Genomic DNA, 119,548 nt, shown 5'->3' with positions numbered 1-119,548 from the left:
TGCATTATGCAAAGCCTCAGTGTAAAATGAGGATGCCCAGTAGGTGCACATTAAAATCACCTTCAGAAGAAACGTTCATTTAATCTAGAACAAGGAAAGATTTAAAATTTGTAAGTACCTTTCCTTTTCACGAAGACTAGAAGACACAAGAATGATTAAATAGGAATTATGAAGAGTGATATTCAAGTAGTGGCTTGGAAATGGATGTGAATGGACCAAATTTGAACTCTAGGAAGCCGCCCAAGATGATAGATACTACAGATTTGAAAGAGCTTCATGCTCCCTTCCTTGAACCTACACCTTTGTCTTCCTTAAACAGATATTTATAACTTAAATATCTGGGAAGGTGATTCTGGCTCTTTATGGAGTCGGTGATACCTTTGAAAATCACTTGGAAACTCTGACCCTGCTCCCGGCGAAGACACCATCAGCCTCTGTGCATGTGTTACTGGATTCTCAGTCACCAAGGAGTCCACTGTCATCTCCAGGGGTAAGACTCATCCTACAAAAGACAGTCACTTGAGCTCATAAATGTTAGTGTGTGTAGACATTGAACATGGGAACTAGGAAATTGAGGCAGGGTCTGGATTTCTTTTATCCTTCACTGGAGTCATTACAGGAAAATGAAGACCTGCATCTCTGAGGCAAACACCATGAATTTAGCCCCAGGCAGAGAGTGTCTGCCTCAGGGGAAACAGTTGTCATTGTCTCCACATGGTTTTTTGAAAGTCCCATTTGATTCTAGAGGACATAATCTCGTAGTTCATAGTCTATGGAAAACCAGAATGCGGCAGAATTCAATATTATGTCCTTGAGAAATTATAGGTTAGGTTCAAACATAAGCCCTCACCCCAGAGTAATACCTGACATTAATCCTGTCTCTGAGTCAGGGAATTTGGATAAGGGGGAACATTCCATGGGAAGACACCACTGTGGAGGGGAGAGAAGGGAGGGAGAGGGAAGTGCTGAAGAACACAAGCGACCAAGTGTCACACTCCTTGCACCCTACAGCTCCTGCTAGGAGGTTTACATGGCTGTGGAGACAGCACACAGTCCTCTTATTTCTAAATCTTGTTCTCACCTTGACCAAGATCCCTCAGGAATACACTCTTTTTGCCAATGACGGAAATTGCATATTCCTTTCCTGAAAAATGTTCCAGGATGGACACCCTGTTGACTCCAGATGGGAGCTGTGAGCCATGAAACAGATTGTTCACTTACAGCAAGAGAAATGCCCACAAGTGGGGAGTCCCCTAATATTTATTATCACGTGCAGCAGAGCGAGGGGGAAAGACAATTAGGTGGAGGGAGCTCTCTAGGCACCTGCTCTCTGGGGTCATGTTGCCAAGGAGCTTTGGTCACAACTAATCTGCCCCATTTTTTCCAGTTTCCTTCTGGTCCTTTTTTCTCCATAGCGTTGGCATAATCTCATGGTTATAGGTTTTTTAACAAAATTGAAATAATTACAGCTGAAATGTCTTAGGGATTGTCCAATGTCATACATTTAATTTCCAGGTAAGTAAGTTGAAGCAGAGGAACTAAGGAATTGGCCCAGGTTGCCACAACTGCTTGCTAAATAACTTCATAACAATAAATGAGATATGTCGACACTCGTCTCCCAAGCACACATATTTTAAATATAGTAATACATGCATTTTATCATTTCCCTGACCTGAACTAATCATCATAGGAGCCCTATGAACAATACATGCAATATTCCCCATTCAAAAAAAGAAAATTGAGGCGAGAGATTGCTTAAAACTATTTTCGGACAGGATAATGACTGTCATGGTAATCAGTGGAATGGTGTCGGTCAATATGTTGGATCTGACTTTTTCCCTTCCTGGTTGTGTGACCTGCACAGATGAGCCCTCATGTCTCAGTTTATCACCTATAAAATGAACTGGCATCAAATACAGCATAGAGTCCCCCACATAGCAAGAGTCCTACTAGGTAATGTCTGTAAAGTACTTATCAGAGTGTTTGTTAAACAGGATGCCTTCTAGTAATAGACTCTGTCATTCATGTATTCTGATATTGATCATTCTAAATCATGCAGTATTACTAATTCTTCATTAAAACCTCTACTTGAGATCATGACACCAAACTTTCTTTCTTGGATCTTTTTGAAATGGAGCTCATCTACCTGCTGTAATATGGGATAGAGGCTAGTTTTAGACAAGGTCCCACTCTAGACTTGTTCTGCTTCAATCAATCTTATTCCCAGGGAAAAAGTCATGGATAGGACAATGACTTCATTATGTGATTTAACACTAACACCTAGTTATATAGACCTCCCTGACAAGAACTGGAGTTTAAACTTTAATTGAATGTATTCATTTGTATGAGAATAAATAGTTTGATTTTTTAACAACTTTATTGAGTTAATATTGGTTGACATCACTGTTTGAACTACAAGGGTGCTGGATCCTCCCTTCAGGTGTTGCTGCCACAGCTCACTCACCACCAGAGAACCCATAGTCCACACCATAGAAGCCTGTGCCCTCCCCACTGTATCCTCTTTCCTCTCCCTCCCCTACTACCTCTGGCTCCCCCATTCCACAGTCAGCTCTCAAGGTACCTGAACATGTTCTTAAGGTAATTCTAAAGATGTCCACTAAAGGTTAGAATAGAATGACCTGGCCAAGCAATGAAGAACATGTTTCAGGTCATTAGGAGCTAATTTTGTTCCACAAGTGACGCTTGTGACATTCAAAAGATTTGTGGCTACATTGGGAAAACATGGCAGAGCTCACTATGCCCCAATGTTCTAGATGTGATATGGGGACAGTACCTCACCTATCATATTTACATGGCTATAGAAAAATTAAACCTTTGCAATGGTATAGGGTAAAATGTTCTATCAATACAAATATATTAAGGAAAGTTCATAAACCATTTTCTAAAGTTTTTTTTTTACATTTTCTGTGAATTTTTGTGGGCCCCTGAGTCTCATAGGACTCCCTGGTCTGGTGACTCTGATCCCTGGTCAGACTGAAGACTCTGAGTCCTGTGGGGGTTCATATCTCGGGGACATGGTTTACACTTCCTTAGACACAACATGGCGTCACCAGTCATTTCTGAGCTCTGTTCTGCTTCTGGGAAGCTTCCATGTAATGTGTTCCAGACTGATATGTGGCCAGAAGGTGATGATTTGGCTTCTTTCAAACCTCAGAGAATTTCCTTAACCTTTTTTTCTCAATTCACTTCACAAGGAGAGACATGGAATAACATGGAAGAAAAACAGTTATTTCAAAATAATTGGGACCAGTCTTTGTGCCTCTCCTCTCTACTCCTCCAAATATTCTTCCTCCTTCTCCTTACCCCACTCTCTGTCTCTCTGTCTCTCTGTCTCTCTGTCTTTCTCTTTCACACAAACACACACACACATACACATACAAACTTACCCACAAATACTTTACACACCCACATTTACTCAATATATTGAATTTGTTGGTATTCCTTTTCCTTAAGTATTTATGTTAAAATAATTGTTTTCATGTTTAATCATACATAAGTTTATTGATAAGGTTTAACATGGGGAAAATAATAACATAGAACACCACAGAACCTTGTTCTGTTTGGTGGAGTAGCCAGAACTAGGATGCATGTGCATAGAGAGTACTGTGCCGCAAAGGAGAGTCACAGCCACCTGGTGGGAGGCACAGGTGTTGAAGGTCTTGGCGCTACCTCTGATGCAGGGTATTTTCAGTAGGGAAACTTCAATATCACCAGACTATAAAAGGGCAGCAAACAAAGACCCAACCCATCAAAAATACATGTAAAGAAAGAGAATCTTCTGGCACATGGATGGATTGATGCTAGAAAGGTAATAGCCTAGCGTATGTCACAGATGAAAATAATAAATGATATTTGGTCCACAAAGGTGGGAGATGAAAACAAGAGACTGACTTAAATTTCTGATAAAATCAAGGAACTCTGCACATGAACACAAAACATGAGATATTTTTCTTTAATTGATTTGTTTATTTCTTAGTTATTTTGTTCCAGGGACTTGGCTTTAGGATAATTTAACATTCACTACCAAAAGTAAATTGCAACACCAGAGCTTTGAGAACTAGAGTCCACAGAAAGAAGGTGGAGATAAAAAGGAAGGAAGGAAGGAAGGGCTATGTCCACAAACCTGTGCTATTTGGTTGGTACACGGCTTTCACTCATCTTAATGCCATTCAAAATTTGTACTGACATGTCTTTAAAAATCTACTCGTTTCTTGAAACAGAGGAACTGCCCACCAGAGCCCACAGTCTGGCACGGTACAAACTAAATAAAGCTAGGTAAACGTTGCTCTCTCTACTCCCATGACACCCACCAACTTGATTCGTCTATAAACATTATCACCTTGGCCACGACGACATCTGTGCATTCACTGTCCCCAGGAATGTGCTGGAAATATCAATAACTTTCTCAGAATGATGCAATTATGTAGGATTTTATTTATCCTCTTTGTCTATATGTGTTTTTCACTCTTCTGCAGTGAATAGCTATTACTTAGAAAAGGCACACAAACACTATTTTGATAGCTTTTCCAAGGGAAAATCAAGAAATTTCATGCAGATGGAAAAGAAAGAGAAACAAATTATACTTACGGGTAGTGAATATAGCAGCTTAAGAATGACATGTTAATAAAGCCCATCCAATGTTTGACACTTTAACAGATTTAATCCCCCCCCAAAATAAAAAAAAAAGGAAAGAGGGAGGGACAGAGGAAGGAAACAAGTGGTCAGAAGGAAAAGCCAAGATTCCACCTATGTGATAGATTTCAGAACATGATAACATCCCCATGTGTGATCACTAGTATGAACTTGAGTTCCTTCTACTTCCCTGAAGACGATTCCTTGTGCAATAAGCTGCAGAGGGGGGAGTAAGCGCTTTTTACTATTATGTCTCAATTGGCGTACACTTTCCAAATCTGCTTAATTTATCTCTTTTTAGCAACTTTCCAGGATTTCTTTTGACATATATGAAGTTGAATAATAAAAATGAATAATTACCAATTGCATAAGTTAACATTCATTAATTATTACCATATACCAGATTCTGGGCTATTTTTCTTCATGCCTCATTTCAGTTAACTGTTTTCTCAATTTGAGGAAGATTTGATTATTCTTCTCACTGTAGAACTGCAGAAAATATGTGTCTTTAGCTTGCTAAGGGCACTTATCTAAAAAGTATGTTAGAGATGAGCTCAATAATTACAGGTCTGATCATTAAAGAACAGATTCTTTTAACCACACCTAGTTTTCATCTCTGCAATCCCACCTGCCAATGCTTCAAACCATCCACACAAAGATCAACTTGAATTGTTGTGAACTGGGGAGAAGATGGTGGACTCAATATGCCCAGGGTTCCACCTGAGATGGGAAGTTATTTCTTACCAGGTGAATAATGTAAAGAAATTATATTCATGCAGGAGGAACTACATAAGTCCACATGGTATACACACTATTGTAACATGATAACACCTAGTCCATGAACACTTGTCTCAATAATAAACTATTATCTTAGTCAATTTCTATAAATTCTCTTGCTGGACTCTAAGTTTCTGTGGCACCCCCCAAGTCTGATGAATCTTCTGCTTCTTGGTCAAACTCAAGGCCCTAGAATCCTAGGAAGCTCAGATCTTCAGGGACTCATGTCCTGCCTCTGTAGACACATGTAGCAGGGAATATTTCTGAGTCTGAGTCTCCAGGAAGGTGCCTTGGCCATGACAGGTGCACCTGTGCTGTGATAATCACACCTTTGGATTCTCTCCAGCTCTGAGTCTTTCCCCAACCTTTAGTTTTAAATGGTCTTCTCCTCTCTCCAATCTCATTTTCACAATTCACTTCAAAATCTGACTCAAGAACAAAGTAGAGGAAACAGGTTTTTGGGCAATTCAAAAAAACCAATGCCTCTCTTTCTTCCTCCTCCATCATTCTCTTTCTCCTCACTCATCTCCAAATTAATAAGGTGTTCATGTTCTCAATTTAATTTTCAATATTTAATAAATACATTCTTTTACTCTCAATTGATATGTAAATAAATAAACTAAATAAAACAAATTCAGGGAAGCAGGAACACTTTGTATAACTTCCAAGATTTTTTCCGTTCTCTACATACAAAATCTAGCAGGACCTCTGTCTCAAACACAAAGTTTATCCACATGAGTGTAATCATAGATATGGGCTTTCAGCTGCCCCCCATGTTGGATGTAGCGCTCAGACATATCCATGACTGGAGACCACTAAGGACAACACCAGGAATAGAGAAGCAAGATTTTTACTTTTATCTGCCTGATGTACTAATGATTAACAAAAAGACACTAAAAGACACTTACCTATTCTCACTTCTCGTCTGTTAGGAATAGAAATACCACATTTAATTTTTTGTTTGTTTTCCTACATTTTGCTTTTTCTGTTCAGGTAACATACCAGATATTACTTTTAACGAGATAAATGTGTTGTCCTCTTCATCACCCTCCTGAGGGCCTCTTTGATATCCTTGTTCCTCAGACTATAGATAAGAGGGTTTAACATAGGGATAAAAATAACATAGAACATAGACAGAAATTTGTTCTGTTTCGTGGAGTGGCCGGAACTAGGATGCAAGTACACAGCGAGGCCTGTGCCATAGAAGAGAGTCACAACCGCCAGGTGGGAAGCACAGGTGTTGAAGGCCTTGGAGCTACCTTTGACGGAGGATATTTTCAGGATGGAAGCTGCAATGAAACCATAGGATAACAAAATAATAACCAGAGAACCTACAACAACAAAAGTAATTATCAGAAAAAGACTAATTTGACTGATGAAGGGATTAGAACAAGACAAACTCATAATTTCAGTTAAGTTACAGAAGAAATTTTGGATGACATTTGGTCCACAGTAGTATATCTCAAAGCAAGTGACTACTTCAATTAAGGTTGAAATAAAACCACACCCAAGGGCCCCAGCAACCATCTTCCAGCAGAGCCCAGGTGCCATGATGGTCGAGTACTGGAGAGGGTTGCCAATGGCCACGTATCTGTCATAGGCCATGGCAGCTAAGAGACAACACTCAGTCTGACCCATCCAGGAAGCTACAAAACACTGGGTGGCACAGGCAACAAAAGAAATCTTCTTTTTATCTTTGAAGAGGTCTGCAAGCATCCTTGGGCTGATGGAAGAAGTGTAGCAGATGTCTATAAATGACAGGGCACTGAGGAAAAAGTACATTGGTGTGTGCAGGTGGGAGTCAACCCTGATGAGGGTGATGAGACTCAGGTTGCAGAATAATGTCACAAGGTAGATCAGCAGGAAGACTGGAAAGAGGCTAAGCTGCAGCTCTTTATCTTTTGAGATTCCCAGGAGAACAAACATGGTCACAGACGTTAGGTTTCTGTCCCCTGACATGGACCAGCTTGGCACCATCTGCTGAGAAAAGATGAAAGATGCAGTGGTTTCATTGGCAAAAAAAAAAAAATTCTCTTCATTTTTCTGTTTTTTGCAGATGACTATATACGCAAACATGATTCATTAACATTGAGTGTATCTTGCCTCTTTGTATAACCTCCAATCTTAACTGAAAGATTAACTTGGATAAATGTTCTCACTCTCCCCACAGGATAAGACACAGTAATGAGTCATCATCGGTACTTTATTCACTAGAAAATACTAATTTCGCATGTGTGTCTCAAATTTACAATTACATGGCAATGGGAATTACACCAAATTAGGATGACACTGTCCTATCTGCACAATGAAGAAGGTCACTTGAACTAGGCAGCCCCATGTGACTCAGGGCTTAAAGAAGACCCTGCATCATGCAAAGCCTCAGTGTAAAATGAGGATGTCCAGTAGGTGCACATTAAAATCACCTTCAGAAGAAACGTTCATTTAATCTACAACAAGGAAAGATTTACAATTTGTAAATACCTTTCCTTTTTATGAAGACTAGAAGACACAAGAATGATATAATGGGAATTTTGAAGAGTAATATTCAAGTAGTGGCTTGGAAATGGATGTGAATGGACCAAATTTTAACTCTAGGAAGCCGCCCAAGATGATAGATACTACAGATTTGAAAGAGCTTCATGCTCCCTTCCTTGAACCTACACATTTGTCTTCCTTAAACAGATATTTATAACTTAAATATCTGAGAAGGTGATTCTGGCTCTTTATGGAGTCGGTGATACCTTTGAAAATCACTTGGAAACTCTGACCCTCCTCCCGGCGAAGCCACCGTCAGCCTCTGTGCATGTGTTACTGGATTCTCAGTCACCAAGGAGTCCACTGTCATCTCCAGGGGTAAGACTCATCCTACAAAAGACAGTCACTTAAGCTCATAAATGTTAGTGTGTGTAGACATTGAACATGGGATCTAGGAAATTGAGGCAGGGTCTGGATTTCTTTTATCCTTCACTGGAGTCATTACAGGAAAATGAAGACCTGCATCTCTGAGGCAAACACCATGAATTTAGCCCCCAGCAGTGAGTGTCTGCCTCAGGGGAAACAGTTGTCATTGTCTCCACATGGTTTTTTGAAAGTCCCATTTGATTCTAGAGGACATATTCTCGTAGTTCATAGTCTATGGAAAACCAGAATGGGGCAGAGTTCAATATTATGTCCTTGAGAAATTGCAGGTTAGGTTCAAACATAAGCCCTCACCCCAGAGTAATACCTGACATTAATCCTGTCTCTGAGTCAGGGAATTTGGATAAGGGGGAACATTCCATGGGAAGACACCACTGTGGAGGGGAGAGAAGGGAAGGAGAGGGAAGTGCTGAAGAACACAAGTGACTGAGTGTCACACTCCTTGCTCCCTACAGCTCCTGCTAGGAGGCTTACACAGCTGTGGAGACAGCACACAATCCTCTTATTTCTAAATCTTGTTCTCACCTTGACCAAGATCCATCAGGAATACACACTTCTTGCCAATGACGGAAATTGCGTATTCCTTTCCTGAAAAATGTTCCAGGATGGACACCCTGTTGACTCCAGATGGGAGCTGTGAGCCATGAAACAGATTGTTCACTTACAGCAAGAAAGATGGCCACAAGTGGGGAGTCCTCTAACATTTATTATCACGTGCAGCAGAGCGAGGGGGAAAGACAATTAGGTGGAGGGAGCTCTCTAGGCACCTGCTCTCTGGGGTCATGTTGCCAAGGAGCTTTGGTCACAACTAATCTGCCCCATTTTTTCCAGTTTCCTTCTGGTCCTTTTTTCTCCATAGTGTTGGCATAATCTCATGGTTATAGGTTTTTAACAAAATTGAAGTAATTACAGCTGAAATGTCTTAGGAATTGTCCAGTGTCATACATTTAATTTCCAGGTAAGTAAGTTGAAGCAGAGGAGCTAAGGAATTGGCCCAGGATGGCACAACCACTTGCTAAATAACTTCATAACAATAAATGAGATATGTGGACACTCAGCTTACCAAGCACACATATTTTAAATATAGTAATACATGCATTTTATCATTTCCCTGACCTGAACTAATCATCATAGGAGCCCTATGAACAATACATGCAATATTCCCCATTCAAAAAAAGAAAATTGAGGCGAGAGATTGCTTAAAACTATTTTCGGACAGGATAATGACTGCCATGGTAATCAATGGAATGGTGTCGGTCAATACGTTGGACCTGACTTTTTCCCTTCCTGGTTGTGTGACCTGCGCAGATGAGCCCTCACGTCTCAATTTATCACCTATAAAATGAACTGGCATCAAACACAGCATAGAATCCCCCACATAGCAAGAGTCCTACTAGGTAAGGTCTGTAAAGTACTTATCAGAGTGTTTGTTAAACAGGATGCCTTCTAGTAATAGACTCTGTCATTCATGTATTCTGATATTGATCATTCTAAATCATGCAGTATTACTAATTCTTCATTAAAACATCTACTTGACATCATGACACCAAACTTTCTTTCTTGGATCTTTTAGAAACGGAGCTCATCTACCTGCTGTAATATGGGATAGAGGCTAGTTTTAGACAAGGTCCCACTCTAGACTTGTTCCGCTCAATCAATCTTACTCCCAGGGAAAAAGTCATGGATAGGACAATGACTTCATTATGTGATTTAACACTAACACCCAGTTATATAGACCTCCCTGACAAGAACTGGAGTTTAAACTTTAATTGAATATATTCATTTGTATGAGAATAAAAAGTTTGATTTTTTAACAACTTTATTGAGCTAATATTGGTTGACATCACTGTTTGAACTACAAGGGTGCTGGATCCTCCCTTCAGGGTTGCTGCCACAGCTCACTCACCACCAGAGAACCCATAGTCCATACCATAGAAGCCTGTGCCCTCCCCACTGTATCCTCTTTCCTCTCCCTCCCCTACTACCTCTGGCTCCCCCATTCCACAGTCAGCTCTCAAGGTACCTGAACATGTTCTTAAGGTAATTCTAAAGATGTCCACTAAAGGTTAGAATAGAATGGCCTGGTCAAGCAATGAAGAACATGTTTCAGGTCATTAGGGACTAATTTTGTTCCACAAGTGACGCTTGTGACATTCATAAGATTTGTGGCTACATTGGGAAAACATGGCAGACTCACTATGCCCCAATGTTCTAGATGTGATATGGGGACAGTACCTCACCTATCATATTTACATGGCTATAAAAAAGTTAAACCTTTGCTATGTTATAGGGAAAACTGTTCTATCAATACAAATATATTAAGGAAAGTTCATAAACCATTTTCTAAAGTATTTTTTTTTACATTTTCTGTGAATTTTTGTGGGCCCCTGAGTCTCATAGGACTCCCTGGTCTGGTGACTCTGATCCCTGGTCAGACTGAAGACTCTGAGTCCTGTGGGGGTTCATATCTCGGGGACATGGGTTACACTTCCTTAGACACAACATGGCGTCACCAGTCAGTTCTGAGCTCTGTTCAGCTTCTGGGAAGCTTCCATGTAATGTGTTCCAGACTGATATGTGGCCAGAAGGTGATGATTTGGCTTCTTTCAAACCTCAGAGAATTTCCTTAACCTTTTTTTCTCAATTCATTTCACAAGGAGAGACAAGGAATAACATGGAGGAAAAACAGTTATTTCAAAATAATTGGGACCAGTCTTTGTGCCTCTCCTCTCTACTCCTCCAAATATTCTTCCTTCTCCTCCTTACCCCACTCTCTGTCTCTCTGTCTCTCTGTCTCTCTGTCTTTCTCTCTCACACAAACACACACACACACACACATACACACATACAAACTTATCCACAAATACTTTACACACCCACATTTACTCACTATATTGAATTTGTTGGTATTCCTTTTTCTTAAGTATTTATGTTAAAATAATTGTTTTCATGTTTAATCACATATCAGTTTATTGATAAGGTTTAGTATGGGGAAAATAATAACATAGAACACCACAGAACCTTTTCTGTTTGGTGGAGTAGCCAGAACTAGGATGCATGTGCATAGAGAGTACTGTGCCGCAAAGGAGAGTCACAGCCACCTGGTGGGAGGCACAGGTGTTGAAGGTCTTGGCGCTACCTCTGTTACAGGGTATTTTCAGTATGGAAACTTCAATATCACCAGACTATGAAAGGGCAGCAAACAAAGACCCAACCCATCAAAAATACATGTAAAGAAAGAGAATCTTCTGGCACATGGATGGATTGATGCTAGAAAGGTAATAGCCTAGCGTATGTCACAGATGAAATGCTAAATGATATTTGGTCCACAAAGGTGGGAGATGAAAACAAGAGACTGACTTAAAGTTCTGATAAAATCAAGGAACTCTGCACATGAACACAAAACATGAGATGTTTTTCTTTAATTAATTTGTTTATTTCTTAGTTGTTTTGTTCCAGTGACTTTGGCATTAGGATAATTTAATATTCACTACCATAGTAAATTGAAAGACAAGAGCTTTAGTGAACTAGAGTCCACAGAAAGAAGGTGGAGATAAAAAGAAAGGAAGGAAGGACTATGTCCACATACCTGTGCTATTTGGTTGGTACACGGCTTTCACTCATCTTAATGCCATTCAAATTTTGTACTGAATGTCTTTAAAAATCTACTAGTTTCTTTAAATAGAGGAACTGCCCACCATAAGCCCACAATCTGACTTGGTACAAAAATAAATAGGTAAACGTTGCTCTCTCTAGTCCCCCACCAACTTGTTCATCTATTAATGTTATCACCTTGGCCACGACAAGATCTGTGCATTCACTGTCCCCTGGAATGAACTGGAAATAATAATAGCTTTCTCAGAATGATGCAATTAAGTAAGATTTTATTTATTTTCTTTGCCTACCTGATTTTTCATTCTTCTGAGCTGAACAGCTATTACTTAGGACAGGAACCTAAGCGTTATTGTGATAGCTATTCCAAGGGAAAATAAAGAAATTTCATGCAGAGTGGGGAATAAGGACTTTTCACTGTTATGTCCCAACTGGAGTACACATTTCAAATCTGCTTAATTTGTCTCTTTTTAGCAACTTTCCAGGATTTCTCTTGACATACAAGAAATTGAATAATAAAATTAAATAATTACTTATTGCATAAGTTAACATTCATTAAGTATTACCGTATACCAGATTCTGGGCTAGTTTACCTCATGCCTCATTTCAGTTAATTGTTTTGTCATTTTTGAGGGAGATATGATTTCTTCTCATTGTAAAGATGAAGAAATATGTGTTTATGTAGCTTGCAAAGGGCACTTATCTAAAAAGTATGTTAGAGATGAGTTTCCTTATTCAGGTCTGATCTTTAAAGAACAGATTCTTTTAACCATACCTTTTTTTCATTTCTGCAATCCCACCCGCCAATGCTTCAAGCCATTGACACAAAGAACAGCTTGAATTGTTGCTACTTGGGAAGAACATGGTGGACTCAATATGCCCAGGGTTCCACCTGAAACAGGGAAGTTATTTCTCACTTGGTGAATAATGTAAAGAAATTATATTCATACATGCAGAACTATATGAGTCCAAATGCTGTATACACACTATTGTAATATGATGACACTTAGTCCATGAACTCTTGTCTTGAAAATAAAATAATATCTTAGTCAATTTTCTATAATTTCTCTGTGAACTCTAAGTTTCTGTTGCACCCCCAAGTCTGATGAATCTTCTGCTTCTTGGTCAAACTCAAGGCCCTGGAGTCCTAGGAAGCTCAGATCTTCAGGGACTCATGTCTTGCCTCTGTAGACACATGTAGCAGGGAACATTTCTGAGACTGAGTCTCCAGGAAGACGCCTTGGCCATGACAGGTGCACCTGTGCTGTGATAATCACACCTTTGGTTTTTTTCCCCCTCTGAGTGTTTCCCCAACCTTTAGTTTTAAATAGTCTTCTCCTCTCTCCAATCTTATTTTTCACTTCAAAATCTGACTCAAGAATAAGGTAGAGGAAATAGGTTTTTGGGCAATTCATAAAAACCAATTTCTCTTTTCTTCTTCCTCCTTTATTCTTTCTCCTCACTCATCTCCAAATTAAAAATAAGGTGTGCATTTTCTCAATTTTAATTTTCAATTTTAATAAGTACATTGGTTTTCTCTCTCTACATACAAAATCTAGCAGAACCTCTAAATTTGTCTCAAACAAACAGTTTATCTACATGAGTCTAATCATGGAAATGGGCTTTCAGCTCCCCGCCATTTTAAGCTGCTGCTCAGCCAGATCCCTGCCTGGAGACCACTAAGGATAACACCAGGAATATAGAAGCAAGATTTTTACTTTTATCTGCCTGATGTTTTATGACTGATGAAAAGGCACTATTAAAAGACACTTATCTATTGTCACTTCTGTCTTCTGTTAGGAATAGAAATACTCCATCTTATTTTTTTATTTGTTTTCCTGTTTATTGCTTTTTCTGTTCAGGTAACATACCAAATATTATTCTTAATGAGATAAATGTGTTGTCCTCTTCATCACCCTCCTGAGGGCCTCTTTGATATCCTTGTTCCTCAGACTATAGATAAGAGGGTTTATCATGGGGATAAAAATAACATAGAACATAGACAGAAATTTGTTCTGTTTCGTGGAGTGACCAGAACTAGGATGTAAGTACACAGCGAGGCCTGTGCCATAGAAGAGAGTCACAACTGCCAGGTGGGAGGCACAGGTGTTGAAGGCCTTGGCACTACCTTTGACAGAGGAGATTTTCAGGATGGAAGTGGCAATGAAACAGTAGGATAACAAAATAATAAGCACACAACCTACAACAACAAAAAGAATTATCAGAAAAAGACTAATTTGACTGACGAAGGGATTAGAACATGACAGACTAATAATTTCAGTTATGTTACAGAAGAAATTCTGGATGACATTGGGTCCACAGTAGTACATCTCAAAGCCAGTGACTACTGCAATTAAGCTAGAAAGGAACCCACACCCAAGGGCCACAGCAACCATCTTCCAACAGAGCCCAGGCGCCATGATGGTCGAGTACTGGAGGGGTTTGCCAATGGCCACATATCTGTCATAGGCCATGGCAGCCAAGAGGCAGCTCTCAGCTTGACCCATCCAGGAAGCTATAAAATACTGGGTGGCACAGGCAACAAAAGAAATCGTCTTTTTATCTTTGAAGAGGTCTGCAAGCATCCTTGGACTGATGGAAGAAGTGTAGCAGATGTCTATAAATGACAGGGCACTGAGGAAAAAGTACATTGGTGTGTGCAGGTGAGAGTCCACCCTGATTAGGGTGATGAGACCCAGGTTGCAGAATAATGTCACAAGGTAGATCAGCAGGAAGACTGGAAAGAGGCTAAGCTGCAGCTCTTTATCTTTTGAGATTCCCAGGAGAACAAACATGGTCACAGAAGTGAGGTTTCTGTCCCCTCCAAAGGACCTACTTGGCACCATCTGCTGAGAAGAAATGAAAGATGAAATAGTTTCATTGGAAAAAAATAAACACTGAAAAAATTCTCTTCATTTTTCTCTTTCATTCAGATGACTAAATATACAAGCATGATTCATTAACACAGTGAATCTTGCCTCTTTGTATAACCTCCAATCTTAACTGAAACATTAACTTGGATAAATATTCTCACTTTCTCTGTGGGAGAAAACACAGTAGTGAGGCATCATCAGTGCTTTATCTACTAAAAAAAAAATATTAATTTCATTTGTGCCAACAAATTTACAATTACATGGCATTTGGAATTACACCAAATTAGGGTGACACTGTCCTATCTGCAGAGGTGAATAAGGTCACTTTACTAGGCAGCCCCAGGTAAACCCAGTGCTCTGAAAAGACCCTGCATCATGTGAAGCCTCAGTGTAAAATGAGGAGGTCCAGTAGGTGCTTGTTAAAATCACCTTCAGAATAAACATTCAGTTAATCTATAACAATGAAAGAATTGCAATTTATAAGTGTTTTTCCCTTCCACAAAGAATAATATGATAGGAACTTTGAAAGAGTGACATGCAAGTAGTGGCTTGGAAATGGATGTGGCTGAACCAAATTTTAACTCTAGGAAGCTGCCCAAGATGTTTGATACTACAGATTTGAAAGAGCCTCATGCTCCCTTCCTTGAACCTACACATTTGTCTTCCTTAAAGAGATATTTATAACTTAAATTGCCTGGGAAGGTGATTCTGGCTCTTCTTGGAGTCGGTGATACATTTGAAAATCAGTTGGAAACTCTAACCCCCTCCCAGCAAAGCCACCATCAGCCCCCGTGCATGTCTTACTGGATTCTCAGTGACCACGGAGTCCACTGTCACTTCCAGGGGTAAGACTCATCCTACAAAAGACGGTCACTTGAGCTCATAAATGTTAGGTTGTGTAGACAATGGACATCAGAACTGGAAAACGAGGCAGATTCTGGAATTCTTTTTTCCTTCTTCACTGGAGTCATTACAGGAAAATGAAGACCTTCATCTCTGAGGCAAACAACATGAATTTAGCCCCCGGCTGTGAGGGTCTACCTCAGGAGAAAGAACTGTCATTGTCTCCACATGGTCTTTTGAAAATTTCATTTGGTTCTATTTTTTTATAACTTTATTTATTTTTATATATTTTTTATATCTTCTTCATTTTTTTTACAATGTATGCTTTCCCATCTCAGTTACAGTCCCCATAAAATTCCCACCACCAATTCACCCATGTTCTATCACCATAATCCATTGTGCTCACCCACCATTGGGGGGAATTTTTGCACTCATTTGATTCTAGATGACATATTATCTAGAATGTGGCAGAGTTCAATATCAAGTACAGGAGAAACTGCAGAACTCAGTCCAAACTTCAGCCCTCTCCCAGGTATTACCTGACATTAATCTTGTCTCTGAGGTCACATTCCTTGGGAAGACACCACCATGGAGGGGAGAGAAGGGAGGGAGAAGGAAGTGCTCTAGAACACAAGTGTCCGAGTGTCACACTCCTTGCTCCCCACAGCTCCTACTAGGAGGCTAACAAAGCTGTGGAGACAGCACACAATCCTCTTATTTCTAAATCTTGCTTCTCACCTGGACCAAGATCCCTCAGGAATACACTCTTCTTGCCAAACTGAAATAGCATATTTCTCTCCTGAAAAACATTCCAGGATGGATTCTGTTGACTCCAGGATGGGAGCTGTGAGCCATGAAACAGGTTGTTCACTGGCAGCAAGAGAGATGTCCACAAGTGGGCAGTCCACTAATATTTATTATCGAGGACAGCAGAGTGAGGGGGAAAGACAATTAGGTGGAGGGAGCTCTCCAGGCACCTGCTCTCTGGGGTCACATTGCCATAGAGCTTTGGTCACAACTAATCGGCCCCATTTTTTCCATTTCCCTGCTAGTCCACTTTTCCATAGTCCTGGTTAATCTCATGGTTACAGATTTTGTTTTAACAACTTTGATATAATTAACACTGGAGATGTCTTAGGAATTGTCCCATGTCATACATTTATTTTCTAGTTGAGTAAGTTAAACCAGAGGAGCTAAGGAAATAGCCCAAGATGGCACAGCCACTTGCTAAATAACTTCATGACAACAAATGAGATATGTGGACACTCTGCTTACCAAGCACACACATTTTAAATGTAGTAATACATGCATTTTACAATACCCTGACCTGAACTAATCATCATAGCAGCCTGAGAATTATACCAGGACTATTCCCTAATCATAACAGAGGAAACCAAGGCAAGAAGGGATGGATAAAACCTAATCCAGACAGGGCACTGATGCCATGGTAACAACCACAAGCAATGGTGTCAGTCAGTCGGGTTGGATCCAGCTCTTCATTTACTGGTTGTATGACCTGAGCACAGGAGCCCCTCCAAGTCTCAGGCGCTCACCTATACCTACACTGGGCAGATAGTCATAGTTACTACTTTGAGTAGCCCTTTGTGGAGAGAATCCTGTTGGATAATATCTTTAAAGTACTTATCAGAGTGTGTATTACACAGGATGCCTTCTATTAATAGAAGCTGTCATTCATGTATTCTGATATTGATCATTCCAAATCATGCATATTACTCATTCTTCATTAAAACATCTACTTGACATCATGCCACAAAACTTTCTGTCTTGTATCTTTTTTAAATGGAGCTCATCTTCCAGCTGTGATTAGGGATCAGGGCAGTTTTAGACAAAGTCCCATTCTGGTCTTGTTCTGCTTCAGCCAATCTTACTCCCAGGGAGAAAGTAATGGATGGGGCAATGACGTCATTATATAATTTTACACCAGCTATATGTTAGTTTATATATTCCCCCTGGTAAGCACTATAATTTAAATTTTAACTGAATACATTCTTTTTTATAGGAATAAAAATTAGTTTGATTTTAATAGCTTTTGTTGAGTTATATTGGTTGACATCATCACTGAATTACAGGATAGCTGGATCTCCTCCTTCAGCTGTTGCTGCCATAGCTCACCCACCACCAGAGAACCCATAGCCCACACCATTGGCCCTTGTCTCTCCCCAAGTGTGTTCTCTTCCTTCCCCTACTCCCTTTCCCACCTCCAATTTTTGCCACCATTGCACAGTCAGCTTTCAATGTAACTGAATATTTTCTTAAGATAATTTAAAGATGTCCACTAAAGGTCAGAATGGGAATACCAGGCCAAGAAATGAATTTCATATTTCTAGTCAGTAGGAGCTATTTTTGCTCCACAAGTCATGCTTCATGAGATACATGACTTGTGCCTACATTGGGAAGAGCGTGGCAGAACTTTATATACCCAAATATCATAGATGAGACATGGGGAGAGTATGTCACCTATCACCTTTACATGTTTATTAAAAAAAAACTAAATCTGTGCAAATCTAGCAAGTAAAATGTTCCATAAATATGAATGTATTATGGACACTTACTTCATACACCATTGCCTTAAGAAAATCTTTCTTTGTACATTTTCTGTTATTTGTTGTTGTTGTTGTTGGACTCTGAGTCTCATGGGACTCCCTAGTCTCATAACTCTCTGATCCTGGTTGAACTGAAGACCCTGAAACTTCTGTGGGGATCGCAACTCTGCTATTTGGGCTTCACTTCTGGAGACACAACATGGCAGCCATTATTCCTGCGCTCTTATTCAGTTTCTAGAAAGATTCCTTGGAACGTGTTCCAACTCATATGTGCTCAGAATTTGATGAATTTGTCTTCTTTCCAGACTCAGAAAATTTCCCTAACCTATTTTTCTCAATTCACTTCAAAAGAAGATTCAGGGAATAACATGGAGGAAACGCTGATTTCAGAGTAAGTCTGGAGCAGTCTTTGCCTTCCTCAATTCCTCTTCCAAATACTCTTCTTCCTCCCCCTTCATTTGTTCTTGCTCCTCCTCATCTCTCTCTCTTTCTCCCTCTTTCACTATTTCTCTCTCACACACACACAACACACACACACACACTCATTCTGCTCTCTCCATTGGTGTTAAAATTTAAAGTATTACTGTTAAAATAATTGTTCTCATATTAATGTTCCACAATTTTATTCATAATACTTATTTACAAAATAAAAAGAATATAAAAACTCAGAAAATGAAAATCTGTTAGGCTTATTGCATTGTAACCATTTTTATTCATTTAATACCTATAGCACATCTCAAAAAATAATCATATCACATGGTTCTAATAATGACAACAGACTTTTGAATCTAGTGCCATATCTACACCACCACCACAATCACATCACTTATTTTGGCAGCTAACTTGATAGGGTCAGCAATTAAAGTTGTTTCTTTTCTCTACTTAGTTATTTTGAGATTGACAATGCCACTTACATATTCTAACCTATGTTTTTAGAGAAGTTCAAAAATCCATTGTTGCTGAGTTAAATGAGATATCCATTTATCAGTCTCTTGAGAACCTGATTCTCATCTTTGTTCCTCAGATTATAAAGAAGGATTAACGTGGGGATAGTTATAACACAGAACATGTATGGAACCTATTCTGTTACGTAGAATGGCAGAACTAGGGTGCACATGCCCAGAGAGGCTATGCCATAGAAGAGAATTACAACCACCATTTGGAAGTTAATGGTTTTGATACTTTGAGGCAGTAACAATTATTATTCTCATTGTAGAAGTGAAGAAAACATGTGTGGAAGTAGATTTCATAAGGGCACTTAAATACAAAGTATGTTAGAGATGATTTTACTAATCACAGGTCTGATCACTAAAGAACAAATTCTATTTACAAATTGTATTAGTCTCAGCAGTCCCACCACCAATGCTGCAAAGCCATCAACTACAAAGATCGTCTTGGATTGTTGCTCCCTGGGAAGAACATGCTGGACTCAATACGCCCAGGTTCCCACCTGAAACAGGGAGATTATTTCTCACTTGATGAATCACATAAAGAAATGAAAATCAACAAGCAACTATAAAGTAGAGACACACTACAGGGTGGGGGAGAAGGGAGTAGGATCACAACAAGGGAGGTGGGAATTGTATGGGGACTATAACCAAGATGAAAATACATGCATTGTGCAAAAATGAAAAATGATGTAAAAAATATATAAAATAAAATTTAAAAATATATAAAAAATAAAAAATTTTTGGCAAGTCCAAAAAAAACATCATATTCATGGGTCTCCCTGGTGGCACAGGTGGTTGAATGCTGCACTGTGAAGTTGTCCACACCCTCTGCAGTGCGGGTTCAATCCTGACCTGCCAGGGAGATACCCACATGGCACGCAGACCTTTCCTGCCTCGCCCACTGCTCCCCTTAGCAATGTATTTCACTCACTCTGCCTGTTCTGTTCCCTGCTCTGTCTCTGGTGTATCCTCTCACCCTCCCACACCTCTGGGCTGCACTCCAATTCTCGTATGCATAAATAAATAAATCTTTTTTTTTTAAATCCTTAAAAAAAAAGAAATTATATTCATACATGGACCTACATGACAGCTATATGTTTAGAACATACTAATGAAATAAGTATGACACTAAGTTCATGAACTCTTATCTGGGATATAAAATAATCTTACTGTCAATTTTCTATGAATTGTCTCAGTTTGTTTCCAAGTTTCTGGGGCAGATCCATGTCTGCTGAATCTTCTGCTCCTGGAACCCCAGGAGGCTGGATGTTTATGTTTGGGACACAGGTCCTGCCTCTACAGACACAACATGGCTGCCATCATGTCAAGAGTCTCAGAGGCTCTAGGAAGCTGCCTTGAAAAATGATGTAAAAATATATAAAATAGAATAAAATAAAGTAAAATAAAATAAAATAAAATAAAATAAAATAAAATAAAACAATACTCCCAGGTGATTCTATGTAAGGCCCACAAAAAAATTACACTGTGTTTTTTTCTCAATTTTTAATTTTCATTATTTAATGTATACATTGTTTTACTTTTTCATGTAACATAAATAAATGACAAGTAAAAGATAGGTAGAAAGAACATTTTGTGTCACTTCCTGGGTTCTTCTCATTTCTCTACACACAAAAAAATCAATCAGAATCCCCGTTCTCGAAGGTTTATCTACATGGGTCTAATCATACAATCACAGTTTCCAGTTGCCCACCATGTTGGAGCTGCTGCTCAGATAGATACTACGTGGAGAGCACTAAGCATAAGGGCACCAGGAATCAGGAAGGCAGAATCGGACCATTTCTGCCTAGATATTCTTCTGATCTACAAAAGGACACTATATATTCTGACCATTAGGGGTAGAAATACATAGTCACAAATTTTTTTTTCTACAGCACTTCACTTTCTTTTTATTAGATAACATACCAAGTATGATACTCAATGAGACAAATGTGTTGTCTTCTTCATCACCCTCCTGAGGGCCTCTTTGATCTCCTTGTTCCTGAGACTATAGATAAAAGGATTTAACATGGGAATAATGATAACATAGAACACAGAAAGAAACCTGTTCTGTTTCGTGGAGTGGCCAGAACTAGGATGCATGTACACAGAGAGTGCTGTGCCATAGAAGAGGGTCACAACCGCCAGGTGGGAGGCACAGGTGTTGAAGGCCTTGGCGCTACCCTTGACAGAGGATAATTTCAGGATGGAAGCTGCAATGAAACCATACGATAACAAAACTACAACCATAGAACCTCCAGCAACACAAAGAATGATCAGAAAAACTATCATTTGACCAATGAAGGAATTAGAACAAGACAGACTAATAATTTCAGTGATGTTACAGAAGAAATTCTGGATGACATTGGGTCCACAGTAGTACATCTCAAAGCCAATGACTACTTCAATTAAGCTAGAAAGGAAACCACACCCAATGGCCCCAGCCACCATCTTCCAACAGAGTCCAGGCGCCATGATGGTCGAGTACTGGAGAGGTTTGCCAATGGCCACGTATCTGTCATAAGCCATGGCGGCCAAGACGAGGCACTCAGCCTGACCCATCCAGGAAGCCACAAGCCACTGGGTGGCACAGGCAATGAAGGAAATGACTTTTTTATCTTTGAAGAGGTCTGCAAGCATCCGTGGGCTGATGGAAGAAGTGTAGCAGATGTCTATAAATGACAGGGCACTGAGGAAAAAGTACATTGGTGTGTGCAGGTGGGAATCCATTCTGATAAGGATGATGAGACCCAGGTTCCAGAATAATGTCACAAGGTAAATCAGCAGGAAGACTGGAAAGAGACTAAGCTGCAGCTCTTTATCTTTTGAGATTCCCAGAAGAACAAACACGGTCACAGAAGTGAGGTTTACATCCCCTCCCATGGACTCACTTGGCATCATCTGCTGAGAAAAAGATGAAATAGGAATAGTTTAATTCTCAAAAAATAGAAGATATACTCTTCATTTTTCTCTACATGCAGCTGACTAAATATGCTTACAGGACTCATTAGTGCCGAGTGAATCTTGCCTCTTTGTATAATCACCAATCTTAACTGAAACTTTATCTTGAAAAATATTCTTACTCTTCCTATGGGACAAGACACAGTAGTTAGGCTGCATCAATGTTTTATCCAATAGAATATCTGGAATTCCCTTGTCCCTTACAAATTTACAATAACATTGCAATGGGAATTATACCAACTTAGGGTAACACTGTCCTGTTGCACAGGTGAAGCATGGTCACTTTAACTAGGCAGGCCCATGTGAACTCTGTTCCTGGGGAACACAAATTCCTCATTAAGTGCTACTAAAAACATCATTATTATCTATTTAGTTTGCGTGAGTCAGGTTCTCCACCTCCATTTACTGTGGCTGCTTCTCACTTGTGCCAGGGACCAGCAAGCACAGGAATGATTACACAGCCCATTGAACAGGCTGCCTTATCCTTAGAAACCTCTTACAGTAAAAGTTATGTTCCTATTGTACTGGATTCATTTTTAAGGAAATGTGTATCACATAATACAATGTCACTTTTTGATCACTCAGTTAGACTATATAATTTCTATTGATTACATCCTGGTAACAGAGGCAGCCATAACTAAATGTGTATGTGTGACCCATCACTACCCAATAACAGTATGGGGTGCATATTATTTCATTATCCCATAAGAACTTTCACCTTGTTAAAATCTGGAAAGCTGGGTGGAAAAAAATTGTAAATATATTCACTCTCTTTGATGTTTTTTTAATGTCCATCATTTCCCAAGAAACTGTGTAGAATGAATGTTGACTAATATAAATATTCATCTGAGATTTCACTGTGTAGATCTAGGTAATAAAATACCCTCCCCAATCAAAATTGCTAGGACATGTTGAATTTGTGAGTTCGCCACAACATGAGTTTTTGATAAGTCAGTATGTTATACAATGAAAACCAATGATGCCATATAAGAAAGGTAGGAAACCTTGTAGGAACAATACTACCTGCATCTTCATTAGGGACCTCTGGTATCTGTGTGCACCCACGCTAGGACCTAGAGATCCTTTGGGTCTCTAGAATTGAGAACGGAGATATATTGAAGTATTTCAAAAGACCAAAAATATTGTACATGAGATTTGACTATCTTTTATGTAAGGACACTTTTTTCTTATTACTCAGAAATAAAGCCATGAATTTGATTGGAAATCGAGTTAATAGTATTGTTTAAAACATATTCCCTAAGGTTATAACAAATGAGAAGGGTCCTTGGGGTAGATGTCTGCAAGGCATAGACAAGCCTGCTTTGCCTATAGGAAATTCTCCCTCAAATTCAGTACATCATTGTTCAGCACACAATTATTAATGTTTGCAAAGTGTCCATCTTTACAGATACCATCTCATTTGATTCTACATGACATATTATTTCCAGTTGATATATGGAAAGCCAGAAAGTGCAGAGTTCAGTATCAAGTCCAAAAGAAATTGCAGAACTAGATACAAACATCGGCCCTCACCCCAGAGTAATACCTGACATTAATCTTGTCTCTGAGGTCAGGGACTTTGGATAAGGAGGAAGACACCACAATGGGGGGGAGGTAAGGGAGGGAGACAGCAGTGCTGAACAACACAAAGGACCGAGTGTCACATTCCTTGCTCCCCACAGCCCCTGCTAGGAGGCCTACACAGCTGTGGAGACAGCACACAATCCTCTTATTTCTAAATCTTGCTTCTCACCTGGACCAAGATCCCTCAGGAATACACTCTTCTTGCCAAGGATGGAAATAGCATATTTCTTCCCTAAAAAATGTTTCAGGATGGACCCTGTTAACTCCAGGATGAGAGCTGTGAGCCATGAAACAGGTTGTTCACTGACAGCAAGAGAGATGCTCACAAGTGGAGAGTCCTCTAATATTTATTATCTTGCACAGCAGAGTGAGGGGGAAAGACAATTAGATGGAGGGAGCCTCCAGGCACCTGCTCTCTGGGGGCCTGTTCCATGGAGCTTTGGTCACAGCTAATCTGCCCAATTTTGTTACGTTATCTTTGGATACTTTCTTCCTCATAATCCTGCAATAATCTCATGGTTACAGATTTTGTTTTAACAAGCTTGGGGGCATTAGAGCTGAAAGTGTCTTAGGAACAGCACCATGTCAAACATTTAATTTCCAGGGAAGTAAATTGAACGAGTGGAGCAAAGGAATTTGCCCAAGATGTCCAGTCACTTGGTAAAATAGCTAAATAGGAATAAATTAAACATGTGGACACTTTCTTGTCTACCACCAATTTTATTTAAATTATATTGATACATATATTTTATCAATACCCTGACCCAAACTAATCATTATAGCATCCTGTGAATCATATGAGAATTATTCCCTATTCAAAAGAGGAAATTTAGGCAAGAAAGAATGCAAAAAAAATTTTAAGGCAGGATACCAACTGCCATAGTAACAATCCCAGGCAATGGTGTAGGCGATCAGGTGGATCTGTTCTGACACTTCCATTTGCTGCTGTGTGACCTCAACAAAGGAGCCCCTCCAAATCAGGTCATCACCTACACATGGGCAGGTAGTCATAGTTACATCATAGAGTAGCCTTTCGTGGAGAGAATCCTGTGAGATAATGTCTGTAAAGTACTTATCAGAGTGTGTATTACACAGGATGCCTTCTATTAACAGATGCCGTCATTTGTGTATTTTTATATTGTTCTTTCCAAATCATGCAGTATTCTTAACTCTTCATTTAACATCTACTTGAGATCATGCCACCAACCTTTCTTTCTTGGTTCTTTTTGAAATGGAGCTCATCTACCTGCTGTGATTAGGGATCAGGTCAGTTTTAGACAAGGTCCCATTCTAGCCTTGTTCTGCTTCAGTCAATCTTACTCCCGGGGAGAAAGCTATGGATGGACAATGATTTCATATTTGTTTAACACCTGCTAACACATTAGTGCATATAGTACCCTGACAAGAAGTGGAGTTTAACGATAATTGAATATATTCTTTTGTATGAGAACAGTAAGATATTTTTAACAAATATTATTGACTTAATATAGGTTGACATCATTGTTTCACCAACAGGAGTGCTGGATCCTCCCTTCAGGTGTTGCTGCCGCAGCTCACCCACCACCAGAGAACCCACAGTTCACACCACAAACCTCTCCCTTCCCACTGTGTCCTCTTCCCTCTCCCTCCCCCACTATCTCTGGCTCCCCCATTCCACAGTCAGCTCTCAAGGTACCTGAACATGTTCTTAAGACAATTTTAAAGATGTCCACTAAAGGTCAGAATGGGATGCCCCAGCCAAGCAATGCAGAACATGTTTCACCTCAGTGGGACTAATTTTGTTGCTCAAGTCATGCTTTTGGCATTCATAAGGTTTGTGGCTACATAGGGAAAACATGGCAGAGCTCACCATGCCCCAATGTTCTAGATGTGATATGGGGACAGTACCTCACCTATCATCTTTACATGGCTCTGAACAAATTAAATCTTTGCAGTGCTATAGAGTAAAAGTTTCTATCAATACAAATTATATTAAGGACACTTCATAAACTATTTTCTAAAGGATTTTTTTTACATTTTCTGTGAATTTTTGTGGCCCTGAGTCTCATGGGACCCCCTGGTCTGGTGACTCTGATCCCAGGTCAGACTGAAAGCCCTGAGTCCTCTGGGGGCTCACATCTCGGGGACATGGGTATTTATTGAATGTATTGAATTGAATTGTATTGAATGACACTTCCTTAGACACAACATGGCGTCACCCATCATTTCTGAGCTTCGTTCAGCTTCCATGTAACATGTTCCAGACTGATATGTGGCCAGAATGTGATGGCTTTGGCTTCTTTCTAACCTCAGAGAATTTCCTTAACTTTATTTTTTCACAATTTACTTTACAAGGAAAGACAAGGATAACGTGGAGGAAAAACAGTTATTTCAAAAAAATCAGGACCTGTCTTAGTGCCTCTCCTCTCTACTCTTACAAATACTCTTCTTCCTCCTCATCTCATGCTGTCTCTGTCTGTCTCTCTCTCTTGCACACACACACACAGCTTACACGCAAACACACACACCCATATTTACTCATGTATTGAATTTGTTGGTATTCCTTTTATGAAGTATTTATTTTTAAATAATTGTTCTCTTATTTAATCATAAGTCAGTTTATTGATAAGGTTTAACATGGGGATAATAATAGCATAGAACCCCACAGAACCTTGTTCTGTTTCGTGAAGTGGCCAGAACTAGGATGCAAGTGCACAGCGAGGACTGTGCCATAGAGGAGAGTCACAGCAGCCAGGTGGGAGGCACAGGTGTTCAAGGTCTTGGCGCTACCTCTGATGCAGGGTATTTTCAATATTGAAACTTCAATATCTCCAGACTGTAAAAGGGCAGCAAACAAAGACCCAACCCAATCAAACATAGATGTAAAGAAAGAGAATCATTTAGCACATGGATGGATTGATGCAAGAAAGGTAATAACCTATGTCACAGATGAAATGCTGAATGATATTTGGTCCACAAAGGTAGGAGATGAAAAGAAGTGACTGTTTGAGGTACTAATAAAATCAAGGAACACAAAACACAAAGAACACATAAACACAGAACATGAGACATTTTTCTTTTATTTATTTGTTTATTTCTTAGTTGTTTTGTTCCAGCGACTTTTGGAATTAGGATAACTTAACATTCATTACCAAAAGTAAATTGCAAAAAGAGCTTTCGTAACTAGAGTCCACAGAAAGAAGGTGGAGATTAAAGGGAAGGAAGGGCTATGTCCACATACCTGTGCTATTTGGTTGATACATGGTTTTCACTCATTTTAATGTCATTCAAATTTTGTATTGACATATCTTTAAAAATCTATGATTTTCTTGAAACAGAGGAACTGCCCACCACAAGCCCACAGTCTTGCATGGGACAAAAATAAATAGAGCTAGGTAAATGTTGCTTTATCTAGTCCCATGACCTCCTCCAACTTGATTCATCTATTAATGTTATCACCTTGGCCACCACCACATCTGTGCATTCACTGTCCCCTGGAATGAACTAGAAATAACAATGACTTTCTCAGAATGATGTAATTGAGTAGGATTAATTTACTCTCTTTGCCATCTGTGCTTTTCACTCTTCTTCACAGATACTACTTAGAAAAGGAACACAAGCATTATTTTGATAGATACTTAAGGGAAAATAAAGAAATTTCATGCAAATGAAAGAGAAAGAGAAACAAATTGTACAAAAGGATAGCAAATATAAAATCTTAAGAATTACCTGGAATAAAGCTTATCAAATGTTTGACACTTTAATAAACAGGTTTACTCAAACCATAAAATATATAGAAGGAAATATAGGTTAAATACTACATGATATACACCTCATAACATATTTAAAGACACATCACCCAAAGCAGTGATAGTGAAGGCAAAGATAAACAGCTGGAACTACATCAAATTAAAGAGCTTCTGTACAGCAAAAGAGACAATAACCAAAACAAAGGGACACCCCACCGATTGGGGGAAAATTTTTGCACACAACACTAATGATAAAGGACCGATCACAAAAATCTACAAAGAGCTGAAGAGACTAACAAAAGCAAAGTAAATAATACAGTCAAAAAAATGGACAGAAGAGCTAAAAATGAACTTCTCCAAAGAGGAAATGCAAATGGCCAACAGGCATATGAAAAAATGTTCAATGTCACTTTTAATCAGGAAAATGCAAATCAAAACTACAATGAGATTCCATCTTACACCAGTGAGAATGGCACATTTTAAAGAAACTAGCAACAACAAATGTTGGTGAGGATGTGGAGATTCCTCAACCTACTAAAGATAGAGCTTCCATATGATCCAGCAATTCCACTCCTAGGTATTTACCCAAAGGACACAGAATCATTAATTCCAAAGGGCACCTGCACCCCATGTTTATAGCAGCACTGTTTACAATAGGTAAGCTATGGGAACAACCTAAATGCCCCAAAATAGATGACTGGATCAAGAAGATGTGGTACATATACACAATGGAATATTACTCAGCAATCAAAAAAGATAAACTCATGCAATTTGCAGCAACATGGATGGTGCTGGAAGGGATCATGCTCATCAAAATAAGCCAGAAAGAAAAAGAAAAATACCAGATGGTCTCGCTCATAGCAGGAATTTAGAAAACCTAAATAAAGGACCAGAAAAAAACCTAATGATAATAAAGTAAAAATCAAAATCAATAAGCAACTATAAACCAGAAACACACTACGGGGGCAGGGGGAGGGAGTAGGATCAAAACAAGGGGGGGTGGGAATTGTATGGGGACTCTAACCAAGATGAAAACGCGTACATTGTGCAAAAATGAAAAATGATGTAAAAAACATATAAAATAAAAAAATTAAAAATAAATAGGTTTAATCCCCCCAAAAAAAAAGAAAAGAGGAAGGAAAGAAGAAAGGAGGGAGGAAGAAAACAAGTGGTCAGAAGGAAAAGCAAGATTCCATGTATGTAATAGATTTCAGAGCACGGTAACATCCCCACATGTGCTCACTAGTATACACTTGAGTTCCCTCCACTTCCCTGAGGATGCTTCCTTGTGCAATAAGCTGCAGAGGGGCAGTAAGGGCTTTTCACTGTTATGTCCCAACTGGAGTACATTTTCCAAATCTGCTTAATTTGTCTTTTTTTAGCAAGTTTCCAGGATTTCTCTTGACATACATGAAATTGAATAATAAAATTAAATAATTACTGATTGCATCAGTTAACGTTCATTAAGTGTTACCATATACCAGATTCTGGGTTAGTTTTCCTCATGCCTCACTTCTGTTAATTGTTTTCTCATTTTTTAAGGAAGATTTGATTATTCTTCTCATTGTAGAGATGAGGAAAATATGTGTGTCTTTAGCTTGCTAAGGGCACTTATCTAAAAAGTATGTTAGAGATGAGTTCAATAATTGCAGGTCTGATCATTAAAGAACAGATACTTTTAACCACACCTTGTTTTCGTCTCTGCAATCCCACCTGCCAATGCTTCAAATCATCAATACAAAGATCGACTTGAATTGTTGCTACCTGGGAAGAACATGGTGGACTCAACATGAAACTCATGGTTTTGGGTTCCACCTGAAATGGAGAGATTATTTCTCACTTGGTAAATAATGCAAAAAATTAGATTCATACAGGGGCAACTACATGAGTCCAATGGTGTATACATACTATTGTAATATGATGACACTTAGTCAATGAACTCTTGTCTTGAAAATAAAATAATATCTTAGTCAATTTCTATAAACTCTCTTGCTTGGACTCTAAGTTATTGTGGCAACCCCAAGTCTGCTAAATCTTCTGCTATTTGATCAAACTCAAGGCCCTAGAACTCTGGGAAACTCAGATCTCCTAGAACTCACGTCCTGCCTCTGTAGACACACGTAGCAGGGAACATTTCTGAGTCTAAGAGTCTCCAGGAAGGTGCCTTGGCCATGACAGGTGCACCAGTGCTGTGATAATGACACCTTTGGTTTCTTTCCACCTGTAAGTATTTCCCCAACCTTTAGTTTTAAATGGTCTTTTCCTCTCTCCAATCTCATTTTCGTAATTCACTTCAAAATCTGACTCACGAGTAAGGTAGAGGAAACAGATTTTGGGGCAATTAAAAATAACAGTTCTCCTGCTCCCCTTCCTCCTGTTCCTCTTCTTCTTCCTCCTCCTTCACTGTCTTTCTCCTCCCTCAATCTCCAAATTAGTAATAAGGTATTCATTTTCACAATTGTAATTATCAATATTTAATAAATACATTCTTTTACTCTCAATTGATATGTTAATAAATAAACTAAAAAAATTCATGGAAGCAGGATCACTTTGTATGGCTTCCAAGATTTTCTCCTTCCTCTACATATAAAATCTAGCAGAACCTCTATCTTAAAAAACAAAGTTAATCTACATGAGTCTAATAATGGAAATGGGCTTTCAAGCTGCCCACCATGTTGGGGCTACTGCTCACACAGATCCCTGCCTGGAGTCCACTAGGATAACACCAGGAACCGAAAAATCAGATGTTTACTTTTATCTGCCCAATGTGCTAATGATTGACGAAAAGACACTAAAAGACACTTACCTATTATTACTTCGGTCTTTTGTTAGGAATAGAAATACTCCATCTTATATTTTGTTTTGTTTTCCTATTTTTTTATTTCTTTATTCAGGTAACATACCAATATTATTCTTAATGAGAAAAATGTGTTGTCCTCTTCATCACCCTCCTGAGGGCCTCTTTGATCTCCTTGTTCCTCAGACTATAAATAAGAGGGTTTAACATGGGGATAAAAATAACATAGAACACGGACAGAAACTTGTTCTGTTTTGTGGGATGACTGGAACTAGGATGCATGTACACAGCGAGGGCTGTGCCATAGAAGAGAGTCACAACCGCCAGGTGGGAGGCACAGGTATTGAAGGCCTTGGTGCTACCTTTGAGAGAGGATATTTTCAGGATGGAAGCTGCAATGAAACCGTAGGATAACAAAATAATAATCAGAGAACCTAAAACAACAAAAACAATGATCATAAAAAGACTAATTTGACTGATGAAGGGATTAGAACAAGACAAACTCATAATTTCAGTTATGTTACAGAAGAAATTCTGGATGACATTGGGCCCACAGTAGTACATCTCAAAGCAAGTGACTACTTCAATTAAGGTTGAAAGAAAACCACACCCAAGGGCCCCAGCAACCATCTTCCAGCAGAGCCCAGGTGCCATGATGGTCGAGTACTGGAGAGGGTTGCCAATGGCCACGTATCTGTCATAGGCCATGGCGGCCAAGAGGCAACACTCAGTCTGACCCATCCAGGAAGCTACAAAACACTGGGTGGCACAGGCAATGAAAGAAATCATCTTTTTATCTTTGAAGAGGTCTGCAAGCATCCTTGGGCTGATGGAAGAAGTGTAGCAGATGTCTATAAATGACAGGGCACTGAGGAAAAAGTACATTGGTGTGTGCAGGTGGGAGTCCATCCTGATTAGGGTGATGAGACCCAGGTTCCAGAATAATGTCACAAGGTAGATCAGCAGGAAGACTGGAAAGAGACTAAGCTGCAGTTCTTTATCTTCTGAGATTCCGAGGAGAACAAACATGGTCACAGACGTGAGGTTTCTGTCCCCTCCCATGGACCTGCTTGGCACCATCTGCTGAGAAAAGATGAAAGAAGAAATGGTTTCATTGGCAAAACAAAAAAAAAATTTCTTCATTTTTCTCTTTCAAGCAGATATATAACCTCCAATCTTAAGTGAATAATTACCTTAGATAAATATTCTTACTCTCCCTTTGGGATTAGACAAAGTAGTGAGGTTCATCAGTACTTTATCAGCTACAAAATATTAATTTCATTTGTGCCTTTCAAATTTACAATTACAAGGCATTTGGAATTACACCAAATTAGGGAAGACACTGTCCTATCTGCACAGGTAAAGAAGGTCACTTTAACTAGGCAGCCCAATGTGACCCAGTGCTTGGAGAAGACCCTGCATCATGCGAAATCTCATTGCAAAATGAGGATGTCCAGTAGGTGCTCATTAAAATCAACTTCAGAATCAGCATTCATTAATCTATAACAAAAAAAGATTTACAATTTGCAAGTGCTTTTCCTTTTCATAAAGTATAGTGGACCCAAGAATAATATAATAGGAACTTTGAAAGAGTGACATGCAAGTAGTGACTTGGAAAATAATGTGACTTAACCAAATTTTAACTCTAGGAAGCCACTCGAGACGTATAATAAGCTGCTTGAGATAATACAGATTGAAAAGAGCCTCATGCTTCCTTCCCTTCCTTGACCCTACATATTTGTCTTCCTTAATACAGATATTTATAACTTAAATTGCTTGGGAAGGTGATTCTGGCTCTTTATGGAGTCAGTGATACCTTTAACAATCACTTGGAAACTCTGTCCCTCCTCCAGACAAAGCCACCATCAGCCCTTGTGCACGGTCTTATTGGATTCTCAGTCACCACGGAGACCACTATCAGTTTCAGGGGTAAGACTCATCCTACAAAAGATAGTGGCTTAAGCTCATAATTGTTGGGTTGTGTAGACAATGGACATCAGAACTTGGAGAACAAGGCAGATTCTGGAATTCTTTTCTCATCTTCACTGGAGTCAGAACAGGAAAATGAAGACCTTCATCTATGAGGCAAACAACAGGACTTTAGCACCCAGCAGTGAGTGTCTGGCTCAGAGGAAACAGCTGTCAATGTCCACATGGTTTTCTGAAAGTCTCACTTGATTCTAGATGACATATTCTCTCAGTTCATAGAGGGAAACCCAGAATGTGGAGAGTCAATACCAAGTACCGGAGCAATTGTGGAACTAGGTCCAAACATCAGCCCTCACACCAGAGTAACACCTGACATTAATCTTGTCTCTGAGATCAGGGAATTTGGATAAGGGGGAACACCCCACGGGAAGACACCACTGTGGTGGGGAGGGAAGGAAGGGAGAGGGCAGCACTGAAGAACAAAAGTGACCAAGTGTCACACTCCTTGCTCCCCACAGCCCCTGATAGGAGGCTTACACGACTGTAGAGACAGCACACAATCCTCTTATTTCTAAATCTTGCTACTCACCTTGACCAAGATCTCTCAGGAATACACACTTCTTACCAAGGATGGAAATAGCATGTTTCTTCCCTGAAAAACGTTGCAGGATGGACCCGGTTGACTCCAGAATAGGAGCTGTGAGCCATGAAACAGGTTGTTCACTGACAGCAAGAGAAACGCCCACAAGTGGGGAGTCCTCTAATATTTATAATGGAGGACATCAGAGTGAGGAGGAAAGAATTAGATGGAGACACACCCAGGCACCTGCTCTCTGGGGTCATGTTCCATGGAGCTTTGGTCACAGCTAATCAGCCCCATGTTTTCCATTTCCCCTCTGGTCCACGTTCCTATAGTCTTGGCATGATCTCACTGTTATAGATTTTGTTGTAACAAACTTATCTAATTAGAGCTGGAAATGTCTTAGGAATTGTCCAATATCATACATTTAATTTCCAGGTAAGTACGTAGAACCAGAGGAGCTAAGGATTTTGCCGAAAATGGCACAGCCACTTGCTAAATAACTTCATAACAATAAATGACATATGTGGACACTCTGCTTACCAAGCACACACATTTTAATATAGTAATACATGCATTTTTATCATTTCCCTGACCTGAGCTAACCATCATAGCAGTCTGAGAATTATACAAGGACTATTTCCTAGTCATGAGAGAGAAAACTGAGGCAAGAAGGAAAGCAATGAAACCCATTTCCAGACAGGGCACTGATGCCATGTTAACAACCACGGGCAATGGTGTCAGTCAGTCACATTGGATCCGGCTCTTCATTTACTGGTTGTGTGACCTGAGCACAGGAGCCCCTCCAAGTCTCAGGCAGTCACCTGCACATGGGCAAGTCATCATAGTTACTACATTGAGTAGCTCTTTGTGGAGAGAATCCTGTTAGAAAATGACTGTAAAGTACTTATCAGAGTGTATATAACACAGGATGCCTTCTTTTAATAGAAGCTGTCCTTCATGTATTCTGATATTGATCATTCAAAGCCTTGCAGTTTTACTAATTCTTCATTAAAAGATCTATTTGGGATCATGCCACCAACTTTTCTGTCTTAGTTGTTCTTGAAATGGAGCTCATCTACCTGCTATGATTATGGATACAGGTCAGTTTTGGACCCATTCTTGCCTTGTTTTGCTTCAGCCCATCTTACTCAGCCCATCTTAGTCATGGCTGGGCCAATGACTTCATTATATGATTTTACACCTGCTATACATTACTTTATATATTTCCCCTGGTAAGCACTATAATTTAAGTTTTAACTGACACATTCTTTTTTATGCAATAAAACAGTTTGATTTATAATAGTTTTGTTGAGTTATATTGGTATCATCATTGAATTACAAGAATAATGGATCCCCTTCTTCTGGTATTGCTGCCATAGCTCACCCACAGCCAGAGAACCCATAGCTTACACCACTGACCCTTGTCTTCCCCCAAGTGTGTTCTGTTCCCTTCCCTTATCCCTTTCCCACCTCCAATTTTTTGCCACTATTGCACAGTCAACTTTCAAGATAACTGAACATTTTCTTAAGATAATTTAAAGTTGTCAACTAAAGGTCAGAAATAGATACCTTTGCCAAGCAATGGGAGCTATTTTTGTTCCACAAGTCACACTTTGTGAGATACATAATGAATTGTGTCTACACTGGGAAGAGCTTGGCAGAACCCTATACACCCCAATATTCTACATGGATATGGGGAGAGTATGTCACCTATCACCTTTACATGATTATTCAAAAATGAAATCTATGCAATTCTAGAGGGTAAACTGTTCTATAAATATGAATGCATTATGGACACTTCATAACATTTTCTGTTATTTTTTGTGTTGTTGTTGAACTGAGTCTCATGGGACTCCCTAGTCTGGTGACTCTCTGATCCCTGATTGAACTGAAGGTCCTGAAACTTCTGGGGGGCTCACATCTCTGGCATTTGGGTTCCATTTCCTGAGACACAACATGGCAGCCACCATTTCTGTGCTCTTGTCTGGTTTCTAGGAAGCCTCCATGGAATGTGTTCCAAATCATATATGAGCAGAATTTGACAAATTTGGCTTCTTTCTAGCCTCAGAGAATTTCCCTAACCTATTTTTCTCAGTTTGCTTCAAAAGAATTCAATGATTAACTTTGCTTCAATGATTAACATGGAAGTAAAAGTTATTTCAGAGTAAGTCTGGCGCAGTCTTTGTCTTCCTCAATTCCTCTTCCAAAAGCTCTTCTTTCTCCCCGTTCGTTTCTTCCTCCTGCTCCTCCTCATTTATCTCTCTCCACCTCTCCCTGTTTCACTATTTCTCTCTCACACACACACACAAAACACACACACAAACCCATGTTCACTTATTCCGCTCACTCCATCGGTGTTAAAATTATAAAGTATTACTTTTAAAATAATTGTTCTCATATTAATGTTGCACAATTTCATTGGTTTATAATAAATACTTATTTACAAAATAAAAAGAGATATAAAACTCAGGAAATGAACAATCGGTTTGGCTTATTACATTGTTGCCATTTCTATTTATTTAATACCTATAGTACTAGTCAAAAAATAATCTTATCACATGGTTCTAATAATGACAACAGGCTTTTGAATCTAGCTTTCATATCTACACCACCACCACAATCACATCACTTGTGTTGGCAGCTAACTTGATAGGGTCAGCAAATAAAGATAGGATATTTGTTTCTTCTCTCTACTTAGTTATTTTGAGATTGACAATGTCGCTTACATATTCTAACCTATGTGTTTTAGAGAAGTTCAAAAAAACCATTGCTGCTGAGTTAAATGAGTTATCCCTTTATCAGCCTTTTGAGAACTTGTTTCTCATCTTTGTTCCTCAGATTATAGAGAAGAAGGATTAACATGGGGATAGTTATAATAAGGAACATGTATGGACTTATTCTATTTCATGGAGTGGCAGAACTAGGATGGATGCACGTGCACAGAGAGGCCATGCCAAAGAAGAGAGGCACAACCACCGGTTGGGAGTTAATGGTTTTGATTCTTTGAGGCAGTAACAATTATTATTCTCATTGTAGAGGTGAGGAAAACATGTGTGGAAGTAGTTTGCATAAGGGCACTTAAATAACAAAGTATGTTAGAGATGAGTTTACTAATCACACGTCTGATCACTAAAGAACAGATTCTAGTAACTACAACTTGCTTTAATCTCAGCAGTCCCACCTACCAATGCAGCAAAGCCATCAATTACAAAGATCATCTTGGATTGTTGCTCCCTGGGAAGAACATGGTGGACTCAATATGCCCAGGGTCCCACCTGAAAGAGGGAGATTATTTCTATCTTGATGAATCACATAGAAAAATCATATTCATACATGGAGCTACATGAAGTCCTAATGTTGTACACATACTAATGAAATAGGTATGCCACGAAGTCCATGAACTCTTGCCTGGGATACAAAATAATCTTATTGTCAATTTTTTATCAGTTCCCTCAGTTTGATTGTAAGTTTCTTCGGCATCCCCATGAAACTGAATCTTCTGCCTCTTGATCAAATGTAAGCTCCTGGAATCCCAGGAGGCTGGATGCTTGGGACTAAGGTTCTACCTCTGTAGACACAACATGGTGGCCATCATGTCTGAGTCTCAGAGGCTGTAGGAGGATACCTTGGGGCACAATCCAGGGTAAGCTGTGCCCAATGATGATGTCTTTTCTTCTTTCCAGTCTCTGAATATTTCCCCAACCTTTACTTTTATGTTCTATTCCTTTCACCAATCTCTTTGCACAATTTTCTGCACAAGCTGACTCAAATAACAGAAGAAAGAGGTTTTGGGGGAATAATAACAAGAATAGTCTTTCCACCTCACTCTCCCGCTCTATCGTTCTATCACTCTATCACTCTTGCTCTTGCTTTCTTTTTCTCTCCCTCTCTTTCTCTCTCGCCTTCCTCCCACCTCTCCCGAATTAAAATTATGTGTTCATTTTTTCAATTTTTAATTATCATATTTAACTTACACATTCTTTTACTTTTTAATGCAATATAAATAAATGACAAGTAAAAGATTTTCAGGGAAGAAAGAACAGTTTGTGTGACCTCTTGGGTTCCTCTCATTTCTCTACACAAAAAAAATATCAGTCAGAATCCCCGTTCTTGAACAGAGGGTTTATCTACATGGGTCTAATCATGGAATCACATTTCATGCTGCCCACCATGTTGGAGCTGCTGCTCAGATAGATACTGTGTGGAGAGCACTAAGCAGAAGGGACCAGGATCAGGAAGCCAGATTCTGACCTTTTCTGCCTAGATATTCTTTTTTTTTTTTTTTAAAGCCTTATTGTATTTTATTTATTTATTTTTTTAAAGAGGCATGTATTTTGCAAAAGAATGAAGCTTGACCACTACCTCACACCATACACAAAAATCAACTCAAAATGGATTAAAGAACTAGACATAAGACCTGAAACCATAAAATACATAGAAGGAAATATAGGTGAAACACTACGGGATTTGCACATCAAAGACATCTTTACAGACACATCACCCAAAGCAGTGATAGTGAAGACAAAGATAAACAGCTGGGACTACATCAAATTAAAGAGCTTCTGCACAACAAAAGAGACAATAACAAAAACAAAGAGAAACCCCACCAACTGGGAGAACATTTTTGCACCCAACACTAATGATAAAGGACTGATCACAAAAATCTGCAAAGAGCTGATGAGACTCAGCAACAACAAAGAAAATAATCCAGTCAAAAAATGGGCAGAAGAGCTAAAAAGAAACTTCTCTGAAGAGGAAATGCAAATGGCCAACAGACATATGAAAAAATGTTCAACATCACTTGCAATCAGGGAAATGCAAATCAAAACTACCATGAGATACCATCTCACACCAGTGAGAATGGCACATATTAAAAAAACTAGCAACAACAAATGTTGGCAAGGATGTGGAGAAAAAGGAACTCTTCTGCACTGTTGGTGGGAGTGCAAACTGGTCCAACCACTATGGAGAGCTGTGTGGAGATTTCTGGACCTACTAAACATAGAGCTTCCATATGATCCAGCAATTCCACTCCTAGGTATTTACCCAAAGGACACAGAAACATCAATTCCAAAGAGCACCTGCACCCCTATGTTTATAGCAGCACTGTTTACAATAGCTAAGCTTTGGAAACAACCCAAATGCCCAAAAGTAGATGACTGGATCAAGAAGATGTGGTACATATATACCATGGAATATTACTCAGCATTCAAAAAAGATAAACACATGCAATTTGCAGCAACATGGATGGCGCTGGAAGGGATCATGCTCAGCGAAATAAGCCAAAAAGAAAAAGAAAAATACCGGATGGTCTCACTCATAGCAGGAATCTAGAAAACTTAAATAAGGGACCAGGAAAATGAATATAAGAAAGTGAAAATCAAAATCAAAAAAAAAAAAAAAACTATGAACCAGAGACACTTTTTGGGGGGTGGGGGGCGGGAGGGGAAGGATTGGGGTCAGAATGGGGCGTTTGCAATTGTATGGGGGAATATAAAAATAAAATTTAAGATTAAAAAAAAAATAAATAAAGAGGCATGTATTTTATTTATTTATTTATTTATTTATTTATTTGTTTGTTTATACATGCACTGGGCACAGTCAGAAACCGGGAGGGTGAGAGAATTCACCAGAGCCAGAGCGGGGAGCAGAGCAGGCAGAAGGACCGAAGTACACTGCTGAGGGGAGCAGCGGGCAGCAGGAGAGGTCTGCGCGCCAAGTGGGACCCTCCTCCGGTGGCCGGGGAGCAGCTGGGGATCGAACCGGCACTGCAGAGGCCGTGGGCAGCCTCACAACCCAGCGCTCAACCGCTGCGCCACCGGGGAGGCCCTAGATATTCTTATGACCTACAAAAGGACACTTATATTGACCGTACATTCCATGAGGGGAGAAATACATGACCACTAATTGGTTTTATTTTTTTACTGCATTTTGCTCTCCTTTATCAGATAATGTGCCATGTATGACACTTAATGAGAAAAATGTGTTGCCCTCTTCATCACCCTCCTGAGGGCCTCTTTGATCTCCTTGTTCCTGAGACTATAGATAAAAGGATTTAACATGGGAATAATGATAATATAGAACACGGACAGAAACCTGTTCTGTTTCGTGGAGTGGCCAGAACTAGGATGCAAGTACACAGCCAGGGCTGTGCCAAAGAAGAGAGTCACAACCACCAGGTGGGAGGCACAGGTGTTAAAGGCCTTGGTGCTTCCTTTGACAGAGGATAATTTCAGGATGGAAGCTGCAATGAAACCATAGGATAACAAAACTATAACCATAGAACCTCCAGCAACAAAAAGAATGACCAGAAAAAGACTCATTTGACCGATGAAGGGATTAGAACAAGACAGACTCATAATTTCAGTTATGTTACAGAAGAAATGTTGGATAACATTTGGCCCACAGAAGTATAACTCAAAGCCAGTGATTGCTTCAACTAAGCCAGAAAGAAAACCACATACAAGGGCTGCAGATACCATCTTCCAACAGAGCCCAGGCGCCATAATGGTCGAGTACTGGAGAGGGTTGCCAATGGCCACGTATCTGTCATAGGCCATGGCAGCCAAGAGACAACACTCAGCCTGACCCATCCAGGAAGCCAAAAAAAACTGACTGGCACAGGCAAAGAAGGAAATGACTTTTTTATCTTTGAAGAGGTCTGCAAGCATCCTTGGGCTGATGGAAGAAGTGTAGCAGATGTCTATAAAAGACAGGGCACTGAGGAAAAAGTACATTGGTGTGTGCAGGTGGGAGTCCATCCTGATTAGGGTAATGAGACCCAGGTTCCAGAATAATGTCACAAGGTAGATCAGCAGGAAGACTGGAAAGAGACTAAGCTGCAGCTCTTTATCTTCTGAGATTCCCAGGAGCACAAACATGGTCACAGATGTGAGGTTTCTGTCCCTTCCCATTGACCAGCTTGGCATCATGCACTGAGAAAAGATGACAGAGGAAATGGTTTCATTGGCAAAAAAACAGAAAACAGTACTCTTCATTGTTCTCTTTCATGCAGCTCACTAAATATACAAACATGATTGATTAACATTGAGTGAATCTTGCCTCTTTGTATAACCTCAATTTTTTTTATAAATTTTATTTTTATATTCCCCTTACAATTGCGACCCCCTTATTTTGACCCCAATCCCTCCCCTCCCGCCCCCTACCCCCCATAGAGTGTCTCTGGTTCATAGTTTTTTGTATAACCTCAATCTTAAATGAAAAATTTCCCTGCATAGGGCCTCCCCGGTGGCGCAGCGGTTGAGCACTGGGTTGCGAAGCTGCCTGCAGCCTCTGCAGCACTGGTTCGATCCCTGGATGCTCCCCAGCCACTGGCGAGGGTCTCACATGGCGCGCAGACCTCTCCTGACGCCCGCTGCTCCCCTCAGCAGTATACTTCGTCAATCTGCCTTCTGCTCTCCCCTCTGGCTCTGGTGAATTCTCTCACCCTCCCATGCTTCTGACTGTACCCAGTGCTTGTATAAATAAATAAATAAATCTTTAAAAAAAAATTTCCCTGCATAAATACTCTCACTCTCCCTATGGACAAGGACAGTGGTGAGGCATCATCAATGCTTTATCCAATTAAATATCTTGATTTCCTTTGTCCCTTTCAAACTTACAATCACATGGCAATGGGAAGTAAACCCATTAGGGTGATGCTGTCCTATCTGCACAGGTGAAGAAGGTCACTTTAAGTAGGCAGTCCCATGTGACCCAGTGCTTGGAGAAGACCCTGATCATGGGAAGCCTCAGTGTAGAATGAGAATGTCCAGTAGGTTCTCATTAAATCACCTTCAGAATTAAGAATCAGTTAATCTATAACAAGGAAGGATTTACAATATGTAATTGCTTTTCCTTTTCACATATTTAGAAGACACAAGACTAACTGTATGTAATTCATAATAGGAATTTTGAAAGAGTGACATGCAAGTAGTGACTTGGAAATGGATGTGACTTAGCCAAATATTAACGCTAACAAACTACGCGAGAAGTTAAATAACACAGATTTGTAAGAGTCTCATGCTGCCTTCCTTGAATCCATGGGTTTATCTTCCTTAATAGTGATACTTATTACTTAAATTCCCTGAGGAGGTGATTCTTGCTCTTTATGGAGTTGGTGATACTTTGAATATCTGTGGGAAACTCTGACTTTTCTCCCAGCAAAACCGCCATCAGCCCCTGTGCATGGTCTTACGGGATTCTCAGTCATCACGGAGTCCACTGTCATCTACAGGTGTAAGACTCATCCTACAAAAGACAGTAACTCGAACTCATAAATGTCAGGATGTGTAGACAATCGACATGGGAACTGGGAAAATGAGGCAGATTCTGGAATTCTTTTATCTTTCACTGGATTCAGTGCAGGAAAATGAAGACCTGCATCTCTGGCAAACAACATGTATTTAGTCCCCGGCAGTGAGTGTCTGCCTGAGGGAAAGCAGTTGTCATTGTACCCACATGGTCTTTTGAAAGTCCTATTTGATTCTAGATGACATATTCTCTTAGTTCATATATGGAAAACCAGAATCTGGTAGAGTTAAATATCAGGTCCCTGAGAAATTACAGAATTAAGTCCAAATATTAGCCCTCACCCCAGAGTAATACCTGACATTAATCCTGTCTCTGAGTCAGGGAATTTGGATGAGGGGAACATTCCATGGGAGGACACCACCGTGGTGGGGAGGAAGGGAGGGAGAGGGCAGCACTGAAGAACACAAGCGACCGAGTGTCACACTCCTTGCTCCCCACAACTCCTGCTAGAAGGCTTACACAGCTGTGGAGACAGTACACAATCCTCTTATTTCCAAATCTTGCTTCTCACCTGGACCAAGATCCCTCAGGAATACACACTTCTTGCCAAGGATGGAAATAGCGTCTTTCTTTCCTGAAAAATGTTCCAGGATGGACCCGGTTGACTCCAAATGGGAGCTGTGAGCCATGAAACAGGTTGTTCACTGGCAGCAAGAGAGATGCTCACAGGTGGGGAGTCCTCTAACATTTATTATCGAGGGCAGCAGAGTGAGGGGGAAAGACAATTAGGTGGAGGGAGCTCTCCAGGCACCTGCTCTCTGGGGTCATGTTCCATGGAGCTTTGGTCATGGCTAATCTGCCCATTTTTCCAGTTCCCTTCTGGTCCTTTCTTCCCCATAGCCCTGGCATAGTCTCATGGTTATAGACTTTGTTTTAACAAACTTGACATAATTAGAGCTGGAAATATCTCTGCATTGTCCCATGCCATACATTTATTTTCCAGGTAAGTACGTTGAACCAGAGGAGCTAAGGAAATAGCCCAATATGGCACAGTGACTTGCTAAGTAACTTCATAACAATAAATGACATATGTGGACACTCTGCTTACCAAGCACACACATTTTAAATATAGTAATGCATGCATTTTATCATTTCCCTGACCTGAGCTAATCATCATAGCAGCCCTATGAACAATATGTGTGTTATTCCCTATTCATAAAACAGGAAATTGACGCATGAGAGAATGCTATAAAACTATTTTCAGACAGGATACCGACTGCCATGGTACCAATCGCAGGCAATGGTGTCAGTCATTTGGGTTGGATTTGACTCTTTCACTTACTGGTTGTGTGACCTGAGCAGATGAGCCCTTCACATCTCAGTTTATCACCTATAAATTGAGCTGGCATCAGATACATCTTCAAGTCACCCATCACAGAAAGAGTCCTACTATGTATGTCTGTAAAGTGCTTATCAGAATGCATATTATACTGGATGATTTCCAGTAATAGAAGTCCCCATAGAATTTCCTTCACCAGTGCACCTGATTAGGGATCCAGTTTAGTTTTAGACAAGGTCCCATTCTTGCTTTTGCTACTACAGCCAATCTTACTCCCAGGGAGAAAGTCATGGTTGGGGCAATGACTTCATTTTTTTTTACTTAACAGCTGCTAATAAGTTAGCTTTTTTATGCCCCCTGATAAGTACTATAATTCAACCTTTAACTGAACACATTCCTTTTCATAAGAATAAAATAGTTTGATTTTATAACATCTTTCATTGAGTTAATATTGGTTGACATCATTGTTTGAATTATAGGAGTGCTAGATCCCTCCTGCAGGTGTTGCTGCCACAACCCACCCACCACCAGATTCCCTATAGTCCACACCATAGACCCTTGTGCTCCCACCCCACTGTGTTCTCTTTCCTCTCTTTCTCTCTTGCCCAACCCCGATTTTGCCACCAATCCACAATCAGATTTCAAGGAAACTGAACATATTCTTAAGATAATTATAAAGATGTTTGCTAAAGGTCAAATTTTGGATGCTGCAGCCAAGAGATGAAGAACATTTTTCACGTCAGTAGGAGCTATTGTTCTCCATAAGTCACACTTGTGACATTCATAATGACAGTAGCTACGTTGGTAGGAATGTAGCAGAATTCAATATGCTTCAATTCTCGAAGGGAATTGGGCACTGGATCTCACTTATCATCTTTATGTGGCTATAAACAAATTAAATCTATGCAATTCTAGAGGTAATGTGTTCTATAAATATGGATGATTACAGACACTTCATAAACAATTTTCTGAAGAAAATATTATTTGTACATTGTCTGTAATTTCTTTTGTTTGGACTATTAGTCTGTGTACTCCCAAGTCTCTCTACTCCCTGGTCTAAATGAAGGCCCTGAAATCTGAGAGAGGCTGAAGTCTCTTGGACTTGGGTTACACAACCTGAGACAAAATGACGGCCATCATTTCTGAGTCTAGCGGTTTCTAGGAAGCGTCCACGTGACATGTTGCAGACCCTCAAAGCCCAGAATTTGATGAATTTTACTTCTTTATAGCCTCAGAGAATCTCCCTAATTTATAATTTTCAGTCTCTCCTTGCCTCTTCCATTCCTCCTCCTTTCTATTTTTCTCAGTTCACTTTCACAATGAGGGACAAGGTCAAGGAGTAACATGGTGAAAGATGGTCATTTCACATTAAGTCCACACCAGTCTTTGTGTCTCTCCTCTTCTCTCTCGTCACCTCCTCTTCATTCGTGCTCACACACAACCGTATTCACACCCTCTCCTGTTCTGTAGGTATTAAAATTGAAAAGGATTTCATTTAAAATAATTTTCACATAATTTTTAATCATAAATTATTGTTATTTAGTTATAATAAATGATTATTAATTAAATATAAAAAATATAGAAAATCAATGAAATGAACAGTCTATGTGGTCTATTCAGTTATTGGAATTTCTCTGTATCTGGTAACTACCAGGACCTCTGTTCTCAAAACATAAGATTTATCACATGGTTCTACTATGACAACAGGCTTTTTAATCTGGCTTCAAGGTCTACACCACCACAACAATCACATCTCTTGGATCGACAACTAACATGATGGCATCATCAATCAAAGATGGGGTTTTCATTTTGTCTCTCTACCTATTATGAGATTGACAAAGTCACTTACATATTCTGATCCTATGTTCCTTATAGAGGTTAAAAAAAATCCACCCCAAATATCATCAGGACTGAGTTAAATGTGTTAGTTATCCTTTATCAGCATACTGAGAAACTCTATAGTCTTTGTTCCTCATTATAGGTAAGGTTTTACATGGGGTGAAAAATAACAAAGAATACAGTCAGAACCTTTGTCTGTTTCTTGGAGTAAGGGCATGAGGATGCCCATGCATTGAGAGGGCTGTGCCACCCAAGAGAATCAAAACCACCAGGTGGGAGGCACAGGTAGTGAAGGCATTGGCACTACTTCTGATGCAGGGTGTTTTCAGTATGGATACTTCAGTGGAACCAGAAGGAAAAAGATGGAAAACAAAGACCCAACCACATCAAAAAACAGATGCAAAGTAAAAGAATCATTGTGCTGCGGAGGTATTGAAGCAAGACAGGTTCATAATCTAGGATAAATCACAGATGAAATGCTGTGTGGTGTTTGGCCCCAATCGTAGAGATGAAAACAAGTGACTGAACTAAGCTACTAATAAAATCAATGAGAACTGCACATAAATCCAAAGCATGCGACAGTTTTCATTTATTTATGGTTTATTTGTTAGTTGTTTTGGTCCAGTGACTTTTGACATTAGGATAACTTAACATTCACTACCAAGAGTAAATTGAAAGACAGGAGCTTTAATGAAGTAGAGTCCACAGAATGGAAGGTGGAGAAAAAATGGTCAGAAGGAAAAGTCAAAGATCCATGTGTGTAGTAGATTTCAGACCATGGTAACATCTCCACATGTGGTCACTTGTATGAACTTGAGTTCCTTCCACTCCCCTGAGGACTGCTTCCTTGTTCAATGAACTGCAGAGGTGGGAGTAATGGCTTTTTATTCACTATTATGAGTAGATATTCCAAAAATGCTTATTTTATCTCTTTTTAGCAATTTAGCAGGATTTCTCTTTACATACATGAAATTGAATAATTCAAAATGACTAATCACTTATTGCATAAGTTAACATTCATTAACTATGACCATATACCAGACTCTGGGCTAAGGTTTTAAATGCTACTCTCAGTTAAATAATGTGTCATTTTTGAGGAAGATGCAATTATTCTTCTCATTGCAGAGATAAGGAAAATATGTGTGTGTATAGCTTACATAAGGGCACCTATCTACAACGTGTGTTAGAGATGAGTTTACTAATTGCAGATGGATAATTAAAGAACAGATTCTTTTAACCACATCTTGCTTTAGTCTCTGCAATCCCACCTGCCAATGCTTCAAAGCCATCAATTACAAAGATCATCTTGGATGGTTGCTACCTGTGAAGAACATGGTGTACTCTATATTCCCAGAGTTCTACCTGAAACAGGGAGATTATTTCTCATTTTGTGAATAACCTAAAGAGGTTACATTTATACTTGGAGGTACATGAAACCTAAATGTTGTACACATAATATTGTAGTATGCATGACTCTTAGTCTATGAACTCTTGTCTAGAAATAAAATAATCTCTTAATCAATTTTCTATAAAATCTCTGGTTGGACTCCAATTTTCTGTGGCCCCCCAAAGTCAGCTGAATCTTCTGCTTCTTGGTCAAAGCTAAGGCCCTGGAATCTCAGGATGCATGGATCTTTGGGGACTCGGACTCGGTTCTGTATCTGTAGACACAACATGGCAGCCACCATTTCTGTGTCTGAGTCTCCAGGAAGCATCCACAGAACATGGGCCGGGTGCACCTGTGCCCAGAAAATGATGCCTCTGGCCTCTTTCTAGCCTCTGAGTGTTTCCCCGATGTTTATTTTTAAATGTTTTGTTCCTTTCCTCCATCTCTTTTTCACAATTCTATTTTAAAGGTGACTTGAGAATAAGGTAGAGGAAACAGGTTGGGGGGAATAAAAAAAAGACCTATTTTCACCATCTCCTCCTGCTTCTCCACTTCCTTCCAATGCTCCTCCTTCTATTCCTGCTTCCTCTCTTTCCTCTTGCTGCTTCCTACTGTTTTCTTCTTCTCCTTCTCCCTCTATGTCTCTTGCATCCTCCCTCACTTTCCAGGATTCAGTTTATAATGTGTTCATTTTCCCAATTTTTAAATGTCAGTATGGAACTTAAAAATCTTTCACTTCTTACTTGAAAAATATATGCAAATAAGTTTAAAAAATTCAAGGGAGAAAGAACAGTTTGTGCATCTTCCTAGGTTCTTCCAATTTCTATCACAACTTCTGTTCTCAACACAGGGTTTATCTACATGGTTCTAATCATGGAAACGGGCTTTCAAGCTGCCTGTCATGTTGGAGCTGCTGCTCAGAAAGATCCCTGCATAGTGACCACTAGGCATAAGAGCACAAGGAAACAGAAGCCAGATTCCATACCTCTGCTGGACAGTCTTATGACCCACAAAAGGACACTAAACAGATTCTTAACTCTGTCTTTTCTTGGAGTGGAAATAACTGGCCCCATATTATTTTTGTTTTGTTTTCCTATTTTTTTCTGTTCATGTAACATACCAAATATTACTCTTAATGAGATAAATGTGTTGTCCTCTTAAGCACTCTCTTGAGGGCATCTTTGATCTCCTTGTTCCTAAGACTATATATGAAAGGATTTAACATGGGGATAATGATAACATAGAACACAGACAGAAACTTGTTCTTTTTTGTGGAGTGGCCGGCACTAGGATGCATGTACACAGCCAGGATTGTGCCATAGAAGAGAGTCACAACCACCAGGTGGGAGGCACAGGTGTTGAAGGCCTTGGTGCTACCTTTGACAGAGGATATTTTCAAGATGGAAGCCGCAATGAAAGCATAAGATAACAAAACTATAACCAGAGAACCTAAAACAACAAAAGTAATTATCAGAAATAGACTCATTTGACTGATGAAGGGATTAGAACAAGAAAGGCTCGTAATTTCAGTTAAGTTACAGAAGAAATTTTGGATGACATTTGGTCCACAGTAGTACATCTCAAAGCCAGTGACTATTTCAATTAAGGTTGAAATAAAACCACACCCAAGGACACCAGCAACCAGTTTCCAACAAAGCCCAGGTGCCATGATGGTCGAGTACTGGAGAGGTTTGCCAATGGCCACGTATCTGTCATAAGCCATGGCAGCCAAAAGGCAACACTCAGTCTGACCCATCCAGGAAGCTACAAAACACTGGGTGGCACAAGCAACAAAAGAAATCATTTTTTCATCCTTTAAGAGGTCTGTAAGCATCCTTGGGCTGATGGAAGAAGTGTAGCAGATGTCTATAAATGACAGGGCACTGAGGAAAAAGTACATTGGTGTGTGCAGGTGGGAGTCCACCCTGATTAGGATGATGAGACCCAGGTTCCAGAATAATGTCACAAGGTAGATCAGCAGGAAGACTGGAAAGAGACTAAGCTGCAGATCTTTATCTTCTGAGATTCCCAGGAGCACAAACATGGTCACAGATGTGAGGTTTCTGTTCCCCCCCATGGACCTGCTTGGAACCATCTGCTGAGAAAAAGATAAAAGTTGAAATGGCTTATTGGCCAAAAATAAACAAAAAAAACTCTCTTCATTGTTCTCTTTCATGCAGCTGACTAAATATACAAACATGATTCATTAACATTGAGTGAATCTTGCCTCTTTGCATAACCTCAATCTATAATGAAAAATTTCCCTGCATAAATACTCCTACTCTCCCTATGGACAAGGACAGTGGTGAGGCATCATCAATGCTTTATTCACTTAAATATTTTGATTTCCTTCATCCCTTTCAAATTTACAATTACATGGCAATGGGAAGTAAACCCATTAGGGTGACGCTGTCCTATCTGCACAGGTGAAGAAGGTCACTTTAAGTAGGCAGCCCCAATTGACCCAGTGCTTGGAGAAGACCCTGCATCATGCGAAGCCTCAGTGTAAAATAAGGATGTCCAGTAGGTGCTCATTAAAATCTCTGTCAGAATTAACATTCAGTTAATCTATAACAAGGAAGGGCAGACATTTTTTTATATACACTCTGTATTCACAAGGTCTTGAAAGATGCAAGAATAATACAATGTAACAGGGTCATGGTGGGGCCACAAGCCTACTAGTGACTGGAAATGGATGTGACTAAACCAAATTCATAATTCTAGGACTCCTCCCAAGATGTTATTAATACAGAGTTGATGGTGTATTTTGCTCCTTTCTTTGAACCTGCAGATTTTTCTTTCTCAATTCAGAGATACTTAAAACTTTAATTGCCTGGAAAGGATTTTTGCTCTTCATTGAGTCACTGACTTTTGAAAATGTGCTGACAATTCAGACCCCTTGCTGGGTCTGAATAAATCTACCTTCTCCCCAAGGACACGTCAACTCTAGAATTCTGAATTTTTGAGACTTTGGTTTTAGTTTTTGAACTCTTTGTCTTTCAGAATAAAGTTCTTTAAAAAGTATTAATTTATTTCATGGAGATGACATTAGTAATCCTAAATCTGAAAATAAAAATTCATCAAATGATAGAAATATCATCTATATGAAAAAATATAATGACCGTGTCTTTTGACCCTCAAGATAACAGACTCCATAGGAAAGATATTTAGCAAAGTGATGGATGAAAGAAATTAAGGCAAATGACTTCCAAAATCGACTATAGCCCAAAAAAAGAAGGAAGTTCTGCAACAAGAGGAACATTCTAGCAAGAATTGGGGATAAACTGGCCTAGAAGATCCTGAATCTGAGAGAGTCAAACCCAATGAACCATACTGTGGACACATAATTAGGTATTAAAAAATGAACAGGTGAATGCATGTAAATATCTATTATATATTTATCTATATTTAGTGGAGTATCAGTTCAATATGGTAAAACAAAAACCCTGCCTTTGTGACAACATTAATAGCCCTTGAGGGCATTATGCTAACTGAGGGAACTCAAATAGAGAAAGGCAAATGGCATGGATCAAATTTATGTGAAATCTGAAAATAACTGAAGTTATAAAAACAGAGAGATTGTTGCAGGCTCCAGAGGCAGAAAGTGGGTATGGGAGAAAGAGGTGACAGTGGTTAAAAGGTACACTGTTCTAATTATAACACAAATAACATGTGGGGATGTCACCAAAAACAGATGAGCCTGACTTACCAATACTAAAAAGTTGAAAGTTGCTAAGAGAAAAGACCTTACAGCCTCATAACCGGGTGAGACTTTTGTAAATACATGAGGTAATAGATGTTATAACTTTATATGGTAGTCATTTTAAAATACACACATATTTCAAAATACTGTGTTATATGCCTTACATCTAACAATGCTAATGGTAAGCTATATCTCAATAAAATTGGGGAAATTTTAGTTTTGATACCTTCTCACACCTATAACTGTTCCCATTGGCTTAAACTCACTAAATATGTATGATTTGCTCATACAGAAAGACCCCCAAGCTATACATATGTAAGAAAATTTATGCACACATTCCAGTACACAATAACTCTTAAATAGGTGTTGGCTATGCCTATTACCATCACTGATTGCCCCCAGATGACTATGAACATCAATGGTACCCAGAGCTAGTGATTACAAAGATGCTAGACTTTACTGGTTATTTGGGAGAAATTGTCACACAACGTCATCTGGGCAGACCATGAGACATCATTTTCTCTTGGCAGATGCAGCGTCAGACCTCACATAGAAGCAAGTCAAACCATAAAGATAAAAGCCACATAAATTATCATCTATTCAGTTTGCCTCAGTCAGGTTCTCCACCTGCATTTATTGTGGCTGCTTCTCACTTGTGCCAGACTCCTACAAATACTGCAAGGATTAACAGCCCATGAAACAGGCTGCTCTATCCTTAACAGCCTTTTAAAGTAAATGTAACAACTTATTTATTAGTTATTTATTTGTACTGGATTTATTTTTAAGGGAAATGTGCACCATACAATGTCAAATTTTTGATCAATCAATGATATTAATATTTTTTGCTGATTACCTATATTTACTGGTAGCAAGCACAGTCGTAACTAAAAGTATTCTGCATGACCCATCACTACCAAATGAGAGTATGGGTTGTGAGTTGTTTCACTTATCATGAGAAATTTTATCTTGTTAAAATTTGGAAAGCTATATGAAAAAATCTGAATATACTCACTCTCATAATGAATTTTTGAATGTGTTTCATTTCCCAAGAAATTGTAGAGAAGGAATGTAGACTATATAAATATTCACTGGCGGTTTCACTGTGAGGACCTAGCCATCAAAACCCTACCCATTTTTACATTCTTAGGATGCAGTGAGTTCAGTTGTTTGCACAGACAAAAAATCAATTTATAAAAAGTCAAGATGTATGGAATGAAAAATATCGATATGATATGAGAAAATTAGAAAGATGGTAAACCCAATACTGCCAATATTTACAGTGGGGCCCCTCAAGAATCAGTGTTCACCCTTGCTATTGTCTTCAAATCCTAAGGACCTCCAAAGATAAGAATAGAGTTAGAGTTTAAGAATTCAAAACCCAATGGCAATGCACATGAGCTTTGGAATATCTTTTATGTAGAACAGGTTTGGTTCTTGCTACACAGAACTGAAGCCATGTATTTAAAGGGAAATTGGGTCAATATCATTATTTTAGAACAGATTCCTTAAGGGGATAACAAATGAGTAGATCCTTGGGATGGATAAGTCTGGAAAGCATAGACAATGCAGCTTGGAACATAGGGATTTCACTGAAATTCAGTACATCACTGTTTTTGGTTCAGCACTCAATTATTAAAGTTTGCAGCATTTCCATATTTACAGAAACCATCTCATTAGATTCTAGATGACATATTATTCCCAGTCATGTATAGAAACCAGAATGTAGCAGAGCTCAATATCAAGTCCTTTAGAATTGCAGAACAACATCTCAACATCAGCCCTCTCCTGAGAGTAATAATTGCCATTAATCTTGTCTCTGAGTTCAGGAAATTTCAATGGGGAACAGTTCCATGAGAAGACACCACTGTGGAGGGGATGGAAGGGAGGGAGAGGGCAGTGCTGAAGATTAACAGTGACCAAGTGTCACACTCCTTGCTCCCCACAGCTCCTGCTAGGAGGCTTACACAGCCGTGGAGACAGCACACAATCCTCTCTTATTTCTAAATCTTGCTTCTCACCTTGACCAAGATCCCTCAGGAATACACACTTCTTGCCAAACTGAAATGGCGTCTTTCTTCCCTGAAAAATGTTCCAGGATGGACCTGGTTGACTCCAAGATGGGAGCTGTGAGCCATGAAACAGATTGTTCACTGACAGAAAGAGAGATGCCCACAAGTGGGAAGTCCTCTAACATTTATTATCAAGGGCAGCAGAGTGAGGGGGAAGGACAATTAGATGGAGGGAACCTCCAGGCACCTGCTCTCTGGGGTCATGTTGCCATGACGCTTTGGTCACAACAAATCTGCCCATTTTTCCAGTTCCCTCCTGGTCCTTTCTTCCCTGTAGCCCTGGCATAGTCTTATGGTTATAGGTTTGTGGGTTTTTTTTTTTAAATATGTTGGAGTCATTAAAAATTGAAAGGTCTTGGAATAGTTCCATACATACATTTAATATCCAGGTAGTTAGTTCAACCAGAGGAACTATGGATTTTGCCCAAGATGACACAGCACTAGATAAATAACTTAATAACAGTAAGTTTACTATGTGGACGCTTCTTGCTGAACAAGCATTCACAATTTAAATATACCAATATATACATTTTATCATTTCCCTGACTAGAATTTATTATCATAACAGCCCTGAGAATAATAACTTGAGGCAAGAAAGAATGCCATAAAACTACTTAAAGACAGATCACCGATTCTCAAGGTAACAATCACGGGAAATGGTGTCCGTCAACTGAGGTTGGGTATGACTCGTCCCTTTACTGGTTGTGTGACCTGAGCAAATCAGTCTCTCAAGTCTTTGTTTATCACCTATGAAAGAGATGCAGTCACAGTTACTTCATAGAGTCACACTTCATGAAGAGACTCCAATTAGTAATATCTGAATAGTACTATTCAGAGTGTGTATTACACTAGATGCCTTCTCTTAATAGAAGCTATTATTCATGCATTCTGATACAGTTCGTTCCAAATAATGCTACATTACTAATTCTTCATTAAAACATCTACTGTGATCATTGGCACAAACCATTATTTCTTGGTTGTTTTCGAAATGGAGCTCATCTACCTGCTGTGATTAGTTTTTGACATGTTTTGCATGTTCTACTTCAGCCAATCTTACTCCTGGGGAGAAAGTCATGGATGGTGCAATAATTGCATTATTTGATATAAAACCTACTAATATGTTAGCTTGTATAGCCCCCCCAAAAGAACTATAATTTGACCTTTAATGAACATATTCTTTATATAAGAATAAGATTGTTTCATTTTATAACATCTTTCATTGTGTTAATATTCGTTGACATTATTGTTTAAATTAAGGGAGCATTGAATCCCCCTCTTCAGGTGTTGCTGCCACAGCTCACTCACCTCCAGAGACCCATAGGCCACAACAAAGACCTTTATGTTCCCTCCTATTCTGTTCTTTTCTCTCTCCTTCTCCCTTTCCCAACACGTCTCATCGACCCCCTCCCATGACAAGCTTTCAAGGTAACTGGATATTTTTTAAGATAAATATAAAGACCCTGCCCTGCCCTGTGTGTATATTGGTACAGGTAGAGGGAGAGCCAAGCACCCAACACAAAGAGTGGCAACCACTGGTGAGAGTGCCCATCAACACACACACAACATCAGAGTCCATGCAAAACCCAGAGTGGCAGCACTGACCCCACCCAGCAATGCGAATGTTGGTGCACAGGGAAAGGAAGTGCCCAGCAGCCACACAGATAGCAGTGTCCATGGAGGAGAGGAGGAGAGTGCCCATCAGCCCATTCACTGCATCACAGTTCTTGCCTAGCATGATTGAGCCAGACATAGCCCAGCCCTCAGTCCCTACATCCCAGTGGAACACCCCAATGTCGTACCCACTGGCATGGTGGCCCTGCACATAGAACAGAAGCAAAAGCAAACACCGGAGAGAAAGAAAAATACAAGTAGTCAATCACACCCTTTGGGCAACAACACACCACAAAAATAAACTCAGCCCCAGAAATCAACAACATGAAAGAATTTCTCTATGTGACAGATAAAGAATTCAGAACCGCCATAATTTAAAAACTTAAAGAAAAGGAAAAGCACAATATGAGAAATACAATCAATGAGCTGAAGTATAGAACTGAATCTTTAAATTAGAAAATAAGGGAAATGCAGAATTTTAAAAGATTAATCACGGAACTAAGGAATTCTGGGTCTGGGAAGAGCAATGAAAACAGAATTGATGAAATGAAGGAAGAATCCATATTCTCAAAGATACAGATAGAAAAAGAACCAAAATAGTGGAAAGAGAGGAACAAAGGAAAAAGAATGAAGAAACATTTCTAGAACTATCCAACACCATGAGGAAAGAAAATATAAGTCATAGGAATGATAGAAGGTGAAGAGAAAGACAGAGGGACTAAGAAACTATTCAAGGAAATAATCTAAGAGAACGTCCTGACATGAGTAGGAAATAAACATAGAAATACAGTAAGCGAGAAGAACACCAAACTACCATAATGAAAAGAGATCTACAGCACTACACATAATAGTGAAGATCTGAAAGTATAAGACAAAGAAAATGAATGAAGCTGACAGGGGAAAGAATCAGATAACCTATAAAGGAAGACCAAAGGCTGACATCAGACTTCTGTGAAGAAACACCATGGGCAAGAAGAGAAAGGAACAACATATTAAAAAATTCAAGACAAAAAATGCCAGCCAAGAATACTTTATTATGCAAAACTCTACTTCCTCTATAAGGTCCATCTAAGACAAACAAAATCTCCAGAAATTCACTACTATTAAACCCTCACTCCAAGAAATATTACAAGAAGACTTAAAATCTAAGCATACAGAGGAATGAACTTGGAGAAATGAACAAATTAATGAATGGAATAGATTTACGACCACAGTAACATCTCCATGTGTAGTCATGTCTATGAACGTGAGTTCCCTCTGCTTCCCTGAGGATTGCCTCCTTGTGCAGTGAAGCTGCAGAGGTGGGAGTAAGGGATTTTTACTCACTATTATGTCCCAATTACAGTAGACATGCTAAAGGTGCAAAATTTATCTCTTTTTAACAAGTTACCAGGATTTCTCTAACATATATGAAATGGAATAATAGAATTGAATAACAATAATTGCATAAGTTAACATGATTACGCATTACCATATACCAGGCTCTGGGCTAGGTTACTTCATACTTAGTTCTTAGTTGTTTTGTCATTTTTGAGGAAGATCCAGTCATCTTCTCATTGTAGAGATGAGGACAATATTGGGTTGTTGGAAAAGTCATGATACATTTTTGCATGAAAAACAGAAAAAATACATCATTACTTCTCTGACAACACTTTGTGTATAAGTGGCTTGTTTAAGGGTACCTATCAACAAAGTGTGCTAGAAATGAGTTTACTAAACAGATTGGATAAAGAAAAACCAGAATGCTTTTTTCATATATTTTTTTTATTTTTATATTCTCCATACAATTGCGACCCCCTTATTTTGACCCCAACCCTCCCCTCCAAAACCAGAATGATTTAACCAGGTTTTGCTTTAGTCTCTATAATCCCAGCAGCCAATGCTTCAAAGTGATCAATTACAAAGCTGTGGTGGTTAGGGACTCCCTATGGTGATGGTTTATGGTTGAACTGGTTGTGAGAATTTTACAAATAATATACCTGAGAGGAGAAAGTATGCAAACATATATTGTACAAAATTGAATAATGATGTAAAATATATATAAATAACTATTTTTTAAACTTTTTACTGTAAACAATTGTTCTATTCAATATTCATTATTTAAAATGCTTATTATCAAACCAATATTAAAATGATATTAAACATAATAATAAAAATAAAATAAGAATTTTAAAAGAATTCAAGAAAGTGCCAATAAAATAAAAAGTGATGGGCCTCCCCAGTGGCGCAGCAGTTGAGCCCTGGGTTATGAAGCTGCCTGCAGCCTCTGCAGCTCCAGTTCAATCCCCGGCCACCGGGTGAGGGTCCCACATGGCACACAGACCTCTCCTGCTGCCCGCTGCTCCCCTCAGCAGTGTTCTTCGTCAGTCGGACTGCTCTGCTCCCTGCTCTGGCTCCGGTGAATTATCTCACCCTCCTGCGCTTGTGACTTGTCCAACGCTTGTATAAATAAATAAATAAATAAATAAATATTGCCAAAGATGTTGATGAATGGATTGTTGGTCCTGGAAAGAACATAGTGGACCTCAACATGCTGAGAAGTCTACCTGAGACAGGGAGATTACTTCTCACTTCATGAGTAAACTAAAGAAATCATATTTATGCATGGATTGACATGAAGTCTAAATGTTACACACTTAGTACATGAACTATTGTCTGGAAAATAAAACAATCATTTAGTCAAATTTCTATAAATTCACTGCTTGGAGTTTTGGTTTCTGTGGCACCCCCAGGGCTGCTGAATCTTCTGCTTCTTGGTCAAACTTAAGGCCCTGGAAACCCAGGAGGCTCAGAGCTTGGGGAACTCAGGAACTGCCTCTGTAGACACAACATGGCAGCCATTATTTCTTAGTCTCAGTCTCCAGGAAGATTTCATGGAACACGAGCCAGGTGCACCTGTGCCCAGAAGATGCTGCTTCTGGCTTCTTTCTAGCATCATAGTGTTTCCCCCAACTTTACTCTTAATGAACTCTTCCATGCTCCTGTCTCTTTTTCACAATTCACTTTACACGGTGACTCAAGAATAAAGTACAGGAAACAAGTGTGCTGGGAATAAAAAGTTGTCTCCTTTTTCTCCTAATCTTTCTCATTCTACTTCTTCATCCTCATCCTCCTATCCTTTTTTCTCTTTCTCAATCCCTCAATCTCCAGATTAAATTTACAATGTGTTCATTTTCTCAATTTTTAATTTTTGCTATTTAATAAATGTATTCTTTTACTTATTAATTGAAATACAAATATATAAAATAAGTAAAAGAATTTCAGAGAAGAAAGTACAGTTTGGGTAATAGCTTAGATATTTCTCCTTTAGAGAAATATCTATCACAACATCTCAACAACTGAGTTCTCAAACAAAGAGTTTATTTACATGAGAAAATCCTGGAAATGGGCTTTCAAGCATCCTGCCACGTTGCAGCTGGTGCTCAGAGAGATCCCTGTGTGGATAGCACTAAGGACAAGGGCACCAGGAATCAAGTGTAAGAATCTGACATTTTCTGCCTAGATAGTCCTGTGACCTACTATAGGACACTCATGTGTTCTTACTACTGTCTGCAATAGGAGTAGAAATACCTGGTCCCATATTATTTTGTTTTGTTTTCCTATTTTTTGCTTTCTTTATTAAGCTTACATTACCAAATATTATTCTTAGTGAGGTAAATGTACTGTCCTCTTCATCACCCTTTTGAGGGCCTCTTTGAACTCCTTGTTCCTAAGGGTATAGATGAAAGGATTTAACATGGGTATAATGATAATATAGAACACGGACAGAAACTTGTTCTGTTTCGTGGAGTTTCCAGAACTAGGATGCATATACACACCCAGGGCTGTGCCATAGAAGAGGGTCACAACCGCCAGGTGGGAGGCACAGGTGTTGAAGGCCTTGGCGCTACCCCTGACAGAGGATAATTTCAGGATGGAAGCTGCAATGAAACCATATGATAACAAAACTACAACCATAGAACCTCCAGCAACACAAAGAATGATCAGAAAAACTATCATTTGACCAATGAAGGAATTAGAACAAGACAGGCTCATAATTTCATTTATGTTACAAAAGAAGTGGTGGACGACATTTGGCCCACAGTAGTACAACTCAAAGCCAGTGATTGTTTCAATTAAGCTAGAAAGGAAACCACACCCAAGGGCTCCAGCAACCATCTTCCAACAGAGCCCAGGCGCCATGATAGTCGAGTACTGGAGAGGGTTGCCTATGGCTACATATCTGTCATAGGCCATGACAGCCAAGAGGCAACACTCAGTCTCACCCATCCAGGCAGACACAAGCCACTGGGTGGCACAGGCAGTGAAGGAAATCATTTTTTTATCTTTGAAGAGGTCTGCAAGCATCCTTGGGCTGATGGAAGAAGTGTAGCAGATGTCTATAAATGACAGGGCACTGAGGAAAAAGTACATTGGTGTGTGCAGGTGGGAGTCCATCCTGATTAGGGTGATGAGACCCAGGTTGCAGAATAATGTCACAAGGTAGATCAGCAGGAAGACTGGAAAGAGACTAAGCTGCAGCTCTTTATCTTCTGAGATTCCCAGGAGCACAAACATGGTCACAGATGTGAGGTTTCTGTCCCCTTCCATGGACCCACTTCACACCAACTGCTGAGAAAAGATGAAAGATGACATGGTTTCGTTCTCAAAGAACAGAAAAAATTCTTTTCATTGTTCTCCTTCATGCAGCTGACTAAATATACAAACATGATTCATTGGTGCTCAGTGAATCTTGTGTGTTTGTATTATCACCAGCCTTAATGAAAAGTTAACTTGGATAAATATTCTTACCCTCCTTACAGATTAAGACACAGTAGTGAGGTATCATCAGTACTCTATCCACCAAAAAATATTAATTTCATTTGTACCACTCAAATTTATAATTACATGGCATTTGGGATTACACCAAATTAGGGTGACACTGTCCAATCTGCACAGGTGAAGATGATTACTTTAACTAGGCAGTCCAATGTGACCCAGTGCTTGGAGAAGACCTTGCATCATGCAAAGCCTGAGTGTAAAATGAGGAGGTCCAGTAGGCATATTATCAATCACCTTCAGAATTAACATTCAGTTCATCTTTAATAAGGAAGGATTTACCATTTTATAAATGCTCTTTCTTTCACAAAGTCTAGAAGACACAAGAATGATATAATAGGAGCTTGGAAAGAGTGACATGCAAGTAGTGCTTAGAAATGGATGTGACTGGACCAAATTTTAACTCTAGGATGCTGCCCAAGATAATAGATACTACGATTTGAAAGAGCTTCATGCTCCCTTCCTTGAACCTACACATTTGTCTTCCTTAATACAGATATTTATGACTTAAATATCTGGGAAGGTGACTCTGGCTCTTTTTGGAGTTGGTGATACCTGTGAAAATTGGTTGAAAACTCTGACCCTTCTCCCGGCAAAGCCACCATCAGCCCCTGTGCATGTCTTGCTGCAGTCTCAGTGACCACGGAGTCCACTGTCACTTCCAGGGGTAAGACTCATCCTACAAAAGACAGTCACTTGATCTTATAAATGTTAGGTTGTGTAGACAATGGATATAGAAACTAGGAAAGGGAGGCAGGATCTGGAATTCTTTTCTCCTTCACTGGAGTCAGTAGAGGAAAATCAAGACTTACATCTCTGAGCCAAATACCATGACTCTTGCCACCCACAGTGAGTGTCTGCCTGATGGGAAACAGCTGTCCTTGTATCCACTGGTCTTTTGAAAGTCTCAGTTGATTCCAGATGACATATTCTCTTAGTTCCTAGATGGAAAACCATAATGTGGCAGAGTTAAATATCAAGTACTGGAGAAATTGTAGAACTTGGTCCAAACATTGGCCCTCACCCCAGAGTAATACCTGACATTAATCTTGTCTCTGAGGTCAGGGAATTTCGATAAGGAATTTTCTATAGGGTGGGTCAGGAAGACACCATTGTGGCGGGGAGGGAAAAAGAGAGAGGGCAGCGCTGAAGAACACAAGTGACCAAGTATCACACTCTTTGCTCCCCACAACTCCTGCTAGGAGGCTTACATGGCTGTGGAGACAGCACACAATCCTCTTAATTCTAAATCTTTCTTCTCACCTTGACCAAGATCCCTCAGGAATACACTCTTCTTGCCAAATTGAAATAGTGTCTTTTTTTCCTGAAAAACGTTCCAGGATGGAAGCTGGGAGCTGGGAGCCATGAAACAGGTTTTTCACTGACAGCAAGAGAGATGCCCCCAAGTGGGGAGTACTCTAATATTTATAATGGAGGGCAACACAGCAAGGAGGAAAGACAATTAGGTGGAGGGAGCATCCAGGCACCTGCCCCTGGGGTCATGTTCCATGGAGCTTTGGTCACAGCTGAACTCCCCAATCATTCATGTCCCCCTGGGCTCTTTTCCCATAGCCCTGGCTAAGTCTCATAGTGATAGATTTTGTTTTAACAAACTTAAGAGTATTAGAGCTGAAAAGTCTTAGGAATGGTCCCATGTCATACATTTAATTTCCAGGTAAGTTGAACTGAGGAGCTAGGAATTTGCCCAGGTTGACACAGCCACTTCCTAAATAACAATAAATGAGATCTGTGGACACTCTGCCTACCAAGCACACACATTTTATATATAGTGATACATATATTGTATCATTTCCCTGACCTGAACTGATCATCATAGCAACCCCTGAAGCATACAATACTATTCCCTATTCATGAAAGGACACTGAGGCAGGATGGAATGCAATAAAACCTATATAAGACAGGGCAGGATGCCCATGGTAACAACCACGGGAAATGGTGTCAGTCAGTCAGGCTGGATCCGGCTCTTCACTTACTGGTTGTGTGACCTGAGCACAGGAGCCCCTCCAAGTCTCAGGCGCTCACCTGCACATGGGCAGGTAGTCAGAGTCACTATACAGAGTAGCCCTTGGTGGAGCGAATCCTGTTAGATATGTCTGTAAAGTACTTATCAGAGTGTGTATGACAGGGGATGCCTTCTGTTAATAGATGCTGTCATTCACGTGTTCTGATACCAATCACTCCAAACCATGCATATTACTCATTCTTCATTAAAATATCTAAATGCCACCAACCTTTCTTGATTCTTTTTGAAATGGAGCTCATCTACCTGTTGTGATTAGGGATACAAGCTAGTTTTAGACAAGGTCTCATTAGAGCCTTGTTCCACTTCAATCAGTCTGCCGGGGAGAAAGTCATAAATGGGGCAATGGATTCATCATTTGATTTTGCACCTGCTAAACTCTAGTTTATATATTCCCCCTAATAAGCACTATAATATAAATGTTCACTAAACACATTCTTTTTTAGCAATGAGATTTTTCAATTTATACAGATATATTACATCACTGTTCATTTTTTTTACAATGTTTGCTTTCTTTTCTCATGTGTAGTCCTCAGAGAATTCCCACCACCAGTTCACACAATCACCATCACCACAGTCCCTTGTGCTCTTCATACACTCGTTTTGATCCCTCTCTCTCCCCCACCCCTCCAGAATATCTCTGATTTATAGTTGTCTGGGTTTTTGTTTTGCTGTGTTTTTTTATTATTATTTTTCCCCTGATCCCTTATTTGGTTCCCCTACATTCCTCCTATAAGTGAAACCATCCAATATTTTTCTTTTTCCTTCTCAATTATTTCACAGAGCATAATCTCTTCCAGATCCATCCATGTTGCTGCGAGTGGCATGAGTTTATCTTTTTTGATTGCTGAATAGTGTTCCACTTTGTATAGATACCACATCTTCTTCATCCAGTCATCTATTTTTTAACATTTGGGTTGTTTCCATATCTTAACTATTGTAAATAATGCTGCAATAAACACAGGGATGCAGGTATCCTTTTCAATTAATGTTTTGTGTCCTTTGGATAGATCCCTAGGAGTGGAATGGCTCAGTCATATGGTAGCTCCATTATTAGTAGTCTGAGGAAACTCCACACAGCTTTCCATAGTGGTTGGACCAGTTTGCACTCCCACCAGCAGTGCAGGAGAGTTCCTTTTTCACCACATCCTCGCCAACATTTGCTGTTGCTAGTTTTTTTAATATGTGCCATTCTTGCAGGTGTAAGGTGGTTTCTCATTTTGGTTTTGATAGATAGTTCCCTGATTATGAAGGATGTTGAACATTTTTTTCATGAGTCTGTTGGACATTTGCATTTTCTTTTCAAAGAAGTGTCATTCAAGTTCTTCTGCCCAATTTTTGACTGGATTGTTTACTTTGCTTTTTTTTTTAGTTGTGTGAGTTCTTTGTATATCTTTATGATAAATCCCTTATCAGTTGCATAGACTGCAAAAAAATTTCTCCCTATCAGTAGAATGTCTCTTTGTTTTGGTAAATGTCTCTTGCTGCACAGATTTTTAGTTTGATATAATCCTAGCTGTTTAATCCTAACTTTCACTTTCTTTGCTTTGGGGGGGTGTCTTTAAAGATGTTACTGAGATGTATGACTTGTAGTGTTTTACCTATGTATTCTTCTATATATTATAAGAACACATCATTTTTATAAGAATAAAATAGTTTGATTTAAATAGCTTTAATTGAGTTAATATTGGTTTACATCACTGTTTGAATTACAGGAGTGTTGGACCCCCCTGCAGATTTTGCTGCCACAGCTCACCCACCACCAGAGACCCCATAATACATACCATAGGCACTTGCTCCCTCCCGATTATGTTCTCTTCCCTCTCTTGCTCCATTTTTCCAACCACAAATTTGCCCCATTCCACAGTCATCTTTCAAGGCAACTGAACATTTTCTTAAGATAATTGAAAGATGTCCACTAAAGGTCACAATGGCATGCCCCAGCCAAACAATGAAGGCAGTAGGAGCTATTTTTGTTCCACGAATCACATTTCATGAGATACATAATGAATTGTAGCTACATTGGGAAAAGCTTGGAAGAACTCTATATACCCCAATATTCTACAAGTGATATGTGGAGAGTATGTCACCTATCACCTTTACATGTTTATTTAAAAACTAAATCTATGCAACTCTAGATGGTAAAATGTTCCATAAATACAAATGTATTATGGACACTTACGTCATTTACCATTGTCTAAAGAAAATCTTTTTTGTACATTTTTGTAATATTTTTGTTTGCTATTGGACACTGAGTCTCATGGGACTCCCTAGTCTGATGACTCTCTGATCCTGGATATACTGAAGACCCTGAAACTTCTGAGGGGCTCACATTTCTGGGATTTTGGCTCCACTTCTAGAGACACAACATGGAGGCCATCATTTCTGCCCTCTTATTCAGTTTCTGGAAGCTTCCATGGAAAGTGTTCCAACCCATATAAGCTCAGAATTTGACGAATTTAACTCCTTTCTAGCCTCAGAGAATTTCCATAACCTATTTTTTTTTCATTTCACTTCAAAAGAAGGTTCAAGGAATGAACCTTCCTTGGCAGAACAGTAATTTCAGAGTAAGCCTGGAGCAGTCTTTTTGCCTCTCCTCAATTCCTCTTCCCAATGCTCTTCTTTTTTTTTTAAATAATAAATTTTATTTTTATATTCCCCATACATTTGCAACCCCCCCATTCTGACCCCAATCCCTCCCCTCCGGCTCCCCACCCCTCAAAAAGTGTCTCTGGTTCATAGTTTTTTGTTGATTTTGATTTTAACTTTCTTATAGTTATTCATTTTCCTGGTCCTTTATTTAAGTTTTCTAGATTCCTGCTATGAGTGAGACCATCCGGTATTTTTCTTTTTCTTTTTGGCTTATTTCGCTGAACATGATCCCTTCCAGCGCCATCCATGTTGCTGCAAATTGCATGTGTTTATCTTTTTTGAATGCTGAGTAATATTCCATGGTATATATGTACCACATCTTCTTGATCCAGTCATCTATTTTTGGGCATTTGGGCTGTTTCCAAAGCTTAGCTATTGTAAATAGTGCTGCTATAAACATAGGGGTGGAGGTGTTCTTTGGAATTGATGTTTCCGTGTCCTTTGGGTAAATACCTAGGAGTGGAATTGCTGGATCATATGAAAGCTCTATGTTTAGTAGGTCCAGAAATCTCCATACAGCTCTCCATAGTGGTTGGACCAGTTTGCACTCCCACCAACAGTGCAGGAGAGTTCCTTTTTCTCCACACCCTCGCCAACATTTGCTGTTGCTAGTTTTTTTAATATTGCCATTCTCACTGGTGTGAGGTGGTGTCTCATGGTAGTTTTGATTTGCATTTCCCTGATTACAAGTGATGTTGAACATTTCTTCATATGCCTGTTGCCATTTGCATTTCCTCTTCAGAGAAGTTTCTTTTTAGCTCTTCTGCCCATTTTTTGACTGGATTATTTTCTTTGTTGTTGTTGAGTCTCATCAGCTCTTTGCAGATTTTTGTGATCAGTCCTTTATCATTAGTGTTGGGTGCAAAAATGTTCTCCCAGTTGGTGGAGTTTCTCTTTGTTTTTGTTATTGTCTCTTTTGCTGTGCAGAAGCTCTTTAATTTGATGTAGTCCCAGCTGTTTATCTTTGCCTTCACTATCACTGCTTTGGGTGATGTGTCTGTAAAGGTGTCTTTGATGTGCATATCACGTAGTTTTTCGCCTATATTTCCTTCTATGTATTTTATGGTTTCAGGTCTTATGTCTAGTTCTTTAATCCATTTTGATTTGATTTTTGTGTATGGTGTGAGGTAGTGGTCAAGCTTCATTCTTTTGCATGTAGCGACCCAGTTTTCCCAGTACCATTTATTGAACAAACTTTCTTTGCTCCAATGCATAGTCTTTGCTCCTTTGTCAAAGATTAGTTGACCATAAATCTGTGGGTTTATTTCTGGATTTTCTATTCGATTCCACCCAATGCTCTTCTTCCTCCTCTTTTATTTCCTCCTTCTCTTTCTCCTCCTCATTTATCTCTCTCAACCTCACCCTGTTTCACTATTTCTCTCTCTCGCTCTCTCTCTCTCTCTCTCTCTCTCTCTCACACACACACACACACACACACACACAACCCACATTCGCTCATTCTGCTCTCTCTCGGTGTTAAAATTATAAAGTATTACTTTTAAAATAGTTGTTCTCATATTAATGTTCCACAATTTTATTGATTTATAATAAATTCTTAATTGTTAAAAAGAAATATAAAAAAATCAGGAAATGAACAGTCTGATGGTTTATTCCATTGTTGCCATTTCTCTCCATCTGACACCTGTAGCATCTCTTCTCAAAACATAATTTTATCACATGGTTCTAATAATGACAACAGCCTTTTTTATCTGGCTTCAGTATTTGCATCACCACCACAATCACATCACTTGTGTTGGCAGCTAAATGATGGGGTCTGCAATTAAAGTCGCGATATTCGTTTCTTCTCTCTAATTAGCTATTTTGAGATAGACAATATCACTTAAATATTCTAAACTATGTTCCTTAGAGATTCAAAAATCCATTGTTGCTAAGTTATATGTTATCCCCTTATCAGTCTCTTGAGATCTGTTTATCATTTTTGTTCCTCAGATTACAGAGAAGAAGGATTAACATGGGGATCGTTACAACATAGAACATGTATGAAACCTATTCTGTTTCATGGAGTGGCAGAAGAAGGATGCACATGCTAAGAGAGGCACAACCACCAGTTTGGAGTTAATGGTTTTGATTCTTTGAGGCAGTAACAATTATTATTCTCAACGTAGAGGTGAGGAAAACATGTGTGTCAGTAGATTGCATAAGAGCACTTAAATACAAAGTATGTTACAGATGAGTTTTCTAATCACAGGTCTGATCTCTAAAGAACAGATTCTATTAACTACAAGTTGCATTAGTCTCTGCAATCACACCTGCCAATGCTGCAGAGCCATCAATTACAAAGATCATCTTGTATTGCTGCTCCCTGGGAAGAACATGGTGGATTCAATATGCACAGGTTCCCACCTGAAACAGGGAGATTATTTCCCACTCGATGAATCCTATGGAGTAATCATATTCATACATGGAGCTACATGAAGTAGAAATGTGGCACACATACTAATGAAATAGGTTTGCCACGAATCCCGTGAACTCTTGTCTGGGATATAAAATAATCTTTGTGTCAGTTTTCTATGAGTTCTCTCGGTTTGTTTCTAAGAATCTGGCCACCCAAATTCAGCTGTATCTTCTGTTTTCCAATCAAACGTAAGGTCCTGGAAACCCCGGAGGCGAGATATTTGGGATTCAGGTCCTGCCTCTGCAGGGGCAACATATCTGAATTTGTTGAGCATCATATTGGTGGCCATCATTTGGTGGCCATTTGTTGGCCATCATTTGGTGGCCATCATATCTGAATTTAAAGGCTGTAGGAGCCTGCCCTGGGGCATGAAGGGGCACCTGTGCCTGACTATGATGCATTTGGTTTCTTTCCAGCCTCTGAGTATTTCCCCAACCTTTACTTTCATGTTCCAATCCTGGCGCGATCTCTTTGCACAATTCACTGCACAAGCTGACTCCAGTAACAGAAGATGTGGTACATATACACAATGGAATATTACTCAGCAATCAAAAAAGATAAACACATGCAGTTTGCAGCAACGTGGATGGAGCTAGAAGGGATCATGCTCAGCAAAATAAGTCAGAAAGAAAAAGAAAATACCTGATGGTCTCACTCATAGCAGGAATTTAGAAAACCTAAATAAGGGACCAGGAAAAAGACTAACCAATACAAAGTAAAAATCAAAATCAACAAGCAACTATAACCGGAGATACACTACAGGGAGTGGAGGGGCAGGGAAAGGAAGGACTAGAGTCAAAATAAGGGGGGGTGCAATTGCATGGGGAATATAACCTTAATGAAAATGCATACATTGTGCAAAAATGAAAAATGATGTAAGCATTATATAAAATAAAATATTTTAGAAAAAAAGAAACAGGTATTGGGGGAATAAAACAAGAACAGTCTTTCCACCTGTCTCTCTCTCCCTCCTTCCTCCTATATCTCCTGAATTAAAATTATGCTGTGTTCATTTTCTCAATTTTAGATTTTCACTAATTAACTTATACATTTTTTTACTTTTTAATGAAATATACATAAATGACAATTAAGTAAAAGTATTCAGGGAAAAGAACAGTTTGTGTAACTTCCTGGGTTCTTCTCGTTTCGCTACATAAAAAAATCTATCAAATCTCGATTCTCAAACACAGGGTTTATCTTCATGCGTCTAATCGGGAATCACAGTTCCCGCTGCCCTCTATGTTGGAGCTGCTGCTCAGATAGATCCTGCATGGAGAAACTGAGCAAAGGGCACCAGGAATCAGGAAGCCAGAATCTGACCATTTCTGCCTAGATATTCTTATGACCTATGAAAGGACACTACATATTCTGGCCACTGCATTCCACTAGGGGTGGAAAAACAGGACCAAATATGAGTTTTATTTTTTCTACTGAATTTTGCTTTCTTTTTTCAGATAATGCCAAATGTGACACTCAATGAGACAAATGTGTTGTCCTGTTCATCACCCTCCTGAAGGCCTCTTTGATCTCCTTGTTCCTAAGACTATAGATAAAAGGATTTAACATGGGGATAATGATAACATATAACACAGACAGAAACTTATTCTGTTTCATGGAGTGGCCAGAACTAGGATGCAAGTACACAGTGAGAGCTGGGCCATAGAAAAGAGTCACGACCGCCAGGTGGGAGGCACAGGTGTTGAAGGCCTTGGCGCTACCTTTGACAGAGGATAATTTCAGGATGGAAGTGGCAATGAAACCATATGATAGCAGGCAGCCACACAAAGAGTGGCAACAACTGGAGAGAGTGCCCATCAACACATGCACAACATCAGAGTCCACGCAAAACCAAGAGTGGCAGCACTGACCCCACCCAGCAATGCGAGTGTTGGTGCACAGGGAGAGGGTGTGCCCAGCAGGGACACAGACACCTGTGTCCATGGAGGAGAGGGGGAGAGTGCCCAACAGCCCATTCACTGCATCACAGTCCTTGCCTAGCATGATTGAGCCAGACACAGCCCAGCCCTCAGTCCCTACATCCCAGTGGAACATCCCAATGTCATGCCCAGTGGCATGGTGGCACATAGAACAGAACCAAAAGCAAACACCAGAGAGAAAGAAAAATACAAGCAGTCAAGCACACCCTTTGGGCAACAACACATCACAAAAAGAAACTCAGCCCCAGAAATCAACAACATGGAAGAATTTCTCTGTGTGACAGTTAAAGAATTCAGAATCGCCATAATTTAAAAACTTAAAGAAAAGGAAAAGCACAATATGAGAAATACAATCAATGAGCTGAAGGATAGAATTGAATCTTTAAATTAGAAAATAATGGAAATGCAAAATGTTAAAAGATTAATCATGGAGCTAAGGAATTCTGGGTCTGGGAAGAGCAATGAAAACAGAATTGATGAAATGAAGGAAGAATCCATATTCTCAAAGATACAGATAGAAAAAGAACCACAAAAGAGGAAAGAGAGGAACAAAGGAAAAGGAATGAAGAAACACTTCTAGAACTATCCAACACCATGAGGAAAGAAAATATAAGTCATAGGAATGATAGAAGGTGAAGAGAAAGACAGAGGGACTAAGAAACTATTCAAGGAAATAATCAAAGAGAACGTCCCGACATGAGTAGGAAATAAACGTAGACATACAGTAAGCTAGAAGAACACCAGGCTACCATAATGAAAAGAGATCTACAGCACTACACATAATAGTGAAGATCCAAAAGTATAAGACAAAGAAAATGAATGAAGCTGACAGGGAAAAGAATCAGATAACCTATAAAGGAAGACCAAAGGCTGACATCAGACTTCTGTGAAGAAACACTATGGGCAAGAAGAGAAAGGAACAACATATTAAAAAATTCCCAGACAAAAAATGCCAGCCAAGAATACTTTATTATGCAAAACTCTACTTCCTCTATAAGGAGAAAATAAGGTCCATCTAAGACAAACAAAATCTCCAGAAATTCACTCCTATTAAACCCTCACTCCAAGAAATATTACAAGAAGACTTAAAATCTAAGCATACAGAGGAATGAACTAGGGGAAATGAACAAGTTAATGAATGGAATAGATTTCGGACCACAGTGACATCTCCATGTGTAGTCATGTTTATGAACATGAGTTTTCCCTCTGCTTCCCTGAGGATTGCCTCCTTGTGCAGTGAAGCTGCAGAGGTGGGAGTAAGGGATTTTTACTCACTATTATGTCCCACTTACAGTAGACATGCTAAAGCTGCAAAATTTATCTCTTTTTAGCAAGTTACCAGGATTTCTCTAACATATATGAAATGGAATAACAGAATTGAATAACAATAATTGCATAAGTAACATGACTAAGCATTACCATATACCAGGCTCTGGGCTAGGTTACTTCATACCTAGTTCTTAGTTGTTTTGTCATTTTTGAGGAAGATCCAGTCATCTGCTCATTGTAGAGATGAGGACAATATTGGGTTGTTGGAAAATTCATGATACATTTTTGCATGAAAAACAGAAAAAATACGTCATTACTTTTCTGACAACCCTTTGTGTATAAGTGGCTTGTTTAAGGGTACCTATCAACAAAGTGTGCTAGAAATGAGTTTACTAAACAGATTGGATAAAGAAAAACCAGAATTTTTTTTCATATAAATTTTTTTTATTTTTATATTCCCATACAATTGTGACCCCCTTATTTTGACCCCAATCCCTCCCCTCCAAAACCAGAATGATTTAACCAGGTTTTGCTTTAGTCTCTATAATCCCAGCAGCCAATGCTTCAAAGTGATCATTTACAAAGCTGTGGTGGTTAGGGATTCCCTATGGTGATAGTTTATGGTTGAACTGGTGATGGGAATTTTACAAATAATATACCCGAGAGGAGAAAGTATATAAACATACATTGTACAAAATTGAAAAATGATGTAAAATATATATAAATAAATATTTTTTAAACTTTTTACTGTAAACAATTGTTCTATTCAATATTCATTATTTAAAATGCTTACTATCATACCAATATTAAACTGATATTAAATATAATAATAAAAATAAAATAAGACATTTAAAAGAATTCTAGAAAGTGTCAATAAAATAAAAATGAGGGGCCTTCCCAGTGACACAGCAGTTGAGCACTGGGTTGTGAGGCTGCCCGCAGCCTCTGCAGCACCGGTTTGAACCCCGGTCACCAGTTGAGGGTCCCACACAGCACACAGACCTCTCCTGCTGCCCACTGCTCCCCTCAGCAGTGTACTTTGTCAGTCTACATACTCTGCTCCCTGCTCTGGCTCTGGTGAATTATCTCACCCCCCTGTGCTTCTGACTGTGCCCAATGCTTGTATAAATAAATAAATACATCTTAAAAAATAAGTAAATAAATAAATAAATAATACCCAAAAAAAGATGTTGAAGGATGGATTGTTGGTCCTGGAAAGAACATAGTGGACCTCAACATTCTAAGAAGTCTACCTGAGACAGGAAGTTAGGTTCTCACTTCATGAGTAAACTAAAGAAATCATATTTATGCATGGATTAACATGAAGTCTAAATGTTACACACATAGTATTGTAAAAAGGATGACACTTAGTACATGAACTATTGTCTGGAAAATAAAACAATCATTTAGTCAAATTTCTATAAATTCACTGGTTGGAGTTTTGGTTTCTGTGGCACCCCCAGGGCTGCTGAATCTTCTATGCCTTGGTCAAACTTAAGGCCCTGGAAACCCAGGAGGCTCAGAGTTTGGGAAACTCAGGAGCTGCCTCTGTAGACACAACATGGCAACCATTATTTCTTAGTCTCAGTCTCCAGGAAGATTTCATGGAACACGAGCTGGTGCACCTGTGCCCAGAAGATGCTGCTTCTGGCTTCTTTCTAGCATCAGAGTGTTTCCCCCAACTTTTCTCTAAAATGAACTCTTCCATGCTCTTGTCTGTTTTTCACAATTCACTTTACAAGGTGACTCAAGAATAAATTACAGGAAACAAGTGTGCTTGGAATAAAAAGACGTCTCCTTTTTCTCCTACTCTTTCTCATTCTCCTTCTTCATCTTCTTCATCATCATCCTCCTATCCTTTATTCTCTTTCTCAATCCCTCAATCTCTAGATTAAGTTTACAATGTGTTCATTTTCTCAATTTTTAACTTTCGCTATTTAATAAATATATTCTTTTACTTCTCAATTGAAATACAAATATATAATATAAGTAAAAGAATTTCAGAGAAGAAAGTACAGTTTGGGTAATAGCTTAGGGTTTTCTCCTTTAGAGAAATATCTATCACAACATCTCAACAACTGATTTCTCAAACACAGAGTTTATTTACATGAGAAAATCCTGGAAATGGGCTTTCAAGCATCCTGCCACGTTGCACCTGGTGCTCAGAGAGATTCCTGTGTGGATAGCACTAAGGACAACGGCACCAGGAATCAAGTATAAGAGTCTGACATTTTCTGCCTAGATAGTCCTGTGACCTACTATAGGACACTCCTGTGTTCTTACTACTGTCAGAAATAAGGAGTAGAAATACCTGGTCCCATATTATTTTGTTTTGTTTTCCTATTTTTTGCTTTCCTTATTAAGCTTACATTACCAAATGTTGTTCTTAGTGAGGTAAATGTACTGCCCTCTTCATCACCCTCTTGAGGGCCGCTTTGAACTCCTTGTTCCTAAGGGTATAGATGAAAGGATTTAACATGGGGATAACGAGAATATAGAACACAGACAGAAACTTGTTCTGTTTTGTGGAGTTTCCAGAACTAGGATGCATGTAAACACCCAGGGCTGTGCCATAGAAGAGGGTCACAACTGCCAAGTGGGAGGCACAGGTGTTGAAGGCCTTGACACTACCTTTCATGGAGGATATTTTCAGGATGGAAGCTGCAATGAAACCATAGGATAACAAAATAAAAACCAGAGAACCGCCAATAACAATACAAACTATAACAAAAAGGCTCATTTGACCAATGAAGGGATTAGAACAAGACAGGCTCATAATTTCAGTTATGTTACAAAAGAAGTGTTGGATGACATTTGGCCCACAGTAGTACAACTCAAAGCCAGTGATTGTTTCAATTAAGCTTGAAAGGAAACCACACCCAAGGGCCCCAGCAACCATCTTCCAACAGAGCCCAGGCGCCATGATAGTCGAGTACTGGAGAGGGTTGCCAATGGCTACATATCTGTCATAGGCCATGACAGCCAAGAGGCAACACTCAGTCTGACCCATCCAGGCAGACACAAGCCACTGGGTGGCGCAGGCAATGAAGGAAATCATTTTTTCATCTTTGAAGAGGTCTGAAAGCATCCTTGGGCTGATGGAAGAAGTAAAGCAGATGTCTATCAAAGACAGCGCACTGAGGAAAAAGTACATTGGCGTGTGCAGGTGGGAGTCCATCCTGATTAGGGTGAAGAGACCCAGGTTGCAGAATAATGTCACAAGGTAGATCAGCAGGAAGACTGGAAAGAGACTAAGCTGCAGCTCTTTATCTTCTGAGATTCCCAGGAGAACAAACTTGGTCACAGATGTGAGGTTTCTGTCCCCTTCCATGGACCCACTTCACACCAACTGCTGAGAAAAGATGAAAGATGACATGGTTTCATTCTCAGAGAACAGAAAAAATTCTTTTCATTGTTCTCTTTCAAGCAGCTGACTAAATATACAAACATGATTCATTGGTGCTCAGTGAATCTTGCGTCTTTGTATAATAACCAACCTTAAAGATAAGTTAAGTGGATAAATATTCTTACCCTCCTTATGGAATAAGACACAGTAGTGAGGCATCCTCAGTACTCTATCCACCAAAAAATATTAATTTCATTTGTGCCACTCAAATTTACAATTACATGGCATTTGGGATTACACCAAATTAGGGTGACACGGTCCTATCTGCACAGGTGAAGATGATTACTTTAACTAGGCAGTCCCGTGTGACCCAGTGCTTGGAGAAGACCTTGCATCATGTGAAGCCTCAGTGTGAAATGAGGAGGTCCAGTAGGTGCATATTAAAATCACCTTCAGAATTAACATTCAGTTATTCTTTAATAAGGAAGGATTTACCATTTTATAAATGCTCTTTCTTTCACAAAGTCTAGAGGACACAAGAATGATATAATAGGAACTTGGAAAGAGTGACATGCAAGTAGTGCTTAGAAATGGATGTGACTGGACCAAATTTTTAACTCTAGGAAGCCGCCCAAGATGATAGATAGTACAGATTTGAAAGAGCTTCATGCTCCCTTCCTTGAACCTACACATTTGTCTTCATTAATACAGATATTTATAACTTAAATATCTGGGAAAGTGATTCTGGCCCTTCTTGGAGTCAGTGATACCTTTGAAATTGGTTGAAAACTCTGACCCTTCTCCCGGCAAAGCCACCATCAGCCCCTGTGCATGTCTTGCTGGAGTCTCAGTGACCATGGAGTCCACTGTCACTTCCAGGGGTAAGACTCATCCTACAAAAGACAGTCACTTGATCTTATAAATGTTAGGTTGTGTAGACAATGGATATAGAAACTAGGAAAGGGAGGCAGGATCTGGAAGCCTTTTCTCCTTCACTGGAGTCAGTAGAGGAAAATGAAGACTTGCATCTCTGAGCCAAATACCAATTCTCTTGCCGCCCACAGTGAGTGTCAGCCTGATGGGATACAGCTGTCCTTGTCTCCACTGTTCTTTTGAAAGTCTCAGTTGATTCCAGCTGACATATTCTCTTAGTTCCTAGATGGAAAACCATAAAGTGGCAGAGTTAAATATCAAGTACTGGAGAAATTGTAGAACTTGGTCCAAACATCGGCCCTCACCCCAGAGTAATACCTGACATTAATCTTGTCTCTGAGGTCAGGGAATTTCGATAAGGAATTTCTATAAGGTGGGTCAGGAAGACACCACTGTGGTGGGGAGGGAAGGGAGTGAGAGGGAAGCACTGAAGAATACAAGTGACCAAGTATCACACTCCTTGCTCCCCACAGCTCCTGCTAGGAGGCTTACATGGCTGTGGAGACAGCTCACAATCCTCTTAATTCTAAATCTTGCTTCTCACCTGGACCAAGATCCCTCAGGAATACACTCTTCTTGTCCAATTGAAATAGCGTCTTTCTTTCCTGAAAAATGTTCTAGGATGGACCCGGTTGACACCAGGATGGGAGCTGTGAGCCATAAAACAGGTTATTCACTGGCACCAAGAGAGATGCTCACAAGTGGGGAGTCCTCTAACATTTATTATCAAGGGCATCAGAGTGAGGGGGAAAGACAATTAGGTGGAGGGAGCTCTCCTGGCACCTGCTCTCTGGGGTCATGTTCCAGGGAGCTTTGGTCATGGCTAATCTGCCCATTTTTCCAATTCCCTTCTGGTCCTTTCTTCCCCATAGCCGTGGCATAGTCTCATGGTTATAGACTTTGTTTTAACAAACTTGATATAATTAGAGCTGGAAATATCTCTGCATTGTCCCATGTCATATATTTATTTTCCAGGTAAGGAAACAGCGCAAGATGGCACAGTGACTTGCTAAATAACTTCATAAAAATAAATGAGATATGTGGATACTCTGCTTACCAAACACACACATTTTAATATAGTAATGCATGCATTTTTATCATTTCCCTGACCAGAGCTAATCATTATAGCAGCCCTATGAACAATATGTGTGTTATTCCCTATTCATAAAACAGGAAGTTGACGCACGAGAGAATGCTATAAAACTATTTTCAGACAGGATACCGACTGCCATGGTACCAATCACAGCCAATGGTGTCAGTCATTCGGGTTGGATTTGACTCTTTCACTTACTGGTTGTGTGACCTGAGCAGATGAGCCCTTCACATCTCAGTTTATCACCTATGAATTGAGCTGGCATCAGATACATCTTCAAGTCACCATCATAGAAAGAGTCCTACTAGGTATGTCTGTAAAGTGCTTATCAGAATGCATATTATACTGGATGCTTTCTAGTAATAAAAGTCCCCATAGAATTTCCTTCACCAGTGCACCTGATTAGGGATCCAGTTTAGTTTTAGACAAGGTCCCATTCTTGCTTTTGCTACTACAGCCAATCTTACTCCCAGGGAGAAAGTCATGGTTGGGGCAATGACTTCATTTTTTTATTTAACAGCTGCTCATAAGTTAGTTTTTTTCATTCCCCCCGAAAAGTATTATAATTTAACCTTTAACTGAACACATTCCTTTTCATAAGAATAAAATAGTTTGATTTTATAACATCTTTCATTGAGTTAATATTGGTTGACATCATTGTTTGAATTATAGGAGTGCTAGATCCCTCCTGCAGGTGTCGCTGCCACAACTCACCCACCACCAGATTCCCCATAGTCCCCACCATAGACCCTTGTGCTCCCACCCCACTGTGTTCTCTTTCCTCTCTTTCTCTCTTGCCCAACCCTGATTTGGCCACCAATCCACAATCAGATTTCAAGGAAACTGAACATATTCTTAAGATAATTATAAAGATGTTTGCTAAAGGTCAAATTTTGGATGCTCCAGCCAAGCGATGAAGGACATTTTTCACGTCAGTAAGAGCTATTGTTCTCCATAAGTCACACTTGTGACATTCATAATGATAGTAGCTACGTTGGGAGGAACGTAGCAGAATTCAATATGCTTCAATTCTCGAGGTGAATTGGGCATTGGATTTCACTTATCATCATTATATGGCTATAAACAAATTAAATCTATGCAATTCTAGAGGTAATGTATTCTATGAATATGGATGTATTACAGACACTTCATAAACAATTTTCTAAAGAAAATATTATTTGTACATTGTCTGTAATTTCTTTTAGTTGGACTATTAGTCTGTGTACTCCCCAGTCTCTCTATTCCCTGGTCTAAATGAAGGCCCTGAAATCTGAGAGAGGCTGAAGTCTCTTGGACTTGGGTTACACAACCTGAGACAACATGGCGGCCATCATTTCTGAGTCTAGCAGTTTCTAGGAAGCGTCCACGTGACATGTTCCAGACCCTCACGTGCCCAGAATTTGATGAATTTTACTTCTTTATAGCCTCAGAGAATCTCCCTAATTTATATTTTTCAGTCTCTCCTTGCCTATTCCATTCCTCCTCCCTTCTATTTTTCTCAGTTCACTTTCACAATGAGGGACAAGTTCAAGGAGTAACATGGTGAAAGGTGGTCATTTCACATTAAGTCCACACCAGTCTTTGTGTCTCTCCTCTTCTCTCTCGTCACCTCCTCTTCATTCTTGCTTACACACAACCGTATTCGCACACTTTCCTGTTCTGTTGGTAAATTAAAATTGTAAAGGATTTCATTAAAAATAATTTTCACATAATTTTAATCATAAATCATTGTTATTTAGTTATAATAAATGATTATTAATTAAATATAAAGAAATATAGAAAATCAATGAAATGAACAGTCTACGTGGTCTATTCAGTTACTGGAATTTCTCTGCATCTGGTAACTACCAGGACCTCTGTTCTCAAAACATAAGATTTATCACATGGTTCTACTATGACAACAGGCTTTTTAATCTGGCTTCATGGTCTACACCACCACAACAATCACATCTCTTGGATCGACAACTAACATGATGGCATCATCCATCAAAGATGGGGTTTTCATTTCATCTTGCTACCTATTACAAGATTGACAAAATCACTTACATATCTGATCCTATGTTCCTTACAGATGTTAAAAAAATCCACTCCAAATATCATCAGGACTTAGATAAATGTGTCAGTTACCCTTTATCAGGATACTGAGAAACTCCATAGTCTTTGTTCCTCATTATAGATAAGGGTTCACATAGGGTGAAAAATAACAAAGAATACAGTCAGAACCTTTGTCTGTTTCTTGGAGTGAGGGCACAAGGATGCCCATGCATAGAGAGGGCTGTGCCACCCAAGAGAATCAAAACAACCAGGTGGGAGGCACAGGTAGTGAAGGCATTGGCACTACTTCTGGTGCAGGGTGTTTTCAGCATGGAAACTTCAGTGGAACCAGAGGAAAAAAGATGGAAAACAAAGACCCAACCACATCAAAAAACAGATGTAAAGTAGAATAATCATTGTGCCGTGGAGGTATTGAAGGAAGACAGGTTCATAATCTAGGATAAATCACAGATGAAATGCTGCGTGGTGTTTGGCCCGAATAGTAGAGATGAAAACAAGTGACTACTTGAACTAAGCTACTAATAAAATCAATGAGAACTGCACATAAATCCAAAGGATGAGACAGTTTTCTTTTATTTATGGTTTATTTGTGAGTTGTTTTTGTCCAGTGACTTTTGACATTAGGATAACTTAACATTCACTACCAAGAGTAAATTGAAAGACAGGAGCTTTAATGAAGTAGAGTCCACAGAATGGAAGGTGGAGAAAAAAATGGTCAGAAGGAAAAGTCAAGGATCCATGTGTGTAGTAGATTTCAGACCGAGGTAACATCTCCACATGTGGTCACTTGTATGAACTTGAGTTCCTTCCACTCCCCTGAGGACTGCCTCCTTGTTCAATGAACTGCAGAGGTGGGAGTAATGGCTTTTTAATCACTATTATGAGTAGATATTCCAAAATGCTTATTTTGTCTCTTTTTAGCAGGTAACCAGGATTTCTCTTTACATACATGAAATTGCACGGATCTTTGGGGACTCGGACTCCGTTCTGTATCTGTAGACACAACATGGCGTCCACCATTTTTGAGTCTGAGTCTCTAGGAAACATCCACAGAACATGGGCCGGGTGCACCTGTGCACAGAAAATGATGCCTCTGGCCTCCTTCTTGCCTCTGAATGTTTCCCCAATGTTTATTTTCAAATGTTCTCTTCCTTTCCTCCATCTCTTTTTCACAATTGTATTTAAAAGGTGACTTGAGAATAAGGTAGAGGAAACAGGTTTGGGGGGAATAAAAAAAGACCCATTTTAACCATCTCCTCTTGATTCTCCTCTTCCTTCTAATGCTCCTCCTTCTATTCCTGCTTCCTCTTTTTCCTCTTTCTGCTTCCTACTGTTTTCTTCTTCTCCTTCTCCCTCTAAGTCTCTTGCATCCTCCCTCACTTTCCAGGATTCACTTTATAATTTGTTCAATTTCCCAATTTTTAAATGTCAGTATGGAACTTAAAAATCTTTCACTTCTTACTTGAAAAATACATGCAAATAAGTTAAAAAATTCAAGGGAGAAAGAATAGTTTGTGTGTCTTCCGGTTCTTCCAATTTCTCTACATACAATATCTATCACAACTTCGGTTCTCAACGCAGGGTTTATCTACATGGTTCTAATCGTGGAAACAGGCTTTCAAGCTGCCTGTCATGTTGGAGCTGCTGCTGAGAAAGATCCCTGCATAGTGACCACTAGACATAAGAGCACAAGGAAACAGAAGCCAGATTCCATACCTCTGCTGGACAATTTTATGACCCACAAAAGGACACTTACAGATTCTCAACTCTGTCTTTTGCTAGGAATGGAAATAACTGGCCCCATATTATTTTTGTTTTGCTTTCCTATTTTTTTTTTCATTTTCTGTTCATGTAACATACCAAATACTACTCTTAATGAGATAAATGTGTTGTCCTCTTAAGCACTCTCTTGAGTGCATCTTTGATCTCCTTGTTCCTAAGACTATATATGAAAGGATTTAACATGGGGATAATGATAACATAGAACACAGACAGAAACTTGTTCTTTTTTGTGGAGTGGCCGGCACTAGGATGCATGTACACAGCCAGGATTGTGCCATAGAAGAGAGTCACAACCACCAGGTGGGAGGCACAGGTGTTGAAGGCCTTGGTGCTACCTTTGACAGAGGATATTTTCAAGATGGAAGCCGCAATGAAAGCATAAGATAACAAAATTATAACCAGAGAACCTAAAACAACAAAAGTCATTATCAGAAAAAGACTCATTTGACTGATGAAGGGATTAGAACAAGAAAGGCTCGTAATTTCAGTTAAGTTACAGAAGAAATTTTGGATGACATTTGGTCCACAGTAGTACATCTCAAAGCAAGTGACTACTTCAATTACGGTTGAAATAAAACCACACCCAAGGACACCAGCAACCAGTTTCCAACAAAGCCCAGGTGCCATGATGGTCGAGTACTGGAGAGGTTTGCCAATGGCCACGTATCTGTCATAAGCCATGGCAGCCAAAAGGCAACACTCAGTCTGACCCATCCAGGAAGCTACAAAACACTGGGTGGCACAAGCAACGAAAGAAATCATTTTTTCATCTTTGAAGAGGTCTGCAAGCATCCTTGGGCTGATGGAAGAAGTGTAGCAGATGTCTATAAATGAAAGGACACCGAGGAAAAAGTACATTGGTGTATGCAGGTGGGAGTCCATCCTGATTAGGGTGATGAGACCCAGGTTCCAGAATAATGTCACAAGGTAGATCAGCAGGAAGACTGGAAAGAGACTAAGCTGCAGCTCTTTATCTTCTGAGATTCCCAGGAGCACAAACATGGTCACAGATGTGAGGTTTCTGTCACCTCCCATGGACCTGCTTGGAACCATCTGCTGAGAAAAGATAAAAGATGAAATGGTTCATTGGCCAAAAATAAACAAAAAAACTCTCTTCATTTTTCTTTCATGCAGCTGACTAAATATACAAACATGATTCATTTATATTGAGTGAATCGTGCCTCTTTGCATAACCTCAATCTTAAATGAAAAATTTCCCTGCATAAATACTCTCACTCTCCCTATGGACAAGGACAGTGGTGAGGCATCATCAATGCTTTATCCACTTAAATATCTTGATTTCCTTCATCCCTTTCAAATTTACAATTACATGGCAATGGGAAGTAAACCCATTAGGGTGATGCTGTCCCATCTGCACAGGTGAAGAAGGTCACTTTAACTAGGCAGCCCCATGTGACCCAGTGCTTGGAGAAGACCCTGCATCATGCGAAGCCGCAGTGTAAAATGAGGGTGTTCAGTAGGTGCTCAGTAAAATCTCTGTCAGAATTAACATTCAGTTAATCTATAACAAGGAAGGGCAGACTTTTTTTATATACCCTCTGTATTCACAAGGTCTTGAAAGATACAGGAATAATATAACATAACAGTCATGGTGGGGCCACAAGCCAACTAGTGACTGGAAATGGATGTGACTAAACCAAATTCATAATTCTAGGACACCTCCCAGGATGTTATTAATACAGAGTTGATAGTGTCTTTTGCTCCTTTCCTTGAGCCTGCAGATTTTTCTTTCTCAATTCAGAGATACTTAAAACTTTAATTGCCTGGAAAGGATTTTTGCTCTTCATTGAGTTACTGACTTTTGAAAATGTGCTGAAAATTCAGACCCCTTGCTGGGTCTGAATAAATCTACCTTCTCTCCAAGGACACTTCAACTCTAGAATTCTGAATTTTTGAGACATTGGTTTTAGTTTTTGAACTCTTTGTCTTTCAGAATAAATTTCTTTTAAAAATATTAATTTATTTCATGGAGATCACATTAGCAATCCTAAATCTGAAAATAAAAGTTCATCAAATGATAGAAATATCATCTATATGAAAAAATATAATGACTGTGACTTTTTTTTTTATAGAGGCATGTTTTATTTATTTATTTAGGTTTTTTGTTTTGTTTTGTTTTGTTTATACATGCACTGGGTACAGTCAGAAGCTCCAGAGGGTGAGAGAATTCACCAGAGCCAGAGCGGGGAGCAGAGCAGGCAGAAGGACCGAAGTACACTGCTGAGGGGAGCAGCGGGTGGCAGGAGAGGTCTGCGGCCATGTGGGACCCTCCTCTGGTGGCCGGGGAGCAGCCGGGGATCGAACCTGCACAGCAGAGGCCGCGGGCAGCTTCGCAACCCAGCGCTCAACCGCTGCGCCACCGGGGAGGCCCCGACTGTGATTTTTGACAGTCAAGATAATAGACTTAACAGGAAAGATATTTAGCAAAGTGATGGATGGAAGAAATTAAGGCAAATGATTTCCAAAATTGACTATAGCCAAAAAAAAAGAAGGAAGTTCTGCATCAAGAGGAACATTCTAACAAGAATTGGGGATAAACTGGCCCAGAAGATCCTGAATTTGAGAGCGTCAAACCCAACGAACCATACTATGGACACGTAATTAGGTATTAAAAAATGGACAGGCGGGGGCCTCCCGGGTGGTGCAGCGGTTGAGCGCTGGGCTGTGAAGCTGCCCGCAGCCTCTGCAGAACCTGTTGATCCCCGGCTGGTCCCCGGACACCGGAGGAGTGTCCCACATGGCGCACAGACCTCTCCTGCCGCCCACTGCTCCCCTCAGCAGTGTACTTCGGTCCTTCTGCCTGCTCTGCTCACCGCTCTGGCTCTGGTGAATTCTCTCACCCTCCCGAGCTTCTGACTGTACCCAGTGCTTGTATAAATAAATAAATAAATCTTAATTTATTGAATTAAAAAAAAAATTTTAATGGACACGTGAATGCATGTAAATATCTATTATATATTTATCTATATTTAGTGGAGTATCAGTTCAATATGGTAAAACAAAAATCCTGCCTTTGTGACAACATTAAGAGCCCTTCAGGGCATTATGCTAAGTGAGGGAACTCAAATAGAGAAAGGCAAATGCCATGTGATCTGATTTATGTGAAATCTGAAAAATAACTGAAGTTATAAAAACAGAGAGAATGAAGAGCTTCTGCACAGCAAAAGAGACAATAACAAAAACAAAGAGAAACCCCACCAACTGGGAGAACATTTTTGCACCCAACACTAATGATAAAGGACTGATCACAAAAATCTGCAAAGAGCTGATGAGACTCAACAACAACAAAGAAAATAATCCAGTCAAAAAATGGGCAGAAGAGCTAAAAAGAAACTTCTCTGAAGAGGAAATGCAAATGGCCAACAGGCATATGAAAAAATGTTCAACATCACTTGTCATCAGGGAAATGCAAATCAAAACTACCATGAGATACCATCTTACACCAGTGAGAATGGCACATATTAAAAAAACTAGCAACAACAAATGTTGGCGAGGGTGTGGAGAAAAAGGAACTCTCCTGCACTGTTGGTGGGAGTGCAAACTGGTCCAACCACTATGGAGAGCTGTGTGGAGATTTCTGGACCTACTAAACATAGAGCTTCCATATGATCCAGCAATTCCACTCCTAGGTATTTACCCAAAGGACACAGAAACATCAATTCCAAAGAGCACCTGCACCCCTATGTTTATAGCAGCACTGTTTACAATAGCTAAGCTTTGGAAACAACCCAAATGCCCAAAAATAGATGACTGGATCAAGAAGATGTGGTACATATATACCATGGAATATTACTCAGCATTCAAAAAAGATAAACACATGCAATTTGCAGCAACATGGATGGCGCTGGAAGGGATCATGCTCAGCGAAATAAGCCAAAAAGAAAAAGAAAAATACCGGATGGTCTCACTCATAGCAGGAATCTAGAAAACTTAAATAAGGGACCAGGAAAATGAATATAAGAAAGTGAAAATCAAAATCAACAAAAAACTATGAACCAGAGACACTTTTTGGGGGGTGGGGGGCGGGAGGGGAAGGATTGGGGTCAGAATGAGGGGTTTGCAATTGTATGGGGGAATATAAAAATAAAATTTATTATTTAAAAAAAAAACAAAACAGAGAGAATGTTGCAGGCTCCAGAGGCAGGAAGTGGGTATGGGAGAAACAGGTGACAGTGGTCAAAAGGTACACTATTCTAGTTATAACACAAATAACATGTGGGATATCACCAAAAACAAACGAGGCTGACTTACCAATACTAAAAAGTTGAAAGTTGCTAAGAGAAAAGACCTTAGATCCTCATAACCAGGTGAGAATTTTGTAAATACATGAGGTAATAGATGTTATAACTTTATATGGTAGTCATTTTACACACATTTACACACACATTTCAAAATACTGTGTTATATGCCTTACATCTAACAATGCTAATGGTAAGCTATATCTCAATAAAGTTGGGGAAATTTTAGTTTGGATACCTTCTCACACCTATAACTGTTCCCATGGCTTAAACTCACTAAATATGTATGATTTACTCATACAGAAAGACCTCCAAGCTATACCTATGTAAGAAAATTTATGCATACATTCCAGTACACAATAACTGTTAAACAAGTGTTGGCTATGACTATTACCATCACTGATTGCCCCCAGATGACTATGAACAACAATGGTACCCAGAGCTAGTGATTACAGAGATGCTAGACTTTACTGGCAATTTGGGAGAAATTGTCACACATCATCATCTGGGCAGACCTTGAGACAACATTTTCTCTTGGCAGATGCAGCGTCAGACCTCACATAGAAGCAAGTCAAACCATAAAGATAAAAGCCACATAAATTATCATCTATTCGGTTTGCCTCAGTCAGGTTCTCCACCTGCATTTATTGCGGCTGCTTCTCACTTGTGCCAGACTCCTAACAGGCTGCTGTATCCTTCAGAGCCTTTTAAACTAAATGTAAATGTAACAACTTATTTGTTATTTATTTGTCCTGGATTTATTTTCAAGGGAAATGTGTACCATATAATGTCAAATTTTTGATCAATCAATGACACTAATATTTTTTGCTGATTATATTTACTGGTAGCAAGTGCAGTCATAACTAAAAGTATTCTGCATGACCCGTCACTACCAAATAAGAGTATGGGTTGTGAGTTGTTTCACTTATCATGAGAAATTTTACCTTGTTAAAATTTGGAAAGCTAGATGAAAAAAATATGAATATACTCACTCTTATGATGAATTTTTGAATGTGTTTCATTTCCCAAGAAATTGTAGAGAAGGAATGTAGACTATATAAATATTCACTGGCGATTTCACTGTGAGGACCTAGCCATCAAACCCTACCCACTTTTACATTCTTAGGATGCAGTGAGTTTAGTTGTTTGCACAGACAAAAAATCAATTTATAAAAAGTCAAGATGTGTGGAATGAAAAATACCGATGTGATAAGAGAAAATTAGATAAGATGGTAAACCCAATACTGCCAATATTTACAGTGGGGCCCCTCAGGAATCAGTGTACACCCTTGCTATTGTCTTCAAATCCTAAGGACCTCCAAAGATAAGAATAGAGTTAGAGTTTAAGAATTCAAAACCCAATGGCAATGCACATGAGCTTTGGAATATCTTTTATGTAGGGACAAGTTTGGTTCTTGCTACACAGAACTGAAGCCATGTATTTAAAGGGAAATCAAGTCAATATCATTATTTTAAAAAAAGATTCCTTAAGGGGATAACAAATGCAAAAGTTCCTTGGGATGGATAAGTCTGGAAAGTATAGACAATGCAGCTTGGAACATAGGATTTCACTGAAATTCAGTACATCACTGTTTTTGGTTCAGCACTCAATTATTAAAGTTTGCAGCATTTCCATATTTACAGAAACCATCTCATTAGATTCTAGATGACATATTATTCCCAGTCATACATAGAAACCAGAATGTGGCAGAGCACAATATCGTGTCCTTTAGAATTGCAGAACTACATCTCAACAACAGCCCTCTCCCAAGAGTAATAATTGCCATTAATCTTGTCTCTCAGTTCAGGGAATTTCAGTAATGGGGAACAGTTCCATGAGAAGACACCACTGTGGAGGGGATGGAAGGGAGGGAGAGGGCAGTGCTGAAGATTAACAGTGACCAAGTGTCACACTCCTTGCTCCCCACAGCTCCTGCTAGGAGGCTTACACAGCCATGGAGACAGCACAAAATCCTCTCTTATTTCTAAATCTTGCTTCTCACCTTGACAAGATCCCTCAGGAATACGCACTTCTTGCCAAACTGAAATGGTGTCTTTCTTCCCTGAATAATGTTCCGGGATCGACCTGGTTGACTCCAGAATGGGAGCTGTGCGCCATGAAACAGATTGTTCACTGACAGCAAGAGAGATGCCCACAAGTGGGGAGTCCTCTAACATTTATTATCAAGGGCAGCAGAGTGAGGGGGAAAGACAATTAGATGGAGGGAGCCTCAAGGCACCTGCTCCCTGGGGTCATGTTGCCATGGCGCTTTGGTTACAACTAATCTGCCCCAGTTCCCTCCTGGTCCTTTTTTCCCTGTAGCCCTGGCATAGTCTTATGGTTATAGGTTTGTGGTTTTTGTTTTTTTTTTTTAAACACATTTGGAGTCATTAAAAATTGAAAGGTCTTGGAATAGTTCCATACATACATTTAATATCGAGATAGTTAGTTGAACCAGAGGAACTACAGATTTTGCCCAAGATGACACAGCACTTGATAAATAATAACAATAAATTTACTATGTGGATGCTTCTTTGCTGAACAAGCTTTTACAATTTAAATATACCAATATATACATTTTATCATTTCTCTGACTAGAATTTATTATAATAACAGCCCTGAGAATAATAACTTGAGGCAAGAAAGAATGCCATAAAACTACTTTAAGAAAGATCACCAATTCTCAAGGTAACAATCACGGGCAATGGTGTCCGTCAACTGAGGCTGGATATGGCTCATCCTTTATGGTTGTGTGACCTGAGCAAATCAGTCTCTCAAGTCTTTGTTTATCACCTATGAAAGGGCTGCAGTCACAGTTACTTCTTAGAGTCACACTTCATGAAGAGACTCCAATTAGTAATGTCTGAATAGTACTATTCAGAGTGTGTATTACACAGGATGCCTTTCATTAATAGAAGCTGTCATTCATGCATTCTGACACAGTTTGTTCCAAAAGTGCTGCATTACTAATTCTTCATTAAAACATTTACTGTGATCATTGGCACAAATCATTATTTCTTGGTTGTTTTCGAAATGGAGCTCATCTACCTGCTGTGACTAGTTTTCCACATGTTTTGCATGTTCTACTTCAGCCAATCTTACTCCTGGGGAGAAAGTCATGGATGGTGCAATAATTGCATTATTTGATATAAAACCTGCTTATATGTTAGTTTGTATAGCCCCCCCCAAAAGAACTATAACTTGACCTTTAATGGACATATTCTTTATATAAGAATAAGACCGTTCTATTTTATAACATATTTCATTGTGTTAATATTGGTTGACATCATTGTTTAACTTAAGAGAGCATTGAATCCCCCTCTTCAGGTGTTGCTGCCACAGCTCACTCACCTCCAGAGACCCATAGTCCACAACAAAGACTTTTATGTTCCCTCCCCATTCTGTACTTTTCTCTCTCCTTCTCCCTTTCCCAACACGTCTCATTCCCCCCCTCCCAGATGAGCTTTCAAGGTAACTGGATATTTTTTAATTAAATATAAAGACCCTGCCCTGCCCTGTGTGTATATTGGTGCAGGTAGAGGGAGAGCCAAGCAGCCAACACAAAGAGTGGCAACCAAGGTGAGAGTGCCCATCAACACACGTACAACATCAGAGTCCACGCAAAACCCAGAGTGGCAGCACTGACCCCACCCAGCAATGCGAGTGTTGGTGCACAGGGAAAGGGAGTGCCCAGCAGCCACACAGACAGCTGTGTCCATGGAGAAGAGGGGGAGAGTGCCCAGCAGCCCATTCACTGCATCACAGTCCTTGCCTAGCATGATTGAGCCAGACACAGCCCAGCCCTCAGTCCCTACATCCCAGTGGAACACCCCAATGTCATGGCCAGTGGCATGGTGGCCCTGCACATAGAACAGAAACAAAAGCAAACACCGGAGAGAAAGAAAAATACAAGTAGTCAAGCACACCCTTTGGGCAACAACACACCACAAAAAGAAACTCAGCCCCAGAAATCAACAACATGGAAGAATTTCTCTGTGTGACAGTTGAAAAATTCAGAATCGCCATAATTTAAAAACTTAAAGAAAAGGAAAAGCACAATATGAGAAATACAATCAGTGAGCTGAAGGATAGAACTGAATCGTTAAATTAGAAAATAAGGGAAATGCAGAATGTTAAAAGATTAATCATGGAGCTAAGGAATTCTGGGTCTGGGAAAAGCAATGAAAACAGAATGGATGAAATGAAGGAAGAATCCATATTCTCGAAGATACAGATAGAAAAGAACCAAAAAAGAAGAAAGAGAGGAACAAAGGAAAAAGAATGAAGAAACATTTCTAGAACTATCCAGCACCATGAGGAAAGAAAATATAATGGTCTTAGGAATGATAGAAGGTGAAGAGAAAGACAGAGGGACTGAGAAACTATTCAAGGAAATAATCAAAGAGAAAGTCCCAACATGAGTAGGAAATAAACATAGACATACAGTAAGCTAGAAGAACACCAGACGACCATAATGAAAAGAGATCTACAGCACAACACATAATAGTGAAGATCCAAAAGTATAAGACAAAGAAAATGAATGAAGCTGACAGGGGAAAGAATCAGATAACCTATAAAGGAAGGCCAAAGGCTGACATCAGACTTCTGTGAAGAAACACTATGGGCAAGAAGAGAAAGGAACAACATATTAAAAAACTCCCAGACAAAAAATGCCAGACAAGAATACTTTATTGTGCAAAACTCTCCTTCCTCTATAAGAAGAAAATAAGGTCCATCTAAGACAAACAAAATCTTCAGAAATTCACTACTATTAAACCTTCACTCCAAGAAATATTACAAGAAGCCTTAAAATCTAAGCATACAGAGGAATGAACTGGGGGGAACTGAACAAGTTAATGAATGGAATAGATTTCAGACCACAGTGACATCTCCATGTGTAGTCATGTCTATGAACGTGAGTTCCCTCTGCTTCCCTGAGGATTGCCTCCTTGTGCAGTGAAGCTGCAGAGGTGGGAGTAAGGGATTTTTACTCACTATTATGTCCCAATACAGCAGACATGCTAAAGCTGCAAAATTTATCTCTTTTTAGCAAGTTACCAGGATTTCTTTAACATAAATGAAATGGAAAAATAGAATTGAATAATTGCATAAGTTAACATGACTAAGTATTACCATATACCAGGCTCTGGGCTGGGTTTCTTCATACCTAGTTCTTAGTTGTTTTGTCATTTTTGAGGAAGATCCAGTCATCTTCTCATTGTAGAGATGAGGACAATATTGGGTCGTTGGAAAAGTCATGATACATTTTTGCATGAAAAACAGAAAAAATACGTCATTAGTTCTCTGACAACCCTTTGTGTATAACTGGCTTGTTTAAGGGTACCTATCAACAAAGTGTGCTAGAAACAAGTTTACTAAGACAGATTGCACAATTAAAAACCAGAATTTTTTTCATATAAAATTTTTTACTTTTATATTCTCCATACAATTGTGACCCCCTTATTTTGACCCCAATCCCTCCCCTCCAAAACCAGAATGTTTTAACCAGGTTTTGCTTTAGTCTCTATAATCCCAGCAGCCAATGCTTCAAAGTGATCAATTACAAAGCTGTGGTGGTTAGGGACTCCCTATGGTGATGGTTCACGGTTGAACTGGTGGTGGGAATATTACATATAATATACCCAAGAGGCGAAAGTATATAAACATATATTGTACAAAATTAAAAAAGGATGTAAAATATATATAAATAAATATTTTTAAACTTTTTACTGTAAACAATTGTTCTATTCAATATTCATTATTTAAAATGCTTATTATCAAACCAATATTAAACTGATATTAAATATAATAATAAAAATAAAATGAGACTTTTAAAAGAATTCTAGAAGGTGCCAATAAAATAAAAAATGAGGGTCCTCCCGAGTGACGCAGCAGTTGAGCACTGGGTTGTGAGGCTGCCCGCAGCCTCTGCAGTGCCAGTTCGATCCCCGGTCACCAGGTGAGGGCCCCACACAGCACACAGACCTCTCCTGCAGCCCGCTGCTCCCCTCAGCAGTGTACTTTGTCAGTCTACATACTCTGCTCCCTGCTCTGGCTCTGGTGAATTATCCCATCCTCCTGTGTTTCTGACTGTACCCAATGCTTGTATAAATAAATAAATAAATCTTTATAAAATAATTAATTAATTAATACCCAAAAAAAGATGTTGAAGGATGGATTGATGGTCCTGGAAAGAATATAGTGGACCTCAACATGCTGAGAAGTCTACCTGAGACAGAGAGATTAATTCTCACTCCATGAGTAAACTAAAGAAATCATATTTATGCATGGATTGACATGAAGTCTAAATGTTACACACATAATATTGTAAAAAGTATGACACTTAGTACATGAACTGTTGTCTGCAAAATAAAACAATCATTTAGTCAAATTTCTATAAATTCACTGCTTCGAGATTTTGTTTCTGTGGCACCCCAAGGGCTGCTGAATCTTCTGCTTCTTGGTCAAACTTAAGGCCCTGGAAACCCAGGAGGCTCAGAGCTGGGGGAACTCAGGAGCTGCCTCTGTAGACACAACATGGCAACCATTATTTCTTAGTCTCAGACTCCAGGAAGATTTCATGGAACATGAGCCAGGTGCACCTGTGCCCAGAAGATGCTGCTTCTGGCTTCTTTCTAGCATCAGAGTGTTTCCCCCAACTTTACTCTTAATGAACTCTTCCATGCTCCTGTCTCTTTTTCACAGTTCACTTTACAAGGTGACTCAAGAATAAAGTACAGGAAACAAGTGTGCTGGGAATAAAAAGACGTCTCCTTTTTCTCCTACTCTTTCTCATTCTCCTTCTTCATCTTCTTCATCCTCATCCTCCTATCCTTGTTTCTCTTTCTCACTCCTCAATCTCCAGATTAAATTTACAATGTGTTCATTTTCTCAACTTTTAATTTTTGCTATTTAATAAATATATTCTTTTACTTCTCAATTGAAACACAAATATATAAAATAAGTAAAATAATTTAAGAGAAGAAAGTACAGTTTGGGTAATAGCTTAGGGTTTTCTCCTTTAGAAAAATATCTATCACAACATCTCAACAACTGTTTCCGAACACAGAGTTTATCTACATGAAAAAGTCCGGGAAATGGGCTTTCAAGCATCCTGCCACGTTGCAGCTGGTGCTCAGAGAGATCCCTGTGTGGATAGCACTAAGGACAACGGCACCAGGAATCAAGTGTAAGAGTCTGACATTTTCTGCCTAGATAGTCTTGTGACCTACTATAGGACACTCCTGTGTTCTTACTACTGTCTGCAATGAGGAGTAGAAATACCAGGCCCCATATTATTTTGTTTTGTTTTCCTATTTTTTGCTTTCATTATTAAGCTTACATTACCAAATATTATTCTTAGTGAGGTAAATGTACTGCCCTCTTCATCACCCTCTTGAGGGCCGCTTTGAACTCCTTGTTCCTAAGGGTATAGATGAAAGGATTTAACATGGGGATAATGATAATATAGAACACGGACAGAAACTTGTTCTGTTTCGTGGAGTTTCCAGAACTAGGATGCATGTACACAGCGAGGCCTGTGCCATAGAAGAGAGTCACAACTGCCAAGTGGGAGGCACAGGTGTTGAAGGCCTTGACACTACCCTTCATGGAGGATATTTTAAGGATGGAAGCTGCAATGAAACCATAGGATAACAAAATAAAAACCAGAGAACCGCCAATAACAATACAAACTATTACAAAAAGACTCATTTGACCAACAAAGGGATTAGAACAAGACAGGTTCATAATTTCAGTTATGTTACAAAAAAAGTGTTGGATGACATTTGGCCCACAGTAGTACAACTCAAAGCCAGTGATTGTTTCAATTAAGCTAGAAACGAAACCACACCCAAGGGCCCCAGCAACCATCCTCCAACAGAGCCCAGGCGCCATGATGGTCGAGTACTGGAGAGGGTTTCCAATGGCCACGTATCTGTCATAGGCCATGACAGCCAGAAGGCAACACTCAGTCTGACCCATCCAGGAGGACACAAGCCACTGGGTGGCGCAGGCAATGAAGGAAATCATTTTTTTATCTTTGAAGAGGTCTGCAAGCATCCTTGGGATGATGGAAGAGGTATAGCAGATGTCTATCAAAGACAGGGCACTGAGGAAAAAGTACATTGGTGTGTGCAGGTGGGAGTCCATCCTGATTAGAGTGATGAGACCCAGGTTGCAGAATAATGTCACAAGGTAGATGACCAGGAAGACTGGAAAGAGACTAATCTGCAGCTCTTTATCTTCTGAGATACCCAAGAGCACAAACATGGTCACAGACGTGAGGTTTCTGTCCCCTTCCATGGACCCGCTTGCACCATCAGCTGAGAAAAGATGAAAGATGAAATGGTTTCATTCTCAAAGAACAGAAAAATTTCTTTTCATTGTTCTCCTTCATGCAGCTGACTAAATATACAAACATGATTCATTGGTGCTCAGTGAATCTTGCATCTTTGTATAATCACCAACCTTAATGAAAAGTTAACTTGGATAAATATCGTTACCCTCCTTATAGATTAAGACACAGTAGTGAGGCATCCTCAGTACTCTATCCACCAAAAAATATTAATTTCATTTGAGCCACTCAAATTTATAATTACATGGCATTTGGGATTACACCAAATTAGGGTGACACTGTCCTACCTGCACAGGTGAAGATGCTCACTTTAACTAGGCAGTCCCGTGTGACCCAGTGTTTAGAGAAGACCTTGCATCATGTGAAGCCTCAGTGTAAAATGAGGAGGTCCAGTAGGTGCATATTTAAAATCGCCTTTAGTTAATCTTTAATAAGGAAGGATTTATCATTTTATAAATGCTCTTTCTTTCACAAAGTCTAGAGGACACAAGAATGATATAATAGGAACTTGGAAAGAGTGACATGCAAGTAGTGCTTAGAAATGGATGTGACTGGACCAACTTTTTAACTCTAGGAAGCCGCCCAAGATGATAGATACTACGATTTGAAAGAGCTTCATATTCCCTTCCTTGAACCTACATATTTGTCTTATTTAATACAGATATTTATAACTTAAATATCTGGAAAAGTGATTCTGGCTCTTCTTGGAGTTGGTGATACCTTTGAAAATTGGTTGAAAATTCTGACCCTCCTCCCGACAAAGCCACCATCAGCCCCTGTGCATGTCTTGCTGGAGTCTCAGTGACCAGGGAGTCCACTGTCACTTCCAGGGGTAAGACTCATCCTACAAAAGACAGTCACTTGAGCTTATAAATGTTAGGTTGTGTAAACAATGGATATAGAAACTAGGAAAGGGAGGCAGGATCTGGAAGTCTTTTCTCCTTCACTGGAGTCAGTAGAGGAAAATGAAGACTTGCATCTCTGAGCCAAATACCATGACTCTTGCCGCCCACAGTGAGTGTCTGCCTGATGGGATACAGCTGTCCTTGTCTCCACATGGTCTTTTGAAAGTCTCAGTAGATTCCGGATGACATATTCTCTTAGTTCCTAGATGGAAAACCATAATGTGGCAGAGTTAAATATCAAGTACTGGAGAAATTGTAGAACTTGCTCCAAACATCGGCCCTCACCCCAGAGTAATACCTGACATTAATCAGGTCTCCGAGGTCAGGGAATTTCGATAAGGAATTTCTATAGGGTGGGTCAGGAAGACACCATTGTGGCGGGGAGGGAAGAGAGGGAGAGGGCAGCGCTGAAGAACACAAGTGACCAAGTATCACACTCTTTGCTCCCCACAACTCCTGCTAGGAGCTTACATGGCTGTGGAGACAGCACACAGTCCTCTTAATTCTAAATCTTGCTTCTCACCTGGACCAAGATCCCTCAGGAATACATGCTTCTTGCCAAATTGCAATAGTGTCTTTCTTTCCTGAAAAACATTCCAGGATGGACCCGGTTTACTACAGGATGAGAGCTGAGAGCCATGAAATAAGTTGTTCACTGACAGCAAGAGAGATGCCCCCAAGTGGGGAGTCCTCTAATATTTATAATGGAGGGCAACACAGCGAGGAGGAAAGACAATTAGGTGGAGAGAGCCTCCAGGCACCTGCCCCCTGGGGTCATGTTCCATAGAGCTTTGGTCACAGCTGATCTGCCCCATCATCCATGTCCCCTATGGGCTCTTTTCCCATAGCCCTGGCTAAGTCTCATAGTTATAGATTTTGTTTTAACAAACTTAAAAGCATTAGAGCTGAAAAAGTCTTAGGAATGGTCCCATGTCATACATTTAATTTCCAGATAAGTTGAACAGAGGAGCTAAGAATTTGCCCAGGTTGACACGGCCACCTGCTAAATAACAATAAATGAGACATGTGGACACTCTGCCTACCAAGCACACACATTTTATATATAGTGATACATACATTGTATCATTTCCCTGACCTGAACTAATCGTCATAGCAACCCCTGAAGCATACAATACTATTCCCTATTCATGAAAGGCAACTGAGGCAGGATGGAATGCAATAAAACTATATAAGACAGGGCAGGATGCCCATGGTAACAACCACGGGAAATGGTGTCAGTCAGTCAGGCTGGATCCGGCTCTTCACTTACTGGTTGTGTGACCTGAGCACAGGAGCCCCTCCAAGTCTCAGGCGCTCACCTGCACTTGGGCAGGTAGTCAGAGTCACTATATAGAGTAGCCCTTGGTGGAGCGAATCCTGTTAGATATGTCTGTAAAGTACTTATCAGAGTGTGTATGACAGGGGATGCCTTCTGTTAATAGATGCTGTCATTCACGTGTTCTGATATTGATCATTCCAAAACATGCATATTACTCAGTCTTCGTTTAAACATCTAAATGCCACCAACCTTTCTTGATTCTTTTTGAAATTGAGCTCATCTACCTGTTGTCATTAGAGATACAAGCTAGTTTTAGACAAGGTCCCATTATAACCTTGTTCTGCTTCAATCACACTGCCGGGGAGAAAGTCATGAATGGGGCAATGGATTCATTATTTGATTTTGCACCTGCAAAACTCTAGTTTATATATTCCCCCTAATAAGCACTATAATATAAATATTCACTAAACACATTATTTTTTTAGCAATGAGATTTTTCGATTTATATAGATAGATATATTATATCACTGTTCATTTTTTTTACAATGTTTGCTTTCTTTTCTCATGTGTAGTCCTCAGAGAATTCCCACCACCAATTCACCCAAGCACCATCACCACAGTCCCTTGTTCTCTTCATTCCCACGTTTTGATCCCTCTCTCTCCCCCTCCCCTCCAGAATATCTCTGATTTATAGTGGACTGGTTTTTTTTTTGTTTTGTTGTGTTTTTTTATTATTATTTTTCCCCTGATCCCTTATTTGTTTCCCCTACATTCCTCCTATAAGTGAAACCATCCAATATTTTTCTTTTTCCTTCTCATTTATTTCACTGAGCATAATCCCTTCCAACTCCATCCATGTTGCTGTGAGTGGCGTGAGTTTATCTTTTTTGATTGCTGAATAGTATTCCACTTTGTATAGATACCATATCTTCTTAATCCAGTCATCTATTTTCTAACATTTGGGTTGTTTCCATATCTTACCTATTGTAAATAATGCTGCAATAAACACAGGGATGCAGGTATCCTTTTCAATTAATGTTTTGTGTCCTTTGGGTAGATCCTTAGGAGTGGAATTGCTCAGTCATATGGTAGTTCCATTATTAGTAGTCTGAGGAAACTCCACACAGCTTTCCATAGTGGTTGGACCAGTTTGCACTCCCACCAGCAGTGCAGGAGAGTTCCTTTTTCACCACATCCTTGCCAACATTCGTTGTTGCTAGTTTTTTAATGTGTGCCATTCTTGCAGGTGTAAGGTGGTTTCTCATTGTGGTTTTGATTTATAGTTCCCTGATTATGAAGGATGTTGAACAATTTTTTCATAAGTCTGTTGGCCATTTGCATTTTCTTTTTGAAGAAGGGTCATTTAAGTTCTTCTGCCCAATTTTTGACTGGATTGTTTACTTTACTTTTTTTTTTTAGTTGTGTGAGTTCTTTGTATAGCTTTATGATAAATCCCTTATCGGTTGCATGGACTGCAAAAAAATTTTTCCCTATCAGTAGAATGTCTCTTTGTTTTGGTAAATGTCTCCTTTGCTGCATAGAAGATTTTTAGTTTGATATAATCCTAGCTGTTTATCTTAACTCTCACTTTCTTTGCTTTGGGGGAGTGTATATAAAGATGTTACTGAGATGTATGACTTGTAGTGTTTTACCTATGTGTTCTTCTATATATTTTAAGAACACATCATTTTTATAAGAATAAAATAGTTTGATTTAAATAGCTTTTATTGAGTCAATATTGGTTTACATCACTGTTTGAATTACAGGAGTGTTGGGCCCCGCTGCTGATTTTGCTGCCACAGCTCACCCACCACCAGAGACCCCATAATCCATACCATAGGCCCTTGCTCCCTCCTATTATGTTCTCTTCCCTCTCTTGCTCCATTTTTCCAACCAGAAATTTGCCCCATTCCACAGTCATCTTTCAAGGCAACTGAACATTTTCTTAGGATAATTTAAAAATGTCCACTAAAGGTCAGAATGGCATGCCCCAGCCAAACAATGAAGGACATTTTCAGGCAGTAGGAATTATTTTTGTTCCACAAATCACATTTCATGAGATACATAATGAATTGTAGCTACATTGGGAAAAGCTTGGCAGAACTCTATATACCCCAATATTCTACATGTGATATGGGGAGAGTATGTCACCCATTACCTTTACATATTTATTTAAAAACTAAATCTATGCATTTCTAGACAGTAAAATGTTCCATAAATACAAATGTATTATGGACACTTATGTCATTCACCATTGTCTAAAGAAAATCTTTTTTGTACATTTTTGTAATATTTTTTGGTTGCTATTGGATGCTGAGTCTCATGGGACTCCCTAGTCTGATGACTCTGATCCTGGTTAAACTGAAGACCCTGAAACTTCTGAGGGGCTCACATTTCTGGGATTTTGGCTCCAATTCTAGAGGCACAAGACGGCTGCCATCATTTCTGCCCTCTTATTCAGTTTCTGGAAGCTTCCATGGAACTTGTTCCAACCCATATAAGGTCAGAATTTGACGAATTTAAGTTCTTTCTAGCCTCAGAGAATTTCCATAACCTATTTTTTTTTTTCAATTCACTTCAAAAGAAGGTTCAAGGAATGACATGGCAGAAACAGTAATTTCAGAGTAAGCCTGGAGCAGTCTTTTTGCCTCTCCTCAATTCCTCTTCCAATGCTCTTCTTCCTCCTCCTTTATTTCCTCCTTCTCCTACTCCTCCTCATCTATCTCTCTCAACCTCACCCTGTTTCACTATTTCTCTCTCTCTCTCTCTCTCTCTCTCTCTCTCTCTCTCACACACACACACACACACGTATACATACACAACCCACATTCACTCATTCTGCTCTCTCCCTTGGTGTTAAAATTATGAAGTATTACTTTTAAAATAGTTATTCTCATAATAATGTTCCACAATTTTATTGATTTATAATAAATTCTTATTGGCTAAATAAAAAGAAATATAAAAAATCAGGAAATGAACAGTCTGATGGTTTATTCCATTGTTGCCTTTCTCTATATCTGACACATGTAGCATCCCTTCTCAAAACATAATTTTATCACATGGTTCTAATAATGACAACAGGCTTTTTTATCTGACTTCAGTATTTGCAACACCATCACAATCACATCACTTGTGTTGGCAGCTAAATGATGGGGTCAGCAATTAAAGTCATGATATTCATTTCTTCTCTCTAATTAGCTATTTTGAGATTGACAGTGTCACTTACATATTCTAAACTATGCTCCTTAGAGAAGTTCAAAAATCCATTGTTGCTGAGTTAAATGTTATCCCTTTATCAGTCACTTGAGATCTGTTTATCATTTTTGTTCCTCAGATTACAGAGAAGAAGGACTAACATGGGGATAGTTAAAACACAGAACATGTATGAAAACTATTCTGTTTCGTGGAGTGGCAGAAGTAGGATGCACATGCAAAGAGAGGCACAACCACCAGTTGGAGTTAATGGTTTTGATTCTTTGAGGCAGTAACAATTATTATTATTACTATTTTCATTGTAGAGGTGAGGAAAACGTGTGTCAGTAGATTGCATAAGAGCACTTAAATACAAAGTATGTTACAGATGAGTTTACTAATCACAGGTCTGATCACTAAAGAACAGATTCTATTAACTGCAAGTTGCATTAGTCTCTGCAATTACACCTGCCAATGCTGCAGAGCCATCAATTACAAAGATCATCTTGTATTGCTGCTCCCTGGGAAGAACATGGTGGATTCAATATGCACAGGTTCCCCCCTGAAACAGGGAGATTATTATTTCTCACTCTATGAATCCTATAAAGCAATCATATTCATACAATTTTCTATGGGTTCTCTCGGTTTGTTTCTAAGAATCTGCCACCCAAATTCAGATGAATCTTCTGTTTTCCAATCAAACGTAAGGTCCTGTAAACCCAGGAGGCGAGATATTTGGGATTCAGGTCCTGCCTCTGCAGGCAAAACATGGTGGCCATCATATCTGAATTTAAAGGCTGTAGGAGCCTGCACTGGGGCATGAAGGGGCACCTGTGCCTCACTATGATGCATTTGACTTCTTTCCAGCCCGAGTATTTCCCCAACCTTTACTTTTATGTTCCATTCCTGACGCGATCTCTTTGCACAATTCACTGCACAAGCTGACTCCAATAACAGAAGATGTGGTACATATACACCATGGAATATTGCTCAGCATTCAAAAAACGATAAACAATGCAATTTGCAGCAACACGGATGGCACTGGAAGGAATTAAGCTCAGCGAAATAAGCCAGAAAGAAAAAGAAAAATACCGATGGTCTCACTCATAGCAGGAATCTAGAAAACTTAAACAAGGGACCAGGAAAATGAATAACTATAAGAAAGTGAAAATCAAAATCAACAAACAACTATGAACCAGAGACACTCTATGGGGCATGGGGGGGGGCGGGGAGGGGAGGGATTGGGGTCAAAATAAGGGGATTGCAATTATATGGGGAATATAAAAGTAAAATTTATTTTAAAAAAATACAGTCAGAACCTTTGTCTGTTTCTTGGAGTAAGGGCACGAAGATGCCCATGCATAGAGAGGGCTGTGCCACCCAAGAGAATCAAAACAACCAGGTAGGAGGCACAGGTAGTGAAGGCCTTGGCAGTACTTCTGATGCAGGGTGTTTTCAGCATGGAAACTTCAGTGGAACCAGAGGAAAAAAGATGGCAAACAAAGATCCAACCACATCAAAAAACAGATGTAAGTAAAAGAATCGTTGTGCTGCGGAGGTATTGAGGCAAGACAGGTTCATAATCTAGGATAAATCACAGATGAAATGCTGTGTGGTGTTTGGCCCCAATCATAGAGATGAAAACAAGTGACTGTTGAAACTAAGCTACTAATAAAATCAATGAGAACTGCACATAAATCCAAAGCATGAGACAGTTTTCTTTTATTTATGGTTTATTTGTTAGTTGTTTTGGTCCAGTGACTTTTGACATTAGGATAACTTAACATTCACTACCAAGAGTAAATTGAAAGACAGGAGCTTTAATGAAGTAGAGTCCACAGAATGGAAGGTGGAGAAAAAATGGTCAGAAGGAAAAGTCAAGGATCCATGTGTGTAGTAGATTTCAGACCGAGGTAACATCTCCACATGTGGTCACTTGTATGAACTTGAGTTCTTTCCATTCACCTGAGGACTGCTTCCTTGTTCAATGAACTGCAGAGGTGGGAGTAATGGCTTTTTACTCACTATTATGAGTAGATATTCCAAAGAGGCTTATGCTGTCTCTTGTTAGCAAGTTACCAGGATTTCTCTTTACATACATGAAACTGAATAATTCAAAATGACTAATCACTTATTGCATAAGTTAACATTCATTAACTATGACCATATACCAGACTCTGGGCTAAGGTTTTACATGCCTATTCTCAGTTAAATAATGTGTCATTTTTGAGGAAGATGCAATTCTTCTTCTCATTGCAGAGATAAGGAAAATATGTGTGTGTGTAGCTTACATGAGGGCACCTGTCTACAACGTGTGTTAGAGATGAGTTTACTAATTGCAGATTGATAATTAAAGAATAGATTCTTTTAACCACATCTTCTTTAGTCTCTGCAATCCCACCTGCCAATGCTTCAAAGACATCATTTACAAAGATCATCTTGGATGGTTGCTACCTGTGAAGAGCATGGTGTACTCAATATTCCCAGTGTTCTACCTGAAACAGGGAGATTATTTCTCACTTTGTGAATAACCTAAAGAGATTACATTTATACTTGGAGGTACACGAAATCTAAATGTTGTACACATACTATTGCAATATGTTTGACTCTTAGTCTATGAACTCTTGTCTAGAAATAAAATAATCTCTTAGTCAATTTTCTATAAGATCTCTGGTTGGACTCCAATTTTCTGTGTCCCCCCCAAAGTCAGCTGAATCTTCTGCTTCTTGGTCAAAGCTAAGGCCCTGGAATCCCAGGATGCATGGATATTTGGGGACTCGGACTCCATTCTGTATCTGTAGACACAACATGGCGCCCACCATTTCTGAGTCTGAGTCTCTAGGAAGCATCCACAGAACATGGGCCGGGTGCACCTGTGCCCAGAAAATGATGCCTCTGGCCTCTTTCCAGCCTCTGAGTGTTTCCCCGATGTTTATTTTTAAATGTTCTCTTCCTTTCCTCCATCTCTTTTTCACAATTGTATTTTAAAGGTGACTTGAGAATAAGGTAGAGGAAACAGGTTGGGGGGAATAAAAAAGACCCATTTTCACCATCTCCTCCTGCTTCTCCTCTTCCTTCCAATGCTCCTCCTTCTATTCCTGCTTTCTCTTTCCTCTTGCTGCTTCCTACTGTTTTCTTCTTCTCCTTCTCCCTCTATGTCTCTTGCATCCTCCCTCACTTTCCAGGATTCAGTTTATAATGTGTTCATTTTCCCAATTTTTGAATGTCAGTATGGAACTTAAAAATCTTTCACTTCTTAATTGAAAAACATATGCAAATAAGTTAAAAAAAATTCAAGGGAGAAAGAATAGTTTGTGTGTCTTCCTAGGTTCTTCTAATTTCTCTACATACAATTTCTATCACACCTTCTGTTCTCAACACAGGGTTTATCTACATGGTTCTAATCATGGAAACGGGCTTTCAAGCTGCCTGTCATGTTGGAGCTGCTGCTGAGAAAGATCCCTGCATAGCGACCACTAGGCATAAGAGCACAAGGAAACAGAAGCCAGACTCCATACCTAGGCTGGACAGTCTTATGACCCACAAAATGACACTTAACAGATTCTTAACTCTGTCTTTTGCTAGGAGTGAAAATAAATGGCCATATTATTTTTGTTTTGTTTTCCTATTTTTTTCTTTTTCTGTTCATGTAACATACAAATATTACTCTTAATGAGATAAATGTGTTGTCCTCTTAAGCACTCTCTTGAGTGCATCTTTGATCTCCTTGTTCCTAAGACTATATATGAAAGGATTTAACATGGGAATAATGATAACATAGAACACGGACAGAAACCTGTTCTGTTTCGTTGAGTGGCCAGAACTAGGATGCAAGTACACGGCCAAGGCTGTGCCAAAGAAGAGAGTCACAACCACCAGGTGGGAGGCACAGGTGTTGAAGGCCTTGGTGCTACCTTTGACAGAGGATATTTTCAAGATGGAAGCCACAATGAAAGCATAAGATAACAAAATTATAACCAGAGAACCTAAAACAACAAAAGTCATTATCAGAAAAAGACTCATTTGACTGATGAAGGGATTAGAACAAGAAAGGCTTGAAATTTCAGTTAAGTTACAGAAGAAATTTTGGATGACATTTGGTCCACAGTAGTACATCTCAAAGCAAGTGACTACTTCAATTAAGGTTGAAATAAAACCACACCCAAGGACACCAGCGACCAGTTTCCAACAAAGCCCAGGTGCCATGATGGTCGAGTACTGGAGAGGTTTGCCAATGGCCACGTATCTGTCATAGGCCATGGCAGCCAAGAGGCAACACTCAGTCTGACCCATCCAGGAAGCTACAAAACACTGGGTGGCACAAGCAACGAAAGAAATCATTTTTTCATCTTTGAAGAGGTCTGCAAGCATCCTTGGGCTGATGGAAGAAGTGTAGCAGATGTCTATAAATGACAGGGCACTGAGGAAAAAGTACATTGGTGTGTGCAGGTGGGAGTCCATCCTGATTAGGGTGATGAGACCCAGGTTCCAGAATAATGTCACAAGGTAGATCAGCAGGAAGACTGGAAAGAGACTAAGCTGCATCTCTTTATCTTCTGAGATTCCCAGGAGCACAAACATGGTCACAGACGTGAGGTTTCTGTCCCCTCCCATGGACCTGCTTGGAACCATCTGCTGAGAAAAGATAAAAGATGAAATGGTTCATTGGCCAAAAATAAACAAAAAAACTCTCTTCATTGTTCTCTTTCATGCAGCTGACTAAATATACAAACATGATTCATTTATATTGAGTGAATCGTGCCTCTTTGCATAACCTCAATCTTAAATGAAAAATTTCCCTGCATAAATACTCTCACTCTCCCTATGGACAAGGACAGTGGTGAGGCATCATCAATGCTTTATCCACTTAAATATCTTGATTTCCTTCATCCCTTTCAAATTTACAATTACATGGCAATGGGAAGTAAACCCATTAGGGTGATGCTGTCCCATCTGCACAGGTGAAGAAGGTCACTTTAACTAGGCAGCCCCATGTGACCCAGTGCTTGGAGAAGACCCTGCATCATGCGAAGCCGCAGTGTAAAATGAGGGTGTTCAGTAGGTGCTCAGTAAAATCTCTGTCAGAATTAACATTCAGTTAATCTATAACAAGGAAGGGCAGACATTTTTTTATATACCCTCTGTATACACAAGGTCTTGAAAGATACAGAAATAATATAACATAACAGTCATGGTGGGGCCACAAGCCAACTAGTGACTGGAAATGGATGTGACTAAACCAAATTCATAATTCTAGGACACCTCCCAGGATGTTATTAATACAGAGTTGATGGTGTCTTTTGCTCCTCTCCTTGAGCCTGCAGATTTTTCTTTCTCAATTCAGAGATACTTAAAACTTTAATTGCCTGGAAAGGATTTTTGCTCTTCATTGAGTCACTGACTTTTGAAAATGTGCTGAAAATTCAGACCCCTTGCTGGGTCTGAATAAATCTACCTTCTCCCCAAGGACACTTCAAATCTAGAATTCTGAATTTTTGAGACATTGGTTTTAGTTTTTGAACTCTTTGTCTTTTGGAATAAAGTTCTTTTAAAAGTGTTAAGGCGCGCAGACCTCTCCTGCCGCCCGCTGCTCCCCTCAGCAGTGTACTTCGGTCCTTCTGCCTGCTCTGCTCCCCGCTCTGGCTCTGGTGAATTCTCTCACCCTCCCGCGCTTCTGACTGTACTCAGTGCTTGTATAAATAAACAAACAAATAAATAACTCTTAAAAAAAAAAGAAAATAAATTTTAAAAAATTTAAAAAAAAAAGTGTTAATTTATTTCATGGAGATCACATTAGCAATCCTAAATCTGAAAATCAAAGTTCATCAAATGATAGAAATATCATCTATATGAAAAAATATAATGACTGTGACTTTTGACAGTCAAGATAATAGACTTAACAGGAAAGATATTTAGCAAAGTGATGGATGGAAGAAATTAAGGCAAATGACTTCCAAAATCAACTATAGCCCAAAAAAAGAAGGAAGTTCTACATCAAGAGGAACATTTTGGCAAGAATTGGGGATAAACTGGCCCAGAAGATCCTGAATCTGAGAGAGTCAAACCAAACAAACCATACTATGGATACGTAATTATGTATTAAAAAATGGACAGGCGGGGGCCTCCCGGATGGCGCAGCGGTTGAGCGCTGGGCTGTGAAGCTGCCCGCAGCATCTCCAGTGCCGGTTCGATCCCCGGCTGCTCCCCGGCCACCGGAGGAGGGTCCCAAATGGTGCGCAGACCTCTCCTGCCACCCGCTGCTACCCTCAGCAGTGTACTTCGGTCCTTCTGCCTGCTTTGCTCCCCACTCTGGCTCTGGTGAATTCTCACCCTCGCGCCCTCTGGCTGTACCCAGTGCTTGTATAAATAAATAAATAAATAAATAAATAAATAAATCCTAATTTATTTAATAATTTTTTTTTAAAAAATGGACAGGTGAATGCATGTAAATATCTATTATATATGTGTCTATATTTAGTGGAGTATCAGTTCAATATGGCAAAACAAAAATCCTGCCTTTGTGACATTAATAGCCCTTGAGGGCATTATGCTAAGTGAGGGAACTCAAATAGAGAAAGGCAAATACCATGTGATCAAATTTATGTGGAATCTGAAAAATAACTGAAGTTATAAAAACAGAGAGAATGTTGCAGGCTCCAGAGGCAGAAAGTGGGTATGGGAGAAACAGGTGACAGTGGTCAAAAGGTACACTGTTCTAGTTATAACACAAATAACATGTGGGGATGTCACCAAAAACAAACGAGCCACACTTACCAATACTAAAAAGTTGAAAGTTGCTAAGAGAAAAGACCTTAGATCCTCATAAAAAGGTGAGAATTTTGTAAATACATGAGGTAATAGATGTTATAACTTCATATGGTAGTCATTTTACAATACACACATGTTTCAAAATACTGTGTTATATGCCTTACATCTAACAATGCTAATGGTAAGCTATATCTCAATAAAGTTGGGGAAATTTTAGTTTGGATACCTTCTCACACCTTTAACTGTTCCCATTGGCTTAAACTCACTAAATATGTATGATTTACTCATACAGAAAGACCCCCAAGCTATACATATGTAAGAAAATTTATGCACACATTCCAGTACACAATAACTCTTAAATAGGTGTTGGCTATGCCTATTACCATCACTGATTGCCCCCAGATGACTATGAACGACAATGGTACCCAGAGCTAGTGATTACAGAGATGCTAGACTTTACTGGCAATTTGGGAGAAATTGTCATACATTATCATCTGGGCAGATCATGAGACATCATTTTCTCTTGGCAGATGCAGAATCAGACCTCACATAGAAGCAAGTCAAACCATAAAGATAAAAGCCACATAAATTATCATCTATTCAGTTTGCCTCAGTCAGGTTCTCCACCTGCATTTATTGTGGCTGCTTCTCACTTGTGCCAGACTCCCACAAACACTGTAAGGATTAACATCCCATGAAACAGACTGCTGTATCCTTAAGACCCTTTTAAACTAAATGTAAATGTAACAACTTATTTACTTGTTATTTACTTGTACTGGATTATTTGTAAGGGAAATGTGCACCATATAATGTCAAATTTTTGATCAATCAATGACACTAATATTTTTTGCTGATTACCTATATTTACTGCTAGCAAGTGCAGTCATACTTAAAGTATTCTGCATGACCCATCACTACCAAATAAGAGTATGGGTTGTGAATTGTTTCACTTATCATGAGAAATTTTACCTTGTTAAAATTTGGAAAGCTAAATGAAAAATCTGAATACACTCACTCCTATGATGAATTTTTGAATGTGTTTCATTTCCCAAGAAATTGTAGAGAAGGAATGTAGACTATATAAATATTCACTGGTGATTTCACTGTGAGGACCTAGCCATCAAACCCTACCCATTTTTACATTCTTAGGATGCAGTGAGTTTATTTGTTTGCACAGACAAAAAATCAATTTATAAAAAGTCAAGATGTGTGGAATGAAAAATACCGAAATACCGATGTGATACGAGAAAATTAGATAAGATGGTAAACCCAATACTGCCAATATTTACAGTGGGGCCCCTCAAGAATCAGTGTTCACCCTTGCTATTGTCTTCAGATCCTAAGGACCTCCAAAGATAAGAATAGAGTTAGAGTTTAAGAATTCAAAACCCAATGGCAATGCACATGAGCTTTGGAATATCTTTTATGTAGGGACAAGTTTGGTTCTTGCTACACAGAGCTGAAGCCATGTATTTAAAGGGAAATTAAGTCAATATCATTATTTTAAAACAGATTCCTTAATGGGATAACAAATGAGAAAGATCCTTGGGATGGATAAGTCTGGAAAATATTGGCAATGCAGCTTGGAACATAGGGATTTCACAGAAATTCAGTACATCACTGTTCTTGGTTCCGCACTCGATTATTAAAGTTTTCAGTATTTCCATATTTACAGAAACCATCTCATTAGATTCTAGATGACATATTATTCCCAGTCATATATAGAAACCAGAATGTGGCAGAGCTCAATATCAAGTCCTTTAGAATTGCAGAACTACATCTCAACATCAGCCCTCTCCGAGTGTAATAATTGTCATTAATCTTGTCTCTGAGTTCAGGCAATTTCAATAATGAGGAACAGTTCCATGAGAAGACACCACTGTGGAGGGGATGGAAGGGAGGGAGAGGACAGTGCTGAAGATTAACAGTGACCAAGTGTCACACTCATTGCTCCCCACAGCTCCTGCTAGGAGGCTTACACAGCCGTGGAGACAGCACAAAATCCTCTCTTATTTCTAAATCTTGCTTCTCACCTTGACAAGATCCCTCAGGAATACACACTTCCTGCCAAACTGAAACGGTGTCTTTCTTCCTTGAAAAATGTTCCGGGATCGATCTGGTTGACTCCAGGATGGGAGCTGTGCGCCATGAAACAGAAGTTCACTGACAGCAAGAGAGATGTCCACAAGTTGGGAGTCCTCTAACATTTATTATCGAGGGCAGCAGCGTGAGGGGGAAAGACAATTAGATGGAGGGAGCCTCCAGGCACCTGCTCTCTGGGGTCATGTTGCCATGGCGCTTTGTTTACAACTAATCTGCCCCAGTTCCATCCTGGTCCTTTCTTCCCTGTAGCCCTGGCATAGTGTCATGGTTATAGGTTTGTGGTTTTTTTTTTTTAAACACATTTGGAGTCATTAAAAATTGAAAGGTCTTGGAATAGTTCCATACATACATTTAATATCCAGGTAGTTCATTGAACCAGAGGAACTACGGATTTTGCCCAAGATGACACAGCACTTGATAAATAACTTAGTAACAATAAATTTACTAGGTGGATGCTTCTTGCTGAACAAGCATTCACAATTTAAATATACCAATATATACATTTTATCATGTCCCTTACTAGAATTTATTATCATAACAGCCCTGAGAATAATAACGTGAGGCAAGAAAGAATGCCATAAAACTACTTTAAGACAGGTCACCAATTCTCAAGGTAACAATCACGGGCAAGGTGTCCATCAATTGAGGTTGGATATGACTCGTCCTTTTACTGGTTTTGTGACCTGAGCAAATCAGTTTCTCAAGTCTTTGTTTATCACCTATGAAAGGGCTGCAGTCACAGTCACTTCTTAGAGTCACACTTCATGAAGATACTCCAATTAGTAATATCTGAATAGTACTATTGAGAGTGTGTATTACACAGGATGCCTTCTATTAATAGAAGCAGTCATCATGCATTCTGACACAGTTTGCTCCAAATAGTGCTGCATTACTAATTCTTCATTAAAACATCTACTGTGATTATTGGACAAAACATTATTTCTTGGTTATTTCTAAATGGAGCTCATCTACCTGCTGTGATTAGTTTTCCACATGTTTTGCATATTCTACTTCAGCCAATCTTACTCCTGGGGAGAAAGTCATGGATGGTGCAATAATTGCATTATTTGATATAAAACCTGCTAAAATGTTAGTTTGTACAGCCCCCCCCAAAAAAGAACTATAACTTGACCTTTAATGAACATATTCTTTATATAAGAATAAAATCATTCTATTTTATAACATCTTTCATTGTGTTAATATTGGTTGACATTATTGTTAAATTAAGGGAGCATTGAATCCCCCTCTTCAGGTGTTGCTGCCACAGCTCACTCACCTCCAGAGACCCATAGTCCACAACAAAGACCTTTATGTTCCCTTCCCATTCTGTTCTTTTCTCTCTCCTTCTCCCTTTCCCAACACGTCTCATTGCCCCCCTCCCATGACAAGCTTTCAAGGTAACTGGATATTTTTTAAGATAAATATAAAGACCCTGCCCTGCCCAGTGTGTATATTGGTGTAGGCAGAGGGAGAGCCAAGCAGCCACACAAAGAGTAGCAACCACTGGTGAGAGTGCCCATCAACACACGCACAACATCAGAGTCCACGCAAAACCAAGAGTGGCAGCACTGACCCAATCCAGCAATGCGAGTGTTGGTACACAGGGAGAGGGAGTGCCCAGCAGCCACACAGACAGCAGTGTCCCTGGAGGAGAGGGGGAGAGTGCCCAGCAGCCCATTCACTGCATCACAGTCCTTGCCTAGCATGATTGAGCCAGACACAGCCCAGCCCTCAGTCCCTACATCCCAGTGGAACACCCCAATGTCATGCCCAGTGGAATGGTGGCCCTGCACATAGAACAGAACCAAAAGCAAAACACCGGAGAGAAAGAAAAATACAAGCAGTCAAGCACACCCTTTGGGCAACAACACACCACAAAAAGGTACTCAGCCCCAGAAATCAACAACATGGAAGAATTTCTCTGTGTGACAGTTGAAAAATTCAGAATCGCCATAATAAAAACTTACAGAAAAGGAAAAGCACAATATGAGAAATACAATCAATGAGCTGAAGGATAGAACTGAATCTTTAAATTAGAATAAGAGAAATGCAGAATGTTAAAAGATTAATCATAGAGCTAAGGAATTCTGGGTCTGGGAAAAGCAATGAAACAGAATTGATGAAATGAAGGAAAAAGAACCAAAAGAGAGGAAAGAGAGGAACAAAGGAAAAAGAATGAAGAAACAATTCTAGAACTATCCAACACCATGAGCAAAGAAAATATAACAGTCATAGGAATGATAGAAGGTGAAGAGAAAGACAGAGGGACTAAGAAACTATTCAAGGAAATAATCAAAGAGAAAGTCCCAACATGAGTAGGAAATAAACGTAGACATACAGTAAGCTAGAAGAACACCAGACGACCATAATGAAAAGAGATCTACAGCACAACACATAATAGTGAAGATCCAAAAGTATAAGACAAAGAAAATGAATGAAGCTGACAGGGGAAAGAATCAGATAACCTATAAAGGAAGACCAAAGGCTGACATCAGACTTCTGTGAAGAAACACTATGGGCAAGAAGAGAATGGAACAACATATTAAAAAACTCCAAGACAAAAAATGCCAGCCAAGAATACTTTATTCTGCAAAACTCTCCTTCCTCTATAAGGAGAAAATAAGGTCCATCTAAGACAAACAAAATCTCCAGAAATTCACTACTATTAAACCCTCACTCCAAGAAATATTACAAGAAGCCTTAAAATCTAAGCATACAGAGGAATGAACTGGGGGGAACTGAACAAGTTAATGAATGGAATAGATTTCAGACCACAGTGACATCTCCATGTGTAGTCATGTCTATGAACGTGAGTTCCCTCTGCTTCCCTGAGGATTGCCTCCTTGTGCAGTGAAGCTGCAGAGGTGGGAGTAAGGGATTTTTACTCACTATTATGTCCCAATTACAGTAGACATGCTAAAGCTGCAAAATTTATCTCTTTTTAGCAAGTTACCAGGATTTCTCTAACATATATGAAATGGAATAATAGAATTGAATAATTGCATAAGTTAACATGACTAAGTATTACCATATACCAGGCTCTGGGCTAGGTTTCTTCATACCTAATTCTTAGTTGCTTTGTCATTTTTGAGGAAGGTCCAGTCATCTTCTCATTGTAGAGATGAGGACAATATTGGGTTGTTGGAAAAGTCATGACACATTTTTGCATGAAAAACAGAAAAAATACGTCATTGCTTCTCTGACAACACTTTATGTGTATAAGTAGCTTGTTTAAGGGTACCTATCAACAAAGTGTGCTAGAAATGAGTTTACTAAGATAGATTGGATAATTAAAAACCAGAATGTTTTAACCAGGTTTTGCTTTAGTCTCTATAATCCCAGCAGCCAATGCTTCAAAGTGACCAAGTACAAAGCTGTGGTGGTAAGGGACTCCCTATGGTGATAGTTCATGGTTGAACTGGTCGTGGGTGAACTGGTGATAATATACCTGAGAGGAGAAAGTATACAAACATATATTGTACAAAATTGAAAAATGATGTAAAATATATATAAATAACTATTTTTTAAACTTTTTACTGTAAACAATTGTTCTATTCAATATTCATTATTTAAATTATTTATTATCAAACTAATATTAAACTGATATTAAATATAATAATAAAAACAAAATAATATTTTTGAAAAAATTCTAGAAAGTGCCAATAAAATAAAAAATGACGGGGCCTCCTCAGTGGCGCAGCAGTTGAGCGCTGGGTTGTGAAGCTGCCTGCAGCTCTGCAGCGCCGGTTCGATCCCCGGACACTGGGTGAGGGTCCCACATGGCACACAGACCTCTCCTGCTGCCCACTGCTCCCCTCAGCAGTGTACTTCATCAGTCTGACTGTTCTGCTCTCTGCTCTGGCTCTGATGAATTCTCTCACCCTCCTGAGCTTCTGACTGTGCCCAATGCTTGTATAAATGAATAAATAAATCTTAAAATAAATAAATAAATAGATAGATAGATAGATAGATAGATAGATAGATAGATAGATAGATAGATAGATAAAACCAAAAAAAAATGTTGATGGATGGATTGTTGGGCCTGGAAAGAACATAGTGGATCTCAACATGCTGAGAAGTCTACCTGAGACAGGGAGATTAGTTCTCACTTCATGAGTAAACTAAAGAAATCATATGTTATATGGGTTGACATGAAGTCTAAATGTTCCACATACCATTGTAAAAAGTATGACCCTTAGTACATGAACTATTGTCTGAAAAATAAAACAAACATTTAGTCAAATTTCTATAAATTCACTGCTTGGAGTTTTTGTTTCTGTGGCACCCCCAGGGCTTCTGAATGCCTTGGTCAAACTTAAGGCCCTGGAAACACAGGAGGCTCAGAGCTTGAGGAACTCAGGAGCTGCCTCTGTAGACTCAACATGGCGGCCATTATTTCTTAGTCTCAGTCTCCAGGAAGATTTCATGGAACTTGAGCCAGGTGCACCTGTGCCCAGAAGATGCTGCTTCTGGCTTCTTTCTAGCATCAGAGTGTTTCCCCCAACTTTACTCTTAAATGAACTCTTCCATGCTCCTGTCTCTTTTTCACAATTCACTTTACAAGGTGACTCAAGAATAAAGTACAGGAAACAAGTGTGCTGGGAATAAAAAGACGTCTCCTTTTTCTCCTACTCTTTCTCATTCTCCTACTTCATCTTCTTCATACTCATCCTCCTATCCTTTTTTCTCTTTCTCACTCCTCAATCTCCAGATTAAATTTACAATGTGTTCATTTTTTCAATTTTTAATTTTCGCTATTTAATAAATATATTCCTTTACTTCTCAATTGAAATACAAATATATAAAATAAGTAAAAGAATTTCAGAGAAGAAAGTACAGTTTGGGTAATAGCTTAGACTTTTCTCCTTTAGAGTAATATCTATTACAACATCTCAACAACTGATTTCTCAAACACAGAGTTTATTTACATGAGAAAATCCTGGAAATGGGCTTTCAAGCATCCTGCCACGTTGCAGCTGGTGCTCAGAGAGATCCCTGTGTGGATAGCACTAAGGACAACGGCACCAGGAATCAAGTGTAAGAGTCTGACATTTTCTGCCTAGATAGTCTTGTGACCTACTATAGGACACTCCTGTGTTCTTACTACTGTCTGCAATGAGGAGTAGAAGTACCTAGCCCCATATTATTTTGTGTTGTTTTCCTATTTTTTGCTTTCTTTATTAAGCTTACATTACCAAATATTATTCTTAGTGAGGTAAATGTACTGCCCTCTTCATCACCCTCTTGAGGGCCTCTTTGAACTCCTTGTTCCTAACAGTATAGATGAAAGGATTTAACATGGGGATAACGAGAATATAGAACACAGACAGAAACTTGTTCTGTTTCGTGGAGTTTCCAGAACTAGGATGCATGTACACACCCAGGGCTGTGCCATAGAAGAGAGTCACAACTGTCAAGTGGGAAGCACAGGTGTTGAAGGCGTTGACACTACCTTTCATGGAGGATATCTTAAGGATGGAAGCTGCAATGAAACCATAGGATAACAAAATAAAAACCAGAGAACCGCCAATAACAATACAAACGATTACAAAAAGACTCATTTGACCAATGAAGGGATTAGAACAAGACAGGCTCATAATTTCAGTTATGTTACAAAAGAAGTGTTGGATGACATTTGGCCCACAGTAGTACAACTCAAAGCCAGTGATTGTTTCAATTAAGCTAGAAACGAAACCACACCCAAGGGCCCCGGCAACCATCTTCCAACAGAGCCCAGGCGCCATGATGGTGGAGTATTGGAGAGGGTTGCCAATGGCTACATATCTGTCATAGGCCATGATAGCCAAGAGGCAACACTCAGTCTGACCCATCCAGGCAGACACAAGCCACTGGGTGGCGCAGGCAATGAAGGAAATCATTTTTTTATCGTTGAAGAGGTCTGCAAGCATCCTTGGGATGATGGAAGAAGTGTAGCAGATGTCTCTAAATGACAGGGCACTGAGGAAAAAGTACATTGGCATGTGCAGGTGGGAGTCCATCCTGATTAGAGTGATGAGATCCAGGTTCCAGAATAATGTCACAGGAATAATGTCACAGAATAATGATCAGCAGGAAGACTGGAAAGAGACTAAGCTGCATCTCTTTATCTTCTGAGATTCCCAGGAGCACAAACATGGTCACAGACGTGAGGTTTCTCTCCCCTTCCATGGACCCACTTCGCACCATCAGCTGAGAAAAGATGAAAGATGAAATGGTTTCATTCTCAAAGAACAGAAAAAATTCTTTTCATTGTTCTCTTTCATGCAGCTGACTAAACATACAAACATGATTCATTGGTGCTCAGTGAATCTTGCATCTATGTATAATCACCAACCTTAATGAAAAGTTAACTTGGATAAATATTCTTACCCTCCTTATGGAATAAGACACAGTAGTGAGGCATCCTCAGTACTCTATCCACCAAAAAATATTAATTTCATTTGAGCCACTCAAATTTATAATTACATGGCATCTGAGATTACACCAAATTAGGGTGACACTGTCCTACCTGCACAGGTGAAGATGATCACTGTAACTAGGAAGTCCGGTGGGACCCAGTGCTTGGAGAAGACCTTGCATCATGGGAAGCCTCAGTGTGAAATGAGGAGGTCCAGTAGGTGCATATTAAATCACCTTCAGAATTAACATTCAGTTCATCTTTAATAAGGAAGGATTTACCTTTTTATAAATGCTCTTTCTTTCACAAAGTCTAGAGGACACAAGAATGATATAATAGGAACTTGGAAAGAGTGACATGCAAGTAGTGCTTAGAAATGGATGTGACTGGACCAAATTTTAACTCTAGGAAGCCGCCCAAGATGATAGATACTACGATTTGAAAGAGCTTCATGTTCCCTTCCTTGAACCTACATATTTGTCTTATTTAATACAGATATTTATAACTTAAATATCCGGAAAAGTGATTCTGGCTCTTCTTGGAGTTGGTGATACCTTTGAAAATTGGTTGAAAATTCTGACCCTCCTCCTGACAAAGACACCATCAGCCCCTGTGCATGTCTTGCTGGAGTCTCAGTGACCACAGAGTCCACTGTCACTTCCAGGGGTAAGACTCATCCTACAAAAGACAGTCACTTGAGCTCATAAATGTTAGGTTGTGTAGACAATGGATATAGAAACTAGGAAAGGGAGGCAGGATCTGGAATTCTTTTCTCCTTCACTGGAGTCAGTAGAGGAAAATGAAGACTTGCATCTCTGAGCCAAATACCATGACTCTTGCCGCCCACAGTGAGTGTCTGTCTGATGGGAAACAGCTGTCCTTGTCTCCACATGGTCTTTTGAAAGTCTCAGTTAATGCAGCTGACATATTCTCTTAGTTCCTAGATGGAAAACCATAATGTGGCAGAGTTAAATATCAAGTACTGGGGAAATTGTAGAACTTGCTCCAAACATCGGCCCTCACCCCAGAGTAATATCGGACATTAATCTTGTCTCTGAGGTCAGGGAATTTCGACAAGGAATTTCTATAGGGTGGGTCAGGAAGACACCATTGTGGCGGGGAGGGAAGGGCAGGAGAGGGCAGCGCTGAAGAACACAAGTGACCAAGTATCACACTCTTTGCTCCCCACAACTCCTGCTAGGAGTCTTACATGGCTGTGGAGACAGCTCACAATCCTCTTAATTCTAAATCTTGCTTCTCACCTGGACCAAGATCCCTCAGGAATACATGCTTCTTGCCAAATTGCAATAGTGTCTTTCTTTCCTGAAAAACATTCCAGGATGGACCCGGTTTACTACAGGATGAGAGCTGAGAGCCATGAAATAAGTTGTTCACTGACAGCAAGAGAGATGCCCCCAAGTGGGGAGTCCTCTAATATTTATAATGGAGGGCAACACAGCGAGGAGGAAAGACAATTAGGGGGAGGGAGCCTCCAGGCACCTGACCCCTGGGGTCATGTTCCATGGAGCTTTGGTCACAGCTGATCTGCCCCATCATCCATGTCCCCCTGGGATCTTTTCCCATAGCCCTGGCTAAGTCTCGTAGTTATAGATTTTGTTTTAACAAACTTAAAATCATTAGAGCTGAAAAGTCTTAGGAATGGTCCCATGTCATACATTTAATATCCGGGTAAGTTGAACTGAGGAGCTAGGAATTTGCCCAGGTTGACACAGCTACTTGCTAAATAACAATAAATGAGATATGTGGACACTCTGCTTATCAAGCACACACATTTCATTTATAGTGATACATACATTATATCATTTCCCTGACCTGAAATAATCGTCATAGCAAGCCCCAAAGTATGCAATACTATTCCCTATTCATGAAAGGCAACTGAGGCAGGATGGAATGCAATAAAACCTATATAAGACAGGGCAGGATGCCCATGGTAACAACCACGGGAAATGGTGTCAGTCAGTCAGGCTGGATCCGGCTCTTCACTTACTGGTTGTGTGACCTGAGCACAGGAGCCCCTCCAAGTCTCAGGCGCTCACCTGCACTTGGGCAGGTAGTCAGAGTCACTATATAGAGTAGCCCTTGGTGGAGCGAATCCTGTTAGATATGTCTGCAAAGTACTTATCAGAGTGTGTATGACAGGGGATGCCTTCTGTTAATAGATGCTGTCATTCACATATTCTGATATTGATCATTCCAAAACATGCATATTACTCATTCTTCATTAAAACATATAAATGCCACCAACCTTTCTTGATTCTTTTTGAAATGGAGCTCATCTACCTGTTGTCATTAGAGATACAAGCTAGTTTTAGACAAGGTCCCATTAGAGTCTTGTTCCATGTCAATCATTCTGCCTGGGAGAAAGTCATAAATGGGGCAATGGATTCATCATTTGATTTTGCACCTGCAAAACTCTAGTTTATATATTCCCCCTAATAAGCACTATAATATAAATGTTAACTAAACACATTCTCTTTTTAGCAATAAGATTTCTTAATTTATATATATAGATATATTACATCACTGTTCTTTTTTTTACAATGTTTGCTTTCTTTTCACATGTGTAGTCCTCAGAGAATTCCCACCACCAATTCACCCAAGCACCATCACCACAGTCCCTTGTTCTCTTCATGCCCTCGTTTTGATCCCTCTCTCCCCTCTTCCCCTCCAGAATATCTCTGATTTATTGTTGCCTGGGTTTTTTCGTTTTGTTGTTTTTTTTATTTTTATTTTTCCCCTGGTCCCTTATGTGGTTCCCCTACATTCCTCCTATAAGTGAAACCATCCAATATTTTTCTTTTTCCTTCTGAATTACTTCATGGAGCATAATCCCTTTCAGCTCCCTGCACGTTGCTGCGAGTGGCATGAGTTTATCTTTTTGATTGCCGAATAGTATTCCACTTTGTATAGATACCACATCTTCTTCATCCAGTCATCTATTTTCTAACATTTGGGTTGTTTCCATATCTCCCCTATTGTAAATAATGCTGCAATAAACACAGGGATGCAGGTATCCTTTTCAATTAATGTTTTGTGTCCTTTGGGTAGATCCCTAGGAGTGGAATTGCTCAGTCATATGGTAGTTCCATTATTAGTAGTCTGAGGAAACTCCACACAGCTTTCCATAGTGGTTGGACCAGTTTGCACTCCCACCAGCAGTGCAGGAGAGTTCCTTTTTCACCACATCCTCGCCAACATTTGTTGTGCTAGTTTTTTTTAATATGTGCCATTCTCACTGGTGTAAGATGGTTTCTCATTGTGGTTTTGATTTATAGTTCCCTGATTATGAAGGATGTTGAACATTTTTTTCATAAGTCATTGGCCATTTGCATTTTCTTTTTGAAGAAGGGTCATTTAAGTTCTTCTGGTCAATTTTTGACTGGATTGTTTACTTTGCTTTTTTTTTAGTTGTGTGAGCTCTTTGTACATCTTTATGATAAATCCCTTATCAGTTGAATGGATTGCAAAAAAAAAATTTCTCCCTATCAGTAGAATGTCTCTTTGTTTTGGTAAATGTCTCTTGCTGCACAGATTTTTAGTTTAATATAATCCTAGCTGTTTATCCTAACTTTCACTTTCTTTGCTTTGGGGGATTGTATATAAAGATGTTACTGAGATGTATGACTTGTAGTGTTTTACCTATGTATTCTTCTATATATTTTAAGAACACATCATTTTCATAAGAATAAAATAGTTTGATTTAAATAGCTTTTATTGAGTTAATATTGGTTTACATCACTGTTTGAATTACAGGAGTGTTGGACCCCGCTCAGATTTTGCTGCCACAGCTCACCCACCACCAGAGACCCCATAATCCATAACATAGGCCCTTGCTCCCTCCCTATTATATTCTCTTTCCTCTCTTGCTCCATTTTTCCAACCACAATTTTGCCCCATTCCACAGTCATCTTTCAAGGCAACTGAACATTTTCTTAAGATAATTTAAAGAGGTCCACTAAAGGTCAGAATGGCATGCCCCAGCCAAACAATGAAGGCCATTTTCAGGCAGTAGGAGCTATTTTTGTTCCATAAATCAATTTCATGAGATACATAATGAATTGTAGCTACATTGGGAAAAGCTTGGCAGAACTCTATATACCCCAATATTCTACATGTGATATGTGGAGAGTATGTCACCTATCACCTTTACATGTTTATTTAAAAACTAAATCTATGCAATTCTAGATGGCATAATGTTCCATAAATACAAATGTATTACAGACACTTACGTCATTCACCATTGTCTAAAGAAAATCTTTTTTGTACATTTTTGTAATATTTTTTGGTTGCTATTGGACGCTGAGTCTCATGGGACTCCCTAGTCTGATGACTCTCTGATCCTGGATATACTGAAGACCCTGAAACTTCTGAGGGGCTCACATTTCTGGGATTTTGGCTCCACTTCTAGAGACACGACATGGGGGCCATCATTTCTGCCATCTTATTCAGTTTCTGGAAGCTTCCATGGAACGTGTTCCAACCCATATAAGCTCAGAATTTGATAAATTTAAGTCCTTTCTAGCCTCAGAGAATTTCCATAACCTATTTTTTTTTCAGTTCACTTCAAAAGAAGGTTCAAGGAATGACATGGCAGAAACAGTAATTTCAGAGTAAGCCTGGAGCAGTCATTTTTCCTCTCCTCAATTCCTCTTCCCAATGCTCTTCTTCCTCCTCCTTTATTTCCTCCTTCTCCTACTCCTCCTCATCTATCTCTCTCAACCTCACCCTGTTTCATTATTTCTCTCTCTCTCTCTCTCTCTCTCTCTCTCTCTCTCTCTCTCTCTCTCTCTCTCTCACACACACACACACACACACACACACACACACACGTATACATACACAACCCACATTCACTCATTCTGCTCTCTCCCTTGGTGTTAAAATTATAAAGTATTACTTTTAAAATAGTTGTTCTCATATTAATGTTCCACAATTATATTGATTTATAATAAATTCTTATTTGCTAAATAAAAAGAAATAAAAAATCAGGAAATGAACAGTCTGATGGTTTATTCCATTGTTGCCATTTCTCTCCATCTGACACCTGTAGCATCTCTTCTCAAAACATAATTGTATCACATGGTTCTAATAATGACAACAGCCTTTTTTATCTGCCTTCAGTATTTGCAACACCACCACAATCACATCACTTGTGTTGGCAGCTAAATGATGGGGTCTGCAATTAAAGACGCGATATTCTTTTCTTCTCTCTAATTAGCTCTTTTGAGATTGACAGTGTCACATATTCTAAACTATGTTCCTTAGAGAAGTTCAAAAATCCATTGTTGCTAAGTTAAATGTTATCCCCTTATCAGTCTCTTGAGATCTGTTTATCATTTTCGTTCCTCAGATTACAGAGAAGAAGGATTAACATGGGCATAGTTACAACATAGAACACGTGTGAAACCTATTCTGTTTCGTGGAGTGGCAGAAGAAGGATGCACATGCTAAGAGAGGCACAACCACCGGTTTGGAGTTAATGGTTTTGATTCTATGAGGCAGTAACAATTATTATTCTCATTGTAGAGGTGAGGAAAACATGTGTGGAAGTAGATTGCATAAGAGCACTTAAATACAAAATATGTTACAGATGAGTTTACTAATCACAGGTCTGATCTCTAAAGAACAGATTCTATTAACTGCAAGTTGCATTAGTCTCTGCAATCACACCTGCCAATGCTGCAGAGCCATCAATTACAAAGATCATCTTGTATTGCTGCTCCCTGGGAAGAACATGGTGGATTCAATATGCACAGGTTCCCACCTGAAACAGGGAGATTATTTCTCACTGGATGAATCCTATGAAGCAATCATATTCATACATGGAGCTACATGAAATAGAAATGTGGCACACATACTAATGAAATAGGTATGCCACCAAGCCCATGAACTCTTGTCTGGAATATAAAATAATCTTTGTGTCAATTTTCTATGAGTTCTCTCGGTTTGTTTCTAAGAATCTGGCCACCCAAATTCAGCTGAATCTTCTGTTTTCCAATCAAACGTAAGGTCCTGGAAACCGAGGAGGAGAGATATTTGGGATTCAGGTCCTGCCTCTGCAGGCACAACATATCTGAATTTGTTGGCCATCATATTGGTGGCCATCATTTGGTGGCCATTTGTTGGCCATCATTTGGCGGCCATCATATCTGAATTTAAAGGCTGTTGGAGCCTGCCCTTAGGCATGAAGGGGCACCTGTGCCTGACTATGATGCATTTGGCTTCTTCCAGCCCCTGAGTATTTCTCTAACCTTTACTTTTGTGTTCCTTTCCTGACGAGATCTCTTTGCACAATTCATTGCACAAGCTGACTCCAATTACAGAAGATGTGGTACATATACACAATGGAATATTACTCAGCAATCAAAAAAGATAAACACATGCAGTTTGCAGCAACATGGATGGAGCTAGAAGGGATCATGCTCAGCAAAATAAGTCAGAAAGAAAAAGAAAAATACCAGATGGTCTCACTCATAGCAGGAATTTAGAAAACCTAAATAAGGGACCAGGAAAAAGACTAACCAATACAAAGTAAAAATCAAAATCAACAAGCAACTATAACCAGAGACACACTATGGGGAGTGGAGGGGCAGGGAAAGGAAGGACTAGAGTCAAAATAAGGGGGGGTGCAATTATACGGGGAATATAACCTTAATGAAAATGCATACATTGTGCAAAAATGAAAAATGATGTAAGTATTATATAAAATAAAATATTTTAGAAAAAAACAAACAGGTATTGGGGGAATAAAACAAGAACAGTCTTTCCACCTGTCTCTCTCTCTCCTTCCTCCTATATCTCCTGAATTAAAATTATGCTGTTTTCATTCTCTCAATTTCAGATTTTCACTAATTAACTTATACATTTTTTTACTTTTTAATGAAATATACATAAATGACAATTAAGTAAAAGTATTCAGGGAAGAAAGAACAGTTTGTGTGACTTCCTGGGTGCTTCTCGTTTCTCTACATAAAAAAATCTATCAAATCTCAATTCTCAAACACAGGGTTTATCTACATGGGTCTAATCATGGAATCACAGTTCTAGCTGCCCTCTGTGTTGGAGCTGCTGCTCAGATAGATACTGCGTGGAGAAACAGCATAAGGGCACCAGGAATCAGGAAGCCAGAATCTGACCATTTCTGCCTAGATATTCTTATGACCTATAAAAGGACACTACATATAGTGGCCACTGCATTCCACTAGGGGTGGAAAAACAGGACCAAATATGAGTTTTATTTTTTCTACTGAATTTTGCTTTCTTTTTTCAGATAACACGCCAAATGTGACACTCAATGAGACAAATGTGTTGTCCTCTTCATCACCCTCCTGAAGGCCTCTTTGATCTCCTTGTTCCTAAGACTATAGATAAAAGGATTTAACATGGGGATAATGATAACATATAACACAGACAGAAACTTGTTCTGTTTCGTGGAGTGGCCAGAACTAGGATGCAAGTACACAGTGAGAGCTGGGCCATAGAAAAGAGTCACGACCGCCAGGTGGGAGGCACAGGTGTTGAAGGCCTTGGCGCTACCTTTGACAGAGGATAATTTCAGGATGGAAGCAGCAATGAAACCATACGATAGCAAAACTATAACCAGAGAACCACCAGCAACAAAAAGAATCACCAGAAAAAGACTCATCTGACTGACAAAGGGATTAGAACATGACAGACTAATAATTTCAGTTATGTTACAGAAGAAATTCTGGATGACATTTGGCCCACAGTAGTACATCTCAAAGCCAGTGACTATTTCAACTAAGCTGGAAAGGAAACCACACCCAAGGGCCCCGGCAACCATCTTCCAACAGAGCCCAGGCGCCATGATGGTCGAGTACTGGAGAGGGTTGCCAATGGCCACGTATCTGTCATAGGCCATAGCGGCCAAGATGCAACACTCAGCCTGACCCATCCAGGAAACTACAAAACACTGGGTGGCACAGGCAATGAAAGAAATCATTTTTTTATCTTTGAAGAGGTCTGCAAGCATCCGTGGGCTGATGGAAGAAGTGTAGCAGATATCTATAAATGACAGGGCACTGAGGAAAAAGTACATTGGCGTGTGCAGGTGGGAGTCCATCCTGATTAGGGTGATGAGACCCAGGTTCCAGAATAATGTCACAAGGTAGATCAGCAGGAAGACTGGAAAGAGACTAAGCTGCAGCTCTTTCTCTTCTGAGATTCCCAGGAGAACAAACATGGTCACAAACGTGAGGTTTCTCTCCCCTCCCATGGACTCACTTGGCATCATGTGCTGAGAAAAAGATGAAAGATAAAATGGTTTAATTCTCAAAAAAATACAAAGAAACACCCCTCTATTTTCTCTTTCATGCAGCTGACCAAATATACAAACATGAGTCACTGGTGCTGAATGAATCTTGCATCTTTGTATAATCACAAATCTTAACTGAAAAATTATCTGAAAAATTATGTCACTCTCTTTATGGGATGAGACACAGTAGTGAGGTATCGGCAGTGCTTTATCCACTAAAGTATCAGGATTTGCTTTGACCCTTTCAGATTTAAAATTACATGGCAATGGGAATTAGACCAAATTAGGGAGACACTGTCCTATCAGCACAGGTGAAGACGGTCACTTTAACTAGGCAGCCCCATGTGACCCAAGGCTTGGAAAAGACCCTGTATCATGTGAAGCCTCAGTGTAAAATGGGAATTCCAGTAGGTGCTCGTTAAAATACCCTGGGATCATATGGAAGCTCTATGTTTAGTAGGTCAAGAAATCTCCACACAGCTCTTCATAGCGGTTAGACCAGTTTGCACTCAACCAGCAGTGTAGAAGAGTTCCTTTTTCTCCACAACCTCGCCAACATTTATTGTTGCTAGTTTTTTTTAATATGTGCCATTCTCACTGGTGTGAGATGGTATCTCATGGTAGTTTTGATTTGCAATTCCACTCCTAGGTATTTACCCAAATGACACAGAAACAGTAA

General features: G+C 39.5%; 13 protein-coding genes across 16 annotated transcripts in view; all 13 read right to left on the bottom strand.

Moving 5' to 3' along the window:
- Positions 1 to 6,444: 6,444 nt before the first annotated feature.
- LOC119254172 (olfactory receptor 5AN1-like) lies at positions 6,445 to 7,407 on the bottom strand. Its single transcript, XM_037521293.1, has one exon. It carries the CDS (start codon positions 7,405 to 7,407, stop codon positions 6,445 to 6,447), a length of 963 nt encoding a protein of 320 aa, XP_037377190.1.
- A 6,437-nt stretch (positions 7,408 to 13,844) lies between these two features.
- LOC119254170 (olfactory receptor 5AN1-like) lies at positions 13,845 to 14,807 on the bottom strand. The gene has a single exon (XM_037521292.1). It carries the CDS (start codon positions 14,805 to 14,807, stop codon positions 13,845 to 13,847), a length of 963 nt encoding a protein of 320 aa, XP_037377189.1.
- Positions 14,808 to 21,126: 6,319 nt separating this feature from the next.
- LOC119254169 (olfactory receptor 5A1-like) lies at positions 21,127 to 22,200 on the bottom strand. The gene is made up of 2 exons (XM_037521291.2): positions 22,188 to 22,200; positions 21,127 to 22,089 (listed from the first exon to the last, which is right to left on the bottom strand). The coding sequence occupies exons 1-2, from the start codon at positions 22,194 to 22,196 to the stop codon at positions 21,127 to 21,129; spliced, it is 972 nt and encodes a 323-aa protein (XP_037377188.2). The 5' UTR covers positions 22,197 to 22,200.
- Positions 22,201 to 30,331: 8,131 nt separating this feature from the next.
- Positions 30,332 to 32,216, bottom strand: LOC119254323 (olfactory receptor 5A1-like). 3 transcript variants are annotated; one of them, XM_037521431.2, is made up of 2 exons: positions 32,075 to 32,216; positions 30,332 to 31,341 (listed from the first exon to the last, which is right to left on the bottom strand). In XM_037521431.2, the coding sequence occupies exon 2, from the start codon at positions 31,336 to 31,338 to the stop codon at positions 30,376 to 30,378; it is 963 nt and encodes a 320-aa protein (XP_037377328.1). In that variant the 5' UTR covers positions 31,339 to 31,341; positions 32,075 to 32,216; the 3' UTR covers positions 30,332 to 30,375. The 3 variants fall into 3 exon arrangements, with proteins under 3 accessions (XP_037377328.1, XP_037377327.1, XP_054555140.1); XM_037521430.2 differs by having other exon boundaries at positions 30,332 to 31,338; XM_054699165.1 differs by lacking the exon at positions 32,075 to 32,216 and adding an exon at positions 31,452 to 31,464.
- Positions 32,217 to 38,739: 6,523 nt separating this feature from the next.
- Positions 38,740 to 39,699, bottom strand: LOC119254168 (olfactory receptor 5A1-like). Its single transcript, XM_037521290.1, has one exon. It carries the CDS (start codon positions 39,697 to 39,699, stop codon positions 38,740 to 38,742), a length of 960 nt encoding a protein of 319 aa, XP_037377187.1.
- Positions 39,700 to 46,720: 7,021 nt separating this feature from the next.
- On the bottom strand, positions 46,721 to 47,683 carry LOC119254167 (olfactory receptor 5A1-like). Its single transcript, XM_037521289.2, has one exon. The coding sequence runs from the start codon at positions 47,681 to 47,683 to the stop codon at positions 46,721 to 46,723; it is 963 nt and encodes a 320-aa protein (XP_037377186.1).
- An 8,933-nt stretch (positions 47,684 to 56,616) lies between these two features.
- LOC129146544 (olfactory receptor 5A1-like) lies at positions 56,617 to 57,570 on the bottom strand (the record flags this gene model as incomplete). The annotated part of the gene is made up of 1 exon (XM_054699179.1): positions 56,617 to 57,570. A coding segment is annotated over one exon (954 nt), but the record flags the coding sequence as incomplete, so codon positions are not given.
- Positions 57,571 to 70,490: 12,920 nt separating this feature from the next.
- Positions 70,491 to 71,435, bottom strand: LOC129146543 (olfactory receptor 5A1-like). Its single transcript, XM_054699178.1, has one exon. It carries the CDS (start codon positions 71,433 to 71,435, stop codon positions 70,491 to 70,493), a length of 945 nt encoding a protein of 314 aa, XP_054555153.1.
- Positions 71,436 to 77,403: 5,968 nt separating this feature from the next.
- LOC129146542 (olfactory receptor 5A1-like) lies at positions 77,404 to 78,366 on the bottom strand. Its single transcript, XM_054699177.1, has one exon. The coding sequence runs from the start codon at positions 78,364 to 78,366 to the stop codon at positions 77,404 to 77,406; it is 963 nt and encodes a 320-aa protein (XP_054555152.1).
- Positions 78,367 to 88,932: 10,566 nt separating this feature from the next.
- LOC119254166 (olfactory receptor 5A1-like) lies at positions 88,933 to 89,877 on the bottom strand. The gene has a single exon (XM_037521288.1). It carries the CDS (start codon positions 89,875 to 89,877, stop codon positions 88,933 to 88,935), a length of 945 nt encoding a protein of 314 aa, XP_037377185.1.
- Positions 89,878 to 97,025: 7,148 nt separating this feature from the next.
- Positions 97,026 to 104,351, bottom strand: LOC119254322 (olfactory receptor 5A1-like). Of its 2 annotated transcripts, none has more exons than XM_054699192.1 (2): positions 104,107 to 104,351; positions 97,026 to 99,940 (listed from the first exon to the last, which is right to left on the bottom strand). In XM_054699192.1, the coding sequence occupies exons 1-2, from the start codon at positions 104,278 to 104,280 to the stop codon at positions 98,975 to 98,977; spliced, it is 1,140 nt and encodes a 379-aa protein (XP_054555167.1). In that variant the 5' UTR covers positions 104,281 to 104,351; the 3' UTR covers positions 97,026 to 98,974. The 2 variants fall into 2 exon arrangements, with proteins under 2 accessions (XP_054555167.1, XP_037377326.1); XM_037521429.2 differs by having other exon boundaries at positions 97,026 to 99,937.
- Positions 104,352 to 109,383: 5,032 nt separating this feature from the next.
- LOC119254165 (olfactory receptor 5A2-like) lies at positions 109,384 to 110,175 on the bottom strand. The gene has a single exon (XM_037521287.1). The coding sequence runs from the start codon at positions 110,173 to 110,175 to the stop codon at positions 109,384 to 109,386; it is 792 nt and encodes a 263-aa protein (XP_037377184.1).
- Positions 110,176 to 117,885: 7,710 nt separating this feature from the next.
- The window catches only part of LOC119254164 (olfactory receptor 5A1-like), a 3,152-nt gene continuing 1,489 nt past the window's right edge, over positions 117,886 to 119,548 (bottom strand). The window contains exon 2 of the mRNA XM_037521286.2: positions 117,886 to 118,851. Within this exon, the coding sequence (XP_037377183.2) occupies positions 117,886 to 118,848 (963 nt within the window). The 5' untranslated portion in view covers positions 118,849 to 118,851. The remainder of the gene's footprint in view (positions 118,852 to 119,548) is intronic.

This window comes from Talpa occidentalis, unplaced genomic scaffold (genome assembly GCF_014898055.3).
Source record: "Talpa occidentalis isolate TD23 unplaced genomic scaffold, MPIMG_talOcc4v2.1 talOcc4.3, whole genome shotgun sequence".
Lineage (NCBI taxonomy): Eukaryota > Metazoa > Chordata > Mammalia > Eulipotyphla > Talpidae > Talpa > Talpa occidentalis.
The sequence above is the reverse complement of the archived record's forward strand: the minus strand, read 5'-3'. Positions and strand labels throughout refer to the sequence as shown.

Excerpts from the sequence above, each read along its gene's own strand:
- LOC119254166 (XM_037521288.1), bottom strand. The coding sequence starts at position 89,877 with ATGGAAGGGGACAGAAACCTCACGTCTGTGACCATGTTTGTGCTCTTG.
- LOC129146543 (XM_054699178.1), bottom strand. The coding sequence starts at position 71,435 with ATGGAAGGGGACAGAAACCTCACATCTGTGACCAAGTTTGTTCTCCTG.
- LOC119254323 (XM_037521431.2), bottom strand. The coding sequence starts at position 31,338 with ATGGTGCCAAGCAGGTCCATGGGAGGGGACAGAAACCTCACGTCTGTG.
- LOC119254167 (XM_037521289.2), bottom strand. The coding sequence starts at position 47,683 with ATGGTTCCAAGCAGGTCCATGGGGGGGAACAGAAACCTCACATCTGTG.
- LOC119254170 (XM_037521292.1), bottom strand. The coding sequence starts at position 14,807 with ATGGTGCCAAGTAGGTCCTTTGGAGGGGACAGAAACCTCACTTCTGTG.
- LOC119254172 (XM_037521293.1), bottom strand. The coding sequence starts at position 7,407 with ATGGTGCCAAGCTGGTCCATGTCAGGGGACAGAAACCTAACGTCTGTG.
- LOC119254165 (XM_037521287.1), bottom strand. The coding sequence starts at position 110,175 with ATGGACTCCCACCTGCACATGCCAATGTACTTTTTCCTCAGTGCCCTG.
- LOC119254168 (XM_037521290.1), bottom strand. The coding sequence starts at position 39,699 with ATGCCAAGCTGGTCAATGGGAAGGGACAGAAACCTCACATCTGTGACC.
- LOC119254322 (XM_054699192.1), bottom strand. The coding sequence starts at position 104,280 with ATGTTAGAGGACTCCCAACTTGTGGACATCTCTCTTGCTGTCAGTGAA. Across the intron at positions 99,941-104,106 it reads TCCTGAGGGATCTTGTCAAG|CAGATGGTTCCAAGCAGGTC; the intron begins GTGAGAAGCAAG and ends ATCTTTTCTCAG.
- LOC129146542 (XM_054699177.1), bottom strand. The coding sequence starts at position 78,366 with ATGGTTCCAAGCAGGTCCATGGGAGGTGACAGAAACCTCACATCTGTG.